This window comes from Prionailurus bengalensis, chromosome B1 (genome assembly GCF_016509475.1).
Source record: "Prionailurus bengalensis isolate Pbe53 chromosome B1, Fcat_Pben_1.1_paternal_pri, whole genome shotgun sequence".
In the NCBI taxonomy this organism is placed as follows: Eukaryota; Metazoa; Chordata; class Mammalia; order Carnivora; family Felidae; genus Prionailurus; species Prionailurus bengalensis.
In genome coordinates, this window is record NC_057344.1 from 119853087 (window position 1) to 119997265 (window position 144179).

Below are 144179 nucleotides of genomic sequence, written 5' to 3' on the forward strand. Positions count from 1 at the left end.
CCAGAGACTATTCTCTTTTACAAGTGTACTATATTTAAGTTGACTTAAGGGGACACTGATGTGAGTTGACAGGTCATTTCTGACACGTGCAGCCCCTGGCGCTGCTTTTTGGCTTAAGGACCCTGTGATGTCAACTCTATACCTGGACTTTGACAACGCAATAAGTCACCATTCACAAGAGACGTGGGAAGGAAAGGGTCGAATAGACTGAAAGCACACCACGCCGTCCCGGGAACCCCCAAACCCTAGCCTCCGCAGGCCAGAGCAGCGGGCAGGCCGCTTAAACGCGGGGCCTCCATTAGCCCCGCCCTGCTGCTGCCAGCCCCGCCCAGACCCCACCCAGACCCCGCCCCGCTGCCCTTGGCTGAGCCGGCGGCCATTAGTCTGGCCCCAGCACCCGCGCGGAGTTCAGGCCTTGGCGGCTTTTCCCCCAGAGTGGCGCGTGGTCTACGCGGCAGTTGCTGGGCGCCAGGACCGCTCCCGGGGTAGCGAGGGATGCTGAAGGAATTGTAGGTACGGTCCATTTTTCTCAACTCTCACCCTTTCCAGGTCCTTGGGCACTGGCCCCTCATCCCGCGCGGTCCTTCCCTTCCTGTAGGCCCGTGGAGCTCCTTTCCTCCCGCTTCAGGAGCAGACGTGGGCTCCTTTGTCAGAAGCTGGGGAAACAGCCACACACCTTTTTTCTCTCCTCCCCCGACTCGTTTCTTTACTCCCTCATCACACATCGCTGTCTTCTTTATTCTCTCCCTTCCTTCTCTGTTCCTCTCATTTTACAGATAACTCGCAAGTAAGAAAAAAGATCTGTCAGTCAAGACTGACTGCAAAATTAGTTTTATTAAGGGTAGACTGTTGTCCAAAGGGTGAATATGTGCAAATGAACTTTAACGTGCTCCTGTGACCGGACGTGTGTTCCAGGATTGGTAGCTTATCCTGGGAACGCTTTCCTCCCTAACCAACCCACCTCTCAGTTCCCCCTCCCCAGCCTGTTTCTGTTGGCTTTATTACACTGGACAAGCCCTTTAGCTCAATGCTTTTAAAGAGACTAAGAGCAACTGTTGTACAGGTACCATGTGTCCAGTATACAGCATTCAGGAGTTACAAGAGCTCTGCAGGCCCATACCAGGTCCCTGAAAAATTAGATCGAGAGGAGCAATTGACGTGGGTATTCCCTAATTCTCCATAAGCATAAATAAAATTGTAATTTGTGCAAGAGCAGTGTGGAAAGTTAACACTTGTTACTATCTCAGCTACAGAATTCATGACCCCAAAGGGTTTAGTCACTATGTGCCTATGAAGAGCGCATTCATATTTATTGCCTTCTGTGAATACCAAAATGTATATTAGCCATTTTTATCAGTTGGCTGTCTCTTGTCATGAGCTCCTGCCCGTTACCTAACAAGAGGGAAGAGGCAAGTGCAATAATAGTACCATCTAAAGTAACATGTTTATGGTACATCTCATGTTGTACATTATTTTCATATTTTCACTAAACAGATTTAATAGTACCTGGAGCTTAGTATAATACACATTCAGTAAATATTTGTTGAAGAGACGAATGGATGAGATCCTCAAGGAGCCATGCCTTATTCGTTTTTGTATTCCTTGGACCCAGAGCTAAGTCTAGCACTAGCAAGTCTGCAAATGTGAGAGATCAGATAGAGTGAGTGATTCACTCAGGAACAGGCATTCATTAAATATCTCTAGGAAATCTGTTTTGCCAGTTATTCTGAATACAATGGTAAGAAAGACTGGCAAGATTCCTATTCTCATGGAACTTAAGATTTAGTGAGCAAAGCAGCAAGATATGAATGAGGAAATTTTGGATAATGTTAAGTGTAGTCAAGAAGTAAAACAGTATGAAGTGAGAGAGACTGGGGAAGAGGTTGTCTTAGATTGATTGGTTAAGGAAGGGCTCTCTGAAGACCTGACGTGTGCTAACACCCCAGTGATCTAAAAAAAAAAACAAAAACAACCACAGAAATAGTAGGATCAAAGCATTGCAGTTAAATGGAATTCCAAATGCAAAAATCCTACAGTAGGAAAGAGCTTGACTCTTTCAAGGAACACCATAAAGACTGCTCTAGCTTCAATGTGGATTAAGTGGTACAACTTGACCTTGAAGAGATAGGTAGGGGCCAAATCATACAGGGCTTTGAATAGGTCATGAGGATCTACCCATAGAATAAGTTTGGAATTCATTTAAAGCCTGATGATAAACCAGCAGGAAGTTCTCCTGGAAGGGAGTAATATAATCTGATTTTCATTGAAAACAGATGTGTTCTGCCTGTTATGTGGTTAATCGATCATAGGGTTGGTGACAAGATTAGTAGCAGAAGATGATTGTGATCCAGGAAGGAATGACAATAGTTTGGGCTAAAGTAGTATAGAAGTGGATGGATATAAGGTATATTTGGGGCAGAACCTACAGATTTGGTGATGTTATGAATGTAGGGGGTGAGAAAAAAAAGAGAATCTCCTAGGTTTTTGTCTTGAATTTGAGTGGATGGTTGTGACATTTACCAAATGAAAAAGACTAAAGAAGAAAAAGTACATGTGTATGCGTGTGTGTGTGTTGATGTGCATTGAGAAGAGGTTGTTTTTATTTTATTCACCTAAATTTTGATCTATGCTTATTAGAAATCTAAAGTAAATCTGGTGTCTTGAGTTCTGTGTAAGGAACCAAAGATACAAAATTGAGGAACATCAGCATGTAGAAAAAACTATCTGGATAAAGTGTATTCATAGAGAGGATTCCAATGACTGGAGGTAAAGCAGAAGAAAAGAAGCAAACAAAGGAATTGGGTAAGGAGTAGCCAGTGAAGTAGGAAGAAAATCCAAAGAGTGCGGTGACTTAAAAGTCAAGACAACGAAGCACGCCAGTGCTATTGAAACACGTTGAAAAGTCAAATAAAGATATCTGATCATTGGATTTTGGCAACATGTAGTGGTTATGTGTCTTGACAGGGACAATGAAGAGAAAATGTAATGTGAAGAATAGATACACCACTATAGACATCTCAAGATACTTCAGGAAGAAGAGCTGAGAAATGTAGATAATAGAGGAGTATGTGGAGTCAAAGTAGAATTCTCAAAGATAAGGATACTTAAGTATGTTTCTAGGCTAATGGGAATTATTCAGCAAAGAAGAAAAAAATTATAGTGTATGAGAGAATGTGTATATTTTAGGAGTGAAGTCTTTGAGAAAACAAGAGGGAATGGGATCCAGGGAATATGTAGCAGTGTTGGCTCAGGAACATGAACATAAAATTTGTAGTAATAAGAAGAAAGGCAGTGAGTATAGGTAGAGATGCAGATAAATGAGTAGATTTAGTGATCTCAGGAAAGAGTTTCTGCCTGATAGTGATTCTCTTTTTCTCAATAAAATAGAAAGTCTGACGCAAGATCAGTAAGGAGAGAGAAGAAAGAATGTTTGGGTAGGAAGAGAAGGCATAAAATAGTCATTTTAGAGAATGGAAGAAAGTCATTTGTCTTAGTCTGTTTGGGCTGCTGTAACAAAATAGCATAGACTAGGTGGCTTATAAGCAATTTTATTTTTCATAGTTGTAGAGGCTGGGAAGTCTGAGATCAAGGTGCTGGAAGATTCAGTGTCTGGTGAGAGCCCTATTTCTGATTCATAGAAAGTCAAAAGGGATTAGAGAGCTCCCAAGAACTGTTATTAAGAGCACTAATCCCATTCCTAAGGTTTCTGTTCTCATGACATAATCATCTACCAAAGACCCCCTACCTCCTCATACCATCACATTGGAGGATAGGATTTCAACATATGAGTTGTGAGGGGACACAAATATTCATCTATAGCAATACTACAGAAGCATAGTAGCATAGCTAGGCAGGATCAAGTGCCCATTTGAGATTTGTAGCCTTGTAAGTGGGTAGCTGAGATAGGGTGGAGGAAAAGATCATAGGAACCAAGGAGATCAAGGAGCCATAAGACCATAAGGGTTGGCTTACCTGGATATTCTAGTGGCTAAGTGAGATCTTCAACCCACATATCCTGACTGCCCACTCAGTAGGTTACAGTTTTCCTGAAAAATAGCTCATAGCATTACTCTTTTGTGCCACCTATCCTTCCAGTTGACATAAAAAAATTAAAAAAAAAAAATTGTGATCTGATTTATTTTTTGATCCATATATCCAGATTCTAGATAGGCTGCTGCTTTTGTCTCTCTTATTCCTTTAATATTTAATTTTTTGGCTTGTTTTCTTTGTGAGTTTTTTTTTTAACCACTTCCATCAATATATGTTTATTAAATTACAAAAGCCTACCTCTTAAGTGGCAAAGTAAAGATGAAGGATAAAATTTGGAAATCCTGTTGCCTGTAGAGCTGGGATGACCAGTAATAGGGAAACCTGATTGATCTGTATTCACACTAATAATAATAATAATGATAATAATAGCACTGGGGTAGCCTTTTACATTTTGTGCTATGTTTTTATTTTCTTGTATCTCATTTGATTTTATAACTACCTTTTTCAGATGAGGAAACTGAGGCTCAAAGAGGTTAAGGGTCTTGACCAAGGCCACATACCGAGTAAGTGGCAGAATTATTAACCACAGTGTTCTGACAAAATCCCATGGTTGTTTTTTGTTTGCTTTTTGGGTTTTTGGGGGTTTTTTTTGTTTTTTTTTTTTACTATAGTGGTTTGTTTCTTTGCTTTTTACCCTCTATTATATCCAAAGTAATATCCAAAAAACAAAAAACTCTGCTAGGTAGAAAGTAATGGCTGGCTAGAGGCCTTTTACAGTTTAAAAACTTTTTGTTTGTGTTTAAAATTCAGCAGTTAATGAGATTAGATAATTACCTGCCATCTACTGTGTTAGGTAGAGAACTCAGAAGTGATTACAAAATCAGCACTGATTTAATCCAGTAGGGAAATGGATGGAAATGCAAGTCACCAAGTAGCATTTCTTGGGCCCTTTCCAACATATTATATATGCTTCCACAATACCCTATATTGACTAAATTCTATATACAAAGGAAAATGAATACAGTACCAGTTATATGATGGGCTCTTGCTGAATATTTGTCAAATAAAAGCATGATGATAGTTAAACCAGTAATTATAAATATAATATAATAATATAATTATAATAGTTAAACCAGTATTTATAATTATAATTAAAATAGTTAAATCAATAATTGCTTCCACAATACCCGGTATTGACTAAATTTTATATACAAAGGAAAATGAATACAGTACCAGTTATATGGTGGGCTCTTGCTGAATATTTGTCAAATAAAAAATGATGAGAGTTAAACCAGTAATTATAATAGTGGGATACAGGCTGTGATAAGGGATGGATGCTATGATAAGGATGCATCCTAGAGGAACTTCTAAATGAAGAACTTCTAAACTGATACAGAGTTAGTTGTGCAAAAAACAGGGGTTTAGGGTTGGAAGACAGCATACAGAATGTATAGTCTCAGAGATATGAGGCTTGGCAAGTTTTAAGAACTAAAATAGCATGGCTGAAGTTTAAAAAAGGAGGAGATAGACAGGGACAAGGTTAGCCCTTATTAAAGGGAGCTCTGTAAGATGAGTTTAAGGAGCTTGGACTTTTTTCTTCTATGGGAAGCCATTGAGGAATGTTAGGCAGGAAGTTGCCGTAATCATGCTACATTTTAGTTTATGCTGCATTGTGGAGATTACAAGCAGAGGACCAAGACTGGACGTGGGGAGAACAGTTGGAAGGCCGTTACAGGGCATATGTGGAAAAGTGCTTATGGCCTGGGCTGGCACAGTGGCAATTTATACTGAGAGAAAGTGGACAAAATTTTCAATTATTTAGGAGCTTGTATTAACATGATTTAGTAACTCACTGAATGTCAGTAGGGAAAGAGAAGGAATGAGTCCTCAGTTTCTAATTTCAGCAAGTAGGTGGATGGTGGTTTCATTCTCTGAGATAGGAAATTCTCTGAAGAAGGAATAGATTTAGTGGGGGAAGCTCTTGAGTTCAGTTGTACATATATTGAGATTAAGATGCTTATAAAGACCATGAAGTAGAGATATCCAATAAGTTGTTAAATACACTACTTAGAATCTCAACAGAGCTTCTCTAGGCCAGACTCATCAGCATATTGGTCATAATTGGAGCCATGAGAGTAAAAGAAGTCTCTTAAGAAATGTATATAGAGTGAGAAGAGGGCATAGGGAAGAATGCTAAGGAACCCCAACTTTCAAAGGATGGGTAGATGAAAAGAAGACCAAGGACAACCAGAGAGAGAGAATGAAGGTAGAACAAGTGACAAAGTGATGTAAGAATTCAAAAAGGGAAGGTGACTTCTAGTTTTGTGCTGTACCTTGCAGGAAGTTCTATTGGAATGACCCTTAAGCAATAGGTATCATTTACAAAGAAGAAATGCAGTGGGAAGGTATTCCAAGCAAAGAAAACAAAAATGCACGGGAGAACAATTAGTAGTTCAGTATGACTGAAATGTAGGGTCAAGAGGACTAGAGAGAAAGCCATGATGGTTTGATGCCATTTTGTGGAAAACCATGGATTCTGGGTAAGTTGTTGGTAACTTTATTATTTGGTGAGAAAAACCATTGTAGTGGGGCTAACAAAAAGTTAAGGATATAAATCATGCTCTGAACCCTGGAATACCTTACTATTTTATTGTGGAAACAAGATCTAGGCATCTGAAGAGAATAAAAATTCAAGATAACATCTGATTACTGAGAACAAACACTAACTCCCATAGGAATTTTAACAGTGGCAAAGTCAATTTGAATTGGAGTACTAGTTTAGCCCAGATTTGTATTGTCCTGATTAAATAATATTCCAGCTAGTCATTATCTTTAAAAAAAAAAAAAAAGCCAAGCAAAAAAACCCTGATCTAATTTGAATGCTCTGTATAAAGAATATTCTCCTTGTGGATATAGCTTTCAAATTCATCTGTTTGGAAAGGCTTATATTATAGTTTTTACTTAATGGTCTTTGATGTACAGTCACAAAGACTTCTTTGTATGAAGGACAACACAAGTTCCAAAGATCCTAAAGCAATACATATAAGCAGATAATGATGCTTATGTTTTACCAAACATTCATGTAATAAATACACATTAAATGACCATTATATGTCAGTAATGCATAGTGGCTCGGAGCATGGACTACATATTGAAACACACATGAATTCAAATCCCAGCTCTGCTTTCAATGGAAGGAAACAAGTTGCAATCTCACTTAGAATAGTTTATACTTACCTCTGTAAGTATTCTGATTTTTGAAAGAAATTCCAGTTATGTATCCAATTTTAACACTACTATCAAACTTAATTGTTATTTCTTAAATCTTCTGGGGAGAGAGATGAGAAATGATTTTAAAGTATGTAGCTAAACCACCGTGTGAATTATCCATATTTAAGGACTATTCTTTGGCCATAAATTTTGCTGAATGATATATGATATATTCACTAGATGTCGCCATTGCACAACATTGCTTCAAAATGATGAACCCAAAGAACAGTGTATAGTAACAAGATCACACACCAGAGAAAGACAATTAATTTCTGTTATGTGATATACATACATACACACACACATACATACATGATATTTATATAAGATGTGTAATTCCCAAGCAACATGTGTTGGTATTCTTTCACACCGTTTCTTAGTAGGTCCATAAGAGAATAGAAAGCAAAAAAGAAAATTGATAAAGACCTTAGATCATCTAACATCTTTCGTCTCTACCTCATTTTATAAATTTGAAAATGAGGTACAGGGAGATGAAGTGACAAGAAATTTACTCAATGCTATGTGGCAGATTAAAAGCAGGAAGCTTAGAATTCCCAATTCTATAATACAACACTGTTTCTGTTACTAATATTTACAGTCAAAGAAACATTCTAATAAAACTAGAACCTCTAAATCCATCAAAATTTTCCACTGCTCTTTTTTTTTTAATTTGTGTGTGTGTGTGTGTTTTTAAGTTTATTTATTTACTTTGAGATAGTGAGAGAGAGAGAGAGAGCACATGAGTGGGAAGGGGCAGAAAGAGAAGGAGAGAGAGAATCCTAAGCAGTCTCTGCACTGTCAGTACAGAACCCAATGCAGAGCTTGAACTCAGAAAGTGAGATCATGACCTGAGCCAAAATCAAGAGTCAGACACTTAACCAACTGAGAAACCCAGGCACCCCAAATTTTCCACTACTTTAAAAGCAAAGTTTAGCAACATGACAACAGTTCCTATTTATAATAAAAATTATTAATTGATTACCATAGCTTTTGTTATGAACTATACAAATATCTTACTTTATCCCTATGATAGCAAGATATGTGGTACATATTTATTTATTTCTGCCTTATTCCAAATGAGATTTTTAAGAACCTTATTGAAATAAATAATAGCCTAAAAGTTTAAAAAGATATTGAGGTGATCATAAATATAAGATACTAAAATATAAACTACTTTGAAGTCTTCGGTTTGTTAGTGTACAAAAAGCATGCCCTGATGTCTAGTAAAATCAAATTTTATGGACTTGTCTCAAATTTTATTCTGCTTTCTCTAGCTGTAAGTGTAAAGTAAGAAAAGTAGATAGTACTATGCTCATTAAAAGATGACAAGATACTATAATTTCCCCAAGATCGTACAACTAGTGTATTTCTGATTTCAAAGCCCTCATTCTTTCCATTATGCCAGCTATCCAGACGTATAATGAGAGGACTCGTGCCAGAATACAGTCACTGTAATCCTTAGACACCTGGATTACAATTACTTCTGATTTATACAGGTAGGCTTTTGCTTATATCAAATTTATTTCACATAATTGCACAGAGCTGTTGACCAGATTTTTTCTGTCAAGAAATTGACTCCTAAGAATGTTATTAGGAGAACTACATTTTAAATTATAAAATTTGTATTATATTAAGGAAATCAACTTTTGAAAATTTGATTATGTAATAGATAAAGAGGTCCTAGGGGAAGCAAGAAGTCCAAAGGAAAATAGAAGGAGATATCTAGATCAAAGAGGAAAGGAGATAAGCACAGTGTCAAAAAAAAAAAAAAAAAAAAAAGAAGAGGGCAATAGGGAGAGAGCTAAGGGTTAAATACCCTGCCTAGCCTGCTTCTGATCCCTATATTACTTGAGTATCTGGATTTTCTTCCTTACCTTCCTTCATTTTTGTATCAAAAATCTATCCTAGCCAGGTCCTACCTAGTTCTTCAAAACTTCTACTCTTTAGTCTTTTTCTATAGGAACAGAACCTTTTACTAAGTTGTCCTGTTGATTTCCTGCCTGTCTTTGCAGCATAATCATTAAGGATCTTTGTCATTCTATAATTTGCTTCCTTTTTCATAACATATTTGTAAAGCCTATTCTTGGTGTTGGACATCTTACTCTTCTACAAAAGATGCCTTTTTTTGTTAACACGCAGAAATATTTTTGGTTTTGTTGTCATTTTGAATATCTGGCATTTAAAATTCTCAGTTCACTCAGTATTTATTGCACACATATTTCTTGAGGGCCTACCATGTGGTAGGCACTATGTAGATCAAGGGTAAAACCAGATATTGTCCCTCTCTCTTGTGGAGCATATAGCCTTCCAGTTCCCTCCAAGATGTAATAGGTCTACAGCAACCTCTTTTTTTTACTGCTCACAATAAAAAAACTCTGGACAAAATGTGAAGAGCAACTACCTGAGATCGAAAAGTAAACAAAAGGAGGTGGATTGTGGAGAGTCAAAACCACACGGTGAATTTCTTTTGCTCTTGCAGCTTTGACCTGAAGACAGGCTTCAGTGATAAAACCATGCAAGGACAGCACAGAAGGTTAAAAGTACAATAGGAAACCTATTTTTATGGCCTGAAGATCTGGGAAAACGGACTCTATCATTTGAAGAGAATGTGAAGAATCCTTGTTGTTGTTGTTGTTTTCCTTTTGTGGTTTTTTTCCCAAGGGCAGGCCCTATTTATGACATTATGGGCAGCTATAACTCAGAGGAAAAAAACCCATCTTCTGACCAGAGAAACCAGGAAAAGAGACTTTGAGAGATATAGCAGGGTACAGATTTAGGAGAGGGAAAAGCTGGAGAATGAGGTTCCTTAGTTCTGTATATGAACGCAACAAGATGCCTTGGGTCACCTCCAGCTGTGCATGCAGGAGACAGGCCTAAAGCAGCATTGCAAGGGCTTTAAGAACTAAAGTAAGATAAAGAATTTTTAATTTAAAATAAATATGGAGGGAAAAAACACTGCCCAAGTCACAGAATAACCCCTGAGTGATTCATGCTGAAACACACCAAAAACCGCAAAGCAAAGGCTTTGAAAACAAATGAGATTGGAACCAGTGCCCACAGAAAGTAAGAGAGAGCTTATGATCTGCACCGAAACAAGTTGATTACCTACTGAGACAAACAAATTTAAATATTTTTCATAGGATTTTAACAGGACCCAGAGTCTACACAGCAAAATGTCAAGGATATACTCCAAAAGTACTTGACATATGAAGAACTAGGAAATGAATGTCTTACGAGAAAAGAAAATCAATAGATGCCAATCCAAAATGACACAGATATTGGAATTATCAGACAGAGGTTAAAGCAGCTATTATTATAACTGTTTCGTTGTGGTAAACTATGATTGTAATGAATGGGAAGATACACATTAATAGCAGAAAAATAGAAACTAAAGAAACAAAAAGTTTCAAACTAAAAAATACAGTATCTGAAATAAAAATTAACTGGATAGACTCAACAGCAGAATGGAAATGAATGAGGGAAAATCAGTGAACTTGATAGATAAATAGAAACTATCTTATCTGAGGAACAGAATGGGATAAGGAGATTGAAAAATAAAATGAACAGAAAATTGAAAAATAAAATGGGCACTATTATGGAGTCTATAGCCTAATGAGGCTAACACATTAAACAATCACTAATGGATACACAATTACAAACTGAGATAAATGTTCTGAAGAAAATGATCAAGATACTGTAAGAGCATATAATAACTGGACCTGACTTAGCTAGGGGCAGAGGTGATATCATAAATATTTCTCTGAGGATGTGTTCCTTGAGCTGAAGGATGAAAAGGAGTTAACCAAATGAAAGGGAGATTGGTGGTAGAGAGTGTTTCAAATTAGAGAGAAAAGTAAGTGTTAAGGCCCTACAGAAGGAACCTAGAAATTTCAGGGAACTGAAAAAAACAGAGTGGCTAAGAGTGGGGGAAAAATGGATGGGCAATGGTATGAATTAGGCTAGAGAGGGAGCCAGGGACCACATTGTGCAGAATCCTATAGGTCATTGCAATGGACTGAATGTGTCTCTCCCCAAATTCATATATTGAAACTTTTTTAAAGTTTATTTATTTTTGGAGAGAGAGAGCATGTGAGCAGGGTAGGGACAGAAAGAGGGAGAGGGAGAATCCCAAGCAGGTTCCTTGCTGTGAGCACAGAGCCCTAATCAAGGCTTGATCTTACGAACCATGAGGTCATGAACTGAGCCAAAATCAAAAATTGGATGCTTAACCAACTGAGCCAGCCAGATGTGCCCATATATTGAAATCTTAACCCTCAATGTGATAGTATGAGGAGATGGGACCTTTGGAAGTTCCATGAAAGTAGATTCCTTATAAAGGGATTAATACCCTTGTGAAAACAACCCCAGGGAGCTCTCTGCCTCACGTTTTGCCATGGGAGGATATAACAGAAGTTGGCAGTCTGTTACCTGGAAGAAGACTTTCCACCCTACTTGCTCAGACCCTGATTTTGGATGTGCAACCTCCAGAATTGTGAGGAATAAATTTCTGTTATTTAAAAGCCACCCAGTCTGTGGTGCTTTGTTGTGGTAATCTGAACTAAGACAATCGTGTTAAATATTTTTATCTATATCCTAAAGCCAGTGAACTGGTAGAGGATTGAGAGACAGAAACTTCAGGATTCCCAACTTTTAGCAATTGAGGATGATCCTGTAAAGGAGACAGGGAAGGAATAAGAAGAAAGGTATGGGGGCGGGGAGGGGGGATATAAGAGAGTGGTTTAACAAGAACCAAAAGAAGAGTGTTTTATCATGTCATGTGGTCACTTGGAGATTACTAATGATTTTTGCTAGAACTGTTTTTTTGGAGTGAAAGGAGTAGAATCTTCAACTAGAGAACAATGAGGGGTGAGTAGTTCATGGAGAAAAAAAGACTGAGAACTGCTGACTCTCCAAAAAGTTTATTGGTAAAGGAACAGAGACAGACGGGACAGTAACTAAATGGGCAGATGGGTTTCTGGGAAACTTTTATTAAGATGAACTCATTTAAAAGTCATTGGGAAGGATCTGGTTAAAAGGAAGTACAAGGGGAGGGATTGTTGGTACAGGCAGAGAAGGATCATTGATAGTATAAAATTCTTGAGAATATAGGAAGGAATATAATCTAAAATGCACATGCTCTGATTGCCTTAGGAGGAGGGAGACTTCCTTTAAGAAGAGAGGAAGCTAGATTTATATATGGAAATTGGAGGTAAGGTTGTCTACTGAGAATTAAGGGGAATATGTGGAGGATCTATGGTTTGAGAAGAGTGGAAAAGGTTTGGAATAGTCGTTGGGGAAAATGAGTTGACAGAATGTATATGTTGGGTTTGGTACATCCTGATGTTAAAGATTAATTGGTAGGGATGAAGCAAATGCAATTGAACAAGCAAACTGAAAGAAGATAAGGTAATATTTTTAGAAGTAGATGTTTGAATTAGTGATTATTGATTATAGAACATTTCAGATTATGGAAGGGTCTAGTATGGCCTTTCCTTTATTGGAAAGGAAGTAAAGAACTGAGGAACCAAGGTAGTAGCTGAATTATCCAAGTGTATGTTTAAGACTCACAAGCATTACAAATTTGAGGTGCTCATGCTTTTGGTGAATAATGGGAAGGGACCAAGATGAGGTCAGTAAATTACAGAGATTAGAAGAGAGAGAAGGTGGTGTTGTCAAATTACACAAGCTTCAAAGCAGCAAGGTTTTTAAAATTAATGTTTAGTGGGGCACCTGAGTGGCTCAGTCAGTTGAGTGTCCGACTTTGGCTCAGGTCGTGATCTCTCAGTTCATGAGTTCGAGGCCCACATCAGGCTCTGTGCTGACAGCTCGGAGCCTGGAGCCTGCTTCGGATTCTGTGTCTCCCTCTCTCTCTGCCCCTCTCCCGCTCATGCTCTGTCTGTCTCTCTCTCTCTCAAAAATAAATAAACATTTTTAAAAAATTTTTTAATAATAATGTTTAGAAATAGCAGTAGGGTGTCAGAAAGAATGGTAGTAAATAAACAGATATTATGTAAGAGAACCATAGGGGAAGAAGTGTCCTTAAGGGAAGTGCTTGGTTTCAGATAGAACACAGAATTTGAGAAAATGCTCTGAAAATAGGTTGAAAATGTAAGAGGCTGAGAGTTTGATAATAGTCTAGCAGAAGTTCCAGAGTACTCAGTGAAGGGGCTTGGGAGGTGAGGGGCATGTAGAGGGCAGGATGACAGGCAATGAGATGATGGCTAGGGATTGTAACACTTTTATAAATTGATTTCCTATGAGCTATTTCTAAATAATGTTAGCCTTCTGTTACTATTCTTTTAAATATTTATTTACTTGAGAGAAAGAGAGAGAATCCCAAGCAAGTTCTGCACTGTCAGTACAGAGCCCCACGCAGAATCCAATCTCATGAACTGTGAGATTATGACCTGAGCCAAAATCAAGAGTCAGAAACTTAACTGACTGAGCCACCCAGGAGCCCCTATAACTTACTCATTATGCTCTATTTTGAAGTTTTTCTAGGGCCCTTATTTTTAATAGTTTCTTTTTTAAAATGGAAAAGCCAAAAAGTTAGATATATGATAGATTTTTCTTCTCTCTTTTTGAAAATGGATTTATTATGGCCATTTCCTTGTGAAAATTTTCATCTGTGTATAGCACAGTTTCTGGCATATTATAGGAACTTTAATTTTTAAAGTGTAGGCTCTGCAGAAATAAACAACATAGAATACAAAACACAGTAGAACAGATGAATGAAACCAAGAGTTGGTTTTTTGAAAAAATAAACAAAATTGATAAACCTCTAGCCAGGCTTCTCAAAAAAAAGACAGAGGACGTAAATAGATAAAATCACAAATTAAAATGGATTTATTACAACCAACCCCTCAGAAATACAAGCAATTATCAGGGAATACTATGAAAAATTATATGCCAGCAAACTGGACAACCTGGAAGAAATGGACAAATTCCTAAACACCCACACACTACCAAAACTCAAACAGGAAGAAATAGAAAATTTGAACAGACCCATAACTAGTGAGGAAATTGAATCAGTCATCAAAAATCTCCCAACAAATAAGAGTCCTGGACCAGATGGATTCCCAGGGGAATTCTACCAGACATTTAAAGCAGAGTTAATACCTATTCTTCTCAAGCTGTTGCAAAAAATAGAAAGGGAAAGAAAACTTCTGGACTCATTCTATGAAGTCAGTATTACTTTTATTCCTAAACCACACAGAGACCCAGCAAAAAAAGAGAACTACAGGCTAATATCCCTGATGAATGTGGATGCAAAAATTCTCAACAAGATACTAACAAATCAAATTCAACAGCCTATGAAAAGAATTATTCACCATGATCAAGTGGGATTCATTCCTGGGCTGCAGGGTTGGTTCAATATTCTCAAATCAATCAATGTGATACATCACATTAATAAAAGAAAAGATTAAGAACCATATGATCCTGTCAATAGATTCAGGAAAAGCATTTGACAAAATACATCATCCTTTCTCAATGAAAACCCTCAAGAAAGTCGGGATAGAGGGAACATACTTGAACATTATAGAAGCCATTTATGAAAAGCCCACAGCTAATATCATCCTTAATGGGGAAACACTGAGAGCTATCCCCCTGAGATGAGGAACACGACAGGGATGTCCACTCTCACCACTGTCGTTTAACATAGTGTTGGAAGTCCTAGTATTAGCAATCAGATAACAAAATGAAATCAAAGGCATCAAAATTGGCAAAGATAAAGTCAAACTTTCACTTTTCACAGATGACATGTTACACGACATGGAAAACCCGACAGACTCCACCAAAAGTCTGCTAGAACTGATACATGAATTCAGCAAAGTTGCAGGGTACAGAATTAATGTACAGACATCAGTTGCATTTTTACACACCAATAATGAAGCAATAGAAAGAGAAATAAAGAAACTGATCTCATTTACAGTTGCACCAAGAACCATAAAATACCTAGGAATAAACCTAACCAAAGATGTAAAAGATCTATATGCTGAAAACTACAGAAAGCTTATGAAGGAAATTGAAGAAGATACAAAGAAATGGAAAAACATTCCATGCTCATGGATTGGAAGAATAAATATTGTTAAAATGTCAATACTACCCAAAGCAATCTACACATTCAATGCAATCCCACTCAAAATTGCACAAGCATTCTTCTCAAAGCTAGAACAAACAATCCTAAAATTTGTATGGAACCACAAAACACCCCAAATAGCCAAAATAATACTGAAGAAGAAAACCAAAGTGGGAGGCATAACAATCCCAGACCTTAGCCTCTACTACAAAGCTGTGATCATCAATATAGTATGGTATTGGCATAAAAACAGACACATAGACCAATGGAATAGAACACAGACCCTAGAATTGGGCCCTCAAATGTATGGCCAACTAATCTTTGACAAAACTGGAATGAGTATCCAATGGAAAAAAGACAGCCTCTTTAACAAATGGTGCTGGGAGAACTGGACAGCAACATGCAGAAGAATGACACTAGACCACTTTCTTACACCATACACAAAAATAAACTCAAAATGGATGAAGGACCTGAATGTGAGACAGGAAACCATCAAAACCCTAGAGGAGAAAGCAGGAAAAAACCTCTTTGACCTTAGCCACAGCAATTTCTTACTTGACACATCCCCAAAGGCAAGGGAATTAAAAGCAAAAATGAACTATTGGGACCTCATCAAGATAAAAACCTTCTGCACCGCAAAAGAAACAATCAGCACAACTAAAAGGCAACCAACAGAATGGGAAAAGATATTTGCAAATGACATATTGGACAAAGCATTAGTATCTAAAATCTGTAAAGAACTCACAAAAGTCCACACCCAAAAAACAAATAATCCAGTGAAGAAATGGGCAGAAGACATGAATAGACACTTCTCTAAAGAAGACATCAGGTGGCCACAGACACGTGAAAAGATGCTCAACAACAATCATCATCAGGGAAATACAAATCAAAGCTACACTGAGATATCACCTCACACCAGTCAGAGTGGCTAAAATGAACAAATCAGGAGACTATAGATGCTGGTGAGGATGTGGAGAAATGGGAACCCTCTTGCACTATTGGTGGGAATGCAAACTGGTGCAGCCACTCTGGAAAATAGTGTGGAGGTTCCTCAAAAAATTAAAAATAGAACTACCCTATGACCCAGCAATAGCACTGCTAGGAATTTACCCAAGGATACAGGAGTACTGATGCATAGGGGCACATGTACCCGAATATTTATAGCAGCACTTTCGACAATAGCCAAATTATGGAAAGAGCCTAAATGTCCATCAACTGATGAGTGGATAAAGAAATTGTGGTTTATATACACAATGGAATACTAATTGGCAATGAGAAAGAATGAAATCTGGCCATTTGCAGCAACATGGATGGAACTGGAGGGTATTATGCTAAGTGAACTAAGTCAGGCCAAAGAAAGACAGATACCATATGTTTTCACTTATATGTGGATCTTGAGAAACTTAACAGAAGACCATGGGGGAGGGGGAAGGGAAGGGGCAAAGGGGGAAAAAGTTACAGAGAGGGAGGGAGGCAAGCCATAAAAGACTCTTAAATACTGAAAACAAACTGAGGGTTGATGGGGGGTGGGGGAGAGGGGGAAGTGGGTGATGGGCATTGAGGACGGCACTTGTCACGATGAGCACTGGGTGTTATATGGAAACCAATTTTACAATAAATTATATTAAAAAAAAAAAAGAGTGTTGGCTCTGGAACCAGCTGCCTGATTCTGGCCCCACCTAACTCCTTATTTATAGCTATGTCACCGTGGAGAAGTTTATTCAGCTATTCTGGGATAGTAAAGCAAGAACAAAAGGAGTAAACCAAAGGGGAAGTGGTAAGGTATCCTGATCTGTGGAAAATATGTGAGGCTACCATAATTTGGGGAGTACATCATCTATAGCAAAATTCTTAGAGAACTATTCCTCAGAAATTGGGACACATTGAGATAAAAACTGAAAGTTGCAAAGCTGTCTCAACCAAGCTCAGTGTCTGATTTGCTTAGTGATTAACACTGTCCCCACTCCACATATTTCTGTCTGGAGGAAGATATTATCTAGAGACTGAATTTTTATACACAATGTCAAGTTTTCAATACAAATTATTAGCCATGCTAGCTATTAGACAATACTATATGACTACCAGCCAAGATAGAAAATTGAAAATAGGAACAGATTCAAAGGTGACTCAGAATTTTTAGTTAGCAGTTAGCAAACAAAGGTGTTAAAATGACTATGACTGCAAGAACTAGAACTATAAAACTCTTAAAATATGGGAGTAAACTTCATGATATTGAATTTGGCAATGGTTTCTTGGATAAAATAGCCAAAACACAGGCAATAAAAGAAAGAGAGAAATTGGACTGCATCAAAATTAAAAACTTTTGTGTGTTGAAAAACACCATTAACAGAGAGAAAAGGCAACCCACAGTGACAAAATATTTGTAAATAATGTATCAGGTAAGTGATTAATACACAGAATATATTTAAAAAACCCTCACAACTTGAAAACAAAAAATAAATAACCCAATTAAAAACTGGGCAAAGACTAGAACAGATCTTTTCCAAAGAAGATATATAAATGGTCAATAAGCACATGAAAGATGCTCAGTAATCATTAGGAGAATGGAAATGAAAACCACAATGAGACACCATTTCAAACCCATTAAGATGGCTATTATCAAAAAACAGCATAACAGGTGCTGACAAATATATATAGAAATTGGAACCTTTGTGCATTGCTGGTATGAATATAAGATGGTATAGCCATAGTCACTGTGGAAAACAGTATGGCAGTTCCTCGAAAAAGGAAACAATTACCATATGATCTAGCAGCTTTCAGGCAGAGACTTGAACAGATATTTGCACACCCATGTTCTTAGCATTGTTCACAATAGCCAAAGGGTAGAAACAACACAAATATGCATAAGTGAATGAATGAATAAACAAAATGTGATATATACATCCAATGGGATGTTTTTCATCCATAAAGAGGAAGGAAATTCTGATACATGATACAAAATGGATGAATTTTGAAGACCTTATGCTAAGTGAAATAAACCAGATGCAAAAGGACAAATATTGTGAATCCATTTATTGGAGGTACTTGAGGTAGTCTAATTCATAGAGATGAAAAGTAGAATGTGGTTGCCAGGGGATTAGGAGAAAAGACAATGGGGAGTTGGATGCAGAATTTCAGTTTGGAATGATGAAAAAGTTCTGGAGATGGATAGTGGTGATGGTTGCTTAATAATGTGAATGTACTTAATGCCAGTGAACTGTCTACTTTAAAATGGTAAAGTTTTGTTATGTATATTTTACCACAATGAAAAAAAATTAACAACTATGATTAATATCAGCCAAAGACATATCATCTTCAAAGGAACCATAGTAAGAATGACAGTTAAATTCTCAACAGAAGTTATGGGAGCCAGAATACAGGGGAACATCTTTAAAATTCTTAAAGAAAATAACTTCTAATATGGAATTCTGTATTCAGTGAGAATCCCTTTCAAAAGTGAAGGTGAAATACATTTAAGGTAAACAAATAATGAAGGAATTTATTACCAACAGATCTATGTTAAAACAAATACAGACAATACCAAGGTCAGCAAGGATATAAAACAACTGTAAATACAGGTTTCAACCAGTGCAATAAAGAAAGAAAAAAATTGGTGAGTTCTTTATAGATTTTGGATACTAGCCCTAGTACTGCTAGGAATTTACCCAAGGGATACAGGATTGCTGATGCATAGGGACTTGTACCCCAATGTTTATAGCAGCACTTTCAACAATAGCTAAATTATGGAAAGAGCCTAAATGTCCATCAACTTATGAATGGATAAAGAAATTGTGGTTTATGTATACAATGGAATACTACTTGGCAATGAGAAAGAATGAAATATGGCCTTTTGTAGGAACGTGGATGGAACTGGAGAGTGTTATGCTAAGTGAAATAAGTCATACAGAGAAAGACAGATACCACATGTTTTCACTCTTACATGGATCCTGAGAAACTTAACAGAAGACCATGGGGGAGCGGAAGGGGGGGAAAAAAGTTCAAGAGGGAGGGAAGCAAACCATAAGAGACTCTTAAAAACTGAGAATAAACTGAGGGTTGATGGGGGGAGGGCAAAGTGGGTGATGGGCATTGAGGAGGGCACCTGTTGGGATGAGCACTGGGTGTTGTATGGAAACCAATTTGACAATAAATTTCATATTAAAAACAAAAAAACAAAAAGGCTTAATGGGTTAAGGCTCCGACTCTTGATTTCAGCTCAAGTCATGATCTCATGGTTCGTGAGATCAAGCCCCGCTTCACCCTCTGTGCTGATAGTACCGAGCCTGCTTAAGATTCTCTCTCTCTCCCCTTCTCTCTGCCCCTTCACTGCTCGTGCTTTCTCTCTCTCAAAATAAATAAATAAACTTTTAAAAAAATGTATAAAATTGAGAAAGGAAGAAATTAAAAGATATTTGCTGATGACATGCTTGTATAGTTAGAAAATCCAAAAGAATATACAGACTATTAGAATAAAGTGAATTTATTAAGGTCTAGGTTCAAGGTAAATAAATAAAAATTAGTTGTATTTCTGTATACCAGCAAAAAACAAGCAACAGGTTTTTTTTAATGGTACTGTTTTTGGTACATCTCAAAAAACATCATTACCTAGAAATAAGCCTATGTAGGAATAAGTCTAATGAAAGATATGTAAGACCTTTACACTGAAAACTACAAATATTAAGGTAAACTAAAGAAAATCTAAATAAATGGAGAGATGTATACAATTTGTAAGTATTACAAAACTCAATATTGTTAAGATGTCAGTTCTCCCCAAATTGATCTACAGAATCAATGCAATTTTAGTCAAAATTCTACCAGATATAGAGAGTGTGTATGTGTATGTGTATAAATGTACAACTTCATTCTAAAATTTATGTGGAGGGGCACCTGGGTGGCTCAGTAGATTGAGTACCAAACTTTTGATTTCAGCTCGGGTCCTGATCCCAGGGCAGTGGGATCCAGCCCCATATCAGGCTCCCCACTGAGCATGAAGCCTGCTTAAGGTTCTCTCTCCACTGCTCCTCCAAAATACATACATACATACATACATACATACATAAATTAATTTTTTTAAAAAATTAAATAAAATTTAGGGGCGCCTGGGTGGCGCAGTCGGTTAAGCGTCCGACTTCAGCCAGGTCACGATCTCGCGGTCCGAGAGTTCGAGCCCCGCGTCAGGCTCTGGGCTGATGGCTCAGAGCCTGGAGCCTGTTTCCGATTCTGTGTCTCCCTCTCTCTCTGCCCCTCCCCCGTTCATGCTCTGTCTCTCTCTGTCGCAAAAATAAATAAACGTTGAAAAAAAAATTAAAAAAAAAAATTAAATAAAATTTATGTGGAAACACAAAGAGACAAAGAGTCAATCCTACTCTGAAGGAGAACAAAGCTAGAGAGCTTACACCACCAGATAACAATTCCTATTATACAAGTACTAGTGTAGTGTTGGCATAAGGATAGAGAAATAGACTGGTGGAACAGAACAGAATCCAAAAATAAATTCACATATATGTGGTCACCTGATTTACAACAAAGGTGACACTGGAATGCAATGGGTAAAGGATGATCTTTCAAATGGACCACATATAAAGACAGTATGTATCAGTAACTTATAGATGTAAGTATTAATGTAGTTGATCATATTTTAAAAACTTTTGTACTCTCTTCTGACAGGAATGTAATTGAACATAGAGTAAATCAATGGTGGAAACTATTTCAGTGCATAAAATAAAGAACTGAGTTTTCTGATGTATTGCTCTTAAGGTATGACCCAACATTATGAACCACTGAGAAGTTTTAAATTTCTGTGTGATAAATAAGTTTTTAAAACTTATGCACGTGATTTTGCTTAATAACTTTACAATGAATATTTGGATCTGTCTTAGCTATAAAGGTATTTGACTTGACTGTGATACAACTTTATGATAAAAAATCATTAAAATATTAATCCCACTTAACCATGTTTGTTTCAGATGGATTTATAGTACTTTTTTTCAAATTATTTTTCTTTTAAATATTAGCATGTACATCACAGAACCACAAAATGAACATTTGGAGGATAAAAACACCCCATCATCTACAACTCCTCAGGTGAAAACCTAAAACTATTTTGTAATATAAGACATAAAAATCAATCTTATCTTAGATTTTATTTTTAAAGTTTACTTATTAACTTTCTATTATATGTCTGGTTAAAAAATGAGAAGTGGTCATTTAAAAATAATTTAAAAGATTTTTTAATCTTTATTTATTTTGGAGAGACAGAGACAGAGTGAAAGCGGAGGAGGGGCAGAGAGAGAGGTAGACACATAATCTGAAGCAGGCTCCAAGCTCTGAGCTGTCAGCACAGAGCCCGATGTGGGGCTCGAACTCACGGACCGTGAGATCATGACCTGAGACGAAGTTGGACGCTTAACCGACAAAGCCACCCAAGCACCCCTGAAAATAACTAATTTAAGTCCTAAGAAATGAGCAAAATGAACGAAAAGATGGAAAGGGGTGACTAAAGATTATTTGGGGGCTAAAAAAGGCAGGCTTTAGGAATAATGGAAATATGGTTTATTATTTTTTGCCATGTCTAGGAAAAACTCAGTAATTTAAACTACAAGAGGTAAAGACAAATCTAAATTAACTAAACCACTGTTCTGTATATTTGAAGAGAACCAAGTTTTTATTTTCCCAAGTGTATAGAGTAAGTAATAGACGTTTTGTTGGTCTAGTTTTACTACATAATAATTGCTCACAATTAGAACTATAAATTATTTACTTTTTAAAAATTGCTTACTTTAAAAATTTTTTTTTTCAATGTTTATTTATTTTTGGGACAGAGAGAGACAGAGCATGAACGGGGGAGGGGCAGAGAGAGAGGGAGACACAGAGTCGGAAACAGGCTCCAGGCTCTGAGCCATCAGCCCAGAGCCCGACGCGGGGCTCGAACTCGGACCGCGAGATCGTGACCTGGCTGAAGTCGGACGCTTAACCGACTGCGCCACCCAGGCGCCCCTAAAAATTGCTTACTTTTTAAAAAGGAAGAGGTTTCTATAGTTCTTAAGGGCTCAAAAAATCTTCTTTTAAATATATAAAACATTTGTCATTGATTCTAACTATTTTATTTATCTGTAAAGACTTCATCCTGGTCTATATCAATTTATTATACATTCTGAAATAATAAAACTTAAAATAATACGGTCTTACTGTATATGCACTTTCACCCAAACTAATCAAAATTCACCTTTGTGTCTATTCTTGGCCCTTTTGTATAGTGACAGACTATCCAAAAAGTCTCTATACCAGAACTCCCAACAGATTAATTATGATTAATTTTAAAGAAGTTTGCTATTAAAGAACCACATAATTCATTTACATCAGCTGCTGTGGTGCCTCTGTCTCCCTAGTTACTAAATGTTTCTTTCCTCTTCCCTTCCTTAATCTGTCCATGCCTCTAGCCTTTGTTACCATTTCTTGTGACAGTGCACTCTCTTCATTTGAGTGCAGTGGAGAGAGACACGTCTGCTTACACTATAGGCTCACATCTCTCTCCACTGCACTCAAAGTATTAGCAATACACTTACAGTGTTGGCCTGTTTGTGCACATGCAAATACATACATACACACACACACACACACACACGCACCATAATGACAATAAAGCAAATTTGAAGATCTTTATTTTAGGGTTAACTCTATTCTGTTTTGTTTGTTTGTTTGTTTTGTTTTGTTTACCTTGGAAGAAGCCTCTTAATATTCTCACAAACTACAGTGTCCTTTTTTTTTTTCTAAATCGGCAGTTTCATAGTTAGACTAACCAACATTTAAAGCCTGGAAGATGTATCTAAACTCATGAACTACCTAAGGATGTTATCTATAATTAACAGTGGAAGCATGAGCCTTGAATTTCTGAAAGCTTGAACTGTTTTTCTCATTTTTTTCCAGTTATATAATTTTTCAAATGAAATGAGTCCAAGTAGAATTATATTTCATCTTCTTTCCAACTCAGTTGTATTTTCATTCTACAAAAGTTTTATGGAATAATCTTTGGAAGTAAGACTGAAGAGGGACACTTTTAATTATTCTGCTTATCCTATAGGCTCATTTATCCAGTATGCATAAACCACAAATGAAAATGGCAGGGACAAGTCTATAAAAGCTAAATTAAAGTGCTCTACAAAGTGCACTCCTGTGACATCCCCAAATACCTAATGATATAATGCATGAATATTCTTTTATATGTGTAACTCTCCATGATGACAGTAATAATATGAACTTAATTATGAGATTTGGTGGTTTTGTACATTCATAAAATAGTATGAAAAGTATATGTCTTAAAAGATTTCCTTGTTTTACTTCAGATCCTCAAAGATAGTAGTATTCATGAACATGAAGAAACTAAGGAAAGTGTCTTGTCACAAACAGAGGAAACAAAACCACAGAAGGAAAAGAAGTATTCTTGTCCTCCACAAGGAAATTTGAATAAAGTTATTACAAACGGTATGTGAAATAAGAAATGTAAATGGAGAGAAAATAAGAGGTATATTTGATAAATATTAAAACACAAACCAACAAAGCCACTGCTTAATCTATATAAACCAGATCAAATCGGCTGTATACTTCAGCTCTATTACAAACAATATGTGGACAAAGAGGAAATATTTCCTTAACTCTGTCAAAAAATAGTAATAATTGCTTAACAGGTATATATTTTAATGTTTTTCATGACTTTTTATGTTAAATCTTGAGGATTAGAAACAGCATTGATTAAAGATTTTTATTTAAAACATACTTTTGATATTTAATTTTAAGTCAGCTGGAAGGAATATTATACTCCTAGCAATATTAAGGTTCTTAATAAAATTAGGACCCCAATTTTAAAACAACTACTGCCTTGTAAAGAAGTGTATAAAACTTTCTTTCCCATTAAAATTTCAAAGCATCTCATTATCATATAATTTTTATATGATATAAGAATTATAAAAAGTTTATGTAACATAGCAATGTTGAGCATCTTTTCATGTGTCTGTTAGCCACCTAGATGTCTTCTTTGGAGAAGTGTCTATTCATGTCTTCTACCTATATCTTCACTGGATTATTTGTTTTTCGGGTGTTGAGGTTGGTCAGTTCTTTATAGATTTTGGATACTAACCCTTTATCTGCTATGTCATTTGCAAGTATCTTCTTCCATTCTGTGGGTTGTCTTTTAGTTTTGTTATTTCCTTTGCTGTGCAGAAGGTTTTTATCTTGATGAGGTCCCAATAGTTCATTTTTGCTTTTAATTCCCTTACCTTTGGGGATGTGTCGAGTAAGAAATTGCTGCAGCTGAAGTCAAAGAGGTTGTTGCCTGTTTTCTCTTCTAGGATTTTGATGGTTTCCTGTTTCACATTTAGGTCTTTCATCCATTTTGAGTTTATTTTTGTGTATGGTGTAAGAAAGTGGTCCAGTTTCATTCTTTTGCATGTTGCTATCCAGTTCTCCTAGCACCCTTTGCTAGAGAGACTTTTTTCCATTGTATACTCATTCCAGCTTTGTCAAAGATTAGTTGGCCATACATTTGTGGGTCCAATTCTAGGTTCTCTATTCTGTTCCATTGGTCTATGTGTCTGTTTTTGTGCCAATACCATATTGTCTTGATGATTATAGCTTTGTAGTACAGGCTAAAGTTTGAGATTAACATCAGTATTTTTAAAGTTCTGAATCTAAATTTGGACATCTGATAGTATAAGTGATTGGACTCCTTTGTAAATATAATTTCTATACATAGATCTTACATGCACATTCCCATGGCCCTATACCTTATATCGTGAGCAGTGTCTATACAGCACTTGTTAGGAGTAGGGTCAGGGGCACTGAGGAGTGGAAAACATATTGGTCACCAAAGATTTTCCATTGAGATTGAGGACTGCAGTTTGCTCAGGAACTAACTTAGGAGTTTTATAAACACCAGTATTGAGACTGCAAACATACATACTTAGATCTATAACCAGTTTTCCCCTTTGTTTTCTTTAATCTTTGAGTTTTCAAATTTAGAGTAATTTATAGGAAAAGGATCTTCCTCCATGTTTCTATCTTGGGGAGTGGATATTCTTATATTCTCTTTTCCTGTCTCTCTGTCTCTGTCTCTCTGTCTCCATGTCTATCTGTCTGTGTCTTATGTGTGTGTGTGTGTCTCTTTCTCACTGTCTCCCTCTCTCTCTCTCTCTCTCTCTCTCTCACACACACACACACACACACACACACACACACCCTAACATTCACTAAAGAAACTCTTAAAACATATATATTCTAGATAATATTTTAGATAATAGCATATATTCTAGATAATAGAGATGGAGCTACAGTTTCTCTACAAATCATATTTAATTCACCAATCCCATAGTGTATATAAGTTAAATTAAGTAAGAAATCTAAACTCTCAACCACATGCAAAAATCAGTCTCATCACTTTTAATCAAGTTTATGTCTTCTACTCAGGTGGTAGCTTGCCTAGTTCCAAAGAAATGGATATTGTATGGAAATAGTTTAGGTTTTAGGTTATTACCCCATTTTTGTTTCTTTCAGGTTTACTTTCAATAAAGATACCTTATTTTCAATAATAGATACTTTATAACTATTTTATGAAGTTGTTTTGCCTTTAAATAAATGAAAGAAAAGCTTGATTATACATCCAGCTATGATTTTCAAATAATCTTAGGGCCAGAATTTCTCCATTAAAATCTTATCATCAGTTTTTTGAAGGAAGCAGTCTTGAGAGTTTAGAGCTCAAAAATAATATCCTAGACACTTCCAGTTTCTGGTCCACCATCATCACTCCATCTTACCAACATATAAAAAGCTAAGCAAACTTAAAAATTGACAACTGTTCTTAGCTCTATCAAAGAAGTAAGGTCACAGGGCAAATAACTGTCCCTAAAATTGGAAACAGGAATGTGGATACAGAGAATCATAGCTTATCAGAGTAGAAACCTCAGCAGGAACCAGTGCTAGGATAGGAAAACCAAAATTGTTATTGGCAAATTGGCTAGAAACTCAGTGTGGATAAGTCTGAGGGAGGCCAGTCATGGTGTAGGAGACAGACTTTCATGAGTTTTACCTCCAGGAGCCATCTGGCAAGGAGAGGGGGAAAGTAACCATGTGCAGTATGACAGTTTTCTGTTCTTCTTGTACTGTCCCTCAAAAGAAACTGTTTTGTCAGAACCTAACTTATGAGGATTTTATCAGAGCCAAATTGATCTGGGAAAAGAGAAATAACCAACTCCTGCCCCCTCTAATATAATTTCCACTAGCCATCCTATATAACCAAATGGGGTAGGAAAAAAAACCTGAGAGGCACTTGTGAGGTTCACAGCCTAGAAGCACAGGCTCACTAAAGACTGGTTAAGAATTCTAAAGAACTCTTTTCTTCCCCTCACAACTTACCACTATATTACTAAAGGCCTTTTTACCTAGGACATCATATTCACTTTTAAGCAAAAATAGGACAAAAAAAAAAAAACAACCCACACAACTTGAAGAGACAAAGCATCAGAACTAGACCCAGATATTACAGGGATGTTGGAACTATCAGACTATGATTTTAAAACAACTATGACTAAAATACTCAGGGCTCCAATAGAAAGGTAAACGTGTAAGAACAGACGGGTAATGTAAGCAGAGAGATGGAAACTCTAAGAACCAAAAAGAAATGCTAGAAATTAAAAACCCTAATGGAAATGTTGGCTTTGATGGATTCATTACTAGACTGCACATAGCTGAAGAAAGAATCTCTGAGCTTGTGGATATGTCAATAGGAACTTCAAAAACTGAAAAGTAAAGAGGAGAAAAATATTGAAAAAAAGAAAATACAAGAACTGTGGGACAACTACAAAAAGAAATGGGAATAGCAAAAGGAGAAGAGAAAAAGCAGCAGAAGAAATGTTTGAAGCAAGTGATTGACAATTTCCCCCAAATTAGTTTCAGATAGAAAACCACAGATCCAGGAAGCTCAGAGAATTCCAAGCAGGATAAATACCATACACACACACATACACACACACACAAACTACACCTAAGTATATCATATTCAAACTACAGAAAATCAAAGATTAAAAAAATATTGAAAGAAGCCAGAGGGGAAGACAACACCTTACTTATTGAGGAGCAAAGATAAAAATTATGTCTGACTTACCCTCAGAAACAGTGCAAGCAAAAAGAGAGTGAAATGAAGTATTTAAAGTGTTAATACAAAAACCAACAAGAACACACCAGACTCTACTTCTGTATCCTAAAAAATCATCATCAAAAGTAAAGGATAAATAAAGACTTTTTTTTTTTAATTTTTTTTTCAACGTTTATTTATTTTTGGGACAGAGAGAGACAGAGCATGAACGGGGGAGGGGCAGAGAGAGAGGGAGACACAGAATCGGAAACAGGCTCCAGGCTCTGAGCCATCAGCCCAGAGCCTGACGCGGGGCTCGAACTCACGGACCGTGAGATCGTGACCTGGCTGAAGTCGGACGCTTAACTGACTGCGCCACCCAGGCACCCCAAGACTTTCTTAGACCAACAAAAATTGAGTCAGTAAACCTGCCTTGCAAAATGTTAAAAGAAATTCAGAGAGAAGAAAACGATATAGGTCAGGAACCCAGATCTACATAAAGAAGGAAGGGCATCAGAGAAGGAATAAGTGAAGGTAAAACAAAAATGTTTTTAATATTCTTAAATTATTGAACAGATACCAGTTCACAATAATAGCAAAAATATATTCACTAATGATAGCTAATGTATAAGTGAAATGAATGAAAGCAATGATACAAGAACAGGAGGAAAGAATCAGGAATATTTTGTTTTTATGAAGTGCTTGCACTATCCATGAAGTGGTACAGTATTATTTGAAAGTGGAGTTGGATTAGTGGCAAACTCTAGGGCAACCACTAAAAAAGAAAATGAAAAGATTAAATATAACTGATAAACTAATAAAGGAAAGAAAATAGAAGTATATAATAAAATGGTTAGTTAATGCCACAAAAGGGAAAAAAAGTAGGGAAGACAAAAATAGAAACAAAGAGCAGGGGCAATAAATAGCAAACAGTACAAACATGGTGGATATTAATCTAAGTATATTAATAATAGCTTTAAATGTGAATGGTCTAAATACACCAGTAAAAGATGGATTGTCAGAGTGTATCAAAAGACCAAGATCTATAAGAAGCCACCTTTAAATATAAAGGCACACATAAATTAGACATAAAGGGATTGAGAAAGTATACCATGTAAACACTAATCAAAAGAAAGATGAAATATTAATTTCAGACAGCAGACTTCAGAGTAAGGAATATTATCAGAGATAAAGAAGGGTATTACATAATGATAAAGGGGTCAATTCCCAAGAACATATGATAACCCTTAATGTATATGTGTCTGACAACAGACATGTTGACATGTGTCATGGAGTTAACATGAAGCAAAAACTGGTTTTCAGTTAACATGAAGCAAACTATCATGTTGACATGATAAAGGGGTCAATTCCCAAGAACATATGATAATCCTTAATGTATATGTGTCTGACAACAGACATGTTGACATGTGTCATGGAGTTAACATGAAGCAAAAACTGGAAGAACTGCAAGAAGAAATATATGAATCCACAAATATAGTTATAAACTTAAACAATCTCTCAGAAATGGACAGATCCAGCAGGCAGAAAATTAATAAGGACATGAACTCAACAATATCATCAATCAACAGGATGTAATGAACAATTATAGACTACTTCATCTAATAATAGCATAACACTCAAGCATTATTCTCACTCAATAGCATAACACTCAAGCATTATTCTCAAGATGACATGGAACATTCACTAAGATAGACCACATTCTATCATACACATACAAAAACACTTTAATAAACATACAAGAATAAAAATCACACAATGGATGCCCTCAGACCACAAATGATTTAAACTACAATTCAAAAGAAAAGTAGCTGGAAAATCCTAAAACACTTGGAGATTAAACAATATACTTCTAAATAACACATGGGCCAAAGAAAGAACCTCAAGTAGTATTTTTAAATGTTTGGAACTAAATAAAAATGAAAATACAGCTTATCAAAATTTGTGAGATGCAGTGAAAGTAGTGAAATTAGAGGATAATTTATAACATTGAATGAATATTTTAGAAAAGAATAAAGATCTTAATCTTCTGAACTTCCACATTAGGAAACCTGAAAAAGGAGCAAATTAAACCCAAAGTAAGCAAAAGAAAAGACATAACAAAAATCAGAGCAGATATCATTGAAACTGAAAACGACAGAGAAAAATCAATGAAATCAAAAGCTGGTTCTTTGATAAGATCAGTAAAATCAGTAAGCCTCTAGCTAGGCTAATTAAAAAAAAAAAGACACAAATCAATAATCTCAGAAATGAAAGAGGAGACATCACTACAGATCCCATTAAAAAGATAAGAAAGGAATACTGTGAACAAGTTTTTGCCCACAAATTTGATAGCCAAGAAGAAATTCCTTGAAAAACACAATATGCCAGAATACGCACAAGAAGACATAGACAATCTGAATAGGCATATCCATTAAATAAACTGAGTCAATACTTAATCACCTCCCATAACAAAAAGCACCAGACCTAGATGGCTTCACTGGTGAATCTTATCAAACATTTAAGGAAGAAATTATACCAATTCTCTATACTCTCTTCCTGAAGATAGAAGCAAAGGGATAGTTCCCAACTCATTCTATGAGGTCAGCATTAGCCTCATACCCAAAGCAAAGACATTACAAGGAAAGAAAAATACAGACCAATATCTCTGATAAACACAGAAGCAAAAATTCTCAACAAAATATTAGTAAATCAAACTTAGCAATGTATAAAAAGAACTATACATCACAACCATGTGGGATTTACTCTAGATATGCAAGGTTGACTTATATTTGAAAACAAATTCTTGTAATCCATAACACCAGTGGGCTAAAGAAGAAAAAATCACATGATAATAACAATAGATGTAGCATAAACATTTGATAAAATCCAACATCCATCATAATAAAAACTCTCAGCAATTTATGAATTGAGGGAAACTTCCTCAACTTGACAAAGAAATATCATTCCCAACTTGATCCATAGATTCAACACAACCCCAATCAAAATCCCAGCAAGTTACTTTGTGAATACCAATAAACTCATTCTGAAGTTTATATAGAGAGGCAAAAGACTGAGTTAAAGTTGGAGAGCTAATACTACCCAAGTACAAGATTTACTATAGGGCACCTGGGTGGCTCAGTCGGTTGAGCATCCGACTTCAGCTCAGGTCATGATCTCATGGTCCTGTGAGTTCGAGCCCCGCATCAGGCTCTGTGCTGACATCTCAGAGCCTGGAGCCTGCTTCAGATTCTGTGTCTCCCTTTCTCTCTGCCCCTCCCCCCTCATTCTCTCTCTCTCTCTCTCTCTCTCTCTCTCTCTCTCTCTCTCTGTCAAAAATAAATAAACATTCCAAGATTTACTATAAACCTACAATAAACAAGAGTGTGTGATGTTGGTGCAAGACCAGACACATATACTAATGGAACAGAATAGAAGGCCCAGAAATAGACCCACATAAAGACAGTCAATTGATCTTTGATAAAGGAGAAAAGGCAATGCAATGGAAGAAAGACTCTGATTTTAAAATGGGCAAAAGACTTTGACACCTCACCAAAGAAGATGACGAATAAGCATATGAAAATATTCTCAGCATCATATGTCTTTAGAAAATTGCAAATTAAGGCAACAATAAGAAACCACTATATACCTATTAGAATGCCCAAATTCCAAAACACTGACACCAAATGCTGGTGAGGATGTAAAGCAACAGGAGCTCTCATTTATTGCTAGTGAGAATGCCAATAGTACAGACACTTTGGGTAACTGTTCCACAGTTTCTTACAAAACTAAACATACTCTTACCGTATGCTCCAGCAACCATGCTCCTTGGCAGTATTTACCAAAATGAGATGAAAATTTATACACACAAAAACCTGCACATAGGTGTTTATAGCAGTTTTGTTCATAATTGCCAAATTTTTGTGTGTTAACCCTTGCCCTGTTTTTTTTCCCCAAAATCTTTCCATCATCTTATAAACTTTTTTTGTTATTGACTGTGCCTTATTGAATTATAATATAGTTAACATACCACAATGTTAACTTAAGACTTAAATGTGCAGCTCCATGAATTTTGACAAATGTATACAGCTCTGTAACCATCCCTCACATCAAGATAATGTAGAAGAGTCTTGCAGCAGTATGACTTTATTTATTCCTCCTCTGCCCTCTGTGCTAGATTTATATATATGTTCTTTACTTCTACATTCTTATTTTACTTCTGCAATTGTATATATTTTTACTTCTACATTCTTATTTTTCTTCTACTTTTATATATATATATATATATATATATATATATATATATATGTTTTTTTTACTGCTACATTTGCTTTAAAAAAAGCCAAAAGTCTTTTTTTTTTTTTCATTAAAAAAAATTCTCATATTTCTCCACATATTTACATTCTTTGGTTCTCTCCATTTCTTTTTGGCATTCTGGGTTCCCATGTGGAATTCTTTCCCTTCACTCTAAAAAACTTGTAGTTTTTGTCGTTGTTGTTGTTGTTTTGTTTTGTTTTTGTAGTAAAAGTCTTCTAGCATTCTTTTTAGCTTTTATTTGTCTGAAATTGTCTTTTTAAAAGAAATTTTAATAGAGGTATAACAGACATATAACCTTATATTAGTTTCAGGTGCACAATATAATGATTCTATATTTGTGTATATTGCAAAATGATCAAGATCAACACAATAAGTCTAGTGAATATCCATCATCATACATAGAAACCTTTTTTTTCTTGTAATGAAAATTTTAAGTTCTACTGTCTTAGCAACTTTCAAATATATAATGCAGTAGCCTTAACTATCGTCACCATGCTATACATTATATCCAACAACTTATTTATTTTATAACTGGGAGTTTGTAACTTTTGACCCCCTTTACCCATTTTTCCAACCCCCCCCCCCCTTCTGGCAACCACCAGTTCTCTGTATATGTAAGCTTGGTTTTATGGTTTGTTTGATTTTTAGATGCCATATATAAGTGAGCATGCAGTGTTTGTTTTACTTTGACTTATTTCACTTACATTGATACCTTTAAGGTCCATCCACATTGTCTCAAGTGACAAGAGTTTTTCTTTTTTTTTTTTTTAAGAGTTTAAGTACTGTCTACACCCAACATGGGGCTCAGAGTCACAACCCCAAAATCAGGAGTCACAAGCTCCACTGACTGAACCAGCCAGGCACCCTGGCTATTTTATGACTGAAAAATATTCTGTTTTTATATTATATTATATTATATTATATTATATTATATTATATTATATTATATTTTATATTATATTATATTTTATATTATATTATATTATATTATATTATATTATATTATATTATATTATATTATATTATGCTATTGAAAATAATGCTACAGTAAATATGAAGGTACATGTATCTTTTGAATTACTGTTTTTATTTTCTTTACTCAGAAGTGGAATTTCTATTTTCCTCTCTTCTTGAGTAAGTTTTGGTAATTTGTATCTTTCTAGGAATTTGTCTATTTTATCTAGTTGCCTAATTTTTTAGCTTGAAATTATTTATAATATTTCTTTAGCATCATTTTAATTTTTGTAAGGTCTAAAGTAATGTTTCCTCTTTAATCCCTGATTTTGGTAATTTGTACCTTCTCTCTTTTTCCTTTGGCAGTCTACCTAAAGACAATTTTTTTATTTTATTGACTTTCTCTAATGTTTTTCTCTTTTCTATTTAATTGTTTTCTACTTATTTTTTATTTCATACATCCTACTTACTTTCGGTTTGATTTATTTATGTTTTTCTAAGTTTTTAAGGTGGAAGTTTTTATTGTTAACTTTAGATAATTCTTTCTTTCTAATATTTTTTAAAGCTTATACATTTCCGTCTGTGCACAACACATCCCATTAATACTGAAATGCTTTGTTTTCATTAAGATATATTTCTCTTGTTATTACTTCTTTGATTCATGATTACTATTTGCATGATATATCCTTTTCACCTTTTTATATTCAGCTTATCTGTTTCATACAAAGTATCTTTCTTATAGAAGCCATATGGTTGGATCTTGCTTTTTTAAAAAAAAATCCAGTATGACAGTCTTCCTTTTGAATTTAAACCATTCAAGTTTAACATAAATACTGATATGGTTGTGTTTATGCCTGCCGTTTTGTTCCTTGTTTTCTATAAGTGTCATGTCTTTTGTTTTTCTGTTCATGCTTCTTTTTTGCTAACGAAGTATTGTTAGGGCACTATTTAAATTTCCCTATTGACTTCTTAGCTGTGTTTTAGAGGTTTTAGTTTTAGTGGTTTCTCTGGGAATTCTAATAATCATCTCCAACACTTAATTCCTGTGTTATATAGCAGCTTTGAGCCAATAGACCTTTATATGCCATAAACTCAACAATATTTTGTTATTCTTACTGCTCTTAATAATCTTAGTTTTTTTAAATGAAGAGGTGAAATGAGAATATATTTATAATCTTTTATACTTAGGTATTTATTTACCATATCCAGTACACTTTATTGCTTCTTATTGGTCCAAATTACCATCTTGTGTCATTTCCTTTCAACTTAAAGCATTTTCTTTAGTATTTCATTAGGGGTGAATTTTTCTATTTTCATCTGTCTGAGAATGTCTTTATTTCAACTTTACTTTGAAGAATAGGTGTTTGTTTATTTGTTTTTTAGAGAGAGTGTGCACACACAGAGGCTGGGGGTAAGGGGGGGCGGTGAGAGAGAGAAAGAAAGAGAGAGTGGGAGAGAGAGAGAGAGAGAGAGAGAGAGAGAGAGAGAGAGAGAGAATCTCAAGCAGGCTCCATGCCCAATGCAGAGCCCAGCACAGGACTCAGTCTCACAACTGTGAGCTGAAATCAAGAGTCAGACACTTAACCAACTGAGCCATGCAGGCACTCCTGAAGAATGGTTTTACTAGATGTTGAATTCTTAATTGACAGGCTTTTTTCTACATTTTTGAAATGTCACCCCACTGCCTTTGGGCCTTTATTTTTTCTGATGAAAATGCTGCTGTTAATTGAATTATTGTTGCCCTGTACATAATGAGTCATTTTCTTACAACTTCCAAGATTTTCTTCTGTATTTTTTTGTCAGAAATTTGATGATGGTGATGATGTCTCTAGGTGTGGATCTTTTGTGCTTATTCTATTTGGGATTTGTTGGGCTTCTTAATCTATAAGTTAATGTTTTTTATTAACTTCGAGAGGTTTTCAGACATTATATTTTCAAGTATTTTTCTGCCCCTTTATGTCTTTCTCTTCCTGGGACTTCTTTTATGCATATGTTAGTATTCTTGGTGGTATCCTAGGCTGTCTGAGGCTCTGTTCATTTTTCTTTATTCTTTTTTTCCTTGCTTGTCAGATTGATTAATATCTATTGATCTATATTCAAGTTCACTGATATTTTCTTTCACAAGATCAAATATGCTGTTGAGCCTCTCTAGTCAACTTTTCATTTCAAGTCTTGTATATTTCATTTCCAGATTTTCATTTTTAAATAAATTTTATCTCTTTATTGATATTCCCTATTAATTGACACATTGTCCTATTTTCGTTATTTGAATATATTTATAATAGCTGTTCTGAAAACTTTGGAAATCTAGCACCTGGACTTATTCATTCAGTCTCTATTGACTGCTTTTTTGTCCTGAATGTGGGTTGTATTTTCCCATTTCTTTCCATATCTAGTAAGTTTGGGCTGAAAATTATACATTTTAGTTGCACATATGGCAACTTTGAATTCAGTTTTATTTTTTTAAGGTTTTCATTGTTGTTGTTTGGGTAATTTGCATGTACTTAAATGTGGAATCATTCTGTGCCATGGTTTTGCAGCACCTGGTGTCTTACTTTTTGTTTATTTGTTTTTAGCCTATCTTCCTAGCGGTTTCTAATTTGTCTGCATAGCTTAAGAGTCACCTAATGATTTGGGGGAGACATTGTGCTCAAGCCAGTTAGGCTTCCACCCTCTGCCAAGTGATCCTATAGGTAGGTTGAAAAATGCATTCAAAATTGCTGCTGGTAGTCAAATCTCACATCAGTTTTTACTTTTTGCCATACTTTCAGGAGTCTTCTCTGTGGTTGCATACACATACATCCAATCAGCCATGCATATGTGGAGAACTTACCTCAACCTTTCTATGATTCTGTCATATCCAGCATCTCCCAGTTAAATTTTTACCATATCTGCCACTCACCTCAACTTGAGCTGCAACCTCAAACTGGCACCACAGCATATTTCCTCTGCCTATTCTGAAACCAGTCTGCCACTTCTACCGAGCAAAGTCATGGGTTTTCTCCCTCCACTGCATATCTATACCACCTCCTCTCACAACAAAGTGGCTGGTTTTTAAGCTAGCTCCATGATGGTAAAACTACAGTGTTTCCTAAATGAAGTAAGTGGGGAAATGAGGGGAGGAATGATAGCAGTCCCAGACAGGAAGGCCTCAGACTTTAACCAGTCCTACCTAAAACCCTAGCATCTTTTTTTTTTTTTTAATAAATGCTTCTCAATTTGGTAACTGTCATTAGTCAGTTTTCAGGATCCTATAATTATTGGTTTGTTGTTGTTGTTGTTGTTGTTGTTGTTTATAGCTTTACATGGAGGGATTTTTTTGTTGAGATAAATTGCCTATCTCTTCAGGTCATCATTATTGACAACCCCTTCCCCACTTACTTTTATATCCCCTGATTACCCATTTTGATTAGTAATGTGTTCTAAAATTGGTTAGACTAACCTACATGTTTGCAAATTTCTTTGTACATCTTTCTTTTTGTTCTTATGTCCTTATTCCTAAAACATATCTTTCAATAGTTTTTGTTTTCAGTGAAAATGGAGTATGTTCTTAGATATATATTAACTTGACAATATCTTTAATTTGTTTTTTGTTTGAATGATAGTTTAACTGGCTACAGAATTCAACATTGAATATTTTATCTCTGCACTTTGAAGACTTTATTATTGTCCATGTTCCATTATTGCTATTGAGAATTGAGAATCTGCTCCAATGTTTATTTTTTATGATTATCTTTCTCTCTCTGGAGTCTTTAAGACCTTATTTTTGTCTTTGGTGGTCTGTGGTTTCTCAACATTATGTCTAAGTGTCTATTTTAATTTAATCCTGGGTGAGAACTCATTTTGCTTCCTGTGTCCAAATCATTGGGAATTACTTCTTATTTTATAAATTTTTATCTTAAATTCAGATTCAGTGGGGTTTATACAGTTTGGAATCAGGAGTGTCTATTGGGGATATTTTGAACTAGAATCTACTAATTGCTCAAGGCCTAGTTCCATGGGAAGATATTTTTATGCTGTGTTTAGGATTTGGGGTTCCCAAACCAAGCAAATCATGTAAATTTGAGACTTAGCCTTAAGTTACTTGAGGCCTAGTTTTATATATGAATTCCCAGAGGTGATTTTGCCAACTAGAGACCAGCTAAGACAAACAAACTGCCCTGTCTTTTCCCTTTGTCAGTAGAATAGTATCTTCTGGTCCATTTAATAAGAGTGTAGTCCTTCAAGTGTTCCAGTTTTGTGGATGGCAATAGTCAGAGCAGAGGAACAAGAATCTTAGTTCTAACTTTTTGCCTTGAGTTTATCAAAATCCTCCTCTTCTATCCTGCCAGTTTTATGGAGCCAAAAAGGGGTCACAGCTAAAAAATACACTTAAGCTGTTCTAAGAACCTGAAAAAGTATTAGGAATTATGATTTATAGTAAAATATGTTAAATGTTTAATATGCAGGTGGCAATTTACAGTGTAATCATTTGTCCTTTGCAGAAACTTATGGATTCCCTGGTGAATAGGGCCTTTCCTGAGAATCTAGTTGCCAAAAAGAAGATATCTACTAACTTATCCTTCTCACACTATTTACCTGTACTTCCTACATATAACCTAAGATACATTATATTCTCCCAAAGACCAAGTTCACTTTTTTCCTAGCCATTAAATCCCTTTAATAATTTATGCCAAATATCAACTGAAGTATCCTTCCAGCACAAAGACTTATTCTGGTCCTGTTTTAAAAAGTTGGCACTCTGCCACTGTGATCTACTATAAATTTGAGAATTCTTATCACAACCAATTATCTTTTTATTCATGATGCAAAGGCTACTCTAAAATGTAAAATGAAGTAAAGCTCATCATATTGCCATGGAATTTTTTAAATGTCATATGTTGTGAGAAATGTTTAGCACTTTATTATTTTTGTTTGTTTGTTTAGCACTTTAAAGGATTCACATATACTTCTAATTTTTTTTAATTTTTATTTTTAGAAAGAGAGAGAGACTGAGCGTGTGTGAGCAGGAGAGGGCCAGAAGAAGAGAGAGAGAAAGAGAAAGACAGAGAGAGAGAACCTTAAGCAGGCTCCATCCTCAGTGTAGAGCCTGATGCACGGCTTGATCCCATGACCCTGGGATAATGACCTGAGCCAAAATCAAGAGTCAGATGCTCTACTGACTCAGCCACCCAGGAACCCCTTAAAATATTTTTTAAAATAATAATACTTTGTTAAAAACTTGTGCCATAAATTGACAGGGACTTTGGAATATATGTTAAACAGATATTTCTTCAACTATACTAGCAAGCAACATTAGTCTATGTTATGTATCATTATATAGGCCTGGCTATTAATATGATATTTGATAAGATAGAATCATCTTTTGTATGTATATATCCATGTCTATGTAGATATATAGATATATGCTTTTTTTATATTTCAGGAGTTGCACTTTTTATGTTATGGTGTGTAGCCTGGTCATTCTCAGGCCCCGAAGTTCTCCCTGGTGGAAATTTATTTGGACTATTAATTATTTTTTATAGTGCCATGATTGGGGGGAAAATTTTGGAACTCATTAGAATACCTTCAGTGCCTCAACTTCCACCTCTTCTTGGTAAGTGTACAGTTAGCTCTTATGTCTTTGTTTTTGCTGTATGCAAATTATGAACATACTCTAGTCAGAATACATATAATATAGAAATATTTCAATGTAATATAATCTTTATAGCTTCTTTTTATATTTACTATATATGTGTGGATATAGCTCATTTATAGAAGTATTTATTCTCTTTGTATAAAAGCACACAGATTTTTTTTCTGAAATATTTTTGAAACAATTTAAATATACTCAATATATGATTCCTGTTGCTTTATTGTTTAATAGGACATTTTAAAATTAATTTTCAATATATTATAGAAAATGAAACATTTTGAAAAGACTGAATTTTTCTGTAGATAACCTAACTCAAATACGATGATAAGATTCAAATACTATAGTGACTAGGGCACCAGAAAGTTTTATGGTTTAAGCTGTTTGGGCAGCTCCACTATGTATATTCATAGATGCGTCATCTGCCTAACCAGTATTATATCCTCTTTCTTTATTACCATTGTTATATAACTCTCCATGTGGTCAGAGGAAAATTAGTGGAAGAACTTCTATCAGTGGTGTCTCATATCTTCTAAGTATTCAATACACCCAAATATTCCGTACACTGTGAGTAGAGATAATTGCTCCATCCTATTGCTAATATCCTTCTATGTCCACAACACCCTTTTAGCACCTGCTAAGTATTCACTGAATCTTTTTTTTTTTCTCTCCAAAACTTCTACTCTTACCCTAGCTTAGGCTATTTGTTTTCCAAGTCTTCCATGGACTTTGGCAGAGCCTTTTAATTGTTCTCTCCTCTAGTTTTATGTCTATCTAACTCATCAAAACCATCACATAGAAAATACAAGACGCACTATGTCTCTCCCTCCTAAAACTTTTCCTATGGTACATTACTCTGGAAAAGCAAGCGGTGGGAATGGAGGCTGCAGGGGGGTTAGCTTTATATTATCTGGCCTCTCCTGCCCATTCTCTCACTCAGTCCTTGCCCTTTTTTTGTTTAACAACACTGAATTACCTGTTTTAGCCCTTTGAGATATGTCATTTCTTATCTCCAGTCCTTTACTTATGCTGCCTTCTCTACTTGTATGTAATCTGTCCTTCACCAAAGTAATGATGTAGTGTGTTTAGAGAAGGGAAATTAAACATTTCTCTTTTCTAACTTAGAAAAATGAACTGAATCAGACATGTTTTCTTTTCTTTTTTTTTTAAGGGATGTTACTGGCAGGTTTTACCATCAGGAATGTTCCATTCCTCAGCGATTACATCCATATTAATAACACATGGTCTTCAACTTTAAGAAACACTGCCCTTACCGTTATCCTAATACAAGCTGGGCTTGGACTCGATCCACAGGTAGATTTGCAACTATATCTTGAATAAAGATTTTTAATTATTAGAGGCTGGTAGAAAAGAAAAAGAGGCAACATTTTTGTTATAGCTGCTCCAAGTGAAGTCTGTAAGCAAAACTAAGATAAAGAACAAAGATTTTTCAGAAATATTGGCATCTTATAATTTCTACTTCTGGCCATCATTATTACTGATATGAAGAGAAATCAGTGTGATGTAAGATCTCTATTAGAAATCATCTTTAGTTATTTTCATAGAGATAAATGTCCCTTGTACAGCATTTATTTTGTTTGGGACCTGTGGCTTTTCTATGGATAACTATTTACTTTTCAGTTAATAGTAAACTTGTGGTGCTTGGGTGGCTCAGTTGGTTGTGTCTGACTCCTGATTTTGGCTCAGGTCATGATCTCACAGTTCATGAGATTCAGCCCCACATCGGCACACAACCCGCTTGGTATTCCCTCTCTGACTCTCCCTCTTTCCTTGCCCTTCCCTGTTCTCTCTCTCTCAAAAATAAATAAATAAACTTTAAAAAATAAATAAAGGGTAAGGTCCACTCCTAAAAGGTTTTTACTTTTGTTTTGTTTTTCAAAGAGATTAAGAATTTCAGTAACATTTTTATTTAATGACTTTCTTCCCCCACAGATGTATGTTCCTGATTATCTGTGCATTATTGTAGAAGCTAATCTTTTAAAATATCACAATCTAGGAATCATAAATCTATTTGGGTTTTAAAAAGGTGACTCTTTTTTTTTCAATATATGAAATTTATTGTCAAATTGGTTTCCATACAACACCCAGTGCTCATCCCAAAAGGTGCCCTCCTCAATACCCATCACCCACCCTCCCCTCCCTCCCATCCCCCCATCAACCCTCAGTTTGTTCTCAGTTTTTAAGAGTCTCTTATGCTTTGGCTCTCTCCCACTCTAACCTCTTTTTTTTTTTTATTTCCTTCCCCTCCCCCATGGGTTTCTGTTAAGTTTCTCAGGATCCACATAAGAGTGAAAACATATGGTATCTGTCTTTCTCTGTATGGCTTATTTCACTTAGCATCACACTCTCCAGTTCCATCCACGTTGCTACAAAGGGCCATATTTCGTTCTTTCTCATTGCCATGTAGTACTCCATTGTGTATATAAACCACAATTTCTTTATCCATTCATCAGTTGATGGACATTTAGGCCCTTTCCATAATTTGGCTATTGTTGAGAGTGCTGCTATAAACATTGGGGTACAAGTGCCCCTGTGCATCAGTACTCCTGTATCCCTTGGGTAAATTCCTAGCAGTGCTATTGCGGGGTCATAGGGTAGTTCTATTTTTAATTTTCTGAGGAACCTCCACACTGTTTTCCAGAGTGGCTGCACCAATTTGCATTCCCACCAACAGTGCAAGAGGGTTCCCGTTTCTCCACATCCTCACCAGCATCTATAGTCTCCTGATTTGTTCATTTTGGCCACTCTGACTGGCGTGAGGTGATACCTGAGTGTGGTTTTGATTTGTATTTCCCTGATAAGGAGCGACGCTGAACATCTTTTCATGTGCCTGTTGGCCATCTGGATGTCTTCTTTAGAGAAGTGTCTATTCATGTTTTCTGCCCATTTCTTCACTGGGTTATTTGTTTTTCGGGTGTGGAGTTTAGTGAGTTCTTTATAGATTTTGGATACTAGCCCTTTGTCCGATATGTCATTTGCAAATATCTTTTCCCATTCCGTTGGTTGCCTTTTAGTTTTGTTGGTTGTTTGTTTAGTTTGTTGGTTGTTTCCTTTGCTGTGCAGAAGCTTTTAATCTTCATAAGGTCCCAGTAGTTCATTTTTGCTTTTAATTCCCTTGCCTTTGGGGATGTGTCGAGTAAGAGATTGCTACGGCTGAGGTCAGAGAGGTCTTTTCCTGCTTTCTCTTCTAGGGTTTTGATGGTTTCCTGTCTCACATTCAGGTTCTTATCCATTTTGAGTTTATTTTTGTGAATGGTGTCAGAAAGTGGTCTAGTTTCAATCTTCTGCATGTTGCTGTCCAGTTCTCCCAGCACCATTTGTTAAAGAGATGGTCTTTTTTCCATTGGATGTTCTTTCCTGCTTTGTCAAACATTAGTTGGCCATACGTTTGTGGGCTAGTTCTGGGGTTTCTATTCTATTCCATTGGTCTATGTGTCTGTTTTTGTGCTGATACCATGCTGTCTTGATGATGACAGCTTTGTAGTAGAGGCTAAAGTCTGGGATTGTGATGCCTCCCGCTTTGGTCTTCTTCTTCAAAATTACTTCAGCTATTCGGGGCCTTTTGTGGTTCCATATGAATTTTAGGATTGCTTGTTCTAGTTTCGAGAAGAATGCTGGTGCAATTTTGATTGGGATTGCATTGAATGTGTAGATAGCTTTGGGTAGTATTGACATTTTGACAATATTTATTCTTCTAATCCATGAGCAGGGAATGTCTTTCCATTTCTTTATATCTTCTTCAATTACCTTCATAAGCTTTCTATAGTTTTCAGCATACAGATCTTTTACATCTTTGGTTAGATTTATTCCTAGGTATTTTATGCTTCTTGGTGCAATTGTGAATGGGATCAGTTTCTTTATTTGTCTTTCTGTTGCTTCATTGTTAGTGTATAAGAATGCAACTGATTTCTGTACATTGATTTTGTATCCTGCAACTTTGCTGAATTCATGTATCAGTTCTAGCAGACTTTTGGTGGAGTCTATCGGGTTTTCCATGTATAATATCATGTCATCTGCAAAAAGCGAAAGCTTGACTTCATCTTTGCCAATTTTGATGCCTTTGATTTCCTTTTGTTGTCTAATTGCTGATGCTAGAACTTCCAACACTATGTTAAACAACAGCGGTGAGAGTGGGCATCCATGTCGTGTTCCTGATCTCAGGGAAAAAGCTCTCAGTTTTTCCCCATTGAGGATGATGTTAGCTGTGGGCTTTTCATAAATGGCTTTTATAATGTTAAGTATGCTCCTTCTATCAAAAAGGTGACTCTTCATGAATAAATATAACAGCTACTGAAACAACAAATGTATGAGTTTAGTGAAAATATCTCAAAAGCATAAAGACAGTGACAATTTATTATAAGCTCCAGTAGACAATTTGAACCAATGAGAAAATTCTAAAGTTCTCCTTTCTAGTGAATTATGCTGTTTTTAAGTGATTTTTCTCTTTTGGCACATTGATATTTTCTATTATAATTAGTAAATTAACCAAACAGGTCATTTCTAAAAGTTAACTGATGGAAATAAACCTATAGGTCATACTTTTATTATACTCTTTATAAGAAATATTAAGGAAGGTAGAAATAGTTATTTAATTACAGAGAAATGGATGTTTTGAAATAATTTAGATACAACAGTATTTTATAAAATGTGAAATACTTTATATATAACCCAATCTGTGATGACATATAAAATGCGCTGTATTAGCATTTCAAGCCCAGTGAGACAATCTGGAAGATTTAGCTTAATAAAAGCTAATTACTTAAAAAAAAAAAAAAACTATCTCAAAATTTACTTAAATAACTTTCTTGTTCACCATTGTAAGTTGTCTAAATGTGACTATTTTTATATTTCAGGCTTTGAAGCATTTGAAGAGAGTTTGTTTAAGATTGGCTCTAGGTCCATGCCTCATAGAGGCATGTTCAACTGCTGTTATTTCCCACTTCCTTATGAATTTTCCCTGGCAATGGGGATTTCTTTTGGGGTAACTTTTTCTCATTTTTCTCTATGAAAATATTCGGTTAAGAATGCTTGGTTTGAAATTATCAAAATATTCAGAATATTATATAGACAAGCTTCTCATTAAACTTCTTTTCACAGTGGGGGTACCTGGATGACTCAGTTTAGCATCCCACTCTTGATTTTCGCTCAGGTCATGATCTTAACGGTTTGAGTTCAAGCCCCACGTCGAGCACCTTGTTCACAGCATGGAGTCTGCTTGGGATTCTCTCTCTGCCCTTTCCCACCTCATGTTCTCTCTCTCTCTCTCTCTCTCTCAAAATAAATGAATAAATAAACTTAAAAAAAAAGTATTTGGGGTACCTCAATGGCTCAGTTGGTTAAGGGTCTGACTCTTGATTTTGGCTCAGGTCATGATCTCATGGTTTGTTAATTCAAGCCCCACATCGGGCTCTCTGCTATTAGTACGGAGCCCCCTTGGGATCCTCTGCCACCCTCCTCTCTGCCCCTCCCCTGCTCATGTGCTGTCTCTCTCAAATATAAATAAACATTAAAAAAATTCTTTTCACACTGGTAGAAAACCTTGGAAATGTGTTGGTCAGAAGCAGAGCCATATCCTAAATCTACCATATCCTTAGCAAACATGCAGTCCCTGAATGTTTAGTGCAAGATAATTCATCAATTTACTCCTTCTCTCCTATATCGTTTTCCATTTCTATGTTTTAACCCATCCAGTGGCCTCTTCCTTATAAATTGTATGTATATATTATATACATATATATGAGATTTTATATATAGATATTATAACAAAAACACTCTTTCCCTGTACCCAATGTCCCATCTATTTTTACCCACTATCCATTTTCTCTTCATGTCCAAATTCCTCAAAACAATAGTCCATAATCACTCTCTCTAGATGCTCAACCCCTTTTCATTTTTCAATATATCTACCTTTTGCCTCCATTTGAATGTAAAGTTCACCCATTATATACTTACTGCCAAATCCAATGGATTTTTAAAAAATTTTTTTTATTATAAAAGTAATACCCAAATGCATTTTACTTTTGAAAAATTAGAACTTTACAGATAAAACTAAGAAGTCTTTTAACCATGCCTTCAAATCGTAGTGCCCATACCCGTACCCAAAGTAACAATTTTTATGAGTTTTATGTTATTATTCCATAGACCTTTAAAAATAACAGTCCAGACTTCTAAAGAATATATATATATATTATATATATATTTATATTAAAATAGATAAAATAATATTGTTTTTCCAAGGATTTATCTACTGTATACATATATAATATATAAATAATATCAAAGAGTGTATCACTTTGTTTGCGATTTTCTCTTTTTTACTCAACAGTATTCTTGAGATTTATACACTTAGAAATATGTAGCTCATTTGTTTAATTGTTGTATAGTGTTATATTGTATGATAATACCAGCTTTTACTTACAGTGTTCCAACAAATAGCATTTTGTTTGTCTCACTTTGCATAAATGTGAGTTTTCCTAGAATAGTTACTTAAGTTATGCGCATTTTCAGTTTTGATGGATACTATCAAAGTGCCTTTAACACGTACCAATTTGCCCTATCACCAGCAGGGTATGAAAATGACTGTTATTCTTTCAAATCCTTGCAAATTATAATATCAAGTCTTGATATTATCAAACTTCCAATCTTATCTTCCAATCTTATCTTCCAAACTTCCAATATTATCTTCCAATCTGGTGAACAAAAATTGATTATTTCTTTGTTGTTTTAATATGCATGTATGTGATTATTAATGAGCTTCAGTATTTTTATATGAGCCTGTTCAGACCTTTTTCTATTTTTCTGTTGAGTTATTCTTTTCTTTCTTATTGATTATATCAATGCTTTGGTACAAGTATTGCAAATACATGTCCTAACATACCACTAGATATTTAACTTTGCTTATGATGACTTTTTTTTTTAATCTAAAAAGGGTATTTTATTATTTCCAACAGATAGGAGAGCAAATACATAAAACCATTCCTTGACCTTGAGAATCAAAAAGAAAAACCAGGGCGTGGGGAGGAAGAATATAGCTGCTTTTGATATAACAAAGGGCTTTTTTATGTAATCAAATTGATCAATACTTCTGTTTCTGTTTAATGCCTTTCTATGTGTCATTCAAAAGATCCTTTTTACTCATATATTTATGGTCATAAATATATTCTTCTATATATTATTATTATTACTTTTAAGTGCATTTAAAAAAATTCTTTTAAAACAGTAGAGTTTATTATGTGTGGGGATCTAGCTACATTCTTTTTCCACATGAATAGGTTGTTGCCTCAGCACCATTCATGGAAAAGTTCTTTCTTTTCCCCCTTGATTTGAAATGTTGATTTTGTCATGTAACAAACCCCAGAGATTTGTGTTTTTTTATAATTTTTTTAATGTTTATTTTTTTGAGAGAGAGAGGACAAGAGTGTGAGCTGGGGAGGGGCAGAGAGAGAGGGAGACACAGAATCTGAAGAAGGCTCCAGGCTCTGAGCTGACAGCACAGAACTGCAAGATTGTGACCTAAGCCTAAGTGGGACAGTTAACCGACTGAGACACCCAGACACCACAGAGATTTGTTTTTATACTTGTGTTCTGTTTTTCTTCCAATCCATTTTGTCTATTTCTATGTCATTATTACATGGTTTTAACTATCTTGCCTTTACTAAGACAGTATCTTCATTTTTACATCGACTTGGTTTTTCATTCTAAGCTCTTATTCTCCCAAATGAATTTTAGAATCAGCTAGTCAAGTTCAATGAAGAATCCTGAGAATATTTTAATTGGCACAGCAATGAATTAATAAATTAATTTGGAGGAGAGATGACACATTTATAATATTGAAGAGTTTTTATCCATAAATATGCCATATCTCTCCATTATTTAGGTGTTATATTAAGTTCTATGTTTATAATTTTTAGAGAGATCTGGGTCTATCTTCATAGTTTTGTTCTTAGGTGTTTTATGTTTTTTATTGATGTTATTAATAGATTTTTCATAACATTTTCGAATTAGTTTTTGCAGATGTATAAGAAAACTACTGATTTTTAAAAATACATTTTATTGAGGTATAGTTCACATAGAATAAGCACTCATTTTTAGTGAACATCTCAATGAGTTTTTTTATAATGAGTTTTATAATGTAATTATATAGTATGTACTCTTTTATTTCTGGTTTCATATGGTCAGCAAGTTGTTTTTGAGATGCATCCATATTATTCATTCCATTTTATTGCAGAATATTATTTCATCGTATGAAATATACCACCCATTTTATTCATTCACTTGATGGATATTTAGATTATTTCCAATTTAGTTGTTACAAACAAAGCTGCTATGAACTTTTGCATTCAAGTCTTCGTGAAGACATTTGTTTTCATTTGTTAGAGAAATACCTAAGAGTAGATTTGCTAGATCATATGGTAAGATATTATTTAATTTTATTTTAGAAATGGGGTGCCTAGCTGGCTCAGTCAGTAGAGCATGCTACTCTTGATCTCAGGGTTGTGAATTTGAGCCCATGTTGAGTGTAAAGATTACTTAAAAATAAGTAAATAAATAAACAGTGCCAAAAAATTTTCCTAAGTATTGTAGTATTTTACATTCCCACCAATAATGTATAAAATTCTAGGCCATCCACATCCTCTCCAATACTTCATAGTGTCTCCTTAATTGAACATTTTTTAGTTGTATGTGTAGTGGTACAAAGTTATAGTTTTAGGCAAGGGAAACAGAAGCAAAAATAAACAATTGGGACTTCATCAAGATAAAAAAAGCTTCTGCACAGCAAAGGAAACATTCAACAAAACTAAAAGGCAACCTTTGGAATGGGAGAATATATTTGCAAATGACATATCTGATAAAGGGTTTGTATCCAAAATATATAAAGAACATATAAAACTCAACACCCAAAAAACAAATAATCCAGTTAAAAAATGGGCAGAAGACATGAATAGACTTTTTCCAAAAATGGCTAAAAGACCAATGAAAAGATGCTTACTATCACTCATCATCAGGGAAATACAAATCAAAACTACAGTGAGTTATCACCTCACACCCATCAGAATGGCTAAAATCAACAACACAAGAAACAATAGGTGTTGGCAAGGATACAGAGAAAAAAGAATCCTCGTGCACTGTTAGTGGGAATGAAAACTGGTACAACTACTGTGGAAAACAGTATGGGGCACACACACACAAACACATACACAATGGAATAGGAGCCATAAAAAAAGAATGAAATCTTGCCATGTGCAATGACATGGATGGAGCTAGAGAGTATTAATGTTAATTGAAATAAGTCAGAGAAAAACAGATACCATATGATTTCACTCATGTGGAACTTAAAAAACAAAACACGTGAACATGGGGGAAAAAAGAGACAAACCATAAAAGAGACTGTTAACTATAGAGAACAAACTGAGGATTGATGAAGGGGGGAGTAGGTAAGGGGGTGGGTTAAATGCATGATGGGTTATGGAGGGTGTACTGGTAGTGATAAGCACAGAGCGCTGTATGTAAGTCATGAACTATTAAATTCTACACCTGAAACTAATATTCACTGTATGTTAACCAACTGGAATCTTAATAAAAACTTGAGAAAAACAATAAAGTTGTGGTTTTATAGTTTTTCAGCAAATTTGGAATTTTTAAGCCATTATTTCTTAAGTATTTTGCCCCTCTTTCTTATTCTAGAACTACAACTACACATGTGTTAGACTGCTTGATATTATTATGTAGGTCCCTGGTACTCTATTAACTTTTTTTACTCATGTGACTCTCTGTACTTAATTTTGCGTCTTTTTCCTCAGAATACATCTTTATTAGCATTTTGTTTATAGACCTAACTATATTGGACTCTGTATAAAAATATGAGTTCTTTTATTCTTTAAATAGGCAAACATATGTAATTACATAAGATAACAGTCTCTGATTTTATCAGAGCACTATTTGTTTAAGAGAAGGTGGCTTTTAATAGGTTACTACTAGAGTGCTTTATGTCCCTGTTAGGAAGTATATTTTGAGCATATTGCATTTTCTTTTTTGTACCTAATGGCTTTTCAATGATGGTGCCATAGGTGATTTGCTTTTTTGTATATATAATTTGGGGTTTCAAATGTTGAATCATCAAAAAGCATTAAAAATTACCATTCTAAATCACCCCTCTGCCACCACCACCCCCCAAAAGAGAAAGAGCATTACCCTGGACCTAACTCATGTTTTGCTCCATGTCTGTTGTTTCCATATTTGCCCTTTTCTGTTTGTTTTTGTTGTTTTGTTTTGTTTTCATCATGTTAAGTGTATTCTTTAGTCCCCATCACCTATTTCACCCAGCCCCCCTTCCCACCTCTCCTCTGATAATCCATCAGTTTGCTCTCTGTTAAGAGTCTGTTTCTTGGTTTGTCTCTCTCTCTCTCTCTTCTTTGCTCATTTTTTGTTTGTTTGTTTCTTTCTTTCTTTGTTAAATTCTACATATGAGTGAGATCACGTGGTATTGTCTTTCACTGGCTGAGTTATTTTGCTTAGCACTGTACTCTCTAGCTCTATCCACGTTGTTCCAAATGGCAAGATTTCATTCTTTTTTTATGGCTGAACAATATTTCATGTGTATATGTACACATACACATATATATGTATATATATCACATATATACATATATGTGTATATGTATATATATCACATCTTTCTCCATTCATCTAATGATGGACATTTGGACTGCTTATACTTCATTTTGGATATATTCCACTGCTGTGTCTTCAAGTTCATTGATCTTTTCTTCTGCAGTGTGTAACCTTCTATCAATCCAGTGAATTTTTTAAATAATTTAATAATTTTTTAATATTTCAGATATTGCATTTCTTTGGTCATAAGCCATCTTCCATTTCTTTCCAGCTTTATTGAGATAATGATTCACATATAACATTTTGTAAGTTTAAGGTATACAACGTGTTGATTTGATACACTTATATATTGCAAAATGATTACCAACATAGCATTAGTTAACACCTCCATCTTATCACATACTTGCCTTTTTCTGTGTGTGTGATGAGAACTTTTAAGATCATCTCCCTTAGCAACTTTCAAGTATATAATACAGTATTATTAATTGTAATCACCATGCTGTACATTAGATCCCCAAAACTTACTTATCTTATAATTGCAAGTTTATACTCTTTTGACCAAAATTTCCCCATTTCCCCCATGTACCAGACCCTAGTAACCACAATTTTACTCTATTTTTATGAGTTCAGCTTTTTTAAATTCCACACATAAGTGAGATCATGCAGTATTTGTCTTTCTCTGTCTGACTTATTTCACTTAGCATAATGTCCTCAAGGTCCATCCATATTGTAAATGGCAGGATTTCTTTCTTTCTCATGGCTGAATACTTGTCCATTGCATATGTATTGCACACATATATATACCATACACACATACACACACACACATATACATACCACATCTTTATTCATGCATCCATTGACAGAAACTTAGGTTGTTTCCATCAGATACTACATTTTTTATTTCCAAAAGTTCCATTTGGTTTTTTATTCTGTCTGCTGCTTTCCCCCCCATTATGTTCATGTTTTCCTTTAGATTCTTAAGGAACATATTTATACGTTCCATATGTAACATATTTATAACAACTGTGACAATATATTAATCTACCAGTTCCCTCGTTGCTGTCATTTGTGGATCTATATGTATTAACTGATTTTTCCCCCTGTTGTAGGTTACATTATCCTACCTATTCATGTGATCCTACCTATTCATCTGATTCATAGTGATCAGATGCTGGGTTTTGTAGGTTTTACATTGTTGAAATCTGGATTTTGTAATTTTTCTTTAGAGTGTTAGACTTTGTCCTAGAAGGCAGCATTAAATTATTTGTGAGTTAGTTGATGCTTTCAAGTCTTGTTTTTAAGATCTTTTAGGGATTATCTAGAGTAGCCTTACTGTAGAGCTTCTAAGATGTGGCCCTTCTGAGTCTACTGAATGCCCTATGTGTTTGATGAGGTATCTCCACTCTAGTTGGTGGGAACCCAAAGGTTTTCCCAGTCTTCTGTGAGCTCTAGAAATTATTCATGTTACTGATGGTCAGTAATCTTTCTTTATGAGTTGTACTTGTCCACATTTGTGGGGTTTTACTCTATGCCTGCTCTCAGTAGTATTCAACCAAAGACAGGGAACCCTTCATGCCAATTTCTGGAAATTTCTTTATGTCTTTCCTTCCCTCAGGTACTCTGCTCTGAAAATTTTAGCTGCCTTGGCTTCCCTAGACTTTTTTCTCCTCAACTCGGCAAATTTGTTGGGCTTTGTTTGGTTTCTCTTCACCACAGCCTTGAAATTGTTCCCAAGCAGAAAACCTGGGCAATGGTGAAGTTTAATTCATTTGTTTCCCTTTTCTCATTTGTAACAGTTCTGTACTGTCTGTTGTTCAGTGTCTGAAATTTTTTGTCTGGTTTTCCAGGTGCTTTCAGCAGGAGGGTAATTGCAGAACCTATATTCTTTTAGAGCTGTAAGCAGATGTCTTACTTCTGATTTTTAAAGGTTGATTTTATATATGACTATCCTGATGAATGTTCATATCGGTACTTTTAGTTCTTATATAAACTTCCTGTCTTCGGGGCGCCTGGGTGGCCCAGTCGGTTAAGGGTCCGACTTCAGCCAGGTCACGATCTCACGGTCCGTGAGTTTGAGCCCCGCGTCAGGCTCTGGGCTGATGGCTCGGAGCCTGGAGCCTGTTTCCCATTCTATGTCTCCCTCTCTCTCTGCCCCTCCCCCGTTCATGCTCTGTCTCTCTCTGTCCCCCCAAAAATAAATAAACGTTGAAAAAAAAAAATTTAAACTTCCTGTCTTCAAATAATTAAACTTCTGTCACTTCCTTTACCAGTGTTTATACTGTTATCTCTATTTTACTGTGTTCAATTGAATATCCCATCAATGTGAATATTAGTAACGGAAAAAAATAGATATTTCTATTTTTAAAATAATTTTAATGAGAATTCTAATGCTTTGTCATTAATATGATGTTTACTGTAGGGTGTTAGTAGATGCGGTTTATTAGGTTAAGGAAAGTTTCCTGAATCTTGTTTGTCAAGAGGTTGCCTCTTAATAAAAAAAAAAAATACTATCATTTTTTTTCCCTTCAATCTGACGTTATGAATTATACTGGCAGAGTTTCTTAATGCAGAACCATCCATACATTTACAGACTTGGTCAGCATTTTTATTCTTTTAATAAACTGATGTATTCAGTTTGCTCCTATTTAGGATCATAAATGAAACTGAACTGTGGCTTATTTTCTTATGCTATCTTTGCCTTATTTCTATTTTTTCTACCCCCAACCCCTACCTATCTTTGCCTTATTTATGATCATGTTATTATTTTGCTATGACTGCCTCAAATCCCTTCATGTTGATACCTAGCATTTTAATGCAAGTTAAATAATCAATATAAATTTTCTTTTCTTTCATCTTAGTTTTTTTTCCTTTTAAAATAAAGATAAGTGTAGAAGTTACTAAGATATGTGAATATCCTTAATTTGTATTTCTGTTGCAACAACTTCTGAATTCATTTTTCCTCCCATTTGAGTACTTTCACCAAAATGATTGTGAACGTGGGTCTTTGTGTGACAAATCTTTTGAAGCTTTGTATGCTTGTGAATATTTCACAGTATTATAAAACCTTCATATTTGAATGACTATTGGACTGATTTTAAAATGTCCAAAATGGGGGCATCTGGACTGGCTGGCCGGTTTAGTTAGCAGAGCATGCGACTCTTGATCTCGGTGTCATGAGTTCAGGCCCCATGTTTGGCATAGAGATTACTGTTAAAAAAAAAATCTTAAATAAATAAATGAATGAATAAATAAGTAAATATTCAAAATTATTTTCCTTGAACTTTTAAAAACTGTTCTGCTTTTTCCTTGTATCTAACCTTGCTATTGAAAAGTCTGGTGTCAAACTAATTCTTATTCTTTTGTTGATAACCTTTCTCGCTGGATGTTTTTAGAATTTCCTGTTTTAATTTTCTTAAATATTACTATAAATTATTTAGATATGGGTTATTCTGTTTCTTGTGTGACCTTTTATTTAGATTTAAGGTCATTTGCCTTTAATTAAGGGAACTTTACTTTCATTATTTTTTTGAGTATGCCATCTTCTAATTTCATATATTTATCATTTATATAATGGCACATCTACTGCTATTCTTTTTTTTAAGATTTTATTTTTAAGTAATCTCTACACTCAGCATATCCTTCTCACTCATTGTAATCCTTATCTGTCTTGAATTCTACTTTGTCAGATATTAATATTTCTCTTCCTGCTTTGTTGTGGGTACCCTATTTGGAATGAATTTCTCCATCCTTGAATTGTTGAACTTTTTATTGAAGTCTAACTCAGATACAGAAAGTGTAAAGTACATGAATGTACAGTTCCTTGAAGACTTAAAAAGTGAATATTCATGTAACCATCACCCAAGTAAAGAAGTATAGCACTGCCAATACCCCAGAAGTGTCCATATGCTCTCTCCTAATCACTTCTCTCCATCCTCTCCACAGATAACCACTATACTAATTTCTTACACTATAATTTAATTTGCATGTAGTTGTACTTTATGTAAATGAAACCATATAGTATATATTCTTTTGTGTCTGCTCTTTAACTCAACATTATATTTGAGATTCGTCCATGTTATTGTGTGTGAACATAGTTTACTTTCTTTTTTGTATAGTATATCATTGTATGAATATACTAGTTTATTTGTGCATTCTATTATCAGTGGGAATTTGCATTGTTCCTACTTGGGGTTATTATTACTAATGCTCTTACATTCTTGTAAATAACTCTTGGTACACGGTTTTCTAAAGGTGCTTAACTATGAGTTGAATTGTTGGTTCATGGGGTAACTATATGTTTAAAACTTTGGATTATGTCAAAATATTTTTTGAGAATTCCTAATTTACATTTCTACCAGTAGTATGTAAGAGTTCCTCTTATTCCAAACCCTGCCAACATTTGGAATCATCAGTCTTTTTTATTTGAACCATTCATATGGGTATGTTGTGATATCTCATTGGGATTTTTATTTGTATTACCCTGATTTCTTTTTTCAACGTTTATTTTTATTTTTTGGGACAGAGAGAGACAGAGCATGAACGGGGGAGGGGCAGAGAGAGAGGGAGACACAGAATCGGAAACAGGCTCCAGGCTCTGAGCCATCAGCCCAGAGCCCGACGCGGGGCTCGAACTCATGGACCGCGAGATCGTGACCTGGCTGAAGTCGGACGCTTAACCGACTGCGCCACCCAGGCGCCCCAATACTTTTACATTTTTAATAATATTTGTTACTGATATTTAGAAATATTATTTATTTTCCATATTGCTTTTGTCTCTAGCAACCTTGCTGTGCTCATCAATTCAAATTTATCTATAGGTTGCCTTGGTTTTTCTGCATGTACAGCTGTGTCATCTGTGAATAATGACAGTTGTACTTCTTTCTTTCCAATAAGTATACCATTTATTTTTCTTTCCTTATGGTACTTATTAGGCTGTTCAATATAATGGTGATTAGAAGTGGTGATAGTAGACATCTTTGTCTTGATTCTGTATTTGTCATAAGTTTTTTGTAGCTACCCTTAATTAGATTAATGAAGTTTCCCTACATTCTTAGTTTGCTAAGTTTTTATTGTAATTGGGTGTCAAATTTTATCAAATAATTGTTTTGCTTCCATTGAAATACTATGAATTGTTAATTCTATTCTAGTGAATTATGTTGATTAATTTTCTAATGTAAACCAAATTTTCATTTATGAAATTGATTCAATTTATTCATCATACTTATAATTTTCAACTTTTTTGTACCATTTGTCTTAGGTATATTTCTTACTAACAACTCAGAAATAAATTTTTTTTTTAATTTTTTTAAAAATGTTTTTATTTATTTTTGAGAGAGAGACAGAGCACAAGTGGGGGAGGGGCAGAGAGAGAGGGAGACAGAATCAGAAGCAGGCTCCAGGCTGAGCTGTCAGCACAGAGCCCCATGCAGGGCCCAAACTTGTGAACTGCGAGATCATGACCTGAGCTGAAGTTGGACACCTAACTGACTGAGCCACCCAGGCATCCCAGAACTAAATTTTTAAAATTCAGTCAGAAAAGCTATGTCTTAACAGGTCCATCCAACCGATTCTTTGTAGGTCAATTTTGACTTAACCTTGCTTTTATTTCACCTTTTAAAATATTACACATTCCTGTAAGTTTTATTCTTTTTTCACTTTTCCTACTTTTTGTTGGATTACCAGCATTTTCTTTGTTACACTTTCATTTATTCCTTTAATATTTAGAAATTACAAACTCATTCTCCTAGTGATTACCTATAATTTTGTAAAAAGCATACTTAAAATTGTCGCATGTTTTCAGTTTTCTCCACTCCCTCATATATTTCCCCACCAGTTGATATAATCTAGAATTTTCATCTAAGATTATTTATAAGTTTTCTTTACAATGAGTACTTCTATATATTTAACAATGACTTTCACTGCTCATCATTATGTCTTGTGATTATAATTATAATAATATAATAATAATAATTAATATAATTATAATAGCAAACATTTATATAGTGCTTGCCATGTGTCAGGCACTTTGTGTAGTATTTGATAATTAATAATTTAATCTTCACATAGTCCTGTGAAATAGGTATTATTATTATTACCATTTTTTTGTTTTGCATACAAACTGAGACAAAGAGATGTTACATGGTTTTCCTAACATCAGATGACTAAATAGATAGATCCAGAACCTTTACTATGTCTAGAGAATTTATTTTTTTAAGCAACTTTTCTAAATGTTTATTTTTATTTATTTTGAGAGAGAGAGAGAGCGCATAAGCAGGGGAAGGGCAGAAAAAGAGAGAGTGAGAGAGAGAGAGAGAGAGAGAATCCCAAGCAGGTTCCATGCAATCAGGCCAGAGCCTGATGCAAGGCTAGATCCCGTGAGCCATGAGATCATGACCTGAGCCAAAATCAAGAGTTAGACATTCAACCAACTGAGCCACCTCAGGTGTACCCTCCTTTTTTATTAAGAGTCTTTTTTTTGAGCCTTTATTCTTAATGTCTACACTATGCTGCCTATACTCTTTTATTTTTTTTAAACCCCTTTATTTTGTACTAAATATTTTTCCTGATGAGTTGATCTTCTAGTTCTTTTCAAACTGATCAGTGGATGATAAACTGAATCCTGGAATGTCTGAAAATAACTTCTGTGTGACTCAGTATTGAATTTTAGATTCAAAATTATTGGGGCGCCTGGGTGGCGCAGTCGGTTAAGCGTCCGACTTCAGCCAGGTCACGATCTCGCGGTCCATGAGTTCGAGCCCCGCGTCGGGCTCTGGGCTGATGCCTCGGAGCTTGGAGCCTGTTTCCAATTCTGTGTCTCCCTCTCTCTCTGCCCCTCCCCTGATCATGCTCTGTCTCTCTCTGTCCCAAAAATAAATAAACGTTGAAAAAAAAATTTTTTTTTTAATTATTTTCCCTCAGTACTTTAAAGAGATCAGTGTTATCTCTTTGTATTAGTTTTGCCCATGAGGAATATTTTATCAAGCTAATTATTAATTTCTTTCCTAGGTAATCTAACCCAATCATTTTTTTTTTCCTTTGGAGGCTTGGTTTCCTGAATTTTTCCAATTAAAATCTTCTTGCTATACAAGGTACATTCCTTGGACAGCAACATTAGTATCACCTAAAAGCTTGTTAGAAATGTAGACTCCTGGGCCTTATCCCAGGCCTTTTGAAATTAATCTGCATTTTAATGAGATTCTTATGTTATTTGTTTTCATATTAAAGTTTTAAAAAAACAGTCTCAGATAAGTGTTTTTTCCTTAGTGAAATTTTTCAAATATGTACAAGAGTAGAGAGAATAACAAAATAACAAACGTCCAAATATCCTTAATTTAAACTTAATAGCCCCTAAGGAATCCTAAAGTAAATTACATGCATAATGGTATTTCACCCCTATATCCTACAGAATGCATTTCTAAAAGTTAACAGAATTTTTCTAACTAAATTAACAACAATCCCTTAATGTAATCAGATGAGTCTTAACATGTTCTATTCAATATTTGGTGTGATGTTTCAATCAGAAGAATATGTATCTATTTTTTTCCAGGTCTTGATTGTATCCTTTATCTTTCTTCAGTTCTCTTGTATTATGTCCTTTTGTAACTCCCTCCTCCATACCTATTAAGCCTTCTTTATACTTTTTATATGCTTACCTTTTTGCAGTACACACTGGAAAATTTTTCTCTGCACAGTTCTCTAGCTTATTAAGTCACTCTTTAGCTATGTTTATACCTATGTTTTTTTAATTTGGAGAATTTATTGTTAATTTCTATGAACTATCATCAAAAATTTATGGATAGATGCAATATACTTTCATGATTCAGAGGATATTTATAGTTATTCTGACATCATGTTTTGGTTGCTTTCTTCCTAGTATATCTCTTTTCTCAGGTATAATTTTTTTTTTCCACTTAATGAACGTGGTTCCTCAATTCAAAGTGATAGGTTCCCCAAATATTTTGTTAATACTTTAATGGGGGCTCATTTTTGTGTTTTACACTTCCTATTAACTTGTTATTGCTTTATCTATTGGCTTTTGCCTTCTTGCAGGGAATAGCCCAATAATGTTACCAAGCAAGGTGTCTAGAAGCTCAGGCTGAGATTAAGATTCTTATGCAGTAATGTACTGAGGGAGGTCTCAGTTGAAACTTCTGAGTGAAGAAAGCCAGATAGACTATGGGGTAAATCAGTGGTTCCCGAACTTTGCTGTACATTAAAATCACCTTGGGAGCTTTTGAAAATCCCAACAATCAGAAGAGTAATGTCAGCAAGATAGCAGAATACGAAGCCCCAGGCTCTTCTTCTCCCACTTACTGACTTAAAAACATAAGAACTAAATTACCTTTGTGAGAACTCCAGAAACCACTTGAGAGGTTGCACCATCCTGTCCAAGTGCAAGGTCAAGAAGAGACACATTGGAGTAGTTAAGACATTTCATTGTATTTACCCACCATACCTCATCCCCTCCCTGCACAGCAGAGGAAATCAAGAGAAAACTCCCAACCCCTGGCTTATCCATCAGGAATGAAAGAAAGAAGCTGGGACATGTGTCTACATTCTGGCATTTTGAGTCAAGGGACAGGTTTCTGTCTCACCTAACTCAGAGTGCTGCCAGAAAAAGAGTGGCACACTTTGGATACTGAGGCACATTGAAAACAAAGGTGAGTCCTGTGGGTTGCTCTAGCTCCTGAGATATTGCAGTAATGCAGACAGACATTAGGGGTGTTCTGGAGCAGAAAAAGGCAAAACTTTTCAGCTGGCGATAATGTACTCAACCCTGAGAAGATGCATCCCAGAAATGTTTGAGAGACCCCTAGAATCTCTAGCCGAGCTGATTTGTGAAGAACTTTCTCTAGTGAAAACAGTTCATAAAGACAGGAAGAAGTGACTGTTTTTTCAAGTATCCAAATGATGGCTCCAACAAAGGAATGAAATGAAACTCCAGAAATCAACCCTAAACAAATGGAAATGTATGAATTACCCAACAAATAATTCAAAATAACCATCATAAAGATGCTTAATGAGTTAAAAGAGAACACAGAAAATCTAAAATAAATCAGGTAAATGATGCATAAACAAAATGAGAATACCAACAAAGATGAAGAATCTGTAAAAAGCAAACAAAAATAAAAATTCTGGAGCTGTAGAATACATAACTAAATTGAAAATTTTACTAGAGAGGATCAAAATCACACTGTATCAAGCAGAAGAAAGAGCCTGTGAATTAAAAGATTGGTCACTTGAAATTACAAGTCAGAGAAGCAAAAAGCAAAAGAGAAGTGAAGAGATCCTAAGAGATTTAAGGGATACTATTAAATGGACTGATCTACACATTATGAGAGCTCCAGGAGAAGAGAGAGAGAGATGTTCAGAAAACCTACTTAAAGAAATAATTGCCAAAACTTCCAAATTTGAGTAAGGAAATAGATATACAAATTCAAGAAGCTCAAAGAATTTCCACTAGAATAAGACTAAAGAAACCCACACTGAGACACATACTCAGGCTGTCAAAAAATACATAAAGAGGGGAAAAAAGACAGAGAATCTTAAAGTGTCAAGAGAAAAGCAAAATCACCCATAAAATAGGATTTCTCAGCAGAAACCTTTTATACCAGAAGAGAATGAGATGATATATTCAAAATGCTGAAAGAAAAAACCTGCCAATCAAGAATACTATATTCAGCAAACCACATGTAAAACTTTTATGACATTAAATTTGGCAATTACTTCTTGAATATGACACAAAAAGCACAGGCAACAAATATGAAAATAGATGAGACTGCATGAAACTTAAGAATTTCAACACAGCAAAGGAAACAAAATGGAAAGAGTACATGGAATGGGAGAAAATAATTGCAAACTATATCTGAAAAGGTCAATGTTCAGAATATATAAACAACTCCTACAACTCAACAATAATAATGGACTTAATAGTGGGCAATGGACTTGGATAGAAATTTCTCCAAAGAAAATATACAAATAGCCAACAAGCATATGAAAGTACTCAATATCTGTAATCATTAGAGAAATGCAAATCAAAACCACAATGAGATATAAGCTCACACCTATTAGGATGATCATTATCAAAAAACAAAAACAAAATAGGGGCACCTGGCTGGCTCAGTCAGAAGAGCATGCAACCCTTATCTTGGTGATGTAAGTTCGAACCCCATAATGGGTGTAGAGATTACTTAAAATCTTAAAAAAAAAAAACAGAAAATAACACAAAATAAAGATTGGCACAGATGTGGAAAAATGAGAACCATTGTGCTCTGTTGTTGGAAATATAAAACAAGCAGTTGCTATGGAAAACAGGTTGGAAGTTCCTTAAAAAAAAAACAAAAATAGAATTACCATCTAATCCAGTAATCCCACTTTTGGGTATATATACAAAAGAATTGAAAGCAAGATCTTAAAGAGATATTTCCACATCCATGTTTATTGGAACATTATTCACAAAGTCAAGAAGTGGAAGCAGCCCACACTGACAGATGAATGGATGAAGAAAATGTGGTATATACCTAAAATGGAATATTATTTACCTATAAAATATAGATAGAAATCCTGTCACATTCTACATCATAGATGAACCTTGAGGACATTATGCTGAGATAAATAAGCCAGGACAAATGCTGTATGATTCCACTGATCTGTTTAGAGTAGTCAAAATCCTAGTAACAGATAGTAGTATGATGGTTGCCGGGGCTTGGGTGAGGGAGAAAGGAAGGGGAGTTATTTAATGGATATAAAGTTTTAGTTTTGTAAGACAAAAAAGTTCTGGAGATCTGTTATACAACAATGTGAATATAGTTAACAGTACTGAACTGTGCCTTAAAAATAGTTTAGAGGGTAAATTTTATGTGTTTCTTGACACAATTAAAAACATTTTTTTAATCCTAGTACTAGGTCAAAGACTGATCTTAGATCAGTATGTCTTAGAATGGGATCCAGGCAGGGGCACCTGGGTGGCTCAGTCAGTTAATTGCCACTTCTTGATTTTGCCTCAGGTCATGATCACACAGTTCATGGGATCAAGCCCCACGTGAATCATTTCATCAGGCTTGTGCAGACAGCACGAATTCTCTTTCTCCTCTCTCTGCCCCCCAGCAGGCTCACCTGTGCAACCTCTCTCAAAATAAACAAAGAAAAAAAAATGAGAGCCAGGCATCAGTGTTTTTGAAAGTACCCAAGTACATAGTAGGCAGCTTCTAAGATTATTCCCAGTAATCCCTGCTATCTAATATTTTACACCTTTGTGTAATACCCTCTTCTTGAATATGGGCTGGACTTACCTGACTTGCTTCTAATGGACAAAATACAATGGAAATGATAGGATGTCAATTTTAAAATTAGGTCATGTGAAGACCATGGCTTCTACTTTGCATGTTTTCTCTTCCATTCTCTTTAATTGCTTATCGTGGGGGAAACCAGCTGCCATACTGTGAGTAGCCTGTTAAGAAGCTCCCATAACAAAAGATTGAAAGCCTGCCAACAGCCATGTGAGTAAAATTGGAAGCAGATCTTCTACACATTTCATGAGGACCTTGATGCAGAGGCATCCAGCTAAGCCACACCCAGATTCCTGACCCACAGAAGTGTGATAATAAGTGTTTGTTGTTTTAAGCAATGAAATTTGGGGATAATTTGTTGAGCAGCTACAGATAAATAATATACCAGGTGATTCAAATGTGCAGGAAAGTTCAGAAACAACTGAACTAGGCAAATAAGTTTTCAGAGAATTCTAGGCTCTCTCATTCGGAAAGACTGTACAGTCAGAGGCAAAGGCACTAAACTGTCAGACCCTCACATCAGTCAGTAATTGACAGGAGCTGTCTGGAAGAAGGAGTGGGAGGTAAACCTCCTTAGCACCCCCAAGTAAGCTCTTCTAAGCAGGGGAAGGCTGCTAGAAAGCTGCAGGTGTTGGGGGTTAGCAGCCAACAGCAGCATCTGGGGGATGTGTGCACTGGCCTGGTAAACGGTTTCTGCTGGGGCACCAAGAACATCTCTACACAAGGTATATATTTCAGTCCTTATAAAGTTAATGTGGCAGAGATGAGGTAAAGTACTAAATAGGATATACCAACAAAGATGTTCTGAGCAGGAGTTTCCCCATTCCTCATGCATGTTATCATCCACACTCATTGTTCCTTCTTTGGGGCAGGCATCTCTGTTCTTTATTGACTTGCTCAAGAATTAGAAGTAAGATGGAGAGTACATTTGTCTGGCCATTGTTACAGTGGCATTCCAAATAATCACCTGTTGGATTTCTTCAGAGATCCCTCCTGCTCCTAGCGTCTGCTGTTTCTGGGCTTGGAGCATTTTTAGATGTATACCATATCGGGGTGCCTGGGTGGCTCAGTCAGTTAAGCATCCAACTTCGGCTCAGGTCATGATCTCACAGTTTGTGAGTTTGAGCCCTGTGTCGGACTCTGTGCTGACAGCTCAGAGCCTGGAGGCTGCTTCAGATTCTGTGTCTCCCTCTCTCTCTTCCCCTCCCCTGCTCCTGCTCTGTCTCTCTCTCTGTCTCAAAAATAAGTAAGCATTAAAAAAATTTTTTCAAGTATACCATATCTTTTGTAGCAATGTTTACTCACACACACTTGGCTTATAATTTCTTTCTTCAATCTTAAACTGTCTTTTATCTTCCTGGGCTATACGTATTTCCTTGTCCATTGAGGATTCTCCTCCTTTTTTTTTTTTTCTTTCTAGTTAGGTTATGGGTTTTCCTATTATTTTTACATCTTCATCTCAACGGATTTAGGGATGAAGGTAGAGACAATTTGTGCCCAAACCAACATCTTGAATGAAATCTCTATAAACTTTTAGGCAGCACTAAAAAATGTGTGAAAAATTTTACCACTATTAAATGACGTTGACCCAAAAGCAGAATTTTTACTTTTGAAGTTATTGTAAATCTGTAAAGGCTAATATATTTGTTGTAAAATTTAACATAAAACACTTTTGTTAAAATGATGTTTTAAAATTGGTTTTCAAAGTCTTTCTATTAGTTTTGTAGTAGGCGCTGTCTCTCCTGCTGTTGTTGTCCCTTCCATGCTACTTTTGCAAGAAAAAGGATATGGTATTAAGAAAGGCATTCCAACCTTACTAATAGCTGCTAGCAGTTTGGATGACATCATAGCAATCACTGGATTCAGTGCGTGCTTGAGCATAGCCTTCTCCTCAGGTAAACAAAACACAACTGCCACATCATTCACAGCCTTTTCTGGTTCTTTTAAACAAGACTTCTGGCTTTCCTCCTTATTAAAATTTATTTATTTTTACATGTATCGTCTTTTTGTTCTTCATAGAAAGTTCATTCTAGAGCAAGGAAGAAACTTCAATGGACTGAGAAACCACTATTTAACACAAACACTATTTAATAACCATAGATTTAAATTAATCTGACAACCCATATTATCATTTTTCCATTCATGTTGCTTTGGAAATTTTATCAGTTTTCAATAGAAATTTTTAAGCAGCAATATTATTAGTACTGCTAATGTATTTAATATATACTTCTCAAATGTACCTTTTGGGCCATCATTATAAATAGCTGGTTGCTCTATTACTAAGACATCTTAAATATATAGAGTATGGACAACTGTGCCTTTTTGGTAGTGGTAGGACAAGATCTGCAGCACTTCTGAATCCCAAGGTAATATTTGATCTTGAATGTCACTCTGCACAAATTGTGAAAGTAAATGTTTCCACGTTTAGTAATGCTTTAGTTATTCGCACTGTTTGAAATTCAGTCTTCTGTTTTATTGAAGCACCAAAATATTTAAGTTGAAAAGTAATATGTACAGTTTATCTTAAAATCAAGACCTAAATAAATAAGAAGGGAAAAAAAGGAAAAGATAAACTCTGCAGCATATCCTCAGGAATAATAACTCTTTTTAAAAAATTAATTTATTTAAATTCAAGTTAGTTAACATACAGTGTAGTATTGGTTTCAGGGGAGAACCCAGTGATTCCTTACTTACATATGACACCCAGTGCTCATCCCAACTAGTGCCCTCCTTAATGCCCATCACCCATTTACTCCATCCCCCCCCCCCACTTTCCCTCCAGCAACCCTGTTTGTTCTCTGTATTTAAGAGTCTCGTATGGTTTGCCTCTGTCTCTGTTTTTCTCTCATTTTTCCTTCCTTTCCCCTATGTTCATCTGTTGTGTTTCTTAAATTCTACCTGAGTGAAATCATATATTTGTCTTTCTCTGACTGACTTACAATAACTCTTTTGATATAAATCCACCCAGACTTCTCTTTCTCCCTTTCTCTATCTCTTTCTCTCTCTGTCTTCCATCCCAATATTCTTATAAAATTATAAGAATTGGCCATACTTTCTTGTAACCTGAGTTGCTTTGCACTTTGCTGTATATCACTAACAAGTTTCTTTTCAGTAAATATATTTCCATGACCTTTTAAATGGTTGTGTAGTTTTCTTTTGGCTGTATCATACTTACTTAACCTGTTGAAAATTGAAGTTGACTCCAATATTTACTGTTAAAATAATGCATGGTTGAATGTCTTATAGCTAAATAGTTGTACCTAATCTTAATATTTTCATAATCTCAAAGTGGAATTGTTGAGATAAAAGTATATATAGTTATAAGCTTTCTGACATATATTACCACAATGTCATGTCCTAGCAGGGTAAAAAACCTTGCTACTTTCTCTTCACCTTCTTCAAAACTAGGTATTACTAGTTTTTTATACCTTTGTTAATTTCATAGGTGAAAAGCGAGGCTTCTTTAAATGAAGTGCTTTGAATACTAGTGGTATTTTAAAATATTCAAGTTTATTGGCCATTGGCATCTTGGAATGTTTTATAAGTTGCTTTTCTTGAAATCCTTTGCTTTCGTCTTACAGGTGTGTTCATCTTTTGTTCTTTTTGATTTGTCAAGATTCTGCATAAAATTGGGAATGATAACCTATACTCTATAGTTATCGACATTTGTAATTTTACTTTAACCTTTATCTTTTTTTTTTTGTTTGCAATTCAGAATTTTAAAATTTTTATTGTCAAATCTGGAAATCTTTACCTTCATGACAAGTATCAGTAATTCTTTCAAAAATATTTTTTGTGCTCTTCTTTCATTGTGCCAACAGCTGTGCCAAATACTGAGGATAAACACTGAACGACAATATTAGCTTTTGTTGAGTAATTGCTTTGATAGTTGCTCCAAGTTCCATAGATATTTTCACTCATTTATTTTTTTTTTAATTTTTTTTTTCAACGTTTATTTATTTTTGGGACAGAGAGAGACAGAGCATGAACGGGGGAGGGGCAGAGAGAGAGGGAGACACAGAATCAGAAACAGGCTCCAGGCTCTGAGCCATCAGCCCAGAGCCTGACGCGGGGCTCGAACTCCCGGACCGCGAGATCGTGACCTGGCTGAAGTCGGACGCTTAACCGACTGCGCCACCCAGGCACCCCTATTTTCACTCATTTAATAGTCACAATGGTACTATGTTCATTTTACAGAATAGGAAACCAAGGAACAGAGGTTAAGTAACTTGGTCAAAATCACAGACCCAAAACTGGAAACCCAGTTTTCACTGGGATGCAACCCCATACCCACACTTTTAAGTACTATTCTATACTATTTGACACAGCAGAGAAGCCCATGTGGCTCATGTTCTCAAGGAGTTTGTGTTAAACAAAAAATTACAAAATGTCATAGTCGATAGTATGCGGTGCTACACAGCATGCTACAGGCGATCACACCTAATTTGAGGAGGACAGAAAAAGTGAAAAACCAAGCAGTTACATGCTTAGAAAATCTTCTCTTGACTCATGACTGTATAAACTGTCACTTAAAATGTTAAGGACTTTCAGGGTTTTATTTTTACGTTAGATCTTCAATACGTCTATATTTTGGAATATCGTAGATATGGAGACCTCATCTTATTAGGTCTGGGTCAGTTGGCCTTTTTATCATTATATAATGTTCTTCTTTATCTCTTGTGACTTTTTTGTATTTGACTTAAATTTTATTTTGTTTGATATAAGTATAACCACCCTGCTGTCTTTTGGTTACCATTTGCATGGAATATCTTTTTCTATCCTTACAAAAACTCAAAGTGATAACTTAAATTTCAATCACATATGAAAATTCTAATCCTTTACATCTCACCCTCTTCACTTTGTAATCCATGTCACAAATTAAATCTTTTTATGTTGTATATCCATTAACAGTCTTACGGTTATATTCATGTCTTTATCTTAAATTCTATAACAGAACTGAAAGTGATTAACTCACCACTGTTACAGTATTACAGGATTCTGAATTCATCTATGGTATTTACCTTTACCAAAGATTTATATTTGTGTGCTTTTGTATTGATAACATCCTTTTACTTCCACTTGAAGATTCCCTCTAACATTTCTTGTAAGTCAGGTGTAGTGGTGATGAACTCCTTCAACTTTTGTTTATCTAAGTCTTAATTTTTTATTCATTTTGAAAGGTAATTTTGTAGAATAATATTCTTGATTGGCAGGTTTTTTTTTTTTTTTTGTTTCAGCACTTTGAATTTATCATCCCACCCTCTTCTGGTTGTTTTAAGATTTCCACTCTGAAATCCTCTGATAATCTTCCAGGAGCTTCCTTCTACATGATGAGTCACTTTTCTCTTACTGCAACTTCTTAATTGGTTTGTGGAGTTCCATTAAGGCTTTTGGACTGTATGTTGTTAAATTGATGCCTCTGTGAGGGAACAAGGTTCTGGGGCTTCCAAATCTACTATCTTATTGTTGTCACCCTGCATTTCTATAATTTGTTAATAAAGAACATTTCTAAATACACACACACACACACACACACACACACATACACACACACACACACACACACACCTTATTACGCTAAATACACATAGCATAACAACTTTTTTGTGACTCAGGATCTTTTTTAAAACTTATTACTCTAAACTGCAGATATGGGTACATAAAATATATTAGAAACTCAATTGACTCCTGACTCGAATATTCCTAGGATTGATCCTGTAATAAATCTTCTGTTGTTGTTAAATTTTTCTTTTCATTTTTAAGTCATTTGTTTCTTTGTCATAATAGTATATTGGAGAAGAAACATGTGCTAGGTACCAGAGGTGTTCCTTTGTCCATTTCTGTCCATTCTTCCATTTCACTTGGTCTTTCAGGTTGTATGTGTAGGTGAGCCACATTATGGCTTATTACTTCTTTGTTTTCTGGCCTATATTTTCAATGAACATTTCTGAATTGTGTGTATTTATTAAATTATTTGACAATATATAATTTATCAAACAAATCATATATTTTCAAGTATGTGAGTGTTAAAGGACCATTTTTGTATATTTGTTCTGGAAAATATGTGCCTTTCTTTATGAAACCACCTAGATTTGATCCTCTGATATGTGAAGTATGTGAAAATATTTCTCTATGAAATGTTTCCTTTATTGTGTGTCCTTATAGGCAGTGTACTTAAAAATATCCTCGCCTCTTTCCGGGACATACTTATTGGTGTGCTGGCAGGAGCTATTTTGGGAATTTTTGTTCGATATTTTCCAAGTGAAGATCAGGTAAATAAAAAGTTTATTTTTTAGAAGTATACTATTAGATATTTCTTTTAAAAATTTGAACTTTTGGGGGCGCCTGGGTGGCGCAGTCGGTTAAGCGTCCGACTTCAGCCAGGTCACGATCTCGTGGTCTGTGAGTTCGAGCCCCGCTTCAGGCTCTGGGCTGATGGCTCAGAGCCTGGAGCCTGTTTCTGATTCTGTGTCTCCCTCTCTCTCTGCCCCTCCCCCGTTCATGCTCTGTCTCTCTCTGTCCCAAAAATAAATAAACGTTGAAAAAAAAAAGTTTAAAAAAAAAAATTTGAACTTTTGGAAGAGCCATAAACAGTTAAATGTAACATTTAATTCTCCTTCCCCCAAAATAGCCTCCAATGCCTACTCTCTGCTTAAAATGGAGCACAGCTGTGATTGATACAAGTCAATGGTCTTGACTAGAGTCTCTGCTTCCTAATTTGGCAAATAAGAATATCAGAAAAGTGTACTTAACCCAGAGTACCTTTTCAATTCCACCACCCCTTTATTCACTGAATTGCCTGTTGACCCCTGACAATTTTCCCTAATGATTTTTCCCTCCAATTTTCCATTGAACATTTTTGGGGAAATAGATTGCCATTTATCTCTGCATGTTTTCTAACTTAAATTCACTCCCACTTCCTTTGGCTAAGGCAACTCTATTAAACTCAACCCTTTCCTCCACCAAAGGATATGCCATTACTCTTGTATTTCTGTAACTTCCATCTTAATTTCCCCTTAACAATTGTCTTAGCTAAAGAGATATTAAAATATATAGAACTACATAAGGGTCTCTTTCCTTTCTTCTTCACTTACAGCTAAAGTATTATAGCCATTTTACTGGCATTAGTATCAGAGATGTGGCAGAGGATAAAATGTAATAATTACAAATTTTTTCACTTGGTACCAAATCTGCTAAAATATTTGGTGGTAAAGAATGTAAAAATTTTAGATATTATTTAATATAACATATAGAGACATGATATCAAAAGATCAATAATCAATGATAGAAGATGTAAATATTGTATTATGTATTAAATGTAAATTAATTTCTAAGTATCTAATTCTAGACAAAACTTTCACTGAAGAGAGCATTCCTTATTTTGAGTATGTGTGTTTCTGCTGTCTTGGGCAGCCATCATATTGGTTTACATGCAGCTGGAGGATTATTCACACTAGCGTTGTCTTTTGTTGCTGGGGTAAACTGGTCCACGGAAAAGGTGAATATTTTTAACACATTTTTTAAGATAAATTAACTGGGTTTTTTTTTACATCATAATAGACATTTAGGAAATCTCTTTGTTCTAGTTGGAAGATGTTCCAGAAGTTTGTGTCTTCAAGAAAGTGTATAAATCAATCAAGGAAATAAAATATTTAGGAAAGGGACCTGGAAATACAGTAAAATGAAATCATAAGTTGAGCTATCACATCAGGCTGCTTTCTTTTACCCAAGTTTTATACGATATGATTAACTTTTATTTATTTAATTTATTTTCTTTAATTAAATTTAAATTATTTAAATTACTTAATTTAGTGTTATTATTTTATTTATGTATTTAATTATCTTATTTTATTATTTATTCATTAAAATTTTAGTTATACAGTTGATACATGAAAAATGCTTGCAAAAGATTAAAACAATACAAAAGGCCCACACATATAATAAAATATAAGACTCCTTTTCCCCTAACACTCCCAAATATTATACCCCTCTTCCCAGATTTAATCATTTCCTTTAATTTGTTCTCTATTTGTACATTTAGATCATTTCCATTTTGTTATTATAAACAGTGCTGCCATGAACAATCCTGTTCATGTGTCCTTTTGCAAATACACAAGCACTTCTATAAAAATAGATTCCTAGAAACATAATTGCAGAATTTAGAAATGGAACATTTCTATTTTGATGGGTAGTGCAAAATATTCCTTCAAAGAATTTAAATAATCTGATGGGTAAGAAATGATACAACATTCTTATTCTTTGTTTACATTTCTCACAGTAGTGCAGTAAACTTCTCTTTATGTATTCTTTTTTAACTACCTATTCATCTTCTTTGCCATTTTTAATTGATTTATTTGCCTTTTGTTCCTAATTTATAGTTTCTTTATATCTTAATGCTGCTAATCCTTTGTTACGCATATATTGCATATAATTTTTGCTTATTTTCAACTTTGTTATGTCTTTTGTATAGTCAAACCTGTCCATTTTTCTTTTTTGTTTTGGATGCTATATCTTGTTTAAGAAGGATATCTTCACCCAAGATTATAAGATTGTATAAACAATATCTTCCATATTATCATCTAATATTTTGTTAGTTTTTATTTGTTTTATTTTTGCATTTGGTTCTTTAATTCATCTGGAATTTATTTTTTTAAATGCTGTTAAGGATATATGTGTGTGTGTTTATAAATATGTATACATATACATATACTATATATCTACGGACACATATATATGCACACAAACTGGACAGGCATTTTTTGCTAAATTATGTACTGACTGATCCATTAATTATTCAATAATTTTTAAGTGCCTCTTTTACCATGAGCTAAACTCTCACATTATATACACACACACATACAAGTTCATTTCTGGAATCTATTCAATCCTATTTATCTAGTTCTCTGCCAGTACCACTCTATTTTAAATCACTATAGTTTTATGTCTCAAAATCTAATATGGAAGATTCCCTGTTATTGTACTTATTATTTTTTTTTAATTTTTTTAACGTTTATTTATTTTTGAGACAGAGAGAGACAGAGCATGAACAGGGGAGGGGCAGAGAGAGTGGGAGACACAGAATCAGAAGAAGGCTCCAGGCTCCAAGCCATCAGCCCGGAGCCCGACGTGGGGCTCGAACTCACGGACCGCGAGATCGTGACCTGAGCTGAAATCAGACGCTTAACCGACTGAGCCACCCAGGCGCCCCCATTGTACTTATTTTTAAAGTATTTCTTTTTTTTTAATTTTTAAAAATTTTTTTATTTTTTAAAATTAACATCCAAATTAGTTAGGATATAGTGCAACAATGATTTCAGGAGTAGATTCCTTAGTGCCCCTTACCCATTTAACCCATCCCCGCCTGCCACAACCCCTACAGTAACCCTCAGTTTGTTCTAAATATTTATGAGTCTCTTCTGTTTTGTCCCCCTCCCTGTTTTTATATTATTTTTTGTTTCCCTTCCCTATGTTCATCTGCTTTGTCTCTTAAAGTCCTCATATGAGTGAAGTCATATGATTTTTGTCTTTCTCTGACTAATTTCACTTAGCATAATACCCTCCAGTTCCATCCACGTAGTTGCAAATGGCAAGATTTCATTCTTTTTGATTGCTGAGTAATACTCCATTGTATATATATATACCACATCTTCTTTATCCATTCTTCCATCAATGGACATTGGGCTCTTTCCATACTTTGGCTATTGTTGATAGTGCTGCTATAAACATGGGGGTGCATGTGTCCCTTCAAAACAGCACACCTGTATCCCTTGGATAAATGACTAGTAGTGCAATTGCTGGGTCATAGGGTAGTTCTATTTTTAGTTTTTTGAGGGACCTCCATACTGTTTTCCAGAGTGGCTGCACCAGCTTGCATTGCCACCAACAATGCAAAAGAGATCCTCTTTCTCCACATCCTCGCCAACATCTGTTGTTGCCTGAGTTGTTAATGTTAGCCATTCTGACAGGTGTGAGGTGGTATCTCATTGTGGTTTTGATTTGTATTTCCCGGATGATGAGTGATGTGGAGCATTTTTTTCATGTGTCGATTGGCCATCTGGATGTCTTCTTTGGAGAAGTGTCTATTCATGTCTTTGGCCCATTTCTTCACTGGATTGTTTGTTTTTTAGGTGTTTGATAAGTTTTTTATAGATTTTGGATACTAACCCTTTATCTGATATGTCATTTGCAAATACCTTCTCCCATTCTGTCGGTTGCCTTTTAGTTTTGCTGATTATTTCCTTCACTGTGCAGAAGCTTTTTATTTTGATGAGGTCCCAGTAGTTCATTTTTGCTTTTGTTTCCCTTGCCTCCAGAGATGTGTTGAGTAAGAAGTTGATGGGGCCAAGATCAAAGAGGTTTTTGCCTGCTTTCTTCTTGAGGATTTTGATGGCTTCCTGTCTTACATTTAGGTCTTTTGTGCATTTTGAGTTTATTTTTGTTTATGGTATAAGAAAGTGGTTCAGATTCATTCTTCTGCATGTCGCTGTCCAGTTTTCCCAGCACCACTTGCTGAAAAGACTGTCTTTATTCCATTGGATATTCTTTCCTGCTTTGTCAAAGATTAGTTGGCCATACGTTTGAGGGTCCATTTCTGGGTTCTCTATTCTGTTCCATTGATCTGAGTGTCTGTTCTTGTGCCAGTACCATACTGTCTTGATGATTACAGCTTTGTAGTATAGCTTGAAGTCTGGGATTGTGATGCCTCCTACTTTGGTTTTCTTTTTTAAGATTGCTTTGGCTATTCGGGGTCTTTTCTGGTTCCATACAAATTTTAGGATTATTTGTTCTAGCTCTGTAAAGAATGCTGGTGTTATTTTGATAGAGATTGCACTGAATATGTAGATTGCTTTGGGTAGTGTTGGGATTTTAATAATATTTTTTTTTCTTATCCAGGATCATGGAAATTTTTTCCTTTTTTTGTGTGTGTATTCTTCAATTTCTTTCGCAAGCTTTCTATAGTTTTCAGCGTATAGATTTTTCACCTCTTTGGTTAGATTTATTCCTAGGTATTTTATGGTTTTTGGTGCAACTGTAAATGGGATTAAAGTATTTCTTGACTGCTCTTATACAAATTCTTTCTTAGATAAACTTTAGAATCAGCTTGAGAAGTTCCTGACCCGAAAATTATATTAACATTTTGTTTAGTATTGCAATAGTATCATAACTGTAAAATAAATTAAATGGTTAATAATAAGTTACAATTAAATAAATGAAATGAAAATTACTAAAATTATTTTTTATATGATAAAATAAATCAAACAGTAAAGAATATGTTTTAAAAATTAGGGGCGCCTGGGTGGCTCAGTCGGTTAAGCGTCTGACTTTGGCCGGTCACGATCTCGCGGTCCATGAGTTCAAGCCCCGCGTCGGGCTCTGTGCTGACAGCTCAGAGCCTGGAGCCTGCTTTGGATTCTGTGTCTCCCTCTCTCTCTGCTCCTCCCCTGCTCATGCCCTGTCTCTCTCTGTCTAAAAAATAAATTTAAAAAAAACATTAAAAAAAATAAATAAATAAAATAAAAAATAAAAATTAAAAGTAACAACTAGGATAATGTGCCACCAAGAAGAAAGAGTAAAATTGTTTTTCTTTTTTTCCTTTTTTAAACTTTACTTTTATAAATCAGAAAGCCCAGTCATAAGGGGAATAGTTAGGAATATAGTTTATACCCAATACAAAGGATATGAAGGTTTTATGTGTCTTTAAAAAAAGATAAGCCCAGACTGAAACTAAAATCTCTTCATCCAGATTCCTTGAAACGAGCCAGGGTACTGTTGCATCAGTAGGGGACTTTGTTGTAACCACATAACTGGAGAAGTAGCCCTGGGAAGGGTTCATTCTCAGAAAGGAAAGCCAGGCAGGCAACCAAATAAGAGTCTGTATTATATGGGTTTGGTTTTGTTTTCAGGAAAAAATAACTTTGAAGTTTTCAACATGTGTCCTTTGGAAGCAGGCCTGACAGATTACTGACATTTTTTGCCTAGTAGCTTAGAACATACCAAGATTCACTTTCATGGGCTTGGGTCCCAAGATAATTGTTAGTGGAGGCCTTATAAACTCCCTTTTGAGAGCTGAAATGTTTGCATAATCTTGAGTACATTCTTACCAGGCATGAGGTAGTGCTAGTTCTGTATTTGTTCTGTTACCTTACAAACAAAAGCTAGGGTTCTTACTGAAACATCAGAACATGTCTGGAACTCCAAAACCTTATTTGTTTCATGACAAGATTACCAAATATTTTTATTGAGTAACTTTGTAGATTTTTTTTCCAGTTTCAAGGAACATTTATTTCTATTTTACTTCTTTTTTTAAAGTTTTTATTTTAATTCCAGTTAGTTAGCATACAGTTGTTATATTAGTTTCAGGTTGTACAATATATTGTTTCAACAACTCCATATATCACTCAACGTTCATCACAAGTATACTCCTCAATCCCCCTTACCTATTTCACCCACCCCCACTCCCCTCCCCTCTGATAACCATCACTTTGTTCTCTATAATTCAGAGTCTGTTTCTTTCTCTCTCTCTCTCTCTCTCTCTCTCTCTTTTTTCTCTTTGCTCATTTGCTTTGTTTCTTAAATTCCACACGAGTGAAATTATACAGTATGTCTTTCTCTGACTTATTTCACTTAGCATTATGCTCTCTAGCTTCATCCATGTCGTTGCAAATGGCAAGATTTCATTCTTTTTTTATGGCTGAATACTATTCCAGTGTGTGTGTGTGTGTGTGTGTGTGTGTGTGTGTGTATACATACCACATCTTCTTTATCCACTCATCAATCGATGGGACACTTGGTCTGCTTCCATAACTTGGCTATTGTAAATAATGTTGCTATCAGCTTTATAGATTTTTTAACCAAAATCTACTTAAGTGTTTGACTAAAACAATTCACCTACTCAATTTTTATTAAACTTTAACATTTCATCTACAAATAAGATATCTTAAGTTCAATAAATATTAAGACTTTAATTTCTAAAATGTAATCATTTTCATGTGTTACAATAACTAAAAATATATTGTTCTTTTCTACAGATTAGAGTCCAAAGAGTTATTAAAACTGTATGGTGTATTTTTCAACCCCTTCTTTTTGGTTTGGTTGGATCAGAAGTATCTGTTACATCTCTTAAATCAAATGCTATTGGTAAGAATAATTAGAGGCACAAAAAATATAAGATTTGAAAATATTTAAGAAAATTATGAATGATTTTTATTTTGTTTACAATATGTCTTTGAATGCTACGAGAACCTTCTTCAGAAACTCATACTGACACAGTTAATAACATATATTTGCTCTTATGTTACCCTGTGTGCTCTTTGCTACCAAAGACAGCCCTGAATATCTTTTCCTGAGTGACCTGAGGAAATGCAGGCTGGAATTCATTTCTGACAAAAAATATTACATACCATCAGCACCTTTTGAATACTTTATTTTATAGTGAAAGTTCAAAGTCTGTTAACTCAGAATTAAATAAATGTAGTCTATCTTGTCTTTCATGGTACCTCTAAAGTGCAAGATCATCTCTTGCACTTTACATAGAAGCTTCAATCATATTTTTATTTTTTATGATTATTATTTTAACTTAAGAAAATGAAGACATAAAGAGGCAATAGTCTTAAAATGTTTTCAGTACTTCTGCAAATCACATCTCTAGGTATAAAGAACCACTTCTTCCCAAATATTTTATTATTTATGTTTGTTTTTATTTGTTGTAGGCATTTGTGTTGTTACCATGAGTTTGGCATTATTGGTTCGAATTTCTTGTACTTTTTTATTGATGTGTTTTGCTGGTTTTAGTTTTAAGGAGAAAATATTTATTGCTTTATCGTGGATCCCCAAAGCTACAGTCCAGGTAAGAACATATTAAGCCATTTTAATAATTTTTAATGTTTATGACTTTTTAATCCTAAATGAATAATGTTACTTTAATCACAAAATGTGGGCTACTAGCCTTACTTTTAAAAAGCTTCATTGATCACAACTACTTGTTGAAAATGATGTAATATTTTAAAATCTGTTTTAAAAGCAATTCTTCTGAAGTTAAAAAGCGTACTTTTAATGACAAATACTTCCCAAACTTCTGAAACATTTTTTCCCTATGTTCCCAAAATATAAACTAAGAATATATCTGAATACTGGAATGTTTACATTTTGCTGAATATTGTAGAGCTAACTGTTACAACTTTAAAGTAAAAACACATTCTTTTAAAAATATATCTTTCCTACCCCTGCCACCCACTCCACCATACATGGATGCACATATATTATTTTTAATTATGCATTTAATTTGTATGGTTTTAATTAATGACTAAATCTCCCCACCAGACTATCTGGGAAAGACAAGGAATAGTGTCTGGTTTCCTTCCATTATATTTTCCCCAGCCCTTAACACAGTGCCTGGCATGCAGGAGGTATACAGTAAGCATTACTTATCTACAAGAATGAATGACGAGTGAGTGAATGAATGAAGGAGTGAATGAATGAATGAAAAGGGAGACCTTGTAGTTTTGCCCTCTGATTTAATGATGTTCTGTTCCTACTCAAAGGTGTTGCTACTTATTGTTAGACTTTTTAACGTGACAGCATGTCTTGATTTCCAGAGATTCTTTTTTCCATTGTTACTCCACCACAGAAGGTTGTGAATTTTCATACAACAAAATTTTCTGTGTCATGATTAAAAAAGCAGGTCCATGGGGCAAGACTGGCTGTTTTGAATACCATGTTACTTGCCTATAACATTAGGCAACTTACTTCCTAATCTCTCAGTGCCCACTTTGTAGATTCCACACCTCTTGTCAGTTTTACAATACACACTGCCTCCCAAGTAGGAAGAACAAGAAGACAAGCAACAAAATCCTAGAGAACCATAAGAAACTTTAGTATTTTGTGTTGTCTTGTTACAGCCAAGAAACTAATCATCCATGATAAAGGCAAATAAGCAAAACCCTGCTTCGTTTAAAACTCCTGAGGTTCTGCGAGTAATGTGAGCACTCAAAAAAGATACTTAAATGGGAAAGCTGAGATAATAAGAATACGAAACCAGCCCCCAAATGTCTGCACGCTGATTTGTCACTATTTCACTTTTCGTCCAGGTATATTTACTAGGGAGAACATAAAATTGATGAGTAATTCATGAAAATTCCTCAGCACTTTAAGGCTCATCTCTTTTCTGAACCTACCACTAGGTTTTGTTTGTTTTAACAGAACCACTAACTTTTATCATATAATAACTATTTTAACATTTTTCTTTATGCCTCATCTTTTTGCCCTCTAAATGCAGGCTGTATTAGGTCCCCTGGCTCTAGAAACAGCAAGCATCAGCGCACCCCACTTGGAACCATATTCAAGGGATGTGATGACAATAGCATTTTTAGCCATCTTGATCACAGCTCCAAATGGAGCTCTAATTATTGGCATACTGGGTCCCAAAGTACTTGCACGCCATGATCCAAGCAAAATCAATGTGAAATTGACAAAATTAGATCTTCATTAAAAAGTTTATTTGCCATCACCTGCCTGCTTTTTTTAATAAATTATCTTACATGAGAGAAAAGTTAAAACATACAAGTGTGTGGAGATTGTACATAGAACCAAGGATTTAATAAATGTGTAATTTCATTACAGAGCTTTCCTATGATTTTTTATTCCAAGATTAATTTAATAAAAGCAATGTAAATAGAATGACCTCTTAGTATTTATATATTTCAAGAACAAAATAAATCTGTAAATACTCTAGGAAAATTTAAAGCAATCCATCAGGCTGAGTCTGCTGTTATATTACAAACTAAATACAATAAAAAATTAAATGAACCTAATGACAGAAAGGTAAGAATCTAAGCTTCCAAACAGAAGTAGAACTTATCATCAGTTTAGTAATTCATTCACTAAAAAGATCACCAGAAAAGGAAAATGCCAGGAATAAATCTACCAACTTTAAGTGGGTCAACAATATGTATTCTATATTCTGTTTTTAGTGACTATCTGAATAAGTGATATATTAAGTAAAAAAAAAAAAATTAAATTTATATTACTTCTGCAGTATCCTTAAAATGACAAGTTTAATAGTTTTTTTTTAATCTTTTTTCTTTTTTTAAGTTTATTTATTTTGAGAGAGGGGGTGCAGAGAGAGAAGAGAGAGAATCTCAAGCAGCCTCTTCACTGTCAGGGCAGAGCCCCATGCAACCCACAAACTGTGAGATCCTGACCTAAGCCGAAATCAAGAGTCAGGCACTTAACTAACTGAGCCACCCAAGTGCCCTGCAAGTTTAATTGGTTTTAAATTTTTGTAATGTTTTTGTTTACTTTTGAAGGAGAAAGAGAGACAGAGCATGAGTGGGGGAGGAGCAGAGAGAGAGGAAGACACAGAATTCGAAGCAGGCTCCAGGCTCCAAGCTGTCAGCACAGAGCCCGGCGCAGGGCTCAAGCCACAAACTGTGAGATCATGACCTGAGCGGGAGTCGGACGCCTAACCGACTGAGCCACCCAGGCACCTCTTAATAGTTTTTAGATGAAATATTGTAGTATTTATTTACAGGTATAAAATTAAATCACAAATGGAGATAAACCATGATTTTTCAACTAGAATAAAATAAGGATTAAAGTCAGCCTACAGAAATGAAAGACTGATAGACTTGTCCATGTGAGATTTTCTTTTCCTTAGTAATACAGAATCTCCTTTCAATTCTGGCTGATGAAGTCAGCTATGCTTATATAGAACCCATCACAAGCAAAATGCAGTTTCAGTTTATTTCAAGATTCTTTATTTTAAAGTTGGAAGGGTCATGTAAAATCTTCTCAAATAGCCTTAGTGGAGCCTTCTTAGAAATCATTCAGACTTCTTTGGCAAAAACCAAATGCAGGAACTAGTCATTACTTGGTTTCTCTCTTTCCTCTTCTATATAATAAGTAAGGTATTAAAATAGCACAGAATGTGAAATTTACACATAAATTTGCAAAATGAAGCAACTATAAGGCAACCAAAACTATGCATTTATTCCTATTAAGACTGGGACCTTTGGGGTGCGGAAAGGAAGAGGAATATGCAACTCTTGATCTCAGGGACATGAGGTACAGCCCAACGTGAAGTGTAGCAATTACTTAAAAAAAAAAAAAAAGCTGGGACCTTTCACAAAATGGAACACTAAAACTGTCAAAATTTCAAACACACCTAGATAACTCTGGGAGGAGATAAAATAACTACTGTTCTAGTAGCATTTTCTTGTACATTTTTACAACTCAGCATAGACTTTGTGCCTCATTTTCAACTAAATTCCAATACTAAAATTCTAAAAATTTAAAATTCTAAACTTCTGCAATGTTATCACTAATGTTTAAATCATAAGGACATATCATTTTACCAGTAAGTAAATGAAAATATACTTATATTCACAAGATAGTATTTTACATTTATAAGATAATTAGATTTTAAAATAGGAAGTTGATCTTAATAAAAGATAAAGGTACAATAAATCATTTTCAGAATGAGGAACTATGGGGTTTTTTTAATTAAGAAAACTATCATTTTTGTGATTTATAGATTTTTTTTCTTAAGTATTAAATTTAATATTTATATGTCCATTAGACCAAAACATTCTACATTTTAAGGTAGTATTGCAGGCATTCAGACTTAATTTGAATTTAAAAGTTTCTGTGTGTAAAAACTAACTTCATTAATGTCATTTTAAAATTACAACTGGGAGCACCTGGGTGATTCAGTTGGTTGAGCAACCAACTCTTGATTTCGGCTCAGGTCATGATCCCAGGGTCAAGAGATCAAGCCCCACATCGGGCTCCATACTGAGAGTGCAGCCTGCTTAAAATTCTCTCTCTTCCAAGGGGCACCTGGGTGGCTCAGTCAGTTGAGCGTCCAACTTTGGTTCAGGTCCTGATGTCACAGTTCGTGGGTTTGAGGCCCATGTCAGGCTCTATGCTGACAGCTTGGAGCCTGGAGCCTGCTTTTGATTCTGTGTCTCCCTCTCTCTCTGCCCCTCTGCTCATACTCTGTCTCTCTCTGTCTCTCAAAAATAAACAAATGTAAAAAAAATAAAAATAAAAAAGATTCTCTCTCTTCCTCTTCCCTCTCCTGGCACATGCTCTCTCTCTCTCTCTCTCTCAAATAAAAAAATAAAATTACAACCAATTAACCATGTGTACAATATCCTAGTGTTTATAGTATTTAAACAAGTAAATACAAGAATATTGTTCCTTATAAACTTATCAAGATGTCCTTGTTTACTTATTAATATTTTTTACTGTTTAAGAAATTTTTATTAAAGGAAGAGTTTTGTAATCCAAAGTACATTTCCTTGTTCAGATATTATTTCTCTTATTTAAAACTGAAATGACATTCTGAGCTATTCCAAAGTAAAGAATTATAAAATTAAAGAAATGCTTTAAATTTTTGTACTTTGCTGAAAACCGTTTTTCCCAGGATCTATAAAATACCACTTTTTAGATTGCGTGTGTGTGTGTGTGTGTGTGTGTGTGTTTGAATCAGGAAGTAATCTAGAACCAGCATTATGTTTGCTACACCTAGCATTTGATCAGTACATAAGGCTCATAGTTTCTTTTCCTCTTTTGCATTTATTTTACACTTAGCAGTTATTTCCCCATGATAGTTAAGCTTTTTGGTGCTTAGATAATTTTCTTTGGTGAAACATGAGTTTCTCTTCATGGTCCCTGATCAATTTTAAAGAGTTGGGACTACAATGACATTGTTAATTGCTTCCTGGGCAGCCTTTTTAGCTTGGTAGGCTTGTGGTACAGCAACACTTTACCAACCTTAGAACAGAGAGACTCTGGAGATTCAAGGCTATGAAGAGGTTCTGAATTACCAGTCTCCAACAACACATCAGTGATTTTTATCAGCAACAGTAGGGTGCATGGCTTGAATAAAAGGAATCAGCCATTCATCCCAACTTGCTTTTGCACTTGAGGTGGTGCAGATGCCAGCATGGAAGTAGTCAAAGGCTCCTGACCTTGTACGTTAACAGCAGGCTGCTACATGGTAACTTGTGGCTTTACATTAAGATGTTGAGGCTAGCAAACTCCCCAGCATATTTGTACTGTGGAAGAGTACTGACAGCAGGAATAGATAGAGCAGCAGCTGCTGAGGTTGTTGGGCCCACTGTCTGTGCTGTTACCAACACACCATTGATATGACTTGTGGAACCTATAAAGGAGCTAGGCTCAATATTAAATGGTAGTCTAGGAACAGCTGGGCAGATAGCACCAGGCATATTTTGGAATGGATGAGGTCTGGAACCCTGAGCAGTCCAGTGAGGACTTGGTCTTAGTTGAGCAATTTGGTGAAGAGGATGGTATGCAGCATGGTTCTGAGTCTACAGGGTAGCTGCCGTGAAGTGACCTGAAGGAGGTGGATCCAGGTACTGTAGTTGTTTGCAGCTGGTGATGAAGTACAATACTAGCTTGTATTGTCACCAGAGCCAGAAGCCTCCTGTGTTCTTTTTATGTCAATTTAGGATTTTTTTAAATTTGTTTTTCGATTCTCAAAGTGTCCCAAATATGGCCCTTGGGTACCCTTCACGATCGTTTCTGTACTCTCTGGACATGATGCCATAGTGTTTGAATGCTTTCTTCCTTGCAGGACTAACAAGCTGTCCCAGATTCATATGCATTTTTCCTACTCCAGACCTGGAAGCAGCTATTCTCCACAAGACACTGGTATCTTTCCATGAAAATGGGCATATTAAAACCAAAATCTGAAGGGTTAGGAATCCTAACTATAACTGGAGTATCACTGCTTCTAGACCTTTTCAGTAAGCATTGCTAAAAAATACAAGTTTTAGAAATCAGGAAGTACATGTTTTAAAGTAAAAACAGTGTTGTTTTTACTATTATTGGTGATTTTAGAATACAATTCATAGCATAGATTATATGTAGTCAAAATTGCTTCAGTGCTGATTAATGAGGAGAAAAAGTAAATGTTATATAAAACAATGTAATTATAGGACATAAGTTTTATAAGATAACTAAATATTTGAAATAAAGTTTCCTAAGTTATCACAGTTTTTGAATCATTTAAAAAATAAAACTATAAAAAACATGAGATCAGTTGCTATTTATAAATCAAATATAACTATTATAGGGATTTTACCTAACTTCTGTCTTCTTCACTTACACTTAATATCTTGGTTCCTAATATTATTAACGTATTATTTATTTTTAATATTTAGCATAGTATTTATTAACTTTATTTTCCAATATTCAAAAATTTCAAGAGAGCAATACCAATATTATTACTTACAAGAAACTACTGAGTTAAGTTTAAGATTTTTTTTAATGTTTATTTATTTTTGAGAGAGAAAAAGAGAGTGAGAAAGAGAATCCCAAGTAGGCTCCATACTCTCAGCGCAGAGCCCAATGTGGTGCTCAAACTCATGAACTGTGAAGTCATGACCTGAGCCAAAATCAAGAGTTGGAGGCTTAACTGAGTCCTAAGATTTTTTAAAAAATATCTATGTATGATCAGGGAAATACAAATCAAAACCACACTCAGGTATCACCTCACGCCAGTCAGAGTGGCCAAAATGAACAAATCAGGAGACTATAGATGCTGGAGAGGATGTGGAGAAACGGGAACCCTCTTGCACTGTTGGTGGGAATGCAAATTGGTGCAGCCGCTCTGGAAAGCAGTGTGGAGGTTCCTCAGAAAATTAAAAATAGACCTACCCTATGACCCAGCAATAGCACTGCTAGGAATTTATCCAAGGGATACAGGAGCACTGATGCATAGGGCCACTTGTACCCCAATGTTCATAGCAGCACTCTCAACAATAGCCAAATTATGGAAAGAGCCTAAATGTCCATCAACTGATGAATGGATAAAGAAATTGTGGTTTATATACACAATGGAATATTACATGGCAATGAGAAAAAATGAAATATGGCCTTTTGTAGCAACGTGGATGGAACTGGAGAGTGTGATGCTAAGTGAAATAAGCCATACAGAGAAAGACAGATACCATATGGTCTCACTCTTATGTGGATCCTGAGAAACTTAACAGGAACCCATGGGGGAGGGGAAGGAAAAAAAAAAAAAAAAAGAGGTTAGAATGGGAGAGAGCCAAAGCATAAGAGACTGTTAAAAACTGAGAACAAACTGAGGGTTTATGGGGGGTGGGAGGGAGGAGAGGGTGGGTGATGGGTATTGAGGAGGGCACCTTTTGGGATGAGCACTGGGTGTTGTATGGAAACCAATTTGTCAATAAATTTCAGAAAAAAAAAAAAAGGTTGAAATGCTAAATTTATGTATATTTTACCACAATAAAAAAGTAAAATTAAAAAAATATATATCTATGTATATATTTTGAGAGAGAGAAAGCAAGAGGGGCAAGGACAGAGAAAGGGGGAGAGAGAATCCCAAGCAGTCTCCACACTTGGCTCATGAACCATGAGATAATGACCTGAGCCCAAATCAAGAGCCAGTTGCCCAACTGACTGAGCCACCCATGTGCCCCTAAGTTTAAGATATTTTGCAGTTCTTTTGTCCTTAGACTATGTCTCACCAAAGACGTCCACTAAAAGTACTAAATTCTAAAGCTTCTTGAAATAATCCTTGAAATTCTATATATAATTATATATATAGTTATATAATATATATACTTTGATATACAGATCTATTTACTTCTATTTGCTTTTAGTTCCAAGATTTGCCTTTAAATAAGATTTACATATAATTTTGGAGTATATAAAACATTTATATAGTTTAAAAGTCAAGACTATATTAAAAGGTATTTTTGGAAACTCTTGCTTCTTTTCCTGTCCCTTAACAATTGAGCCCATTTTCTTTTTCTTTTATTTAATTTCTGGCTTCTCCTTTTTTAAAAAATATATTTTAGTAAATATAAGCAAATGGATATTTATTGTTGAAAATTATTCCTCTCCGATTACACAAATAGAGCATAATTTGTACACTTTTTTGTCCAGTGTCAGTGCATAGAAATTGTCCTTGTTCCTGTTAACCACTGAATAGTACTATATTATGGCCATGTCCCATTAGTTTGAGAATTCCTCTATTGACGAAAGTTCTTTCCAATCTTTTGATGTTATAAATAATCCCACAATGAACGAACACATGGGGTTGTATTTTGTGTGTGATTATGTGTGTGTGCACGTGTGTGTGCTTGGGCAGAGTCTTTTCTAGGATCACACCAAGAGCATATATTTTCAAACCTCAGAATTATTCCAGTCTGATAAATGAGAGAATTTCAGTGTAATTTTAAGTTTCTTTGATTATGAATGAGTGGGCATCTTTTCCATTGATTTAAAGGCCATTTGTCTTCCTTTTTCTGCAAACTATCTGTTCATGTCCTTTGTCTATCAGATTTTTGGTATTTCTCTTTTCTATTTTAAAAAGATCTTTACATAGGAGAGACTAGCCAATTGTCTGTGATGTAAATTACAGATCTTTTCTCCAATTTTTCTTTTGATTTTGCTAGTGGTACTTCTTTCCTTAAGTAAAAGAGTTTTCTGTTCATATAGTTGAATATATGAATCTTTTTCTTTATGCTATTAGATACACAGTTAGAAAGTAATTCATTCATTTTTCCCTTACCACTTGTATAGTTTCATTTTTCACTGTTACTTCTCTGATGCATTTGGAATTTATTCTGTTACATGGTGTGCGGTATGGATTGAATGTTATCTTTTGCCAAATGGTTTTCCAGTTATCTGACCCTGGATTAGTTTGTTAGAGCTGCCAAAACAAATTGCCACAAACTGAGTAGTTTTAAACAACAGAAACTGATTTTCTCATAGTTCTGAAGACTAGAAGTCCAAAATGAAGGTGTCAACAGAGCCATGTTTCCTCCAAAGCCTCCCAGGGAGGATTTTTCCTGGCCTCTTCCAGCTGGTGGTAGTTCCTTGGCTTGTAAATGCATCACTCCAGTCTCTTACTCTGCCTTTAGATGGCATTTTCCTGATGTGTCTCTGCATCATCCTTCCTTTGTGCATGTCTGTTTCTGTGTCCAAATTTCCTATTCTTAGGGTGTCAGTCATATTGGATTAGGGGCTCAGCCTGCTCTAGTATGACCTCACCTTAACTAATTCCATCTGCAGTGACCCTATTTCCAAATAATTCTGAAGTACTAAGGTTCAGGACTTCAACATATCTTTTGGGGGAACACAACCCGTAATAAGTACCATTTATTAAAATAACTATCGTTTTCCTTCTGTGATTCAAGATGTCTTTATTGTACATTAAATTTCCATATATATTTGAGTCTATTTCTGGAGTTTTATCCTATTCCACTGATCTATCAATTCACCTTCTAATACCAGAATATTTTAATTTTAGAAGCTTTATATTATGTTGTAATATCTGGTAGAGCTAGTTACCTTAATGCTCCTTTTTCCCTAGGACTTTCCTTGCTTTTTAAAAAATTTTCCTTATGAACTTTAAGATGACTATGTAAATACAGAACATAATTCTTGCATATTACTCTGCCTACATCTCGAGAACAGTATAGCAATGTGTGGTAAAGTTTTCAATCCAACATTCACAGCACAAGGAGAGACATAGAAGGAGGGTGTGGATCAGAGAACATAAATGCTTTTCATGCAAGAACTGAATAGACTATGTCTAAGTGGTTTTCATTTGTTTAAGGAAAGGAATGACTGTTGTATTTAATGCCCTAGATACTACATTAATTTCTACTGTACATTATACTCCCTTGGTGAGAGTATTCTTAATGCCATATTATTTTTTAATAAAAACAATATTTTTGTTGTGCTTATTTATAGGAGTTATTGTCAATTGGAATTTATAGAAGTTATTGTCAATTGGAATGTACACATAAGAATTACTTCATGGTGTAGGAATCTCTAGGTTTTCGATAACCATTTGTTATTTGTATTAAAGATTAATCTTCTATTAGTAAGCTAGTTATAGGTTTAAAGTATTGTCCCCCAGTGCTGTTTGTTTGTATGTCAGGCAGAGAAGTTTAGAATTACAGAATACAGGAGCAGGAAGACACTTGGTGATCATTTAATCTAACCTCCCTCATCTTTTATTTTAAAAAATTTTTTAAATTTTTGAGAGATTAAATTTTTGAGAGAAATAAATTTTTAAATTTATTTTTGAGAGAGAGCAAGCAAAGGAGTAGCAGAGAGAGAGAGAGAGAGAGAGAGAGAGAGAGAGACATCTGAAGCAGGCTCCACGCTAACAGCCCAGAGCCTGATGCAGGGCTTGAACTCATGAACCATGAGATCATGCCTGAGCTGTGAAGTCAGAAGCTTAACCAACTGAACCACCCAGGCGCCCCACCTTCCTCATCTTCTAGATGAGAAAACTGAAACCCAGATTTATTATTACTGTTCAGTGTCCAAGTCTGGGCCTCAAATCTCCCTTTTCTCCATTGCTTTCTGCTCAGCTAAACCTCTGAACATCAGTGGCCCACACTGGCCACATCGTCATTATTTCCTCTGGTCTTACTAACAGTCTTCTAATAGTTCCACTCCATTCAGCTCATCTCAAGTTTTATTTTTTCTTTCACTGACAACATATTACTTAAAATATTGCTGGCAATAATTAATATGATTCTGATGAAGTAATGAAGTAGTCATTGGATGTGTACTGCCCCCAGGGAGGTAGTGTAATTGGGCTACGTAGTTCCTTTTTGGTGTTGTTGTTAATGTTTATTTATTTTTGAGAGAGAGTGAAAGACAATGCAGGTGAGGGGCAGAGAGAGAGGGAAACAGAGGATCCAAAGCAGGCTCTACATTGACAGCAGAGAGCCCTGTGTGGGCTCAAACCCACAAACCGTGAGATCAAGAGCGGAGCCAAAGTCGGACACTTAACCAACTGAGCCACTAGGCGCCCTGCTATATAGTTCCTTTTGTCTGAGGGCAATTCTCTCTCTCTTCTTTTTTAATGTTTATTTATTTTTGAGAGAGAGAGAGAGCACGCGCACAAGCAAAGGAGGTGCAGAAAGAGGGGAGGAAGACACAGAATCTGAAGCTCCAGGCTCTGAGCTGTCAGCATAGAGCCCAACGTGGAGCTCAAACTAACAAACTGTGAGATCATGACCAGAGCAGAATTAGAACATTTAACCAATTGAGCCACCCAGGCGCCCCTATATGAGGGCAATTCTTAAGGAGGGTCTTAATTGTGATCCCTTAACAGACAACACTCAAGGCAGGCAGGGGAATGAGTGCCTCAGTCCTGAAAGAGGGATATTGGCTACACATCACCACCCCTTGTGCCATTTGGATCTTTGGCTCTATTGCTTCATATAATTTCACTCCATCTGGGAAAAAACTCCTCCAGGATTCTGGTTGGTTTCTTTTCTTGGGGAAATTTATGAAAGGAACATTAGTGGAATGAACTATAGCCCCTTACCTCCACAGCTGGTCTTGCACCCTCAACTGATCATTGCTCTCACCTACTATCCACACACCATCTATTCTACACTTCTCTCACCCTCAACTAGTACCTGTACTGGTCTCTGTCACTTACCTGGCAGGTGACCCAAATCATCATCCTGAGGTGCTTGAGCCCAGGTCATCATTTGTCCTCTACTGAACATAGAATGCCACGCTCAGCCATGGTACTACACTTGTCTACTTAAATTGAGCCATCAAAATTGAATAAGAGATTTCCTTATTACATATCTGTTACATACAGATCCCCTAGTGGATCACTTGGAATGTGCCAACCACATTCCTCTCTCCTTCCATTTTGTAACACCACTGAGAGATTAGAAGCAAAAATTTCCCAAACAGGTCACTGTGAATGATGGTAAATGTGCTACTCTTTCTCCACCCTTGATCTTCTGTCTGCTAGAGACATGGGACCATGTAATGGTCATTGATCTAGAGTGTATTCTGGCGCCCCATCCTTGTAGCTTCAAAAGTCTTCTAAAGCTTTTTCTATCATTCTCATCAGTTTGGCAGGTTCTGATTGCTGTGCTTATATGATTTTTGATGGGATTACTGATGCACATTGTCATGTGTCCACTGCTCCAACTACTGTGCTATAAAGTGTATTCCTTGCTCCAATGTAATGATGACCACGATTCCTTGTTGGTTATCAAATATTCTGTTAGCCCTTGGGTAGTGGTGCTGGTTGAGGCCATATGAGCAGGAAAGACAGACTGATACTCAGAGTAAGTCTCAGTTCCAATCAAGATTAATTGTTCTCTTACCTAAATGGGAGGGATTCAATGTCTTCAACTTGCCACTATGTTACTACACGGTCTCATTGAAGGATGGTGCCATATTGAGGTCTCAGTGTTGTTCTCTGCTGTTACCAGCAAGTTGGACATTCAGCAGCAGCAGTAAGAACTTCTACTGTTTGGGCCTCTTTATAGCTGCCACTACATATATGCACCAATTGTGGCAGTACTTAGGTGGCCAATGGAAGAGGCTGGTTGACATCAATTGGCTGAATCATTTTGTCACCTTGGTTGTTGGTAGATACCCTCTGTAAGAATTAACTGTGATACAAAGATCTTCATATCTTGTATCTATTCCCATAGGTTCATCCATATGCCTCTTTCTCAGATTTCTTTGTCTTCAGTCTTCCATGCCTTCTCCTCCAGCTCCTTACCTACCAACCAAACCATTTGGCCATGAATCTGAATACATTCTTACCTTGGGCCACCTCTCTATACATGTTAAATGAATGAACCAGTCCAGAGTTCTGACTACTGGGAGGATTTTGTCTTTTTGTTATCTTTCCAGAGCTAAAGTAAGCAGCCATATAATTTTGGCTTCCAGCCACATCTTGAGCTAAACCTTCAATAAACCAAATTTAACCTTTTTCCTCCCCAAGCAACATGGGAATGCCCACACAACCATAGTTGCAAGCTGAGGGAGAGAAACTAGTGGAACAGTTTTTGATGACATGGGAACCTGAACCTCCTGCTTATACTGTTTATTTGTGACCTGTAGTGCTTCTTATGCCTGATCTTTAATGTGCTACTTCCATCTTGTGATGGGCTACTGTTGGACCAAGTTGCCCTTATGACTCGGTAGGTCTAACAAAACCAAGTTCATAATGGGAAGTTCTAGTCACATGGTAACTCAATACCCATTGCCAGGTGAATCCAGTATTATTAAGGTGTATAATTATGCTATTCAATATGATGTATAATTATCAGCAGACAGCATGGCCTTGCTAGAGAACCCCATAGGACTATGTTGTGATTCCTCTTCTTGTGGTTTGCTTCACATGGTGTCTTTCCCACTGTATATATCTTTTTTTCTCTATTGTTTGTATAGTGTTGAGATACATTAAAATATTAAGCATCACTATTGTAGAGAATTTAAACTCAATTCTATAATAAAATATGGTTAATACTGGGTTGCCAAAAGCCCATTTTCTTCACTTTTAATATTCTTCCTCATTAAAATAACATTGCTGTAACACAGGTGGTTCCTACCCATACTGATCAGCAAAATTTTAGAGTCTTATCTTGCAAGTGTAGCACATATATAATTAAACAGTTGGTAAACATACACAGATTGAGCACAAATAAGGCACACAAGGTACTGCTGTGTAATGTATCTACCAAGAAATTGATCAGGCCAGTATATAAAAGTTGTATTTTACAGCTAGAAAAAAAATAACTGGTTTCTGTTCATAGCTGTGATTAAACAAAGACTGAGTTCCTTTCTTTCAGCTTCAGAGACTAGAGATACTAAATGCTTTTTATTTGTGGCAGACAACTAGATCGGTTCCCAAGAACATAGTGGTACTACAGCCCCTTTAATTAGAAATTTGGCAAAACTCAAAATTGTATCACCCAGTAGTAAACTACTAAGAACGATCAGGCTAGAAGCAACTATCTAAATACAAAAGGCTAAATAGGTATTCTCTGAGATACTACAACATTTACCTGAACTATGTAAAGAGATATGAAGAGGCTAATAGCTGTCAGAATACCGTATGTTCCTTTTATCCAGTTTTTGACATGTGATCTTTTTTTAAGCATATATGATCCTGTTTCCCACTGCATACATATATATCTTTTTAATGTTTATTTATTTTTGAGAGAGAGAGAGAAGCACAAGTAGGGGGAGGGGAAAGAGGCGGGGTGGAATTCCAAGCAGGCTCTGTGCTGTCAGCAGAGAGCCTGATGCGGGGCTGGAACTCATGAACGGTGAGATCATGACCTCAACCGAAATCAGATGCTCAACCAACTGAGCCACCCAGGCGCCCTCCCCCATCACTGCATATATCTTTAATGCCAGAATCTGCTGGTTGTATGACCCAACTGGTAGGGCTGCTTGGACCTATTCTAAGCTCCTGTCAAAGCTGGCAGCCTTCTGTGTCACTCAGCAAATATGTCAGAGCAGTATTCCTAAGTTTGGAATATGCTACCTCCAGAACTCAAAGAGGTCTATGAGGCATTGCGCTTCCTTCTTCATGGTAGGAATATAAGATGCAATAGTTTGTCCTGTATTTTAAACCTACCTCAGACCAATGGGCCCTGAAAATCTCCATTGATGCGGTAGGTCCCTTAACCTTCAAAGGGTTTTCTCTTACTCTCAGGGATGCATGTGTCCCAGAGGTCCAGCACCAGTTTGCATTCCCTGTTATTGATTTCTAATACTAGTGCTTTTTTGTCTGTCTCTGAATTTTAAAATGTCATACCTTTAAGAACGCCTTGGTGGCTCAGTCAGTTGAGCATCTGACTCTTGATTTCAGCTCAGGTGATGGTCTCATGGTTCATGGGTTTGAGCCCTGCATTGGGCTCTATGCTGTATCATCACAGAGCCTGTTCAGAATTCTCTCTCCCTTCCTCTCTGTCCCTACCCTACTCATGCTCATGCTCTCTCTCAAAATAACAAACTTTAAAAAATTTTTAAAAATAAAATGTTATAACTTTAGGCCTAACACCTGGTCCATTTTTGTAAATATTTCAACTTTACTTGAAAAGAATAGGGATTCTTTAATTGTTGACTATAGTTCTATATCATATATATAGCTTTATGAAGTTTATTTGCATTTAGTCAGTTACTAAAAATGATGTGTTAAAATCTCTCAGCGTATTTGTGAATTTATCAATTTCTCTCCATAATTCTATTTTGGCCTTTTTTACTCTTGAAGATGTATTATTAGGTATCTATAATTTTAGAACTGGTATATCTTCCTGGTGGATTTTTACTTTTATTATTATCTACTGAAAGGAGAGGAGTTTGAGCATTTCAAGGCTGATCATGGGGGGACAAATATGGCCATGAGGTGGCAGTAGCACACACAAGCTTTATTTGGGGGATGCTTTGAAGATTTGCATATTGGGGAAAGCCCTAAGGGAAGACCTTCCAGAGACTTAAGGCTTGGAGGCCATCCTTCAGAAGGGGAGGAGAGTGAGGGAACTCCTGGAGGAGAAAGGCATCAGAAAGAGGGCTTATGTGTCTAGGTGGTTTTTGTATGATGTCACTCAGCAAGCAGCATCTGAGTGCAGAGAGTCTCTGGGTCAGACTGAAGAATTCTAAAGAGCAGCAGCAGGTTAGGGTCTTTATAGCCCAAGACTTATTGTATCTGTGGCAAGCAGATTTTAGACAGTTGCACAGGGTATGTTAAGGAGTCAAGCTCTAAGTAGCTAAAAATCTGATTAAGCTATGTTTAAAACAAATGGATGTGTAAAATTTTGGTATGGTATTAGTGGGCTTTTGAGCTAATAAACAACCCAGGGCCAATATACAGAAGCCTCATTTGCCTCATCAGTTTGTTTTTTGTTTTTGTTTTTTTGCTCACTGTTGTTTATTGTATTTTACTTGATTTTTAGGTTTATTTTTTTAAAATATTTTTTTAACATTTATTTATTTTTGAGACAGCATGAACGGGGGAGGGTCAGAGAGAGAGGGAGACACAGAATCTGAAACAGGCTCCAGTCTCTGAGCTGTCAGCACAGAGCCTGACGCGGGGCTCAAATTCACGGACCACGAGATCATGACCTGAGCCGAAGTCGGAGACTTAACCCACTGAGCCATCCAGGCGCCCCTAGGTGTGTTTATTTTTATTGGCATTATTTTAGTGAAGTGCCAGTTTATTGCAGTCTGCTATCTTACCACGTATTTATTATTAAAACTGCTGTAATAGGAATTTTACTTCATTCTTTGCTTCCACTTAACTAAAATTGCTCTAGGTAAGGTCATCAATGACCTTCATGTTATCAGTTCCAATTAATATTTTACATTTTCTTATATCAATATACACATGTGTAATTTACATAATTCAAAATGGGATATCATACATGGAATTTAATACTTTACTTTCCCTTTTTTGCTCATCTTCTCCTTTCTCCCACTCAGATTCCCATCTTTACTCCACCTACCCTCTCCAGACAAAAAATGTCACCCTCATTAGAAGATTTTATCCCCATTTTTCTCCATGCTCATAAGATCTTATGAAAAATTATATACATATACATGACCCCAAATAAGAGTGTATATATACATACATACACACAAAGATGGATAAAACATGCTATATTGCATCTTGCTTTTTACCACTACTACATAGAAATGCTGACTGATTCACCCAAACACTCCTAAAGTGAGTTTTTAAGTCCATAATTTAAAAAGTACTAAGAAGGGCGCCTGGGTGGCTCATTCAGTTGAGTAGCCACCTCTTTATTTTGAATCAGGTCATGATCCCAGGGTTGGGGGATCGAGTCCTGTGTTGGCCTCCATGCTCACAGCACAGAGTCTACTTGGGATTCTCTCTTTCCCTCTCTTTCTGCCCCTCCCTCACACTTTCTCCCCAAATAAATATAATAAACATTTCAAAAATTAAAAAAACTCTTTTTATTTAAAGAAAAATTTTTTAAATGTTTATTTATTTCTGAGACAGAGAGAGACAGAGCATGAGCAGGGGAGGGGCAGAAAGAGAGGGAGACACAGAATCCAAAGCAGGCTCCAGGCTCTGAGCTGTCAGCACAGAGCCCAATGCGGGGCTCTAACTCACAACCGCAAGATCATGACCTGAGCCACCCAGGTGCCCCAAAACTCTCCTTTTTAAAAACCTCACTTTTGGGGTGCCTGGCAGTCTGTCAGTTAAGTGACAGACTCTGGATTTTGGCTCAGGTCATGATCTTACAGTTGTGAGATCCACTGTGCAGAGCCTGCTTAAGATTCTCTCCCTCTTTCTGCCCTCCCCCTGCTTGTGTGCATGTGCCTGTGTGCTCTTAAAAACTCAAAAAATATAATAAATAAAATTTAAAAGCCTCACTTTTATGCTCTCATTTGATAATTAATCTACTAACATTTAAATTTCATCTTGGGTGCTTTTGGTCATTTATGTTTTTCTAGGAAATTATCCATTTCCTCTAGGTTTTCCAATGTGTTGCTTATACAGCTGTATGCAGCATTTTTTTTAACGTTTATTCATTTTTTGATAGAGATAGAGCGTTGAGTGGGGGAGGGGCACAGAGAGAGGGAGATAGAATGGGTCACAATCTCCAGGCCCTGAACTGACAGCACAGAGCCAGAGGCCGGGCTAGAACTCACGGACCATGAGATCATGACCTGAGTGGAAGTCTGACACTCAACCGACTGAGCCACCCAGATGCCCCTGTATGCAGCATTTTAAAGTGAACATCTTTCTAGATCTTCATCTTATTTCGCTGCTTGGCAGCATTCAAGATAATTGAAGACTGTACTTCTAAGTTTTGAGGGTTTTTTCTTTTAACATTTATTCATTTTTGAAAGAGAGTGACAGAGCATGAATGGGGGAGGGGCAGAGAGAGAGAGAGAGAGACAAAGAATCCAAAGCAAGTTCCAGGCTTTAAGCTGTCAGCACAGAGCCTGACATGGGGCTCGAAACCACGGACCACGAGATCATTACTTGAGCCGAAGTCGGACGCTTAGTTGACTGAGCCACCCAGGTGCCCCTAAGTTTTTGAGTTCCTTAAATCTGTTGAATGGGTGGTGTTGATCCCTATCTTCAGTGTTATGAGGCAGAGGAATGTATGACAGATACTAATGGAAAATTACAGGAAATTCAAAAATTTAGTGAATTATTTCTTGACATTTTTTATTTTCCCTCTAGTACAGGGTTCATCTCCGTAATTATGCAATTTACTACCCTTTTCCCCATTTCTATATCGTTTTGGGAAATTACAGCCTTATAATAGAGATCAGGAATTTGCTAACATTGTGGCTGATCTATTGGACAACAGTAAATATTGAATTTGACAATAGAGAATAGAGTCACAGATACACTCTTTTTATAAGCAAATATTTAAACCAAAGGACAATTAGTGGGTGATGTCATCTCTGACTAACAACATAGGTATGCCTCTCTGAACAGATTTTCAATGTCCTTCAAGATCATACCTAATATAAAATGACATAATACAATTGCTTACAATATGGATTTTCTACTTTTTATATTAAAATACTGCTTGCTAGAACATGACTCTACTAAACTGGATTTCTCCAGAAGATAAAAAATTTCACTATCTGGGGGCGCCTGGGTGGCTCAGTCGGCTGAGCGTCCGACTTTGGCTCAGGTCACGATCTCGCAGTTCATGGGTTCGAGCCCCGCATCAGGCTCCGTGCTGATGGCTCGGAGCCTGTAGCCTGCTTCAGATTCTGTGTCTCCCTCTCTCTCTGCCCCTTCCCCACTCATGCTCTGTCTCTGTCTCTCAAAAATGAATAAACGTTAAAAAAATTTTTAAAAAAATTTTCACTATCTGAACAATGTAAGATAAAGTGAGCTTCCAGGAAAAGATCATCACAAACTAAATCACAACTTCAGATGATGCAGTATAGCTAAAACAAAACAAAACAAAACAGCCATTGAGTCTTCTACAGTCCAGCCTCTGATGCAAAGGGATTCCCTGGCTAGCAAGACAAACCATGTTCCTTTAATTTTCCTCATACTTTAACAAATTAAATTATGTAGTGAATTACAGTCATTAAACTTGAAAAATCTTTCAATTAAATGGAAAAACTTCCCATGAGAACTCTCCAAATATCAAAAAGAGAGTCAAGGTATTTTCTGCATAAATTTCCCACCTGGATATACCACTCAAAGTGCTAAACTTTTAACTATTTGAAGTGGAAACTGGTATCACAAAATGCAACACATATCCTGCCTTCTTAAATGCCACATACTACCCATCTTGATTCGAATTCATCAGTAACATTACTTGGATTAAGTTGATGACAGGGATGCTCTCAGGGACGAGTGTGCAGGATCCTATGTTAAATTTTAAGCTGCTATACTTTTAATGTTCACATTAAATTTACTTTTTAGTTTCCTCCCCCTGCTATCAGCTGTTACATTTTATTGTTTACCTGACACTAGCAGGACCCTGTTGATACTTGCGATTTTTTTCAGGAGCATAAGTCAGATAACCAAACTTACTAGAATTAGTTGTGAAGTAATAAGCAGACTCTGAAGATGGAGACCTGAGGCACTCAAGTCTTTTTTTTTTTAATTATTTTTTAAATTTACATCCAAGTTAGTTAGCATATAGTGCAACAATGATTTCAGTAGATTCCTTAATGCCCCTTCTCCATTTAGCCCATCCCCCCCCACCACAACCCCTCAGTAACCTTCTGCTTGCTCTCCGTATTTGAGTCTCTTATGTTTTGTCCCTCTCCCTGTTTTTATATTATTTTTGCTTCCCTTCCCTTATGTTCATCTGTTTTGTATCTTAAAAGTCCTCATATGAGTGAAGTCATATGTGTGTCTTTCTCTGACTTACTAATTTTGCTTAGCATAATACCCTCCAGTTCCATCCATGTAGTTGCAAATGGCAAGATTTCATTCTTCTTTATTGTGAGGCACTCAATTCTTAGATGTTTCTAGTAGGTAGTTAATAAAATATCCACCATAATTTAAGAACCCTATTGAGCAGCAGATTTTAAAACTCTCTTTGCAGAGGGAGAGTCTGATAGCATGTTTCTAATGGAAAACTATATGAATCACAATAAGGAAGGCAGAACTATATAGATCAGCAACTGGCTTACGTAGCTTCCCATCAACTTATTAACAAATTAGGTTACAAAATACAAAAGCAATTTAATGAATCATCATATGAGGCATTGAACTCAAAGTTGAACTGTCATGTGCTTTCATAATACCACTTGCTTAATTACCCATATGAATGAATCATTAATACCTCAAGCCTGCTCAACAGTTTTGGATACCTGATATTTATGTAATGGTGTGCTCATTTGCTGAGTAAGGCAACGAGTAAGGAGAAGCAAGCCTCAAAACAATCACGTGACAATGAGAGTTTTTTCTTTAAAGTTCTAGAAAACCAAGGTATGTATTTCAAGAGCTGTTGTCTTCTGTTGTAACAATTCAGAAGCAGTTGGTTATCAGATATTCATCTTTTAAAACAGACATGATGGAATTCTATAAATTTACAAGAGGAAGTGATGGCAACTGATAATAATGCTTATGTAAAGGGAGTCATTAAAAAAACAGCTTGCTACCAGCCTCAGCCCCTTTTGAAAAATTTGCACACGTAGGAAAATATTTGGACATAGCTCTTTAAAAATGTGGGGAGCACAAACTATTCTGAGTATAGCTCTCATACTTTTGGGGTGTTAAAATTACCTTCTATGAGATAATTAGTTTTCAATTCTTTATATACATTTAGCTGACAAAACTTAAAGTTGATCATTTCATTTTAGTCTCCACATTTTTAGGAAACTTTAAGTATGGGAACCACTAGAATATACATGTTGCTGTGCTGCAGTAAATTATTTTAAAGAAAAGCATTTCACGGCCACAGATCATGGATATTCAAACTTTTGGTAAGGAAGATTTTTCCCAAAATCTTGTGATCATCTATGGAGAAATAATTGTTTACTTTGACAGTGAAGCCCCTGAAGAATGTTGAAGAGAAGGTTTTAGGAAAGAACACCCAGAGCCATAGTGACGGCAGTGGTAGACTTCTCCCTCTTCACACATGAGGAAAGATTAACAATTTTGGACACATACCTTGTAAAACTGTTCAAAACCACAACTACATTTCTAACCCTAACTTTAAAACTCCTGCTTTTGGGGAGCCAGGATGGCTCTGTCAGTTGAGCGTCCGATTCTTGATTTCAGTTCAGGTCATGATCTCGCGGTTTCTGGGTTTGAGCCCCGCGTGGGGCTATGTGCTGATACCAAGAAGTCTGCTTAGAATTCTCCCTCCCTCTCTGCCCCTCTCCTGTTCACTCTCTCTCTCTCTCTCTCTCTCTCTCTCTCTCTCTCTCTCTCTCTCGGTCTCTCTCTCAAAATAAATAAAAATAAAACTTAAAAAAAAAAGGTTTTAAAATTCCTGCTGTTGGTCACAGAGGCAAGATCACACAATAGAATCTACTGACGTTACAAGTAATAAATTACAAATCTAGGTACCAGACTTAGTGCAATGTCACGTACATACATGTGCTACCTATTAGCATATCTTTGTATATAAAAAAGACACAGTAAACTGACAGGACTGTACCTTTAATAGACTTAAGGATAGCTATTAATAGAAGAACTGTAATATACAATAAAACAAAATAGACTCTTAGGCTGAAAAATTACAAAAGTTTTAAAGATTCTTCAGTAAGTTTATTTTGCAAACTTTTTGTGTTTTATGTTTTATTGGCTTAGACTGTTTGAAGAGAAAAATGTATACCATTTTGAACACTGAAGTGTTTATCATTTTACTATGAATTCAGATATGCTTTGTGTTTATTTCTAACTGACCTCCAAATTGCACCAGCTCATCAGTTTAGTATAAGTATTCTTGCCACCCCATCCCATCCTGTCATTGAGTCAAAGAGTTCAAGATACATATACAAAACACACACCTAAACAGACACAAACAAGACTTTTGTAAAGTAAGCACATTTTTTATAATGTAAATAACTGTTCCTTTTTGGAACTTTCTTTATCCAGTTCAAGTCTTTTCTGAAACTGGGATATTCACACTTATTAGACACAATCTTTATAAAAGCAAAGCATTTCTCTCTTTGAAAACTCAAGTAATTCTTGAGAGCAACATGTTTCTTACTGATCTAAAAAGAACAGAGTGTGGAAGGCCAAAGAGGAAAAATCACAGAAGAGGACTGGAAAACAATATATTTAATAGTGCACAGAGAAAATTTCTAAGTGTAGATTCTATTGAAAATATTGATATTCAAAGGAATAGCTTTGGACACACTGCCAAAAACTTAGATTTTTCTCAATTAAAACCAAGAGTGTTGATTTATTTAGGACAATAACATTAAATCTTTGAAGTAAGAATGAAAGGGTTGTACAATTTAATTTCTATATAAATGATTGTTTGAATATACAAAGTATCAAATATAAACAGTAGTGTAGCAAGAAAATAAATTGGTAGAAATAATTACTCAACCAATAGCAATAATTAAGACCACCATTTGAAAGATCTTCTATACACAAAGAATGAAAAAGTATTATTAGGAGATTTTACAGAACACAACTGAACTCAATCCTAATTCATTACTATTATACTTCTTTCTTCTTCAGTATTAGTGGACCCACATTATCTCCTGTTAACTCATTGTGTTTATTATGTGAACCATCACAGGCAGGAAACTAGAAAGGAAAAAGAATTACAAGTATTATTTTAAAAATGATTCAATAAGTAGAAATATTTGTGAAATGTTCTTATAAAGAAAGCACATTACTTTGAAAAACAAATCACCAGACAGCTTTCCTAAGTAATGTATATTCTACACGTAACCCAACTGCATTCCAATATCACAGCAAATCTAACAACTTTAAACAGTTAATTTATTATTTGATAGATATTTTAAATAAAAAGCTTTGGATTGGTTATTCCAAGAGTCAATAAAACAGGCTTAAAGGGGGGATCAAAATAATCTCTTGTTTTCTGTGGAGCTCCAAATTAGAGCTCACCTCTTCACTTACTTAAATTTGAAAAGAATGTACAGTTGACCCTTGAACAACACAGGTTAGAACTGTGTGGGTCTACTTAACTGTGGATTTTTTTCTTTTTTGATAAAGACAGTATAGTACTGTAAATGAATTTTCTCTTCTTTATTGTTTTCTTACTAACATTTCTTCTCTAGCTTCATTGTAAGAATAAAGTATGTAATATATCTAACATGGAAGATAAATGTTGACTGTTTATGTCATTAGTAAGGCTTCTGGCCGACAGTAAGCTAATAAGTTTTGGGGGGAGTCAAAAGTTATACCCAGATTTGACTGTGCCGGTGGTTGGTGCCCCAACCTCCATGTTGTTCAAGGGTCAACTGTAATTTAAATTCAAAATACATTATTTCATGTTTTCTTACCATGAAACTCACACATATTGTAAAATTTTTGAAAAAATTTTAAAATGAATTTTAAAATATTCACTCATAAGTAACAATAATTAAGATTTTTATATAATTTTTCCTCTGCATTTACTATGTGCATTTCTTTTTTAAAAAACAAAATTGGGATCATACTGTACTGTGCTTTTATTAATTACATCATGCTCTCCTGTCATTAAAATATTCTTTAAAAACATTACTTGTAATGGCTTCCTAATATTCCATAATTTGTATTATACCATTCTTTAATCACATTCCCATTATCGGACACCTAGATTATTTCCAAAACTTTGCTATTACAATAAATGTTGTGATGAACATTACTATGCTTAAAACTTCAAATAACCTATGATCAAAGTACTTGAAGAAAACAGATCTCACCAGCTACTTATAATACTCATCACTCCATACTTGTTTTTATTATTTCCACATTAAAAATCATCCATAATTATAGCTGCCATTTATTAGCTCATCTATATATAAGGCCCCGTACACATAGCATCTACTAAATCCTAAAAAATGTCTGTGATATTGATATATTATCAGAAAACAAAAAAACAAAAACCTAAAACATCAGAGATTAAAGATTCAGTAACCTGCCCAACCGAAGTCATACTGTAAGGGGCAGACATCAGTTTTGAAAACATCAGATTTCTATTCTTCCTTTTCTAATGTAGGTAAGTATCCACCATAAAATGCAAACTTTAATTTAGGAATATAAATTTTCAGTACTGATTACTGTGGAAAAATCTTTCATCTCACAGAACCTCAAAACTAAGGATTTAAAAAGCAGAACAATTCTAACTGCACAAAGCTTCAGAGTACGTGCAAGTGGACATCTTACCGTCTTAGAACGCCAACACCTACAATAAGCTGCTTTAGTGAGACACAAATCTTCAATGTTTATTTCATTCACCACTTTGGGATTTTCCTTTTGTATTTTAAGATTAATCAAGCTATCCTTCTGTTGTTTCTTCTTCGGGAGGAATGGACGAACTGCAAGGTAGCCAAGTAGTGCAAGTACACCAAGGAAAGGCAATAACCGAAGCCATTCTGAAACTAAACACGTACAGATTTAACAGCCTGCAGCACTCTTGTAATAGAACTCAAACAGCACGTGTCATGCTTAAGTTTATTCTTTACCTATTCTTTACTTCTCACATTAATTTCTTACCTATAAGTCTACGAATAAATAACAAAGTCAAGCCACCTATATCTAAGACCACTCTGATTTGTGAGCTAACTGAAGAGTTGTGACACTGGAACACAAAGTTTTGAGAAATGTATCTTATATCAAGTATCCTATTTCATTATCCCTGACCCGCCCTCCAAGACAGTACTGAGTGCTCCACAAGGCATTTAATGAACACTTAGGTAATAAGAGGTATCTAATAATGAGAACACCAAGTATATTTGTGTTTATCTTTATTTTTATTTCAGGAATAACAATCATCATAATTACAAACAAAGTTCAATGTGTGATATATTTTATAGGTTTAGAAAACATTTCCACCATGTCTAAAATCATACAACAGAATACCCAAGAATATTTTTTTAATGTTTATTTATTTTTGAGAGGGAGAGACAAAGCATGAGAGGTGGAGAAGAGAGAGGGAGACACAGAATCTGAAGCAGCTCTGAGCTTTCAGCATAGAACCTGATGTGGGGCTTGAACTCATGGACCACAAGATCATGACTTGCGCTGAAGTTGGATGCTCAACCAACTGAGCCACCCAGGCACCCTGGAATACCCAAGAATATTTTACCGTTGATTTAGAATTTCAGCCAGAACATGTCTTCAATGCTTTAATTTACATTTTTGGTAAGACATAGTAATTCCTAAAGAAATGTTATCTAAAAGCTACTATTTTAAAGAACTAATTAAAATTTTCATACACTGAATGTTCTCATTATTAGATACCTCTTACTCCCTAAGTGTTCATTAAATGCCTTGTGGAGCACTCAGTACCTTCTTGGAGGGCAGGGTCAGGGAAATTAATATAAATAAAATGGTCCCTATGTCTATGAAGACAAACACATAAGGAAACCAAGATAAACATTTCAGCATGCACTCATCAAATGTTGGCTAGTGCCCTCCCTCTTCGGGGCTCTGTAGAGAATCCTTTCTGTTCTTAAATGTGATCATTTGACAATCTTCACTGAGTACTTACCTGATATCTTGCTCAGCACTATGTAAAAATCGCTTAGTCAAGAAAGAGAGAAAAACTAAAGATGTGCCAAGGCATGCTAATTAATGTTAGTAATAGACTATGCTAAGAGTACCACTGTATTATCTTATTTAACTCTGTTAAGCTGTGTTAGCTTAAAACAGCTGTATTTGGAGGGTACCATTATTATTCCCATTTTCATGTGAGTAAACTGCAGCTCCTTAAGCAGGTTTAGTCCAGGACAATAAATCCAGTCTAGTTCTCAATCATGATAAATAAAATCCAACAAATTTAAAATTTCATCTGTCCTTCTCTTGGTAAGACTATAATATAATTGTTCTTACACTTAACTATTAAAGAAAAAAATTTTAATTTTTAATGTTTATTTATTTATTGCAAGTACACGTGCAAGAGAAAGAGAGAGAGAGAGAGGGAGAGAGAGAAAGAAAATCCCAAGCAGGTTCCGCGCTGTCAGCACAGAGCCTGATGCAATGTGGGGCTTGATATCACCAACTGGGAGATCATCACCTGTGCAGAAATCAAGAGTTGGATGCTTAACTGACTGACCCATCCACATGCCCCAAGATAATTTTAGATTATAATAAGAGCTATGAAGGAAACAAACAGAATGATAAAAGAAAGAAAAAGATTATCCTAAGGACCAAGCAGGATAGGTTGACTCCAACTTTCGGTAAGGAAGTCAGGAAGGAAAAAAAGATCTTTAAGTCAAGACCTAAAGACAAGAAGGTGGGGGGCTCAAAGACTTGAGAAAAAAACTTTCAAGGCACAAGAGTACATGTAAAAGAAGCTTCCAACTTTACAGGATTGTTGGGCGGAGCGAATGAAGTTGGAAACCACTAGAAAAACTACAGAACACTATGTGAAAGAAAGCTACTAATACATTCTGCCCTGAAACTACAGTTATGTAAATATCTGTCTCCTCCCCAACTCCCTGTCCTCTAACAGAGACTTATATAAACCAAGACTTCAATTAATTTTAACTGAATTGAGTCTGTACTCCATTACACTGACATTTTTTTTAAATTTTTTTTAATGTTTATTTATTTTTGAGACAGAGAGAGACAGAGCATGAACAGGGGAGGGTCAGAGAGAGAGGGAGACACAGAATCTGAAACAGGCTCCGGGCTCCGAGCTGTCAGCACAGAGCCCGACGCGGGGCTCGAACTCACGGACCGTGAGATCATGACCTGAGCCGAAGTCGGACGCTCAACCGACTGAGCCACCCAGGCGCCCCTAAGATAACTCCTACTAGGTATGCACTTGTTTGCCTTTATTCAAGGCCTATGAATGATAACAGTGTAAGGTGACAGATAAGAATTCTGTTTAAAATATTTAAGAAAAAAACTTTAAGCACCCTCAAGAAATATAAAACCTCATAGACAGATCAGGTGATAAGACAGGTGAAGATACAAAAATTACAAGACACAGTTCCTACCCCGAAGAAGCTTTTCACCTAGTATGGACTACAGATCTATAAGAAAAGAATTAAGTACTGTATGGTATGTGCAATTATAAATAAGCAATACAGAAGACATGATTAACTCTGCAGGGATGAGCAAAGGCTTTACATAGAGGTTGGCACCTAACCAGGTTTCTGAAAGATGAATAAGACTATAGGAGTCCACCATGCTGACCGCTCAGAGCCTGGAGCCTGCTTTGGATTCTGTGTCTCCGTCTTTCCCCCCTTTCCCACTTGCGTGCATTCTCTCTCTCTCAAAAATAAATAAACATCAAAGAAAAATTTTTTAAAAAAGACTATAGGAGTCCATAGGCTTATGGGAGGGGGAGCTACCTTTCACACAGAAGAAACAGCATAAACAAAGGCACAGAGATACAATGTGCATGAAAAGTTGGGGGAAGTAAGCACAACAATATTGCTGGAATATGATGAAATAGGAGAGGGACTGTAGAAGTGGTCAGGTGCCAGATGATAAAAATCAATAGGTAGGTAATAATCTACCCTGTACATAAAAGGTAAACCACCGATATTAAGAATATCACTGCATATTAATGTAACTGGAAAGCTGTTCATTTATGAAATCAGATGGAATTAAGGTATCAGATGGACGATGGACTAGTGGAGAGACAGAGGGAAGGGCAGAGAGGGATGTTAGTGGGAGGGCAAGAGGCAAGACAATCTGTTAGAATTCCACTGAAATAATTCCCCCCAAAATAATGCAAGTTTAAACTAAGGCAGTAGCCAGTAAAGCAGAGGAAATGGAACCCCCAAAACTGCCTGAACGGTGTATGTGTGCATGCATTTTTTGAGGAGACAGTCTGATGCTTTTACTGGGATCACAGAGCAGGTCTGTGATCAATCTTGACATACCTTGAAACTTAAGAACCACTAACTCAAGTAGTAAAATCAATAGGATTGGGTGAGTGATCAAGTATGGAGCATAAATGGAAGAAGTGAGGGTCCTTCATGATTCCCAGATTTCTGGTTTCATTATCTGGATGAATGGAGATGCTGGTCTCTAATTCAAAAACAAAACAAAACAGAACATAACAAGGGCAGTTTTAAGCAGCAAGAGACCAGTGCAGTGTTGTAGAAGAAAGGGAAAAATATGAAGGAAAATATTCCTTAAAGAATATAAGGGAGAAACTAAAGGTCAACAGTTAACAGCAAAAAATTAGGAATACTGAAGGATTGCATAAGTCATAGCTTTCTTTGAAACAGTGAAATAGTCTAATGTGGAAGTTGCTCTTCAGAGCCTAAAAGATGCCATCTCTTGGGGCACCTGGGTGGCTCAGTTGGTTAAGCATCCAACTCCTGATTTCAGCTCAGGTCATGATCTCACAGTTTGTGGGATTGAGCCCCATGTCATGCTCTGCGCTGACAACATGCAGCCTGCCTGGGATTCTGTCTCCCTCTCTCTACCCCTACCTCTCTCTCTCTCTCGCTCTCTCAAAAATAAACATTAAAAAAAAAAAAAGCCAACTCTCTCTGCTCTTCCAGAAAGACAAGAAAGATAAAGAAAAGATATCACTGAGAGACCTACAGGGGAAGTGGTTTACTAAGGGATAGCTTTGTTTCATTTAGGGTAAGGAGGTGCATATGTGAAAAATTATCAAGTAGACAAGCCAGGGAGCACCTGGGTGGCTCAGTCTGCTAAGTGTCAGACTCTGGCTCAGGTCACAATCTCACGGTTCATGAGTTCGAGCCCCACGTCGGGCTCTGTGCTGACAGCTCAGAGCCTGGAGCCTGCTTCAGATTCTGTGTCTCCCTCTCTCTCTGCCCCTCCCCTGCTTGTGCTCTGTCTCTCTCAAAAAAAAAAAAAATTAAAAAAAAGTTTTTAAATAAAAAAAGTAGACAAGCCAAGAGTAGAAGATAACAGTGTGAGAGAAGATCAGGGGTTATGGGGTGGGGTAAGTATTTTTGGCTGTAATTAAATCAAGGACATGGCTGACCTCAACATTCAATCCACTAAAAATGTACCCAGTTAGGCAACATTTTGATTATTCATTTGAATGTAAAAGGCTTGAATTTCCTTAAATTTTTTCCTTTACTTCAAATTTTTCACTTCAGAAAGATTTTCTTCCTCTACCAGTGAATTTCTCCTATTTCCAATTTTTTTTAATCACCTGTTTCTAAGTTAAAAACAAAAATTAGGGGCGCCTGGGTGGCTGAGTCAGTTAAGCATCTGACTTTGGCTCAGTTCGTGATCTCGCCATCTGTGAGTTCAAGCCCCACGTCAGGCTCTGTACTGACAGCTCAGAGCCTAGAGCCTGCTTCAGATTCTGTGTCTCATTCTCTCTCTGTCCCTTGCCCGCTCATGTTCTGTCTCTGTCTCTCTCTCAAAAATAATTAATAAAACATTAAAAAAAACCACACTAATACTAAAATACCAAGCAGGATTCTAATATGCATTTTGCAATATTCTATTTCCCACTATTAAGACAAACAACAAATGGACTAAGAAGGTAGAGTAAAAGAACCAGTACCATCAGACAAACAAAACATACACAGAAAAGAACATTTCAAAGCAACCTGAGTAGCAAGCAATTTTAACATAAATTTTTTTAAAGTTTAAATGCTGTTAAAAGAAGGTATAGTATCTCCTTAGAGAAACAGAATGTGGCTTAAGACAGGGCAGATTCAAGACAGGCTACAGGGGCTCCTGGGCTCAGCTGGTTAAGCATCAGACTGTTGATTTCGGCTCAGGTCATGATCTTGCTGTCATGAGACTGAACCCCATGTAGGGCTCTGCGCTGGGAATTGAGCCTGCTTAAGATTCTCTCTCTCCCTCTCTCTGTGCCCCTCCCCCACTTGCATACACTCTCTCTGAAAATAAACTTTAAAAAAAAAAAAGGCTACCTATTACACCCTATTCCTGACCAAGATATATAATCAAATACTATGATAAAAACATTTGTAAAAGTACAATATAGATACACATGGCTCTCGATGAGGAACTATATTCTAAGAAACTGGGACAGAATTTTTTCCCTTCTCAAAATGTGGCATGTAATGATACTATAAAAATAATATTGACAACTTGGCTGCTGATACTTTAATAACAGATTTTCTTGTGTACCGTTTATAGGTTAAGACACAGAAATGATTTCTATTTCTGGACTGCAAAAAGAGAAAAGTAAAATCTTTTCAATGGATGGTTTTACTATTACCACTCAAAACCTAATACAGACTGTTCAGGACCAAAATCCAATAGAATGAAATTAATGATCAATTTAAAAATCTTTTTTACATTCATTATTATGAATAGAACAGTGTCTCAGTGTCCAGAACATTTCCTGGACCAAGTCCTCAATAAATACCTGATGACCTGAGAAAATTTACACTGCAAGGTAGTTAGATGGCAGAAAATGTTTTAATGAGGCTGAAATTGTTCCCCACAAAGCCTAGTATAATCTTTAAATCTTTAATTACACTAACTTTTAAATATAGTTGGTCTAACTAGGAAAAGGGGAAAAAACTTTTGTAACTTATAGTAACTATGTAAATATCTTCCCAAATTCTCAAAAACAGTTTTCTAAAATAAAATTCTTTAATCTTTTAGAAATAACTTTTATTATTTACGTTATTATTAATAAATGCAACTTTCTACTTTGAACTTAATTATTTCTTATACATTCCTACTGAGAAACCTCACCTTTGGTTCATTTCTTTAAAAAAAAAAAAAGAGATACATTTTACATACAAGAAAATAAACAGATCTCAGGTGTTTAGCTCTCAGTTGTGACAAATATACCCCAGCAGCCTCTACTGAAAATATGTAAAAACATGCAAAATCCTCCATCACCCAAGAAAGTATTCTTCTGCCCTTTCTAGTCTATCCTTCCACCACTGATGTCTATCACTAAAGCTTTTTCACTCAACATAAAGTTTTTGAGATTCATCCAGTGGAACAGTAATTCATTCCTTTTTATTGCTAACCAGTATTCCACTTTGAGTATACTATAATTTGTTTATCCACTCTCCTGTTGTCAGATATTCGGATTGCTTCCAGTTTGGAACTATTATAAATAAGGCTACTATAAAACATGCTTGTAGAAGTGTTCTTGTGGATATAGGTTTTCAACTCTGCTCCACTTCTAAATTCTTTGTTCAAAAGTGGCCCTTTCTGGATAAACAGAGCTAATGCTTTTGATGCTGTCAGCTCTGACATGTTTGTGTTACTCTGGAAAGAATATTATGATGGTCTTGGGAGTCATTGCCTTGTCTTTAGGAGCAAAACCATTATTTTTCAAAGAACCAAACAGGGTCAAGAAGGGCAAAGCTACATGTTCAAAGTTTCATAGCAAGCTTTTAAATCCAGAAGCAAACTGTTTCTGGCTTTCGAATAGGAAGATTTTATTGTTGTTGTCATGCTTTAAAAGTTTACACAACAGGGAAAGTTTTTTTTAAAGGTCAAAGTATTGGAATAGACTGTACTTCCAAGCAATATACAAACTTACTTTAAAAGCCTCACTGTTAAAAATGTGGCCTAAATAAAAATAGATAAGTTGTTTCTGATAGATAAGGACTGTCTGTAAATAGTGTATGGTGATTAAGGATCTCCAAGTGTTTACTAAGAATGCAGAGTCATCATGAGACAGTCTATTGCTTTAAAAAACCACTAGATCTAAATAGGGAAGAAAAAACAGGCAAAAATAATATAAACTGTAACTTTGTTTGCTCTAGTTTTCACAGATAGAAAATGCAAACACTTTTGGTCTCCTAGACATTTTTTTTTTTAATTTTAATGTTTATTTATTTTTGAGAGAGACAGAGTGTGAGTGGGGGAGGGTCAGAGAGAGAGAGGGAGACACAGAATCCCAAGCAGGCTCCAGGCTCAGAGCTGTCAGCACAGAGCCCGATGTAGGGCTCGAACCCACCAATCGTGAGCTTATGACCTGAGCCGAAGTCCGACACTCAACTGACTAAGCCACCAAGGCACCCCTGGTCTCCTAGACATTTTAACAATTGCTGAAAAGTTACCTTTCAGGTTTTTGACTCAACAGAAGTCTAAGTATGGATTCTGTAAGTAGCTCAATCAAGACAGATGTAATTAGCTACTAAAATCTACTCTGAAGGGGAGACTCAGAGTAGAAATTGGTCATTGGAAATTTTCTTCCATAGTGCTCCAAAACAGATTCTGCAACTATTATATTGTCACCATCCAGTATGAAACAGACCATCTCAATTTTTCATAGAGCAATTATTACAAACATGTTAATGTTTCCTAATAAACAATACAATGAGAACTAAAGTGTAGACACATTGTAATGGAACTTAAATATATGTTTTTAAGATACTTATCAGAGTTATCACTATTTCTGAGAATCAGTCCTCACTTTAAATATTTAACAGCTTTGAAGAAGTTACTATGTATTATTGATTTAAGGGGGAAAAGGTTTGAGTTTCCTTAATGCCTTTAATAGAAGTTAAATATTTGTTGACAGTGGAAATCTTTAAGGCAAAAATAAAAACAAAGAAAACTTCTAAAATCTAGCCACTAAATAAAACATCATACTTTCTATCTGCTCCAACTATATTCTATTCACAAAAAATTGAAACTAATATAAAACCAAATGTCACAAAATGATCATATTCTTTATTACTACTTTGGTGAATGCATTCAAGGGTATAATAAAAGGAGAAAAACTAACAATTGGTATAGGGCTACTTAACCACTGAATATTACAAATAAAATATATATACACGCAAACATTCCAAATTTCCAACTGCAGGGGAATGGTTAAGCCTACCATGATGTTACTCTAAAAGAAAACTATACAGTTGTTAGAAAGAAGATGAAGAACACGTTAAAATATATAAAGTTCTAAAGTAAAAGCAATGATAAAGGGTTTAAAAAAGCCAAAATTGTATATAACTGACGAAAATCCATCAGAATAGGATCAAAAGAAGACTTTGATGTTTATAAATACTTGATTTGACACATTTTTTCACTTTATGTTAGTTTTATGCGGCTTTCGATGTTTAGATATTTCTTCTTAATAACCGTTAATTATTCGGTTACTATACTTTCTATTTAATTACATGCTTTCAGGGGCACCTGGGTGCTTCAGTTGGTTAAGTAGTTAAGCATCCCACTTTGGCTCAGGTCATGATCTCACAGTTTGTGAGTTCAAGCCCCACATCTGGCTAAGGTCAGTGTGGATCCTGCTTCTGGTTCTCTTTCCCCTTCCCTCTCCCCCTTGAAATAAACCTAAAAAAAAAAAAATATGCTTCCGATCAAACCGTAATTCAAACAATCTCTAGATTTGGAATGTCACCCAGTTCACCCCATCTAAATCTATTACTGGACTACCTCATTTTTTTAATACTATCCTTTTTTAGGGATAGTATTCTCTTAAAAAACAACCAAACAAAAACCTTCCCTGTATTAGGAGGTGAAATTCATCTCCCAATAATCTTCACCGATTTGGTCCTAGTTCTGTCTTTTGGTCTACACAGAATAAATGTTATTCTTCCACCAGTAAACCTTCAGCTACCATAAAACTCCAGACTGCTCTAGGCTAAACAACTCTATCTCAAAATTGTCTTCATGAATCATGTTTCATTCCCTGACATTGAAGACGTATGAGTTCAAAGTTTGCCGAATCAATATGGTTTTTGTTTTTTTCTCTCACCACCCTGATCAGTCTCAGTCTGGTTTACAACTATTCCACTTACAAAGTAACACTCCCAACAATGTCTCCCAAGTGTTGACTGCATTCTAGAAATTTTCGTCCTTTTGATGTGAAATCCTGAACTGTGGGTTCTTTTCTTGTACAGGAGGGATCTAAGTACAGAAAGTTATATATATTCATTAAATTTCACTTTCTAAAATCTGGTCCATCATACTAGCCTTTGAACCCCTTTTGGCTAACTGATCTTTCCTCAAGTTGCCTCCAGGCCCATAGTAACGGAGTTGGCCTAAAATGCCCCGGGGTAGTTCAAGTCTTCCCTATGGGAATGGAGGCTACTCTCCAATTTTGTTACCAAATAAAACTGCCATACACATATTGCGTGCCTGTTTCTCTCCCACGCACACACAAGCTGTGGGTAAAACAGCGCCGAGAGCTGGAAATGCCTAATTCACAGCACCTTAGATAGCTATGACTTTAAAATAAAAAGCACACTGCAGTGACCGATGGAGATGAAAAATATGGGCCCGCCACAAATTCAGCACCTCCTCTGCAAAACCCTGGTCCCCCGTCACAGAAGAACACCGCAGAGCCACCAGGACAAGGACGGAAGGACGGAAGCCCCCAAGAACCCACAGGAGGAATCACTCGCGCTCCACGGCGGCTGCGCCAGCGCTCGCCCCCGCCCTCTGCGCGCAGGGTCACGGGGTAACGTGCCACTCGCCAAGCCCCGCCCCGTCCCTTAGCCCGAGGATGTTTAGACCACCCCCGACTCCCACCTTGAGAAACTTGCAAGGACAGGGACTGACTGAAGGCGAGGGTTACCTGTGAGACGGGCGAACCCGGTAATGCTCTCGGGGACAGGGAGCCGCTTTAGATAGGCGGGGAGCTGCACCTTCACGATACGGGCCACGCTCTCCAGCACCATCCTCGCGAGCAGCGTCCACTCCCCTCTGAGACCGCGCCGCTCTCCGGCCAAGCTGCCGCGCCTGCGCCGAGAGGAGAAGCGGCCGGCGGGCGTTGAGGCCTGGGTCCCGCGGCCTGCAGGAGGGGGCGGCGCTGGGGGCCCACGGGGGAGAGGTGACCTGCTGGGCGCCGATTGGCAGCGGGCGAGTGACGTGCGCGCCCCGCGGACGCCGAGGGGGCGCGCGCGGCCGCGAGGTGCGGAGCCGCGGGAATGGATGAGTAGGGCCGCCCTCCGTGGAAACACGGTTTTAAAGAGGGCCTGCGTACACGCTGGGCCCTTCACATCTGTAGACGGTGGAAGCCAGGAGAAAGGATACTGTGTGCGATGAGGTAAAGCATGTGAGAGTGCTTTGTAACCGGAAAGTGCCTTTCAAAAGTGAGTTGCTCCTCTCGTCGCTTTTTACTTCGGCCGCTCTCGTCACGACCCCTTCTTCCTGGAACTGGTTGGGTACCTTGGCCCTAGCATTGCATACTCCTCTAAGAGCACCCTCCCCGTCTACCCTGCGGTGCCCAATTCCGTTCCCTCGCCCCTGCAAGCCAGGTTTTTGTTTTTGTTTTTGTTTTTAAGTTAAAATACCTGAGCTACGAACTGCTTAAATTAAGCTTTGCCACTCGGCAGTTTTGTGCAACCCTGAGGGTTTGGTTTGGTTTTGTTTTTGCAGCTTAGATAGGACCCGTGATATTCCTTCTTTCGATACTTTCATTTCCTTCTGCAGATGATCAGTTCTTTTTTCGGTTAACTAAAACTAGGAAAGTGTAAAGGAATATAAACCTTTAAAGCGACTTTCATGGTGCAGGATTTCTACTATAAGCTAAAGTATCCGTGAAGATCTTTAGATTTTATTTTTATTAATATCTTTTTAAAAACTGAAGAATGGAAGGAGACCGCTTCACTTCCTTGCAACACCTGCATTGGCATGACTTTGTTTCCTATTTTTACCAAAGTGAAATATCCCTAGTAATGCCTTTGGTGACTGCGTGTTGTGTATGTGGTGTGATATCTTAATAAGGTGCCTCCGTACAGTTCTGAGCTCCACCTGACTATTAACATATAATACCAACGAACTGATCATGGTCCGGTATTTCGTTTTGTGTGACTTAATGTTAACAGCTAGTTGTAATAAATACGTTTTATTCTTTATTTTTCCCCTTGTTATTTTCATTTTAAAGTGAGGAAAGGAAGCCATTTTTTAAAGTAACTTTTCGTTCTCTAGACTCTTTGATTTTTAATATCTGTGATGGGTTTTCACTAAAAAAAAATAAATAACCGTATGAGAGTTAGTTGAATTCAGATCTAGATAAACCAATTTTCTATTGTTTTACCTTGTTCAAAATCCAATTACATTGGAAATTCTATGAAAATGCTTAGATACAGGTTCATGAGCTAGAGCAATATAGAAGGTTATATACAAAGTGATGATCAAAAGGTTGTTTACATTAGGATTTCCTTTCCATTTCTTTTTGGGAACTTACTTTTGGTTTAGTGAAAGAAGGACCCTGAAGTTTGTTTATTCTGAATTTAATATTCTCAAACATCCTTGTCCTCTGGACTGTTCTGTTAGGGGTTATCTTTAATAATCTCTGCTGATCATATGTAGAAATACCCTTGGGGAGATGATTGCGGTAGGAGTGTGTTGGGAGTGAGGGAAATGAAGGGAGGAAAGGCTTGGAGACAGCCACTAAATATTTGTTTCTCAATTAAAGGCTTTGTGGTTTTTGACAAGGGCAAAACAAGCTGTGTTGAGTGAGATTCTTTAGGCTTCTGAAGTTTTTCTTTAAAGGAATTAAAAAATAAATACTTCATTTAAGACATACAGCATAGTAAAATGCTGAGGTGCCGAAGGTGCAATTTGGTGTGACCACTGCACAGATAAATATATAGAGAATAATGTGTCCAACACCTAAGCAATAGAGCTTCTTTTGGTCCTTTCCAACCATGGTTGGTCCCCCTACCACCACCACCACCACCGCCGCTGCTGCCACCGCCGCTATTCTGCCTTGCTTTGAATGTTCTTTAACTTCATATAAAAGGAATTATACAGTATGTAGTTCTTCTGTGACTGGGTTCCCTGAGCAGTTGATGTAGATAGCTGATTTGCTATTTCCAAGTAGAAGAAATATAGTAAGTAGAAGTCTCTCATCCATTGATCTTCCTTTCTTCTTCCTTCCTTTTTCCTTCCTCCTTCCTTCCTTCCTGCCTCTTTTTTTTCTTTCTTCTTCCTTTCTTTCTTTCTTTCATCTTAAAATTTAGAGAAGATGCATTACATGAACTACATTCATGTATAAAAGGAGATAGTTCCTAACCGAATCAATAAAATTCTTACTGTGTATTATAGGGAATAGTTTCTTAGATTCTTTTTACCTTAAAATTTAAATCTTGGGGCACCTGGGTGGCTCAGTCGGTTAAGCGTCTGACTTCAGCTCAAGTCATGATCTCACAGTCTGTGAGTTCAAGCCCCACATCAGGCTCTGTGCTGAAAGCTCAGAGCCTGGAGCCTGCTTTGGATTCTGTGACTCCTCTCTCTGCCCTTCCACCTCTCACGCTCTGTCTCTCTCTTTCTCTCTCTCAAAAATAAACATTAAACAAAATTTTAATCTTATGGGACTCCTGGGTGGCACAGTAGGTTAAATGTCTGACTCTTAATTTTGGCTCGGGTCATGATCACAGTTGATGGGATCCGGCCCCACAGTTCAGACCTCCTTGGGATTCTCTGTCGCCAGTTGGCACGTGTGCATGCTCTCTCTCGCTGTCTCAAAATAAATAAATAAACATTAAAAAAAATAAATAAATTTAGGGACACTTGGGTGGCTCAGTCAGTTGAGCATCCAGTTTTGGCTCAGGTCATGATCTTGCAGTTTGTGAGTTCAAGCCCTACATTGGGCTCTATGCTGACAGCTCAGAGCCTGCAGTCTGCTTCAGATTCTGTGTGTCCCTCTCTCTCTCTCTCTTCCCTTCCCCAACTCCTATGCGTGTGCACACACTCTCTCTCTCAAACGTAAACGTTTTTTTAAAAAATACATCTAAATCTTGAAAAATAAAATTTAAATCTTGTTTCATTTATACTTTAAGTTTATTTTGAAAAAGAGAGAGTGTGTATGTACACAAGTTGGGGAGGGGCAGAGAGAGAGGGAAAGAGAGAATCCCAAGCAGGCTCCACACTGACAACACAGAACCTGATGTAGGGCTTGAACCATGAGATTGTGAACCATGATGAACCATGAGATTATGACCTGAGTCAAAACCAAGAGTCAAATGCTTAACCAACAGAGCCACCCATGCACCCCTGTAATAGGATATTTATTAATGGTTGTTATGACTAGGTATAATTGTTTTGTGTGTATAATGAATGGTTAGTATCATCATCAATGAATGAGTCTTTACTCTGGCTTTGAGATCTTAAGTTCAGAAATACTACCTTCTGACCACAACCTTGTATATTTGTTTATACATCTTCTACTCCCTTACTCCTATGAAACTTATTCTTTGACTTAAAGATATTTAGTGTTGAAACCATCTCTGTTATTCTAGTCTGTTAGTCCATTCCTGGATTTACTTTTTCCATTCCTCCAAATCTTCACTATTTTACATTATTTATTTATTAAGCTTTCTAATTATTACTACCAGACTTATTTTGAGCTTCGATGACCTTGAATTCTAGTTAACAGATAAGCTCTCCTCACCAGCACCTCTGAAGATAGCTATAATTCCTCCTATAACTAGCGTCAGCCCTTCTCTCCTAGTCTTCTGCACCCTGTGTTCTGGAGCTCATCCTCCAAGATTTTGCTTCATCAGTTATTTCCTCAGATTTTCATTTTTCTTGATCTCTACTGGCCACAGAACCTGATGATCTTCAGGCCTTTAGATTTCACCAACTATTAAGTTTTTGAATTGCGAAAATGTAGGTTCCCCAACTTTTTATTTTGTCAAGAAAATATATTTAAAAGCAGTATAACAGCGCGCCCTGGGTTGGCCCAGTCAGTTGAGAGTCACTCTTGATTTCGGCTCAGGTCATGATCCCAGGGTAGTGGAATCAAGCCCTGCATCGGGCTCTGTGCTGAATGTGGAGCCTATTTGGGATTCTCTCTCTTTCTGACTCTCTCTCCCTGCTTGCATTCTCTCTCCCTCTCTAAAATAATAATAATAATAATAATAATAAATTTAAGGAGTGCCTGGGTGGCTCAGTCCATTAAGCATCCAACTCATGGTTTCACTCAGGTTATGATCTCACTTTTCATGAGATCAAGCCCCATGTCAGATCCCCTACTTGGGATTCTCTTTCCCTCTCTCTCCTCTCTCTCTCTCAAAATAAATAAACTTGAAAAAAAATAATAAAAGCAATATAACAAACAACAAAAAAACCTCTGCCATTAGGGGTGCCTGAGTGGCTCAGTCAGTTAAGCATCCGACGACAGCTCAGAGCCTGGATCCCGCTTCGGATTCTGTGTCTCCCTCTGTCTGCCCCTCTGCTGCTTGTACTCTGTCTCTCGCATTGTCTCAAAAATAAATAAACATTTAAAAAAATTAAAAAAAAAAAAACCCTCTGCCCCTTACTACTGGAAGGTAGTATATCATAACAGTTAAGACCACTGACTCTGGAACTGGACTGTTTGGACTAGAATTCTGGCTCTGCCAAGGTAAATTATGTAACCTTTCAAAATGTAGATAGTATTGGGGTGCCTGGGTGACCCAGTCAATTAAGTGTCCAACTTTGGCTCAGGTCATGATCTCGCGGTTCGTGAGTTCGAGCCCCACGTCGGTCTCTGTGCTGACAGCTCAGAGCCTGGAGCCTGCTTCAGATTCTGTCTCTCTTTCTCTCTGCCCCTCCCCTGCTCACACTCTTGTCTCTCTGTCTCTTTCTCAAAAATAAGTAAACATTAAAAAAAATGTTTTAAGCTAGTTTAAGAAATATAGATGGATGGATGGATAGATAGATAGATAGATAGATAGATAGATAGATAGATAGATAGAACCTACCTCTTAAGGTTGTACTGTATGTAGAAATTTAGTGGATTAAAACATATAAAGCAACTAAACTCACTTGGCACATATACATGCACAGTTGTGTTATCTTTTATCATTGTCATAATTATTTATATCACTATTAGCACATCTTTTTATTATAGCTGTACTTTGTTTTGTTTTTCACAGTGGTTGCTGTAGGGCTGCATGGTCAGTTTGATAGTGCAGTGTGTCAGTGCTAATCACATGTGGCTCTTGGGTATCTTATTAAGATTGCTGTAAGTATAAAATGCTTAAGGGGACCCCACACAGATTTCTGGACTTCTTCAGAAACAAAGAGTAGATTGTACAAGTTTATGGAGAGAAAAAAAACAGGTTTCATGTGATGTACACAAAGGTTAATGTGCTGCACTTCTCAGTAGCAACTCTGCAAACAAAAGAATAATAGAGCAGTGCTTGAAAATTCTGATGAAAAATTAATTGTAATTTAGAATTCTGAATAAGCCAACCTGTAAGTTAATTATGGGGCTAGAATAAAGTTATTTTCAAACCTAAAAGGTCTCAGAAAATACACATTTTGTACATCTTTTCTTAAGAAGCTAATGGAGAATGTGTACAACCTAAGTTAGGATTAAACCAAGAAAAAGAAGGGCATGTGATTAAGGAAATATGAAACCCAAACTAAAAGAGAGGTAAAGGAGTTGCAGATTGATGAATTGAAACAGTAAGATGAAATTAATGGAACACCTAACACAGGCATAGCTTTGTTTATTGTGCTTCGCAGATAATGCATTTTTTACAAACTGAAGGTTTGTGGCAGCCCTGTGCAGAGCAAGTCTGTTGGCACCATTTTCCAACAGCTTTTGCTCTCTTTGTGTCTTTGTGTCACACTTTGGTAATTCTCACAATATTTCACACTTTTTCATTTTTTGTTTTGATCTGTGACTCACTGAAAGCTCAAATGATGGTTAGCATTTTTAGTAATAAAGGATTTTTTTATTTTAACTTGTTTTATTTTTTATTTTTTTTAATTTACATCCAAATTAGTTAGCATATGGTGCAACAGTGATTTCAGGAATAGATTCTTTAGTGTCCCTTACCCATTTAGCCCATCCCTCCTCCCACAACCCCTCCCGTAACTCTCAGTTTGTTCTCAATATTTGTGAGTCTCTTCTGTTTTGGCCCCCTCCCTATTTTTATTATTTTTGCTTCCCTTCCCTTATGCTCATCTGTTTCGTCTATTAAAGTCCTCATATGAGTGAAGTCATATGATTTTTGTCTTTCTCTGACTGACTAATTTCACTTGGCATAATACCGTCTAGTTCCATCCACGTACTTGCAAATGGCAAGATTTCATTCTTTTTGATTGCCAAGTAATACTGCATTGTATATATATATGCCACATTTGCTTTATCCATTCATCCATCAATGGACATTTGGGCTCTTTCCATACTTTGGCTATTGTTGATAGTGCTGCTATAAACATGGGGGTGCATGTGTCCCTTCGAAACAGCACACCTGTATCCCTTGGATAAATACCTAGTAATGCAATTGCTGGGTCATAGGGTAATTCTATTTTTAGTTTTTTGAGGAACCTCCATACTGTTTTCCAGAGTAGCTGCACCAGCTTGCATTCCCAAGTAATAAAGGATTTTAATTAAGGTTTGTACATTGGGTTTTTTAGACATAATGCTGTTGTACACTTAATAGGTTATAGTATAGTATAAAATAACTTACATGCACTGGGAAGCCAAAAAATGTATTTGACTCACTTTATTGAGGTACTTGCTTTATTGTGGTGGTCTAGAGCTGAACCCAAAATATCTCTTAGGTATGCCTGTATGTCTGAAAGTTATTTGCAGGCTTACCCTCCTGGGCTATAGTTTGGGGTTGAATGAATGATCATTACATGAGAAACTAAGCAGATGTTTAAAAAGAACTTTTATTAAACCTATCAACTTATTTATTGAAACATTTTTAAGGGGATAAACAAAATTTACTAAAAAGAGTATTTTGATTTTGGTGTTTGGTGTTCTCACATTATACTTCCCCTTTCTTTATGAGGAACCATATTTTAACTGCCTTGCCTTACCCACAGCTTTAAGAGGAAATGCAGCAAACTGGAAATAAAAGCAAAATTGGAGAAACAAAACTGGTATTGGTGAATTAATAACATATGGTAAAGTTATTTTAAAATCATCTTCCATAATACTTCTGGTACTAAAAACAAGAGTATATAGAATTGCCTAGTAGGAAATTTCTAGAGACATGTAGTGGAATAGAGTGAGCTTTGAAACAGCCCCTCTACCCCATAATTCTATGAGTGTATACAGTTCTTCCTCAGTTTACAATGAGGTTATGCCTCAATAAACCCATCATAAGTTGAAAATATATTAAGTCAAAAACACCTTTAATAAAGCTAATATAACTAACATCATAGCTTAGTCTAGCCTACCTTAAACATGCTTAGAATACTTACATTAGCCTATCGTTGGGCAAGATCATCTTACACAAAACCTAGTGTATAATATCTCACCTAATGTATTGAATACTGTATTGAAAGTGAAAACCAGAAGAGTTGTATTGTTACGGAATGGTTGTAAATGTATTGGTTGTTTATGCTGGTGATTTCATGGTTGGCTGGGAGCTGTGGCTGCTGCCACTGCCCAGGATCACTAGAGAGTATCATACTGTATATCACTAGCCCAAAAGAAAACCCTAATTCAAAATTTGAAGTACAGTTTCTACTGAATGCATATTGCTTTCCCACCATCATGCAGTTGAAAAATCATGAGTCAAACCATCACAAGGGACCATCTGTATTGAGATGCCACTTTTGCACTCATGGACTAGAAAAATATTACAGTTAAGAAGTAAATACGTACATAGATATGTGCATACATACATAACAAAAAGCTTAATTCTGTAGATCTTTGAAGTTTCCTTTTCTTTTTTGGAAACTACCTTTTTGCCTTAGAAATGCCATACTTACTATAATCTTCATATGTAATCATTCAAAATATTAGAACAGATTCTTATTTAACTCAGAAATTTATGGAACTGGCCTACTCCCAAGTGTGATGAATTAGGCATTAAAGAAAGCAGGAATCTAATGCTTTGTGTTGTGCATAGAATAAATTTGAGATAGCTGCATTTTGTATGAAATAGTGCTATTTAGATTGAAAGAAAGCATCCAATAATGTCTTGTTAATGACTGATTTGTTAAAGAAATTAAAGGTAAGTTATAAAAATATGGAAATGAACAATTTAAGAACATGAGTAACACCAAGTGTAATGGATGAATAACTTCCTTATTCCTCCATGTCGTGTTAAGGTAAAATATAGTCAACATGTCAGTCATGGCTATTCACATCTTTTCAGCCATATTTTTTTGTTCTCATAATTCTTGCCCATATTGGTGAGGTTTTTTTGCTGTTCCTGACTAACATAATATTTTTGACAGATTACCTATTTAAATCACAAACTTTAAATTATACTTAAAATTTCTAAGAATGCAGGGGCACCTGGGTGGCTCAGTTGGTTAAGCATCCAATGCTTAATTTAGGCTCAGGCTATGATCTCATGGTCATGAGATCAAGCCCCACGTTGAGCTCCGCACTGGGTGTGGAGCCTGCTTAAGATTCTCTCACTCGCTCACCCTCTGCCCCTCCCCCACTCATGCGTGTGCACACACTTTCTCAAAAAATTACTTTAAAAAAAAAAAGACTTCTCAGATGCAGTTTTCTTAAGTATTAGCAAATCTTTTCAAACTAATTTCATTTGCTACCTTAGTACTAATCATTTTAAGCTTGGACCATAGCAACAACCTGCCTGAGATTTGACCTCTAGCCTCCATCTCTAAAGTATCCTATACAAAGCTTTACAAAAATAGTTTACAAAATAGTTTTTCTAAATGAGGTTTTTTTCATAGATTGTTTTTGGAGCAGTTCTAAGTTTACAGAAAAACTGGACAGAAGATACAGAATTCCCACATCTCACACACACACACTCAGTTTCTCCTATTGTTAACATCTTGTATTAGTGTGGTATATTTATTTGTTACCATTGATAAACCAATATTGATACATTAATATTAACTAAAGTCCATAGTTTGCATTAAGGTTCCTTCTGTTTTGTACAGTTCTGTAGGTTTTGACAAATGCATAATGTCATGTATCCAGAATTATAGTATACAGAATAGTTTCACTGCCCTAAAAATGCCCTGTGTTTCTCCACCTGTTATCCCTACTGTCCCCCAACCACTGACCACCCAGTGATCGTTTTATTATCTCTGTAATCATGCCTCCTAAATGAAATTCTGCTGTCATTTAAAACCTCAGTCTCTGGAGTCAGTCCATATTGGGAAATGAAAAAGCAAGCTGCTATAAATTTTTTAAACCATGTATGTATACATATTTGATTATACATAGAAAATTTCTGAAAAGATACATAGAAAAATGATTACCCCTATGGAAAGGATAATGGAGGAGAGTTAATGAGGTCTTTTACTTTCTACTTTCCTTCTATTTTGTTTGAATTTCTTACCATCTACAAATACTATTTTATAATTTAAAATGTTGCAATTATAAAGCTAAAAAAAAATCTCTGGATGACGGTGTTTCAAACATGAAAACACAGGAAACCACAAGGGTAAAAAATCTAGAGGTTTTAACTACATAAAAATATTAAAATTCTGTACCTCAAAAGCAACTTAAAATCTGATCAACCCTGTTTATCCATCTATGATGTTCCTTTTTTTAAAATTTAATTTAATTTTAATTTATTTATGATGTTCTTTAAACTCGTTTCCATACCTAATATTCTCATATGGCTTTTTTTTTTATGATTTCTTGTTTCTTCAAACATTACTGACCTCCCACTCAACATCCTCTTCACTCCTATTTTAGGCTTAGTTTCATTTTAAAATTGTGACCCTTTTCACAATCCCAGTCAGCCTTATTTTTATAGCAAATATTACCTTCTAAAATGGCTTATTCCTTAGTTAGATAATAAGTTGTTTGTATGCTTTTGTCTCTGTCCCTCATGCCATTTCCCACCACTAGAAAATAAAACGTACAAGAATAAAGATTTTTGTCTATCTTGTTCATGATGGATCCTCAGTGCCTGACACTAGTAGGTGCTCAGTAAACTTTTTGTTGAATGACTAATTGTTTAATTCTTTAAAAATTTTTAAATTAAATGTCTACATTTATTCCTATAATTCTGCTTCAGTTGGTATATGTTGTGTAACTTGTTGTGTTACATAGTGATCATATTCCTAGGAGTCTAGATACTTGGTTCACAAGCTTCTGTTCTGATAATGGATATTGAGGAAGAGCAAAAGGGCAGACCCTAATTTTTATCCCTTCCCACAAGTTTAAGGATTAGAGAGCAGAGAGCTCCAGACACCACAGAGGAGCTATAGTGTTCTATCTCTGTTGCTACTGTTTCCTCTGAAAACTCCTCTGGTGAGGATTTAACTTGAAACTCATAATCTAGCAGAAGGCTCTTGTAATCCATCAAAACCCTAGAGGTTTGGGGAAGGAGTTGGAGAGTGAATGTCTCAATTTTCTAGAGTATCTGTTCAGCCCACACACTTTTTCATCAGCAACTCGCTTCAACAGACCCTTTGTATTATTCTATACTGGGAAGCGGTTGCTAATGATATCTGTAGCAGTCAGTTGTCTGGACTGATTGTCCCAAAGCAGTGAAGGGAAGTGCCAGGAACAATACTTAAAAACTTACTCCTGACCCTTACCAGGGTTTTCTCAGTTTTTTTATCTTATTCCTCAAGCCCTTGCTCCTTTATTTCTGTAGTTACCTAGGGTTTGTTTGGAGGAAGGAAGCCCACAGCCATTAGTAGTGCCCCATTTTCTCAGGAATCATGTAAGAAATCTATTTTACATATAAAGATACGGGTTAAAAGCAAAAGAATGGAGAAAGGCCCACCAATCTCATACTAATCAAAAGAAAGCTATAGTTGCTATGTTCAGGGAAAACAGACTTTAGAAAAAGGAAAATTATCAGGGATAGAGAGGAGCATTACATAATGATAAAGGTGTCCATTCTTCAAAAAGATATAAACTTTAATGTGCATATCTCACAACAAAGCATTAAAATAGCTAAGGCAAAAGTAGACAGAACTACAAAGAGAAATAGACAAATCACTATTATGGTTGGAGATTTCAACACCCCTCTTATGGTAATTGATAGATCTAGCAGGCAGAAAATCAGTGAGGATACAGTTGAACTGTGTATTACCATCAGTCAATTGGATCTAATTGACATTTATGGAATACTTCACCCCAAAAGAGCAGAATACACATTCTTCTCAAAAAAGATAGACACTTGTCATTATTAAAAAGTAGCCTGCATAGAAAAGTTATAATTAAGGTTAATAGATGTGCAATAAATTTTGAAAAATATTCATGAGGAGGTTTAACATCTGTAATACACAAAACCCTCTTAGAAATTCACATTAAGGGAACATGTAGTTCAACAGAAAAGTGGGTAGCAAAGAATAAGAACTCAACAAAGAGTAACTCCAAATGTGAAAAGATGCTCAGAATCAGGAGAAATCAGGAGCATGCGAAGTAAAATAATAATGAGGTGCCAGTTAGGCCTAACAGACTGTCAAACTATTGTTTTAATTCAACTAACATTAAATGCTGATTATGTAACCAGCACTGAACTATGCACACATATAAGTGCTCACAAAGTACTATGACGTGCATCTTACCCCTGATTTACAGTAGAAGAATCAGATGGGTAAATGGACTTGACAAAAATCACATAAAGGAAACTAGGGAATTCACCATATGGAAACTTCTTTTCTTTTTCAGTAGGTAATTCATTCAAATGGTGTGTGTGTGCACGTGTGTATAAATAGACTTATGTTTTGAAATTTCCCACATGTATATCCCCTCCACCATTTCTCATGCCACAGCCATCTATCCATCCATCTCACAACTACTTTTACAATTTTCTCATGTATCTTCCTAGAGCTTATTTTTTCTTTTTCTTTTCCCTTTCTTTTGCAGTCTTTCTTGTCATGGTATTCTTTTTTTTCAATTGAGGTATGTATAATTGACATGAAACTTTATATGTACAGGTGTACAGCATGATGATTTGATATTTGTAAATATTGTGAAATGATCATCACAATAAGTCTAGTTACCATACACTTACAGAATTTTTTTTCTTATGGTGAGGACTTTTTAAGATTTACTCTGAGCAACTTTCAAATACGCAAAACAATATTATTAATTATAGTTACCTTCTGTACATTCCATCCTCATGACTTATTTATTACTGGAAGTTTGTACCTCTTAACCCTCTTCACCCATTTTGCCCACCCCACCCCTGGCAACCACCAGTCTGTTCTCTATCTCTGAGCTTGGCTGGTTGGTTGGTTGGTTGTTTTTATATTCCACATACAAGTGAGATCATGTGGTATTTGTCTTTCTCAATCTGACTTATTTCACTTAGCATTATGCCCACGTGGTCTATGTTGTTGCAAATGGCAAGATTTCGTTATTTTTTATGGTTGAATGATATTCCATTCTAAATATATATGACATGTTTTTCTTTTTTTTCCCTCTAAACTTCGATCATGAATTTTTCTTTTTTTTTTTTGAGTGTAGTTGACACACAATGTTATATTAGTTCATATGTACAACATACTAATTTGACCAATTTGTAGATTATGCTATGCTCATCACAAGTGTAGCTACTATCTGTCACCATACAACACTTACAATATCATTGATTATATTCTTTATGCTGTGGCTTTTATTTCCATGACTTATTCCATATCTACTACATTTTCTTTATCCATTCATCTTTCAATGTATATTTAGGTTGTTTCCATATCTTGGCTATTGTAAATAGTGCTGCAATGAACATGGGTGTGCATATATCCTTTGGAGCATTCTCATTGTCTTTGAATAAATACCCAGATGTGGAATTGCCAAGTCATATGGTAGTTCTAGTTTTAAGTTTTTGAGGAACTTCTACACTGTTTGCCATAGTGGCTATTCCAATACATAATTCCACGAACAGTGCACAAAAATTCTCTTTTCTCCACATCCTCACCAACATTTGTTACTTCTTGTCTTTTTGATAACAGCCATTCTAATAGATTTGAAGTAATTCCCAGAGCTTTCTTATACAAATTTATATTCTCCTTTTTAAAAAACAATTTATCATAATGTACACTATGTTCCACATCTCACTTTTTTGGTTGCAATACATCTTAGAGGTATTTAATCAGCTGCATAATAAGATTACTCATTCTTTAACAGCCACGTAGTATTTGTACTAAAAGAACGCCAGAATTGGGGCAGCTGGGTGGTTCAGTCAGTTGAGCATCCAACCCTTGATTTCAGTTCAGGTCATGATCCCAGGGACATGGGATGGAGCCCCAGGTTGAGCTCCATGCTGAGCATGGAGCCTGCTTAGGATTCTGTGTGTGTCTCTCTGTCTCTGTCTCTGTCTCTCCCTCTCTCTCTCTCTCTCTCTCTCTCTCTCCCTCCCTCTTTTCCCTTCCCTCTCCCTCTCTCTTTTGCCCCTCTCCTACTCTCCCCCACTCACGCTCTGTTTCTCTCTCTCTCTCTCTCTCTCTCTCTCAAAAAAAAAAAAAAAAAAAAGAATGCCAGAATTTATTTTGCAAACTTCTGTGATGGATATTTGCATTGTTTTCAGTCTTTTGCTCTTAAAAACAATGTAGTAATGAAAAATCCTGTTCATAGTTTTGTCTCACATGTTCAAGATATCTGTAGTATAAATTTACAGAAATAAGATTGTTAGATCAAGTTGTGCGTGTGTGTGTGTGTGTAATTTTGATGATATTGCCGAATTTTCCTCCATAAGTGTTGTATAAAGAACAGTTGAGAATGTATAGCACTGTCATTAGAATATGTTATCAGACTTTTGGATTTGAGATTGAAAAGTGAAAATGTTTAATATTAGTATTAGTTTATTATGTTTTTTTCCTGTTATGAGTATGATGAAACATCTTTTCAGAGTGGGCAAAATTTTAAATTCCCTCTTGCTAGTGAGGATCCAAGTAAAAGGGTATTGTTTTACATTGCTGGTATACATGTGAACTTTTCAACCTATTTACAAAGCACTCTGGCAATCTGTGTTAAAATATTTTAAATGACAAATACCTTTGTTCTAGCTACCTTTTCTTAAGGGAATGCCATAAGAGTTGCAGCCGTCATTTCCACTTATAAGTCATGGGCCAAAATATAGTCATATGGCCACACTTTCAAGGGAGGCTAGGACTATAGTCCTTAGCTATGTGGCAATGTACAAAGCTAAAACTTGGGCATTCTAATACTGAAGGAAGAAGAAAGGACATTGGGAGACTAGATTAATTGGTGAGCTAGGTAACAAGAGAAAGAGACTTCCTCCCCCCCACCCCCCAAATTATCTATTCCTCCAAAGGCATATTGCAAAAAGGCATAAACCAAAGAATTATTCATTGGGAACAAATATTATAACAGTGTAGCATATTACATACTTACAGGTATATATAAAGTTTTATATTTGCCCACATATTCAAAGAAATATGTATAAGTAAAGTTGGTTAAACACATTTATGGTATGCAGATACAAATATGACCATGTCACTATCCTACTTTTATTTACTTTACAGATTGAAGCCCAAACCCCTTTGCCCATATTTCTATTGTTATACTGCCTCCCTGGGGATGTAATAAAAACCATATAGAAAGATAAATTGCCTCTATCTGGAGTGGTTGGACTCCATGTAAGATACGGAATCTGAACTGGACCTTGAAGGAAGAAGTACTTGAATTAATGGAGAGGGGCATGGAGGCATAAACAAATAGTTCCAGTCTTTTTAGGCCCACCCTTTTAAAAAATCAAAATATAGAATACTACGGAAATAAATGAAGTATCTATCATAAAGTAAAAATATCACTGTATCCACCACTCAGAAAATAGAGTATTACTGTTTACATAGTATACAACCTCTCAATAACTATCCTGCCTTTCTCCCCAATGTCATCATTCTTCCAATTTCTAACCATAGACCAATTTTGCCTCACTTTTAACCTTACATAAATGGTATTAAGTGTGCATTTCATATGTATATGAGATTGTTCTGTATTGTTTGTAAAAGTTCACATTCATTGCTATATTCCACTGTATGACTACACCAAATATATTTATCCATCCTGTTGTTGATATTTGGGTTTTTCTACCCTGGGGCTATTAACCAATAATGATGCCATAAACATTCTCTTATGCGTCTCTTGGTGTGAATGGGAAGACATCTTTTGAGAGAATACTTAGGATTAAAATTCCTTGGTCTCGAGGTATGTTCACACTGTATACAGAATGACAGTTTTCCAAAGTTTATGTTATTTATATCCCCACCAAAAGTATATGAAAGTTTCACAGTCTCCACACCCTGAGCAACACTTGGTATCATCACTGTTTTTAATGTTAGCCATTCTGATGGGTGTGTAGTAGCATTTCATTTTAGCTTTAATTTGCATGCTACTGGTGATGATTGAGACTGAGCACCATTTTATGTTATTTGCCATTTAGAGATCCTCTGGTTTGAAGTGCTTGTTCAAGTCACTTGCCCATATTTCTGTTGGGTTGTCAGTCATTTTCTGACTGATTTTTAGGACTTCTTTATTCTGGATATGAGTTCTTGAACACACATATATACCAAATATCCTTTCTCATAGTATGGTTTGTCTTTTCATTTTCTCAGTAGCATCTTTTGAAAAACCAAAGTTCCTGATTTTAGTGTAATTTATTTTCACCAATCTTTTTCATTCTTAAATTATTTCACATGTGCCTTCAATTATTTTTATAACCCTGACTGAAAGAGTAATTAGTACCAGAGCTGTTACAGGAGATGGACCCTTTGAGGTTGAATTAAATACACACACACATGTAAAATCAATCACAGGGATAACTTCATTGCTATAGACAAAGGGACCACAAGTGATCCATGGCTTAAGGTACTGTTATACTTACTATTAATAGCATGGGATGGAGTGAAGGTGAGAACCTTCACTGTGGTAACCATAGTGATTTAAGATTGTGGATCCACCAGGCCTCTCTTATGAACCTAAACAGAATGTACACAGGAAAAAGAAAAATGTAAAAACTATGACTATGTAGCTGAGAATGCATAGAGAGTGTCAGAACTCCTCCACCACGGTTTTGAAGGAGTCCTTCATCTCCTATAAGCAGTGGGCAGAAAAGGTAGATTTGTAGTACCAATAAAATACTCAGTTCTTCCAGTTTTCTTAGTCTAAGGGTAGAGCATTGGTGAGAAAGATGTGGGGCCCTAAGACAGAATGGAGACTTTTGAGCAGACAAGAATGAAGATGAGAATGCTGAACCTGCATATCCCCCAAACTTCCTTGGCTCTCTGGGGAAACTAGCCTCCTCTGCATAGAGGCTTTCGGTGACTGCACTGGGAACAGCTCTCTCATAGGCTGGTATCTGTTCTCAGAACGTACCTTCATCACCTCACAGTATCCGTAGATAAATCTCAAGATCACCTAATCAGAGAAGTATGTGGCCTGGTCTGGCATGAGATAACCTTCACAGGAGTTAAAGACCTTACCATTTTGATCAGCAGAAACCTGAGGAGTATATATAGAAGTGGGTTCTAAGGATGTTACACCAAGGGGGAATCAATACAAGGTTTTATCATGGCAAATTTATTGGCATGGGTGCACTCACCTGAGAATCAACATCTCATATATTGGCATTAATAGTTTGCTAGGATGAGGCATGGGCTCAATAACAGTCTACAAATAATAAATGACCTACAAATGAAATTTGAAGTAATAATTTCAGAATCCCAGAAATACTCTGGCATACTGTAGAGAAGAGAAAACCAGGGCTCCTTAGACATTCTCCATTTTTACCAAGTCATTAAGGATGCATTGGTGATAGAAGTATAAGCATCCCTAAAGAGCTCTGAAGTGGCTGCTCTCTGTTTGTCAGATTGATGGTGATAAATGCTGTGGTAGAACTGAGTTTCCTGATCTCAGAATAAGATAATCTCAAATTGGTAGAGGCCACGTGATGGCATATAACCATCAGAGACATGGTGGGCACAATTACCATAATAATCCAAAGAACAGAACGTTAATCAGAGTGTTTTGACTTTCAGGGAAAGGTGGTAATGGTTAAAGGATAACAAGAAAGGAAGCAGATTAAGTAATAGATTAAGTAGCCTACTAATTTGCTGCTTGACATATATAGGTGGGAAAATTCTAAACTAACTTGTGTTGTCATAATGAAATTTGGAGCATCTCATCCAGTTCACAGACCTGGAACTCTTTGATGATGGAGAAAGATTGGGTCCCTTTGAAGAAAAATCCTGCAATGCTGCCACAGGTGTATAACCATGAACCTTCCCCTAATCCCATGCTTCCCAAACCTGTCTGTACTTTAGACCACCGTAGAATTCTCAAGAACATCCAGGCCAATTAAATCATAATTTCAGGGAGTGAGACCCAGGCATTGATATTTTTTGAAGCTCCCCTGGTGAGCAAATTACGGGATCACTGCCCTAATTCTTCTCTAGTGGCCATTTCCTGGAGAAAGGAAAATACCAGACCTCCTGAGGCTTATTAGATACTGTCTCTTAACTTATATTAATACCTAGGGACCCAAAACCTAATCCTGGACAACTGGTTAAAATAGGAGGCCTAGGAAACTTAAGTGACAGATGGAGTCTTGGCCTGCATCTGGGTTAACAGTGAGTCCAGAGAGACCCATATTAGGGTTATTTCTCCAGTCTTAATGTGTAGTAAGAATAGACATATTTTAATAACTGAAGCAGTCTTCATTTTAGTTTCCTGTCCAATGGAGTGAATGCTATTATGGTAGGAAGGGCTATGTAGAAGTTCATAACTGCTTGTCTCTCACCAAAGCAGTACTGCATCCCTGGGGAACTTGTAGAAATTAGTGCCACCATGCTGGCATAGTGATTCATACCACATTCCCACTTAACTTCCCTTTGTGGTCACCAGATGGGTCATAGGAATGACAGTATAAAAACCAAATGGGTAGTAAAGAATGACTGGATTACTGCAAGATTTTATCAGGCAAAGATGCCAATTGTAGTTGCTGTTACAGGTGTGGTATCTTCATTGGAGGAAATGAATACAGATTTTGATATGATATATAGGTATTGCTCTGGAAGTGCCCCCTCATTTCCCATTCCAGTTATTCAGGGAAATCAGAAGTAGATTGTGTTTAACTGACAGAGACAACAGTAAGCCCTTACTGTCTTGTCTCAGCACTGTGCCACCTTTCTATTCTGTGCTGAAGGGACCTTGATCATCTTGCTATGCGATAGAATATCACACTGGTCTATTATAGAAATGAACGTTAAATGAGCCCAAAGAGCAGGAAGTAGTAAACACTCTACATGCTTTGATAAGACATATGCTTAGCAGAAGGTGCAAGAAAAACCCTGTAAAACTTCAGGGACCTGCCACATGGGATTCAATGGCCAGAGACCTGTTAGGTTATCCATTCGAGTGAGTGACAGTCTGTTGTGTTTTTCACCACAACAGTAAAGAAAAAGGCAAAATGTATGGCAGGCCTTTTTAGGTTCTGGAGACAACAAAATAGTACTTTTGGGTGACCTAGCCTGTTTTATGGGTAACTGTAATTTTGAGTAGGGCCCAGAGCAAACTGTCTTGCCAGTTGGGCCTTATGGTTCGGCAGATACAATGGTATTGGAAGTTCATGTGGTAGAGATGTTCTATGAGGCCTCTGAGGGTAAGTGCCAATAGGAGAATTACAAGATTCCTTGGTTTTTGAGTATAGATCTATCTTCCTCAACCAATGTTTTGTTTTGTTTCTTTGAAAAGCAGCTCCTGGTTTGCTGCTGGTACCTGATAGAGATGGAACTCCTGACCATGGGACATCAAGTGACTATGTGAATGATCGAACTACTACTCGTCATGAACTGGTGTTATCTGATTCACCAATCATACAACTGGATGGGCATAACAGCAGTTCACTCCCTACAAAACTGGGTACATGGCCACAACTAAACTGAATAAGCAGGTGACTCAGACTACTGTTATTAGTACCTGCCCCTATTCCTTCAGCACTTCTCCCTCAATCCATATACACTGGCTTCAAAGGGGGTTCCCTCTGACCAATTAATGAAGGAAAAAAGTTTAGGTCTTGTTAATTCACAAAAGGGTCTGCAATGAGCTGGCAATAGCTGGGTGTGAGTGGTCACTATACAACACCATCGCTCAATAGTGGCCCTGAATCACAACAGTAAAGGGAAATCCTTTCCTTGAGAACTTTAGGAGACGTGGCCTGAGGTAAGGGTATAGAGTGGTTCATTGTGAGTGGCTTATGAGTCGACAGGCTGGACAAGAACTTAAAACAAATTAGAAAACTGGTTCAGTTTATGGAGCCAACCAGGAGACAATAACCTCCAAATTTAGGATGCAGACTTCAGAATAAAGTATTATGCTTAAATGCAGTAACCAATATGTAGTGCCATCTTTCCCAGAAGGTATGTATAGTGGAGATGAGCATGGTCCCTCTATTTTCTATATGTCTATTTTTTTTAAATAACTGGGAGCATGTTTTCTGAATTTGGTGAAAAGCATGAAATTACAGATCCACAAAGCTCAGTGAAGCACAGGTAGGAAAATTACCAATGCGTGTTATTGTCAAACTGACAAAACTAAGAAAAATATCTTAAAAGCATTCAGAAAAAGTGCACATCACACACAGGAGGGCTATTATATGAATTTTTAAAAGTTTTTTAATGGAAGCATAACACACATGTAGAAAAGTACACAAATATAATTATTTAGCACAACTTATCACAAAGTAAAGATAACTGTGTAATCAACACCCACATCAATAGCTACAACACTAACATGCCCCCTTCTTAGTCATTCTTCTTTCTTCCCAAAGGTAATCACTTTCCCAAATTCTAACACCAAAGATTAGGTTTGCCAATGGTTAACTTATATATATTGAATACATAACTGTATTCTCTTGTGTCTGGCTTCCTTTGTTTAATATTGTGAGGTTCATCTCTCTGCCCCTCCCCTGCTCACTCATCTCTCACTCTCTCAAATAAACAAACATTAAAAAAAAATCTTTAAAGAAAACATTGTGAGGTTTATCCATGTTACCTGGATCGGTTGTTCATTTATTTTCATTGTTATACAATGAATGAATATATTGCCATTTACTTACCCGTTCTACCGTTGATAGATATTGGCAATGTTTCCATTTAGGGCTATTATAAAGACTGATGCTATGAACATTCTTTTGTATGTCTTTTGGGGTACACATGTATGCATTTTTGTTAGGTTCTCTATTATACCTAAAAACCCACTTGAAGAATTTTTTGGTCCCTGAAACTTTGGACTTAGTGGTTTTGGTAGTAAACTTGGTACTAAAGAGAGAAATGCTTCCTAATACTTCAACGAATTAGAAGTGGACACTGTTCACTGGCAGGTTTGGGCTTTTTCTGTCACTAACCAACAAGAGAGAAGGAAATCACTCTACTGGCAGGGTGAGGGATCCCTTTTAACGGGGGGAAATTGCATTGCTGCTATACAGCAGAATAAATATGACTGTATATGGACTGTAACAGTATTCTCTGAGAAGCTTGTTCGTATTCTCTTAGCCAATAGTCCAGTAAAAAACTAGGGTAACCCAAAAAGGACCTCTCCTAGGACTCATAAGAATGACTGTTGGGAGTACCCCACCCGGTAAGAATCCCATCCAGGTGAGGTACAAACAAAAAGTGAGAGAAACCAAGAATGGACGGTGAATAGGGCACCTGGATAGCTCAATTGGTTAAGCATCTGATTTCAGCTCAGGTCATGATCTCATGGTTTGTGGGTTTGAGCCATCAGGCTCTGTGCTGACAGCGTGGAGCCTGCTTCAGATTCTCTCCCTCTCTCTGCCCAGCTGTTCATGCTCTCTCTCTGTCGCTCACTCCCTCTTTCTCTCTCTCAAAAATAAGCATTAAAAAAAAAGAATGGATGGTGAAAGAAAACAGCTATGTTTATGAATCTAGGCCTCATGACCAACTTAAAAAAGCAGGTTTTAAGAGACTATGATTATGTTTTGTAACTTTTCTCCCCTGCCATATATGAAGAATTCTAGGGTGCTAATGTTTATGGTTCCAGAGCTGATTACACCACCCCATGATGAGTTTGTAACTGGTGGGAAGAGATTGCTTAGTGGAAAAGAGTGAGGTGAGCGTATCTTTTCTTCCCCTCCACTAGAGGTTACCTTGAACTGGATTTATACTTTGACCACAGGTCATTACTCGTCTCACAGTGAACTCTTCACAATTCTCTCTCCCTCCAGATTCTGATTAAGTTCTTCTGTCTCTTGGAACCTATTCTTGTAATTCTCTTATACCCTACACACACACATTTGTAATTAGTCCCTTTGTAAATAAACCTTCTTTAAATGATCCTGAATGTATCATTTGTTTCCTATTAGGACTCTTGGACACATGAACTTTTTTTTTTTTTTTTAAATTAAGTAGGCACCATGCCCAACATGGGGCTTGAACTCACAACCCTGAGATCAAGAGTCCTATGTTCTATTGACTGAGCCAGCCAGGCGCCCCTGGACACATGAACTTTTTATCTCTTGAATTGCTTCTTGTCTAAAATCTACTTGGATTTAGCATAGCCGCACCATCTTTATTAGTTTTTGCATGATATACCTTTTTACTTTAAGCTTTTCTGCATTCTCATATTTAAGATTTGTCTCTTGAAAACAGGTTAAAAGTGTACCTTTATAAATCCAAGTCTTTGTCTTTTAATTGGGATAATCAATTTACATTTAGTATAATTATTATATACAGGCTTTAAAGCTGCCATCCTGCTGTTTTTTGTCTCACCTATTCTTTGTTCTTTTTTCTGTACTTTCTTTGGGATTGTTCAAGTGTTTTTTCTATTTCATCTTCTTCTTTTGATTTTTTGTGGTTTTATGTTTTTTTAATATTCTTAGTTACTCTAGAAATGAGAATGTGCATCCATGACTTTTAAAAGCCTAGTACATATTAGTACGTTTTCCACTTCCTAGACAATGTGATTACCTTAGACCACTTTAAAACTATTTTCCTTCGCCTCTCAGTTACTGTACTATTATGTTTTAAATCTGTATGTTTTTAACAACATGATATATTAGCATTGTTTTGTAAGCTTACTATTTATTGGGATTTACCTATGTATTTTTCCCTTTCATTGCTCTTCATCTCTTCCAGAATGTGAGAATGGCTATCTGAGATCATTTCTCTCTGCCCAAAGTCCACTCTTTTTTACAGGGCAGAAATGCTGGTGTCAAATTCTCAATTTCTGTTTGTTTGAAAAAACTTTATTTTGCCTATTTGAAAGTTATATTGTTTGAATGTAAATTCTAAGTTGACAGTATTTTCCTTTGGTACTCTAAAGATAGCATCATTTTGGTTGCAAAGCAGCTGTCTTACTGTCATTCGTTTTGATAAAGTAATTTGTCTTTTTCCTCTGGATGCGTAAATTTTTCCTCTTTGGTTTTCAGCAATTTTACGGTGATGTGCTTAGGTGTGATTTTCCTTGCCTTTTTCTTGCTTAAGGTTTATAGTGCTGCTTAAATCCGAGGCATGATGCCTTTTACTTATTTTAGACATCTCTTCAAGTATCACTTTTTTATGGTCTCTCATTCCTTTCCTTCTGGGTCTCAACTATATTAGACTTTTTTAAATTCTACACTGTAAGTCTCTTCCACCTTTAAAAATTTTTTTACCATTTTCTTCCTTTTGTCTCTGTAAATCTATCTGCATATTTTCTTCTGAACTTTCTCCAATTCCCTAATTTTGTCCTCAACTCCATATAATTGACTACTAAGTCTACCCACTGTGAAAGTCTACCCTCAGCTAAAAGACTGAGGTGTTTATTTCTTCCTTGTGAGCCCTAAACTCCAGTTTTCAACCTCCCTGCCCCCTCCTGGCCCTGTGAGTTTGCAAAAATCTGTGTTCACTTTCTCAGTTGCTTTTGATAGAGTCAGATGTCTCTAGCAGAAAGGGAGCCCTAAATACTCAAGTATCTCTCCGATGTGTCTCCCTCTCCTAGATCTTAGCCCTGCAATCTTCACCAGTTTGGTAGCTTTTTAGTGCCTTTAAAGAAATGTGGTTTTCTTTTTCTTGGCCCACTTTTCTAGTTGCTAGTTATTCTCAGCTAAAGCATAATCAAAACCCACCTAGTTCTTTATTATTAGAAGTGGAACTGCAGACGACTCATTTTTTTTTTTAAAGTAATCTCTACACCCAATGTGAAGCTCAAACTGACAACCCCGATATGAAGAGTCAGTCGTATGCTCCACCAACTGAGCCAACCAGACACACCAAGTCCTTGGTGACTTGTGACATTTTTAATGTCAAAAATTTTACTCGATGCCCCTGCCCCCTCTCTATCAAAACACACAAGGTACTAGTCAGACATGTTTAGCATATAAACTATAAATAAATATATAAGAAAAATAGACACATCATTATGTCCAAGTCCCCTGTAATAACTATTACTCAGGGATTTGTAACTCAAGGGAAACACTGCTATAAGCAAAGGCATAGTCTCAGGAAAGTTAGAAGGATGTTTGAAGGAACATGAGCCCAGTTTGATTAAGAGATTTGATGTATGAAAGCAGGGATAAAGGTCTGACTTTTATTCTCTGTATAATAGGAAACCATTGGAAATTTCTTTATTGTGGTATCTTTAAAATTTTTTTTAATTTTTTTTTATTTTTGAGGGAGAGAGAGACACAGAGTGTGAGCAGAGGAGGGGCAGAGAGAGAGGGAGACACAGAATCTGAAGCAGGCTCCAGGCTCTGAGCTGTCAGCACAGGGCCCACAGCGAGGCTCAAACTCACAAACCATGAGATCATGACCTGAGCGGAAGTCAGACACTCAACTGACTGAGCTACCCCTATTGTGGTATCTTTTCATAAAAACTGTGTTCAATACGGTAGTGGCATGCAAGATAGACGAAGTAAGAATACAGGCAGAGAAACCCACTAGGAATCTTTAGTAATGGACCAAATATGAGCTGTTGATGAGAGACATCATGGTGTAATGAAAAGAATGTTGACATTAGAATCACAGGACTTGTAATTACTGGTCCTGTCAACTTGGGCAAGTCATTTAACCTGTGTGATTCTGCTTATTTACATGCCAGTCACCTTGGAGGCCTTTAGTAGAATGATGAAATGTTAATAACTTTTGCTTAACTCAGAGTGGTTATACAAATATAATGATGATAAGAACCTTTTAAAATGCATATTATAAAATTTAAGGTGTAATATGCATTTGAAGAACTAAAGAAATAAAAGTGGAGACTGATAAGGAAAGAGAAGAGTGAAAGAAAAAGACTATTCAAGTATAGTGAATCCTGGTGACTAGAAAATGGAATCAACTTACATAAGTCAGTCAAAAGAGGAAGTGATGGGGTGCCTGGGTGGCTCAGTCAGTTAGGTATCTAACTCTTGATCTCAGCTCAGACCGTGATCTCAGTTTGGGATCAAGCTGTGTGTCAGGCTCTGCACTGACAGTGAGGAGACTGCTTGGGATTCTCTCTTTCTGCCCCTCTACACCCCCTTCCTCTCTCTCTCTCAAAATAAATAAACTTAAAAAAAAAAAAGAGGAACTGATTATGGGAATCAGGATGAGAGAAAAAACAGTGATTTATTTCTTTTTAATTGTGGAAATGTTTAGCAGGCACTTCTCTACTGTATCTATTAATTTCATATATTCTTAGGTATTTTCATGTGAGATTACTCAATTTCCTTTATAGAATTTTAAGTTTGGAGATAAAGAAGATATCTCCTTGGGAATATGTATTTCCTCATTTTTTTTTAAGTTTATCTGTTTATTTTGGGAGAGAAGAGAGTACAAACAGGGGAGGGGCAGAGAAAGAGGGAGAAAATCCTAAACAGGCTCTGCACTGACCTGGCACAGAGCCCTAGGCGGGCTGCGAATTCAGGAACCCAGAGATCATGACCCTAGGCAAAATCAAGAGTCAGACACTTAACCGACTGAGCCACCCAGGCACCTCATTTTTAATTTAATTTTAATTTAATTTTAATTTATTAAAAAAAATAAAGCCTGTACCTGCTGGTTTGATAAAAGTTCCATTTATTTTTGTCCAGTTTATTAGTAAAGTGATTACATAGGGTACTGCCTGGTTTAAGGATTATTTGTTCCTTCCAATTTAATACCAAACTGCTATTCTTCAGTGTGCATCACTCTAAATCTTTATCACTATTAGTACTTTAAGGTACTGTACCTTACTAAAACCCAGGCAAACACTTTATTTTTTTTTTCAATATATGAAATTTATTGTCAGATTGGTTTCCATACAACACCCAGTGCTCATCCCAAAAGGTGCCCTCCTCAATACCCATCACCCACCCGCCCCTCCCTCCCACCCTCCATCAACCCTCAGTTTGTTCTCAGTTTTTAACAGTCTCTTATGCTTTGGCTCTCTCTCCCACTCTAACCTCTTTTTTTTTCCTTCCCCTCCCCCATGGGTTTCTGTTAAGTTTCTCAGGATCCACATAAGAGTGAAAACATATGGTATCTGTCTTTCTCTGTATGGTTTATTTCACTTAGCATCACACTCTCCAGTTCCATCCACGTTGCTACAAAGGGCCATATTTCATTCTTTCTCATTGCCACGTAGTACTCCATTGTGTATATAAACCACAATTTATCCATTCATCAGTTGATGGACATTTAGGCTCTTTCCATAATTTGGCTATTGTTGAGAGTGCTGCTATAAACATTGGGGTACAAGTGCCCCTATGCATCAGTATTCCTGTATCCCTTGGGTAAATTCCTAGCAGTGCTATTGCTGGGTCATAGGGTAGGTCTATTTTTAATTTTCTGAGGAACCTCCACACTGTTTTCCAGAGTGGCTGCACCAATTTGCATTCCCACCAACAGTGCAAGAGGGTTCCCGTTTCTCCACATCCTCTCCAGCATCTATAGTCTCTTGATTTGTTCATTTTGGCCACTGACTGGCGTGAGGAGATGTCTGAGTGTGGTTTTGATTTGTATTTCCCTGATGAGCAATGTTGAGCATCTTTTCATGTCAGGCAAACACTTTAACTTCAATTTGAATTTCATGTGAGACATAACAAATGTCTTACTGAAAGTCATATGCCATGTTTGTTTCTTTTATATTTTAAATGTATATGCCTTTAATTTAGACTGTGAACTTTTAAGATGGTTTCTGTTCCTTCTGAAATCCTTAGTTTCTCCTAATTGTTTTTAAAATTAAATTGTAATGGACACTCAACCATAACAGTAGCTTTATGTTGTGCCCCAGGAATTTGTCCCCCATAATTTTGATTATCTCTGGATTGCTGTAGTATGTTACTGAATCTGTAACTTTACATTTCCAGTAACATCCAACATCTTCAGTAAGTTTAGACTTTAAAAAAATGCTTTGTCCACCATTAGAAAGCTGATTGGGGGTTTAGACCAAACATTCCTCTTACATCCTTGTTTGTTCCCTCTCATTTTTGTCTAGTTTCCCCTATTCTTACATGAGTAGAAATTTGGTTATACAGAGCTGTTTGCCTTTCCTGCTTTTTTTTGCCCATTACAGTTTTCTGTATTTAACAGCCCTTCTAGTTCTACTCCAAATAAAATATTTTGTATTTTTTACTTGGGACTACAGAAATAATGTATTGGCATCCTCTCTTATCCAGTAGATTTTGGCATGCCCAAATCTGGAAGTGAAAAAAGCAACAACAACAAAAAAAAAACAGAGCAGCAAGGAAAATCGGTAAGCTTTACCCTGCAGCAAAAATATCAATCTGTTCTTAAGGAATTAAGTGCTTCACAAAGGTGAGTTCTCCATGTGACTAAGGCTTCAATTATTCATCGTGGACAGTAACCCAGTGCAGTTTGAAGGTCCTTGTCATTACAGGTGACCTAGTAAATGTTTGACAACTAGCTCACCAGGAAAGAAAAAAAAAAAAAAGCTTTGATTATGGTGTTTGCAAATTTCTTGGGGTAAATATCCCACTGTGGCTCATTTCAGGCTACCACAGGACATCACAGAACACAGAATTAGAAGAAGGTATATATTATCAAACTATAATATTTCTATAATACGGATATGATCACCATAACCACAAAAACATGGATAATAGTAAAATGAGGAAATGAATTTTGAATATTTATTATTCTTATATATTGGATTTTAACATAATTGTCAGCTTACATAGTTAATTCTTCATAAAGGCTGTGTTTAACAGCCTGCAAAATTTCTAAAAATGTTTAAATGTACTCATAAAGCAGTATAAGCCAGCTCTAGCATATACTGCTTTCTGCACTCTTAGTTTTGGAAGTGACTTAGGCAATAGCTAATATGAGTTGAATCCTTCATGCCTTTTTCATATTCCTCCATGTATATGATACCTTGTTATGACTTTATTACTTTTTAAAATCTTCTGAGCCAGCTGCAAATGTTTAATTTGTCACTTGTAAATAAACACAAACAAAAGGAACTCCATGAACAATGGGAATAGAGACATTTCCTCAAGGAAGAAATATAGACAGCAAAACAGCACATTAAAAGATGCTGAACATCATTAGTCACTAGGTAAATGCAAATTAAAATAACAATGAGCTATACCACTACATACCTATTAGAATGGCTGATTAAAAAGACTGGTCATAACAGGTCAGGGGGAATTGGAATTCTCAGTATATAACTAGTGAGAATGTAAAATGGTACAACCACTTGGAAAACAGCTTGGCAGTTTCTTAAAAAGGTAAATGTATACCTATCATAATCCACCTATTCCATTCCTACCTATTTACCAAAAAGAAAACCTATGTCCATACAAACACTTATACAAGAGTATTTGTTATAGACAAAAACTGGAAACAACCAGAATGTCCACCGATGGGTGAATGGATATAGAAATTGTGGCATATCCATACAAAGAATACTACTCAGTAGTAAAAAAAAACAAAAAACTGTTGAGTGACACAACATAGGTAAATCTCAAAATAATTATGCTGAGTGAAAAAAGTCACGGAGGGCATGCTGTTTGATTCTATTTAAATAAAATTATAGAAAATGCCAACTAAGCTATAGGACAAAATGATCATTGGCTTCAAGTGGGTGCAAGGAAGAGGGGTTGGGTTGGGGGAAGAGAAAGGGTTTACAAAGGACTACACAGACACTTGTAGTGAGGCATATGTTTATTATCTTGATTTTGGTGATTGTTTCATGGGTGTCAAATTACCAAATTGTGTACTTTAAATATATGTGATATACTGTATGTCAATTATATTTCAATAAAGCTATAATAAACTTTTAATTTTTTTAACATTTATTTATTTTTGACAGCCAGAGACAGCTGTGAGCTGAGCGTGAGCAGGGGAGGGGCAGAGAAAGAGGGAGACACAGAATCTGAAGCAGGTTCCAGGCTCTGAGCTGTCAGCAGAGCCTGACACAGGGCTGAAACTCACGAACCGCAAGATCATGACCTGAGCCAAAGTTGGACGCTTAACCGACTAAGCCACCCAGGCGCCCCATAAAAATTTTTAAAACTATCGTCTGGCCAGTGAAGATGAGGAAAAGGCAAATGCTTTGTGCTGGACAATACATTTCTATCTTTGGGAGTAAAACTGTATAGGTTCTTTAGGCAAGCCCTGACCACATTGCTGGCTTATACGGAGAAGTTGAGCAACTGAAATGCTCAGGTTTTTATCACATGTCTGCTGTTAAGCCAGATTCTCTTCATCTTTATACTTTACACTTCTTTACACATTTTATACTTATCTCTGCTATATTTTATATTATTTATTTCTCATAACTATTATAGTGAGGCTTTGGTATTAATATTTATTAGACAATTGGTTTTTCAGATTCTGTTTAGTGAACACTAGGGAGGGATACTCACAGAACCATCTGAGGTATCCTGACTGGGTGTGAGGATTGGAAATGGAGGGAAAATGATAAAGATTCTCAGTAGGCAAGGCTCTAGCCTCCAAGTCAGGCAGCTTCTTTGTTTTATAGACTTAAGGGCTCCAGAGGGGAAAAAGTATGAAAATCACCTCCTAAGTTTTCTACAAGCTAAGCCCAGAAGCTAATGCATAGCAGTTGCTCAATAAATATCTGCCAAATGGATCTTGATTAAATTTAAAATGATTCTTTCATGGGGCACCTGGGTGGCTCGGTCAGTTAAGGGTCCGACTTCAGCTCAGGTTATGATCTTATGATCGTTTGTGGGTTCCAGCCCCTCGTCCAGCTCTGTACTGACAGCTCAGAGCCTGGAGTCTGCTTCAGATTCTCTCTCTCTCTCTCTCTCTCTCTCTCTCTCTCTCTGCCCTTCCTTGGCTTGTGCTTTCTCTCTCCCTCAAAAACAAAAAATATTTAAAGGAATAAAAATAATAAATAAAATGCACTTTCGCTTCTTTCTGCACTCCCTCTCTCACGTGGCACATAAACATTTATTCTGTCATCTGAGTTTCTTGAGGTGGGACTATTAATTTTTGAGAACTGCTATTGATTTTACACTAAGAAAGGTACCGATTGCAAGGAAGATGGAAGAACAGAAGGATCCTGAGCTCACCTCCACCCCCCACCCCCGCCAGACACACCCACACTGCAACTACATTTAATATAACTCACTCTGAAAACAACCTGAAGACTAGCAGAACAACTTTTCCACAGCTACTGATATAAAGAAAAAGCCACATTCATTACAGTAGGAGGGGCAGAGACTCAGTCAAGAACCAAAACCCCTGGCCTGGCAACCCACAAGTAGGAGGGATATCATAGGAGTTCCTCTCTAAGGAACGAAGAGATCAGGCTCCACATCAGGCACCTCTGGCTGTGGGGACCTGCACAGGGAAGATAAATCCCCATAAAATATGCCTTTGAAGATCAGTAGGACTTACCATAACTCTAAGAGAGCCAGAAGGCAATAAGAAACAAAGACGCCACTCATAAGGCCAGAGCACTAGATCACTTAGTCTGAGACCCAGCACAGGGGCAGCAGTTCGGAAAGCACCTGGGTTATACATGAAGGAAATCTAATTTTAGGGTGTTCTGGAGGGGCAGGGCAGTACTGGTGGGCACCATTTTTCTTGCCCTCTTTCAGCTTAGCTGGACGACGGTTGTGTGAGCCCGTTCTGATACTCTCCATCTGTCCTGAGAACACTACTTGCTCCTCCCCAGCATTTCCCTACAGACCTGTCCGGTCCAATCTGCACCACACCTGGCAAGCAGCCTCAGTTGTTTTTTGGGGTTTGTTAATTGGTTGGTTGGTTGGTGGTTGGTTTTTAAGATTTTATTTGGGTAACTCTATACCCAACATGGGGCTTGAACTCACAACCCCTAGATCAAGTCACATGCTTCACCAGCTACCAATGCCCTTCCAGAGCAACTTCTGCCCCAGGGAGGTGGAGTGCTAGCCCCACCCACCAGCATGCCCACCAAAGGTGGAGGTGAGACTCTTAGACTTCTACACTGGAACTAACCCTATCTACCAGCACACCCACTACAGCCAGATCTCATAGCTGCACAGGGGTCCACCCCTACCAACCAGTACACCCATAAGTAGTCATGGCTAATCACTGCAGCCAGCCAGGCTGGAGGCCAGACCTGCCCACTAGCATGCCTGCAGCAGTCATGCCAAGTCACAACAGGAGGGTGAATGCAGTCCACAGAGGGGACATCCTTGGATTACCTGGTTCTGGTGACCAGAGAGGATTGTGCTACTGGGCCCCACAGGACACCTTCAACATAAGGCCACTACTTTCAAGATCAGGAGACAGAGGAATATGTTCCAAACAAAAGAATAAGACAAAACCTGAGAAAGAGAACTAAACAAAATAGAGATAAGGAATCTGTCTAATAAAGAGTTCAAAATAATGCTCATAAAGATGCTAACCAGATTTGAGAGAAGTATATGAGCTCAGTGAGAACTTTAACAAAAACTTCAAAAAAAAATCAGAGCTAAAGAATACAATAACTGAAATGAAAAATACACTAGAGGGAATCAACAGCAGATTAGAGAATACAGAAAAATGGATCCATGATCTGGAAGACAGAGTAATGGAAAGCACCCAAGCCGAACAGTACAAACAAAAAAGATTTAAGAAAAAAAAAAGACAGGTTAATGGACTTCTAGGACAACATCAAGTATACTAACATTCATATTATACAGGCCCCAAAAAAGAGAAAGGGGCAGAAAACAATTTGAGAAAACAACAGCTGAAAGCCTCCTTAAGTTTAAGGGGGATGAAAACAGACACCCAGGTCTAGGCTATACAGAGAACCTCAAACAAGTGAGCGCAAGGCAGTCCACACCAAGACACATAATTAAAATGTCCAAAATTTGGGACACCTGGCTGGCTCAGTAAGTTAAGCGTCTGACTCTTGATGTCAGCTCAGATCATGATCTCAGAGTCATGAGACTGAACCCTGCACTGGACTATATGCTGGCATGGAGCCTGCTTAATATTATCTGTCTCCCTCTTCCTCTGTTCCTCACCCACTCAGGCACATGCATGCACTCTCTCTCAAATAAATAAATAAAATGTCCAAAATTAAAAACAGAGAATCTTAAAAGCAGCAAGAGAAAAGCAAATAGTTACATACCAGGGAAACCTCATAAGCCTATTACTTGGTTTGTCAGCAAAAATTTGCAGGCCAGAAGGGAGCAGCACTATATATTCAAAGTGCTCAAAGGAAAAAACCTATAACCACGAAGACTCTACTGGGCAAGGTTATCATTCAGAATTGAAGGAGAGATAAAGAGTTTCTCAGATACAAAGTTCAGCACCACTAAACCAGCCTTACAAGAAATGTTAAAGGGAATTCCATAAGCAAATAAGAAAAGGCCACAACTAGAAGAAAATTGTAAAAGGAAAAAATTCCACTTGTAAAAGCAAACACATAGTAATGGTAGTAGATCAATTATAAAGAAAGAGCTGGGGGCGCCTGGGTGGCTCAGTCGGTTAAGCGTCTGACTTCAGCTCAGGTCATGATCTCGCGGTCCGTGAGTTTGAGCCCCGCATCGGGCTCTGTGCTGACGGCTCAGAGCCTGGACCCTGTTTCCGATTCTGTGTCTCCCTCTCTCTCTGACCCTCCCCCGTTCATGCTCTGTCTCTGTCTCAAAAATAAATAAATGTCAAAAAAAAAAATTTTTTTTTTTAAATAAGAAAGAGCTGGTTCTCTGAAAAGCTAAAATTGATAAACCTTTAGCCAGACTCATCAAGAAAAAAAGAGAAAGAACTCAGTATCAGAAACAAAGGGGATGTTTCAACTGACACCACATAACTACAAAGGATTGAGACTACTATGAAAAATTATATGCCAACAAATTGGACAACCTAGAAGAAATGGATAAATTACTAGAAACATACAGTCTCCTGAGACTGAAGGAGGAGAAAATCTGATTACTACTAAGAAAATGGGATCAGTAATAAAAAAAATTCCCAACAAACAAAAGCCCAGGATCAAATGGCTTCACAGGTGAATTCTACCAAACATTTAAAGTTTATTTATTTATTTTGAAAGACAGCACATACGCACATGTGCACACGAGTGGGGAAGGGGCGGAGAGGGAGAGAAAGAATCCCAAGCAGGTTCTGCCCTGTCGGCACGGAGCCTGATGTGGGGCTTGAACTAATGAACAGTAAGATCATGACCTGAGCCAAAACGAAGAGTCCGATGCTTAACCCACTGAGCCACCCAGGTGCCCTGAGTTCTACCAAACATTCAAAGAACTGATGCCTATCCTTCTCAAACTATTCCAAAATATAGATGAGGATTGAATGCTTCCAAATTTATTCTATGAAGCAACAATCATCCTGGTAACAAAACCAAAGACACTACAAAAAAAGAAGTACAGACCAATATTCCTAATGAACATAGATGCAAAAATCCTCAACAAAATTTAACAAACCAAATTCAACAATATGTTAAAAGGACCATTCACCACAATCAAGTAGGATTTATTTTGGGGATTACAGGTTCAATACCTGCAAATCAATCAACATGATATACCACATTAACAATATGAAGGATAAAAATCATGATCATTTCAAAAAATGCAGAAAAAGCCCTGGTCAAAACTCAACATCTATTCATTATAAACACTCTCAACAAAGTGAGTTTAGAGAGAACACACATCAACAAAATAAATGCCATATTGGAAAAATCCACATCTAACATCATACTCAGCAGTGAAAGGCTAAAAGCGTTCCTCTAAGATTAGGAACAAGACAAGGATGTCCACTCTCACCACATTTATTCAACATAATACTACAAGTCCTAGCCACAGCAATCAGATAAGAAAAATAAATAAAAGGTATCCAAATTGGTAAGGAAGAAGTAAAACTTTCACTATTTGCAGATGACCTGACACTACATATTGAAAACCGTAAAGACTTCACCAAAACACTATTAGAACTAATAAATGGAGTCAGTAAAGTTGCTGGATACAGAACCAATATACAGAAATCTGCCACATTTCTATACACTTAGAACAAACTATGAGAAAGACAAATTAAGAAAACAATCCCACTGACAACTGCATCAAAAAAAGAATAAAATACCAAAGAATGAATTTAACCAAGGAGATAAAAGAAGTGTACTCTGCAAATTACAAGACACCAATGAAAGAAACTGGATAAGGCACAAATAAATAGAAAGATGTTCTGTGCTCATGGATTGGAAGAATTAATATTGTTAAAATACCCATACTTTCCAAAGCAATCTACAGATTCAATGATATCTCTATCAAAATACCAGCAGTATTTTTTACAGAACTAGAACAAACAATCCTTAAATTTGGGTGTAACCACAAAAGACCTCAAATAGCCAAAGTAATCTTGAGAAAAAAGAACAAAGCCAGAGGTATCACAATCCCAGTTTCAAACTGTACTACAAAGCTATAATAATCAAAAGAATATGGTACTAGCACAAAAATGAACACAGAGAATCAATAGAGAGAAATAGAGCCCAGAAATAAATCCACACTTATATGGTCAGTTAATCTAAAACAAAGGAGGCAAAAATATACACTGGGGAAAAGATAGCCTCTTCAATAAATGGTGTTGGGAAAACTGGACAGTTAAATGCAAAAGAATGGAACTGGACCACTTTCTTAACAATATACACAAAAATAATGCAAAATGGATTAAAGACCTAAACATAAGACCTGAAATCATAAAATTCCTAAAAGAAACCATAGGTAGTAAACTCGGACTTAAACAATATTTTTCTGGATCTGTCTCCTCAGGCAAGAGAAACAAAAGCAAAAATAAACAACTTGTACTACATCAAACTAAAAAGCTTTTGTAAAGCAAAGGAAACCACCAAGAAGACAAAAAGGCAACCTACTGAATGAGAGAAGATATTTGTAAATGACATATCTGCGAAGGAGTTAATATCCAAAATGTAAAAAGAACGCAAACAATTCAACATAATAATAGTAAAAATAATAATAAAATTTAAAAATAGAGGACCTGAATAGGCACTTTGCTGAAGACATACAGATGGCCAATAGACATATGAAAAGATGCTCAACATCAATAATCATCAAGGAAATGCAAATCAAAACCACAGTAAGACATCAACTCACAGCAGTCAGAATGGCTAGTATCAAAAAGACAAGAAATAATAAGCATTGGCAAAAATGTGGAAAAAAGGGGACGAATTTCTTTTTTTAATTTTTTTAAGGATTTTTAAAGTTAATTTGATTTTGAGAGAGACAAGTTTAGGTTTATAATCTTGTTGGTACTCTGCGAGTGGCAGGGGAGGAGGGGGGGCGGGCAGAAACAAAGTAGAGAGAGAATCCCAAACAGGCTCCACACTGCCAACTTAGAGTCTGATGTGGGACTCGAACTCACGAACCTCAAGATCATGACCTCAGCTGAAACCATGAGTCAGATGCTTAACTGACAGAGCCACCCAGGCACCACAGGGAACCATTTTCTTGGTGGGAATGTAAATTGGTACAACAACTATGGAAAACAGTATGGAGAGTTCTCCAAAAATTAAAAATAGAAATACCATATGATGCAGTAATTCCACTTCTGGGTATTTACTCAGGAAAATAAAAACACTAATTTGAAAATATTACACAACGCTGTGTTTATTGTAGCATTATATACAATAGCTAAGATATGGAAGCACTTGAGTGTTCATCAATAGATGAATGGATGAAGCCCTCCTTCCAATTAAGTTGAGAAAACTGAGTATTAATGGTCAACTTCCTGCCTCTTTCCATTTAAAATTATCTTTGTTTTTACCCATTCTAATCTTCTTCCCTCTAGAGTCTGATGTTTACCCATTGTTCAAAATCAAATACTCAATTTTTTGACCCACA

The 144179-nt window shown here is 36.2% G+C and overlaps 2 protein-coding genes and 1 long non-coding RNA gene across 5 annotated transcripts in view; 2 read left to right on the top strand and 1 right to left on the bottom strand.

Moving 5' to 3' along the window:
• The first annotated feature begins 385 nt into the window (after nucleotides 1-385).
• Nucleotides 386-75901, top strand: SLC9B1 (solute carrier family 9 member B1). Of its 2 annotated transcripts, XM_043571474.1 has the most exons (14): nucleotides 386-513; nucleotides 8666-8756; nucleotides 21008-21097; nucleotides 21355-21424; nucleotides 23683-23821; nucleotides 38155-38325; nucleotides 39533-39675; nucleotides 43236-43363; nucleotides 62004-62179; nucleotides 66450-66556; nucleotides 67633-67782; nucleotides 73313-73421; nucleotides 73994-74130; nucleotides 75559-75901. In XM_043571474.1, exons 4-14 carry the CDS (start codon nucleotides 21356-21358, stop codon nucleotides 75769-75771), a joined length of 1542 nt encoding a protein of 513 aa, XP_043427409.1. In that variant the 5' UTR covers nucleotides 386-513; nucleotides 8666-8756; nucleotides 21008-21097; nucleotide 21355; the 3' UTR covers nucleotides 75772-75901. The 2 variants fall into 2 exon arrangements, with proteins under 2 accessions (XP_043427409.1, XP_043427418.1); XM_043571483.1 differs by lacking the exon at nucleotides 21008-21097.
• Nucleotides 75902-96082: 20181 nt separating this feature from the next.
• On the bottom strand, nucleotides 96083-108766 carry CISD2 (CDGSH iron sulfur domain 2). The gene is made up of 3 exons (XM_043571498.1): nucleotides 108659-108766; nucleotides 98395-98609; nucleotides 96083-96807 (listed from the first exon to the last, which is right to left on the bottom strand). The coding sequence occupies exons 1-3, from the start codon at nucleotides 108759-108761 to the stop codon at nucleotides 96718-96720; spliced, it is 408 nt and encodes a 135-aa protein (XP_043427433.1). The 5' UTR covers nucleotides 108762-108766; the 3' UTR covers nucleotides 96083-96717.
• Nucleotides 108767-108983: 217 nt separating this feature from the next.
• Nucleotides 108984-144179, top strand: part of LOC122477954 — a 38401-nt gene continuing 3205 nt past the window's right edge. The window contains exons 1-3 of one of the 2 annotated variants that reach the window (XR_006295799.1): nucleotides 108984-109175; nucleotides 127649-127847; nucleotides 135528-135604. This is a non-coding gene — a long non-coding RNA (uncharacterized LOC122477954). The remainder of the gene's footprint in view (nucleotides 109176-127648; nucleotides 127848-135527; nucleotides 135605-144179) is intronic. The other variant, XR_006295798.1, reaches the window with a different exon arrangement.

Bases quoted from the DNA above. Each gene is read 5' to 3' on its own strand.
- SLC9B1 (XM_043571474.1), top strand. From the start codon at position 21,356: ATGTACATCACAGAACCACAAAATGAACATTTGGAGGATAAAAACACC. The intron at 38,326-39,532 runs GTAAGTGTACAG...TTTTTTTTTAAG, and splicing joins TCAACTTCCACCTCTTCTTG to GGATGTTACTGGCAGGTTTT. The intron at 67,783-73,312 runs GTGAATATTTTT...TCTTTTCTACAG, and splicing joins TAAACTGGTCCACGGAAAAG to ATTAGAGTCCAAAGAGTTAT.
- CISD2 (XM_043571498.1), bottom strand. From the start codon at position 108,761: ATGGTGCTGGAGAGCGTGGCCCGTATCGTGAAGGTGCAGCTCCCCGCC. The intron at 98,610-108,658 runs GTAACCCTCGCC...GTACGTGTTTAG, and splicing joins CGGGTTCGCCCGTCTCACAG to TTTCAGAATGGCTTCGGTTA. The intron at 96,808-98,394 runs GTAAGATGTCCA...TTTCCTTTCTAG, and splicing joins GGTGTTGGCGTTCTAAGACG to TTTCCTGCCTGTGATGGTTC.